Below are 132,534 nucleotides of genomic sequence, written 5' to 3' on the forward strand. Positions count from 1 at the left end.
AATGCTCTGGGTTCAGTCTGAGAAGACCTGAGTCTTTTTAGGGTATTTCTATTCATATTAGCAGCCTCTTCAAGGCAGGATAGGAGTGTTTGATCAACAGTAACAAATGCTGCAGAAGGATCCTGCTGCATGTACCTCTTGGTGACAAGAATCCCAGTGTGTCAGGGAAACAGAGTGGCCCCTTCAGCAGGGTTTTCAAGGTAGGGACACCACCTAATGGCTCATGATTTATAGTTATGCTTATATGTTGGGTGTAACTTTCACACTTCACATTTCTCCCTAAAAAGAAACAAGTAGTTCCAGGTTGGCTTGTAATAAGTAGCACGCTTAGGGGACCTGAACTTAAGTTTAAATAGCTAAGCTTCAATATGCTCTATTTAAAAACTAGAATTATTTCAGGGAACTTCTATGGCCTGTAGTATGCAGGAAATCAGACTAGATAATCTCAGTAGCTTCTTAGAAGCTATGAACAGTGCCTCATCCAGCCTTAAAAAGAAAAGGAGTACTTGTGGCACCTTGGAGACTAACACATTTATCTGAGCGTAAGCTTTCGTGAGCTACAGCTCACTTCATCGGATGCATTCAGTGGAAAATACAGTGGGGAGATTTATATACACAGAGAACATGAAACAATGGGTGTTCCCATACACACTGTAATGAGAGTGATCAGGTAAGGTGAGCTATTACCAGCAGGAGAGCGGGGTGGGGATGGGGTGGGGGGGGGGAACCTTTTGTAGTGATAATCAAGGTGGGCCATTTCCAGCAGTTGACAAGAACGTCTGAGGAACAGTGGGGGGAGGGGGAAAATAGTTTTACTTTGTGTAATGACACATCCGCTCCCAGTCTTTATTCAAGCCTCAGTTAATTGTATCCAGTTTGCAAATTAATTCCAATTCAGCAGTCTCTCCTTGGAGTCTGTTTTTGAAGTTTTTTTGTTGAAGAATGCCACTTTTAGGTCTGTAATCGAGTGACCAAAGAGATTGAAGTGTTCTCCGACTGGTTTTTGAATGTTATAATTCTTGACGTCTGATTTGTGTCCATTTATTCTTTTACGTAGAGACTGTCCAGTTTGGCCAATGTACATGGCAGAGGGGCATTGCTGGCATATGATGGCACCAAGGCCCTTACATGCTGGCTGGAATAAAAGCTTTCCTTTCACTGCTCTGAAACCTGTTGTCCAGTCACCATTTTGATTTGTGCCAAGTAACAGCTTGCCAAAGGTTTGCTTTTGAGAAACACTTAGGAAAGCCAGTCTCTCACTGACTCAAATTGCATTTGTCTTTCCTATGAAAAAAAGTAATTATCCAAACTTCACCTTTCACGTAGGACCTATTTGACAGTGCCAGGCAATGGGGAAAAAATAAAGATACCGTACTTAAACCAATAAAGGCACCAGTAAGAACTTGGGTACGGAGATGGTAAAAAACAGAGTCTTGAGGCCAGGAAGCATGTTTCAAGCATGATTTATTAAACAATTAAAAACTTGCTTTTTCCTTTATCCAGGAATGAACATACAATCCCCAGATTTTGGGCATCTCCCAGGGAGCTTCACCTATCAAGGCAGACACACCACTGTGAGACCTTTGGAGAGTCGGGGTTTTGAGTCTTGAGCCATCTGATCATACCCACATAATCAAAAGCAGTCTCTACCTCAACTACTTTCAGGTTTCTTTAATGCCTTTAATGCCAGCTGACGCACCACATACGCTGTAATAATAAAGCACACACACAAGGACGTTTAGCAATGCCTAACAGCAGGAAAAAGGGTGGACTAGAGTCTGTTTCCTGCATGACAAAGGCCCCTTCTGAAAAGGTCCTTAAACATAAGCAGGGGAGCAAAGGGTTGTGTTTCAAATTAAATAAAGACTTTTCTTCAAGGATGAGCCTCCATAAAGAGAAGCAAGTTTACTGCCAGAGGAAAAAGTAAATGTGAAGTGATTGCATATTCATTCAGCAAGTTAACTGGACACTGAAGGACTACACATGCTGCTAGGCCACAGAGAATTATGCCCACAAAGTAACCCCAGCAGAGCCACTGCTAAAATGGATGGTGCCAGGTACAGATATTCTGCCACACAGACTGGAAGGTAAATTTGGGATGATTTCTCTGAGACAGTTTTTGGTTTGTGTGACCAGTCATAGCTCCATTAGAGATAGAACAGTTTATACCAGCCAAATATCTGCCCCTCTATCTCCAACAGACTTTATCCCTACTCTGGGTTCTAAATTATTCCTGACATGACATCTGCCTAGCACTCAAAGTAATTCTGAAGAGCACACTGTCTTTGGTTTTTTGAATGGATCAAATTGCAGAATTTTTTTTAGGTATATTCCGCACAGGGAATCTTTGAGTCCCTTGTCCGTTTCCACTTCAGCCCCATACTTCACCTTGACTAGTCCCAGGGCTTAAATTCTCAGAGATTATTTTCTGGAGCTCCCATACCCCCACCAATCAGGGTTCTGGGCTTCAGCTGTGATGAAAAGCTGTGAAATACTTCTGGTAATTATGAGTCATATGACTGGATATACACACTACAATACAGACACTAGTGTAAAGTACATGCCATAGTGCAAATGTATATACATAGTATATACTTATGAAGTCACAGTAATTGATATATAGACAGCAGTGCACCATTACAAACGGAGAACCTGAGACTGATTTCAATGGAACTCTAACTAGTGTTCAGTTTCTTTCCAGGAATCTCCTATTTCCAGCATTGCATCTTTCTTTCTCTCATAGATAAAGATGTCTGGTTGGCCCCAGATGACTGATAAGCCATGTTCAGACTGTCTTTAGGATTAAGCTTCTACAGCAGTAGACTACTGTGTTTGATAAAACAGATTTGACAAGCATGGAACACTTAGCAAGTTACAAGCAGTGTGGAATAGTGTATAATTCATGGCACAGTCTCACATTCAGCTGGTGAAATAATTAGAGTATGGACGGTTGGTTGCAGTAGTTTCAGATCACTGAGCGCAACTGATCCTTGATTGCCCTTAAATTCCATTAACAGATTCTTGTGGTCAAACCTCTAGTTTTCTTCATAGTATGTCCATTGGAGTACTCCACAAATACTTCAGGTTGGACAAACGTAGCATAATCTTGTGTTTGAATGGTCTACCATTCTGCATTGTTCTTGGTTTTTGCAATCTAACCCATGGAATGGCAGTGTTTGGTCTTCAATGGCCTATCTGAGGACTGCCCTAAGTTTCCTCTTCTTGTATTAATAATCATGGTAACAATTCATACTCTTGAGGAAGATTGAGATTTTGCCTTTGTAGCTGCAAAGAGAGCTCAGACACTTAAGGGCAGATCCACAGCTGGTGTGTCATAGCTCTGTGGTGAGATGAAATTTGCACCAGCTGAAAAATCTATTCCTAATTCACAACTCCTAAATTGCAATCAAAGCATCAGTAGTCAATTCTAAGTCAATTTACAAAATGTGACAGATTGCAACTGCATGCGGTATCTTCTGGCACCATACTGTATTACATTTATGAATGTTCTATGTATCATTGTGGGCTAGGAATTGTATTCAGCTCCATGGGGGCAGGGCTACCACCGCTCCTCCAGGAACTAAAATGGGGAGGGGGGTTATTACTGCAGACCCTGAGATAGTAAACAGTTCCAGAGAAGTATCACCCCTGGGATGGTTTGCATACACTGGTTCGAAGAGGTACCAGAGGTCCAAAACAAAACAAAGTTGGAAAAGACTGAGGGCCTTTTGTTTTTGATTAAAAACAGCCATGACCTTTATAATCCTTGAATAAATGTTCTCAGCTTATGAAGGCTGGCTGGTCACTGTCATAGTCCTTGGAGAGAAACTAAGGAGTAGGGGGCTGGACGTCTGTCAGGCCTGCTTGTGATAATCACAGTAAAGAAGAGGGGGATGCAGCCTAAAACTCAGAGTCAGAAGGGAGTGGGACTGGGTGTCTGCACAGAGGAAGAACAGCTAGAGCCTGAGACTCGAGAGAGTGTTCCTTGAGGAAAATCGTGGAGGGGGATTAAGGGTGCAGTTACCCCAAATTTATGACAGAGAATCCTCTCCCCAGTCACAGTTATACTACCATAGTTAAAGGATCAGATGCTATCATGAAGTGTTGCTAGCCAACAGCATAGTTCTAGCACAGCACTTTCACAGCCCATAGGCTAGCAGCAGCTAGCTGAGTTGCACATGTTTTGACAAGTGGTGAAGGTCAAGTTTCAGTGCCATCCCTTGTATTTTGTATAGATTTTTGATCCACTATACATGCTGTGAAGTTTGTCAACAAAAATTTGGAAGTGGGTTACTCGCATTATCTTTCACAGTTTTATCAATCACTAATTCTAACCAGGGATTCAGGCACTGCACTATGGTAGGGTATTTTCTCATCAAAATCACAGCCACATCTGTATTTTTTTAAATTAAGAAAGACCCTTATAAACAACAGGACATCGAGTTCTTAGTTAGTAAATCACCCAGTATTTCCTAGCATGGTATTGATGCAGACAACTGTTTTCATAGCGCTATTAGAGCCTCCTGATATGAGGTCTGAAATGAAGTCTGGCTACTGCAGTTCCATACAGATCAAACACAGAACTTTTATTGTAGATACTTTCTAGTGAATGCCAAACAGATTCTTTCAGACTGATACCCTTCACTTTCACCCTCAGATATTATAGCTTGTATAGCAGAAAAGTGTTGGTACATTTATATAGTCTAACTGAACCATCCTTCCCCTCCCCACTATTCAGCTGCTGCAAAAAAACACATCCAAACAGAAAATCTGAAAGCCTGACAAGTTTAGTCTGGAATTTAAAGGTATTTAGGCACCTAAAGATGTAGGCAGGCACCTAATGGGATTTTCAAGCACATCTAAGCACCTCTAAAAATCTGGCTCCTTGTGTACAGTTTTAGATAGCCTAAGACTGGTTATGTCATGAAGGGGAAACTAGAACCAAGATTTGACTGCTTGGATTTTTTGGCCTGCTTCAACATCTGCGGTGGCAGCCCTGTGACTGCCCTTTTAATGATTGCTGCTGCTGCTGCAGCAAAGGGAAGTTTTCAACTTTTGTAGCCGACCAGGATCTCTATTCATTACATCCCACATTTTGTGTAGCTGTACAATTATACTCAGGTACCTTTTCACTCACTTTGAGCTAGACATTCTTTATATTTTTATAAGCACATATCTAAGCTTACGTTCATCCTTGCCTTTGCTGGCTAGGATAGGAGCCCCAGCCAAGGGAGAACAATAGCCCCACCACCACCCTCAGTCTCCAGGCCAAGTCTACCATTTTCCTGTAGAACCACCATTTTACATAGTTCAGCATGAACTGCTCATTAAAACTATTCTAGTCCACTTTCCCTCCAACTAATTTTCCTACTACATTTAATTTTGTTTTCAATTTGAATTTCCTCCCGGATCATCCTTCTCTTTTTGCTTCAGAAGTACACTCCTTTTTCTGATTCTACATCTCTTAATACCTCAACTAAGTGCCTTTGCTCCACTGGTTCAGGTCAATACAATTTGATTGCCTAATGTGAACAACGCCCACTGAGATTTCAGACAAGTTAACCTATTTTAACCTGACCCATTCCATTCTAATACATATTAAAACCACTTTTGATTTGTATTGCTACTATCTTGGGTTATAAAAGTTAGAATTTTAGAAGTCCAATATAATATTTTGTTGGTTTTAAGATTAGACTAATCACTTCCATTTTCTTCTATAGTCTCATTTGCTTGCTTTACATTACATTAGCAAGATGCTGCAATGCTTCCTTTCCAAACACAGCACAGAAGCAGAATGCCTTCAAAAATAAGGTTTAAGAATTTTCTGGAAACATTTATTTTTATGCTGTTTTACAGCTATCTGGCAATTTGCATGGAACTTTACAGGGCTGGCCTTACCATGAGGTGAACTGAGGCGGCGGCCTCAGGTGCCAGACTGTGGGAGGGGGTGGGGACACCCCTAGGATCCAGAGTGTAGAAAATTGTGTCTGCTGCTGGTGCATATGTTTTCTCTCTGCTCTAGATGCACAGAGATGGTGGAGTGCTGTGCTGGAGGAAGGAGGGCACAAGAGACATAACAGGCAGGCAGAAGAAAAGGTAAGAGGAAATAACAGAAAGCAGCAGGAGCTGCAGGGAGAGAGGAGGAGCCTCTTATGTACCTCTCTAGCACCCCCAGAAGCCTGGACTGATTAGCACCAGCTTCTCAGGGAGCTTCCTGTTTCCTGCTGCTTCCCCGAACCCACTTGAGGGGAACAGGCAGTCAACTGAAGTAGTAGGAGCCAGTTACGCCCTTAAGACGCTGATATCTTCCCTCACTCAGGCCCTGCTACCAGCCTGCTTATTTGTCCCCTTCAGCTGAGTGTTGAGAGCCACTATAGCTGGCACAGAACAGCTGTCATGAGTGTGTAACCCTTCTGCCCGCCAGAGTTGGCAGCAACAAGGGCCGGGTTCAATATCTAGGGGATTCATTCCAATAACACAATGCAAACCGGCTCGAGCCCCCACCCAGTGACCTGGGACAAATATATACCACCCCCGCTGGGCGCCTACAAGAGGCAATACTTCCCCTCTCGCAAGCGCAGAGTCTGAGTGTAGCAAAAAAGCCTTTTAATAACAGAGAGAAACAATATGGCATTATGTTGGGGAAACACCACCAACAGGATTCGTAACACAACCCACGAGCAAAAAACCCACCCCAAGCAAATTGGAGCATGCCCTTTCCCTTTGGTTCTTGAGTCCAGCAACCCCAAATCACCCAAAGTCCCAAAAGTCCAATGACCCAAAAGTCTCTGTCCCTGGTCAGGGCAGCCCCAGAGTTCGAAAGTTTATCTGCAGAGCTTTACCTCCCAACTTGGGTGGAGATTGGGGGGAGGGGGAAAAGAGAGGTAAGGGGCACCTTACATGATCTGAAGCTGACCGCCCCACAGCTCCATAGGCCTTCGCTCCGCTCCGCCAGCCACCCCACGAACTGCTTCGCTCAGCTCCGCTCCGCTCCACGCCCCACAAGTGGCTCCCGCCATCCCACAAACTGCTCCACCAGCCGGTCCATGAACTGCTCCACTCCACGTCCCACAAGCAGCTCCCGCCATCCTATGAACTGCTCCACCAGCCTGTCCACAAGGCACTCCAGCCCTCCCACAAACTGCTCCACAATATATCTTCAGGCTCCCCCACTACTTAACACAACGCTCAGTGATTTCAGCTCTTAGTCAGTTCAGCTCTTTGATGAATTCAGCTTGTAGTAGGGGAGCCTCAGTGCTGGTGCACCATTAGCCCAAAGTGAGCTCAGCAGCCTGTAACTAAACTCCTAATAGAATCAAAATTAGCTCTGATATTCCACAGTGGAGAGAGGAGGAAGTGCAATTAGCATATAAGGCCCTCACCCAGGGGCCCATGCCACCAAGTATTAATACTTGTCCCCAGCCTCTCTCAATTCACAGAGTTTTGGAACCCATGACCCTTGCCTAGCGAGTGCTACTTAGTTGATGGTGAGTCCCTCCATCATAACAAAAGGCCAAGTACAGTTCCAAGCACAGTTCCCGTAATCAGGGTAATAACAATTTATTCTTCCTGCCCCAATAACAGAGACACTGGGGATCCCACAGCAGCCAAAGTGACCATTTGGGCAGCTATGGCCTCATTCTAGGTGGGGTGGGTGTGCCTATGCAAATGAGATCAGCCCCTGAAGTTCTTTTCCACAACTTGCCACACCTCACCACCAGATGTCAGGGTGGAGCTCATCCTGACACTGCTTACAAGTGAAAGAAGAAAAAGCCCCTCTGGGGCAGCATTCAGAAAAAGAAAGCAAGCAAAAGAAGCTTTTCTATCGAAGCAGGAAGGAGCTCTCCTGAGATACATAGACACAAATGTTCACGGTGAGCCTTCTGGCCCCAGTGAGGATGTGAGTGGTGAGGAGATGCCTGATCTTCCAGTTAGTCAGAGTGCAGGTCACCTGGCAGCTACTGAAGCATCCATATCTCCATCTCAAATGGATGTAACCATGCACATTTCTGAAGAAAAGTGTAGATCAGAGAAGAGTGTGGTGGAGGCACAAGAAACAGCTGTTGCCTAGTTTAGTTCCTTAAGTCTAGATGATCCAGGACTATGGACCCGCTTGAGCAGTAGCCTGAGGCACTTCCTTGTATTGCACGAGCCATAGCAAGTGAAAAACTTCATGTTCCCCAAAGACAATGAAAATAGAAGTTTCCATCCAACACATTACTGGCATGAAATCCCCAATGGTGACAAAGTGGAGAGGCCAGGGCTTGTGTACTCAAAAACCCAGAATGCTGTATACTGTTTCTGTTGCATACTCTTCCAGTCTAATGTTCCAGCCACATTGGGTTCTACAGAAACAAAGGGCTGGAAAAATCTGGCTAGAAATCTGGCATGCCATGAGAAGGCAGCAAATCACCAGAGAGCATTCCATAGGTGGAAAGAGCTTGAGATGAGACTAAGGTTAAAGGGCACCATAGATGATCAGCATCAAGAGAAGATTGCATCAGAGTCTCTTTACTAGCAAAATGTTCTGAAAAGGCTCATTGCCATTGTGAGAATGCTTGCGACCCAAAACCTAGCACTGTGTGGCACTTCTGATCAGCTGTATGTGCCAAACAATGGAAACTTCCTTAAAATTGTTGAGCTGATGGCTGAGTTTGATGCTGTACTCCAGGAGCGTCTAAGAAGAGTCACCACCCAAGAAATGTATGCACACCACTACCTTGGAAAAACAATTCAAAATGGGATCATACAGTTACTGGCAACAAAAGTCAAACAGAAGATTGTGGCAGATCTGAAGTCAGCAAGATTACTCTGTTATTCTGGACTGCATACCTGACATCAGCCACATGGAACAAATGACTTTAAATGGTGCATTTTGTAACAGAACCTAGTGAAAATGTCCCTGCAATGGTGACTGTCAGAGAGCATTTTCTAGAATTTATTGACATTGATGATATTACAGGAGCTGGTATGACAAATGTGCTTCTTAAAAAGCTGGAAGATACGGGAATTGCAATAGCTGACATGAGAGGTCAGGGCTATAATAATGGTGCCAACATGAGAGAGGAGTGCAGACACTGATCTGAGAGTTAAACCCTCAAGCTTTTTTTGTCCCATGCAGTTCTTGTTCATTGAAGTTGGTGGTCAGTGATGCAGCATCAGCTTCTAGTGAGGCTGATGAATTTTGTAATGTATTTTTCTCTGCATATTGATGGCAAATTTTGAAGCAACATCTGGGAACATCCTCTCTGACACAAACCACTGAGTGCCACATGATGGGAAAGTTGAGTGGAGGCGATAAAGCCTATCAAACACCAAATTGGGAAGATAGCATTATCCTCCATAATGGCAACTATAACTTCAAATTTCTGTGTGGCTTAGTGTTGTGGCATGACATACTGTTTGAAATAAATGTTGTAAGCAAGAGACTCCAAGGTGCTGACCTTGATATATCTGGAGCAATGGAACAACTGGACAAAGCAAAGTCATACCTACAGTCTTACCGATCAGATGAGGGATTTCAAAACGTTCTGAAGAGTGCACAGAAGTTGGCAGAGGAACTTCACACTGAAGCTATTTTCTCACCCATTCAAGAATACAAGAGTCACCAAAGAAGATGACATTTTGATTACGAGGCACGGGATAATCCCATAAGAGACCCCAAACAACAATTCAAAGTTGAATTCTTTAACCAGGTGCTAGATTGTGCAATACAGTCAGTTGAAGAACATTTCATGCAGCTCAAGGAACACAGCAGTATATTCGGGATGTTGTATGATATTCCAAAACTCCTCACTATACCTGAAGAAGACCTACACCAGCAATGCAGGGAACTAGAGACAGTGTTGACATATGATGACATGTGCGATATTGATGCGAGTGATTTAGGTGATGAACTGAAAGCCCTTTCAAGATACATTTCAGCAGGATCAACTCCAAAGGCTGTTCTGGAATATATGTGCACAAATAAGATGACCACCCTCTTTCCAAATGCTTTTGTTGCTCTGAGCATACTTCTAACATTTCCTGTAACAGTTGCCAGTGGAGAATGCAGCTTCTCCAAGCTGAAGTTAACAAAAACACATCTACGCTCCACAATGACACAGGAGAGGCTGGTCGGCCTTGCAACCATCACAGTAGAACATGAGCTGGCTCAGACTATGGACCTTCAGCAGGAAGCAGTTCAAATCTTTGCAACCAAGAAGGCACAGAAAGCACCACTTTGATTATTCAAACAGATAAAAATGCCAGTGTTTACTATGCAGACAAGAAAAGTTACTTTCAAACACCTGAACAGCAAATGTAAGTGTTACTTAAAATTTTTGAACAAGGCATTTTAAGTTGTTAGTTCTCCTTTCTTGGGGTAGGTAGCAGAGCAGTACCATGAGAGGAGTAGAACAGGAAGAAGGTAGAATTGAGATCTTTCAAAGTTTTGGCCCAAGTGAGGGGGCATGGGGGCGTCATTTGAGCTCCCCGCCTCAATTGCCAAAATGTTGTGGGCCAGCCCTGAGCTTGTACTTCAGTTAGAGCCAGCTGAACAGTAATGAGGCAGCAGGTCCTCAAGTAAGTCCCAAAAGTTTAGAGAGCTATTTTAAGGGTTAAGAAGAGGGCTACAACCTGATTCTGTTTCATCATAGTTACATTTATTTGATAAGATTAGAATATCAGAAGCCTGCAAGAGTATTAGTGGGTCCATTAAGTACCAGGGCATAGGGGCTGATTCTATGGGTGCTCTGGGGCTCAAGCACTCACAGAAAAAAAAAATAGTGGGTGTGCAGCACTCATCAGCCACAGCTATTCAGAGGTGCCACAGATCAGCTGTTTGGCAGCTGAGGGAGGCACTTGTGGGAGGGTGGAGAGCTGGGGGCCTTAAAGGGGGGGAGGTTGGAACGAGGGTGGGAAGAAGCAGAGTGAGAGTGGGGCCTCAGGGCAGGACAGGACAGGGGTGGAGGACACCCCGGGAGGAAACAAAAGCCAGTGTGTATGTACCAGGGAGTAAAGAGAGCAATCAGGGAAAATAAGGACATTGCAAAGAAGCAAAAACGGATTTTCTTTCCTTCACCTCAGAGGAAGCCAGAAATAACTACAACAGACCTAATCTTTTCAGGTAAGAAGATGAGACATTGTTAGAGACTGCGGTGTCAGAAGTGGTGTTGGAACAAATTCACACATTAAACATCAATAAGTCACAGGACGGGATATGTTCATCCTAGAGCTCTGACAGAACTTAAATGAAATGACTGAACTAACAACAACAAAAAATAAAAAAGGCAGTCTCTGAAGTCAGCTAATACACTAGGGGCTTTTAGGGTAGCAAGTGTTGGTCAGCCTAGGCCCTACTGTACAAGACTGAATATAGCCTGGAATTACACACCCACTATTTCAAAGGAGAGACAGCAGAAATATTTAGAAATATGATGAAAGCAATTAGAGGTAACAAAGAGACTTCCATATGGGGAAAGAAAGGGAGAGAGAGAAGAGGTTGGGACTACAGTTTAGGGAAGAAATAAGGGAGGAGAGACATGACATAAATTATACATAAAAAGAGTAGATCCAACCCTCCTCTTTATTCTCTTAGGATAGAAGAACAGAGGGGCATTCAATGACATTGAAAGGAAACATATGTAAAACTAAGTGCACTGTGATATTAAATACTCAATTAGTACTCAGAACTAATTGTCACAAGATCACTGAAGCAAAAAGCTTAGCAGGATTTTTTTTTTTAAAAAAAGACACAAATGAATAGAAAACATCTAGTTATATTTGTTAGGATAAATATTTAAGTGAGAGGAAAGCCCTTATGCTTCAGAGTACAAGCTAATACAAGTCAATGGGGTCAGGAGCAAATTTAGCAGCAGGTAATGCCACAATTGTCTATTTCAGGGGTTCTTTCTGAAGCTACTGGGAACCAGGGTATAAGACTAAGTGATTCAGTGGCCAGATCCAGCACAACAATTCCTGATTTCCAGATCTAGGGACACGAGTACCAGTGTATGTAGGTAACAAGCTTTAACTCATGGTGTGATCTGTGAGGGAATGACAGTGACCCATGAGCCTATGGGGAAAGAGTAGCCATTGGGAGTCTGGTTCAGGTGGTGTGATTGTAGCCCCCACTATGCATGTGAAGGTGAGACCCCAGCTGGTGCTGCTCCCTCTAACTGACCCCCCACTCCTCATTTGGTGGTGGGAGCTACCTTTCCCATCCATTCCCACTGCTGCCAAGTTTTGTTCAGCTCCATGTGCAAGCTTTCTCCCTCCTGTAGCCAGCCACAACAGGGAGGCAACAATAAAAAAGGGAGGGTGGAGGGTTACCATGCTCTCCCCCTGAGATCTGACATAGCCCCTCCCATCACATCAGTTATTACCCTCTGTCGTCTGTCATGCACACCCCATTCCCTTTTGGGATGGGGCTCGAGTTGTTACAGGCCCACAATCAAGTCTGTGCAACCCGGGTAGGTCTTGGAGTGACATGGCCTTACAGCCAAAGTCAATCTACTCACCCTCTCTGTCAGGGCAGGGTGATCCAACAGTCAGAGTCCCTATCACAATCCTCCCAATCAGGGCTGTGCAGCCTGCTGGCCAGAGCCAGGAGAGCTGGTGAAGCAGGCCACCACCCCAGGGTGGGCAGCTGCCAGGATAGGGGGACCCAGGCCCTCCCTCTCCACCAGGTCCCAACCTAGGGCCTTGGTGGTGGCAGGGTTGCCCATCAACAGCTCAGCCAGGATCCAGCCAAAACACACCAAGCTAGTGTCCGGTTCTCCAACTGACTCCCCGGGTTACTTTCTACCTGCTTCTCTGTAGCTTGTGGACTCATGGTTCCCCTAGACCCTTCTCCCTCTGTGGCATCCAGAACCTGTGGATCATGGGTCACTGCTGTCTGGCAGTCCTTCAGCAGGTGCCTGCAACACACCAGCTTCCTCTCCAGCAGTCAGCCCAGACTCCCTCTTGTGCCACTCCCTCTTATACTGGTGCTTCACTTTGAGTATGCCCCGTAGGCGTGTGGGCATGGCTTCCTCAGCCCACAATGAGGACCTAAGCCCTGCAGTCCCAGTGCGGGGTATGCACGCCCTGTCACACACTCCCTGAGCGGCCAGCAGCAGCTTCCCACTCCTGCTGTAATAGGTCACGATTTCTGTCCAGCCCCAACTTCTGCAATCATGGAACTCAACCCAGGAGTTTCTAGTCCTCATGGTCATAGAGAAAAGTTTGAGGGGGAAGCATGCAGACCCCAAGATTCTAGAGTGAGCCCTGCCTCCTGCCAGAATCCCCAGCCACCCCCAAGCAGTAGGTAACCTCCCATACCCCGCCCCCCACACACACGTTTATTAGTCTTGTGCTGGGGTTAGGGGGTGTAAAGTTACAAACTTCTACCATCATAATTAGCTACTGGTAGCAGTTACTGATTGATGTTATTGACATGAACTGTGACTGTATAGACCATTGTTGCAACCACTATTATATATTTGCAGCAAATATTGTACAAAGGTTGTTGTGTCAGGTGTTATGATTTGCTGGTTATGAGTATGCTATCTTTATGTGCATATCATTTTGTAGTTGAAGTTATGAATATTGGTTATGTACTTGTATCTCAATGTGTTTTGACTCCGAGTAGCCGCACTGAAGCATTTGGTCAGCTTCTTGAGAAAGGACTATTCTCAGTAAGTGCCCAATCAAGAAACACTTAACTGACAATGAACTTTGGGAGACACCAATCCACATCTGAGCTTTCCTGGGAATGCTCAAACTAACATGTAAACAATGGTGTCGGCCTGCAAACTGAGTCATGCATGGACATGTGACTTGCCTATGTGACTCCAAACTCCATCTTGCTGCTGTGATTTTCCACAGTAAGAACAAAGGGGTGTCCTTCTACAGGGCAGAGACTATAAAAGGCCCTGGAAACCCTACCATTTTGTCTTCAATCCTGCTTCTGACCTCTGGAGGAACCTTGCTGCAAACTGAAGCTCTGAACGACCCATCAGAGCTGTGAATGAACTCCAGAGACTTGATTGGAACCTGTAGTTTATTCCATCACTGCTACAAGCCTGAACCAAGAACTTTGCCATTACTGTATGGAATTGATTCCATTTAACCAATTCTAACTCTCATCTATATTTCTTTCTTTTTATGAATAAACCTTTAGATTTTAGATTCTAAAGGATTGGCAACAGTGTGATTTGTGGGTAAGATCTTATATTGACCTGGGTCCGGGGCTTGGTCCTTTTGGATTGGGAGAACCTTTTCTTTTACTTGGGTATTGGTTTTAGTAACCAGTCATCCCCATAATGAATGGCACTGGTAGTGATACTGGGAAACTGGGGTGTCTAAGAGAATTGCTTGTGTGACTTATGGTCACCCAGTGGGGTGAGACTGAAGTCATCTCTGTTTGGCTGGGTTGGTGTGCCTTAGAGGTGGAGAACCACCAGCCTGGGGCTGTGGCTGCCTTATGCTAAGCAATTTGTCCTCAATTGACACTCTCAGTTGTGTCCTGCCAAAGGCAGCATTGTTACAATGGCATAGTTGGCAGGATTCACAGAACCAGGTCAGTTAAACTTTGGATCAGAACCTCCCACTATCAACGTTTGAATTTTGGTATTGAGAGTTTTGTTGGTTAAAGATCCGTGACCATGAGCCAGAAAGCATCAGCAGAAGCAATGAAACTGCAAGCCCTGAGAGGCAGCCTGCAATCTGAACATAATCAAAAACTGGAAGAAATGCAAATGAGAGAGAAGCAAGCCTTGGCCCAGCTGGAAAAAGAAGCTGCTGAAAGAGAGAAAGAAACCAAAGAAAGAATGGCTGAATTGGAAAGAGAAGCTGCTGAAAGACTGAAGGAGGCTGATGGGGGGCGAGGGGGGGGGGGAGGAGGAAAGGGCTCGTAGAAGGCAAATGGAACGACTGGGTGCAGAGGAGAGGCTTGCCAGACTTAAGCTCCAAGTCAAAAAAGCAATGGAAGAACTGCAGAAACTGTATCATCTTGAAACTCCAGTTTGTAACTATGTTGGTATGTTGTATTACTCTGAGCAGTTTTCTGTGTTTAACCCATTATGCTATGACCAGGGGAAGGGGACTCTAACCTGGTGGGAAATAGCTGTTTGTCTGTGCAAGAAAGCAGTTTGTCGGTGAATGAAGTGTCCGAATGTCTGTCTAATGTCTCAGAAGTGAATCTGGAATTAGATCAAGCACAGAAAGAACTCATTGGTCAGGAAAATCTTTCTCAGGAGCAGATTAAAATGGATGGTCAGGTTAAAGCCCTAGCTGAGGAAGAAAAGAGTAGATTTTTGATGGGAGAGGAGGACAAGGAAATTTTGGAGGGGCCTAGGCAGCCTTGTGAGCTGATGGCTTTGTCTGTCTAGTCAGCAGTTTGGGAAGGCAAGGATAGTGGAAGATGAGTACCCTATACCTTACTTGTTACCTGTGTGGAGAATTGTGACAGTGAAGGAAATGTGCCTGTGTCTGTTAGGGGTAATGACTTGCCCATGGCGGGAGCTACCCCAGTCTTTAAGAAGTTATCTGTGAACAGCCCTGTGTGCTGGGACAAGGAAAATGAGATCCCAAACTGTATCTATAAAAAGGGAAGGTTTCTCCAGCTCTTCTTTGTCTGTGGAGCAGATAAAAGGTGCCTTTCAGACTGTGGGGGCTGAGGGTAGTGCAGTTGTCTCAGAGTTGGTTCTGGATTCAACTAAAGCCCTGGAAGAGAATGAGCCTAACTTTATGTATGCTAGGAAGAATGTCACTGTAACTAGGTTGCATCAGTTAGTGTCCTAGCAAAATCCCAGAGACCAGACAATTCTGGAGATTGTATTTTGCCTATTGCTAATATGTGGCTGGAAAAGGGTGTAGCAACTCTGTCTAATCAGGGTGATATCCTAGCCAGGGAACAAGGAGAGCATAAAGGTGATTTGATTATGTTACCTACTGTAAACAAAGGGCACTGATCCTTGCGTCACTGTAAACTTCATTACTGGAATCTGTATTGCATAATGGGGCTTTGTGACCTTGCATATACATGATGTAGAGGGAGACTGATATTGAGGGAACTTGTCAGACTTATTCATGTGTGCTGGAGCATCAGTTTGGAAACTTGTAACAAGGAGGAAATAATTCCTACCTATTGAGCCTAGTTGCAGGTTGCCAGTGACTGTGAGGAAAGTTGCAGAGGGAAAGAAAGTACCTCTAACCTTTGGTCTAGTGAGTCTATGAGCTTGCCTGAAAGGAGATTGTGTAAAAATCGTCCTGATGGGACAGAAATGATTCAGAATGTAAGTGAGACCCAGAAAGAGTCTACTTTTGCTCAGAAAAGTGTTCCTTTAGAGAGAGCCCTAGGTGAAGAGGGTAAGGGCAGAATTTCTGTGAGGGGTGAATTGTTGCTTCGAGAAGCTCCTAGGCTAGGGAAAGAAATCCTCATGGTAATCTGTGCAAGCAATTTGCTGCAACTAAAGGGTATGGAAGTGATTTAATCAAGGAAGTTTCAGTTCCTAACAGCCAGAAATTTTCTGTTGTGAATGGATCCACTGACTTTCCTTTAGAAAGATCCAGTGTGGATAGCTTTGAAAATGTCTTGGATGAAGTAAAAGCTGTTAAGAAAGTTGAACAGCCATATAACCAAATAGCTGTGTGTGACCAGTTTGTTTGGAAGACAAGGTTGTTGAGAAAGAAATGTCTCCATGCTAATTCTTTGAGTGAGCAGTCTATGCTTCAGGGTCCGAGAACAGATTTGGCTACTGGTGTTGCAGAGCAGAACAGCTGTGCAGTTAATCACTTGAGAATGCATGGGAGGGCAAGTATACTCTCAGCTCTAGACACATTGAATATGACTTGTAGTCTCTCAGTGGACTTAATATTTGATTCTATGTGGAAGCTGAGGTTAGTAATGGAAGAACCACAGAACTTTAAGTCTAACTTGTTGGTAAAAATGAATGGTATCTCTTTAAGACAGAGTCCAGCCTTGGAATTGGTAGCAATTAAGGGTCTAAAAACTAGTAAACAGGCTCCTGTCTGTGTTAATGCAAACTACATGGCTAATAGGGAGAAGAAAGACTTAGTCTCTAAAGTGCCACAAGTACTCCTTTTCTTTTTGCGGATACAGACTACCACGGCTGCTACTCTGAAACTTGCTAATAGCTGTTTTAGCAAAGAGAGCACACCCAATCAGCCAGTGGATTCTGTTAAGCAAGAGAAATCAGGGTTTAGTCCTACAGGACAAGGAGAAAAAAAGAGAACTTAATTTTGCAAAGGGAACCCTAAAATGCCAAAACACCAATGATATTGAGCCAAAGGTGTGGCATGACAAAAATTATTGTAAATGGACACTTGCAATTGGTTTGCTGTTATTGCTCATGGTAATTTTTGTAACTAATGCATTGCTAATACCAAGAATTGTAAAAATATACAATGTGCCTAATCTTTTGGAAAATCCCTTGAACATGTTGAGTGATACAGAAGAACACACTTTATGTTAAAAGGCCTTGTAATGCTCATGTTGCACAGTTAGTGCCTGTAAACAGTCTTGGAACTTTTCACAGGAGAAAAGACATTTCCAGACCTAATGTGCTGTATGAAAAGGGAAACTGAGGCACACTACCATATTGCTTTCATCGCTAAATGCCAAGATTCCTATACTATAGACAACATTAATATCTACTAGTCTTGATATTAATTGCATTCCAAACATCTGCCAGAGCCTGTATGGATAAAGTAGCTATGTTCTTTAGCTCTTGGCAAGATCACATGAGACATACAGGAACCATGCTGCAAGAGCAGTTCCAATCCACTATTGTTCTAACCAAGTTTTACCTTGAGTTTGTAAAGAGATTCAGTCATGTTATTGAACATGACTTTGATAAACCATTTCTGTTCTACACTGGTACGGCTTCTAACCCAATACTAATGTAGAAAGACAGAACCAAGGATGGGGAGCTCTTGGGATGCAGTCAATGATGTTTGTCTCATCCCTTGCTGCATCAATTTTGCGTTGGGGGTGTGACGTTATTGACATGAACTGACCATATAGATCATTGTTGCAACCACTGTTATATACTTTCAGCAAATATTTTACAAAGGTTTTTGTGTGAGGTGTCTATGAAAAGGTTATGATTTGCTGGTTATGATTATGCTATCTTTGTATGTATCATAACTGAAGTTATGAATATTATGTACTTTTATCTCAACGTGTTTTGATTCTAAGTAGCCGCAGTGAAGCATTTGTCAGCTTCTTGAGAAAGGACTATTCTCAGTAAGTGCCCAATCAAGAAACACTTAACTGACAATGAACTTTGGGAGACGCCAATCTACATCTGAGCTTTCTTGGGAATGTTCAAACTAACATGTAAACAATGGCATCGGCCTGCAAACTGAGTCATGCATGGACATGTGACTTGCCCATGTGACTCCAAACTCCATCTTGCTGCTGTGATTTTCCACAGTAAGAACAAAGGGGTGTCCTTCTACAGGGCAGAGACAATAAAAGGCCCTGGAAACCCTGTCATTTTGTCTTCAATCCTGCTTCTGACCTCTGGAGGAACCTGGCTGCAAACTGAAGCTCTGAACAAAGGACTGAATGACCCATCCCAACAGTGGATGTAAACTTTTAGATTCTAAAGGATTGGCAACAACGTGATTTGTGGGTAAGATCTGACTTATATATTGAACTGGGTCTGGGGTTTGGTCCTTTTGGATTGGGAGAACTTTTTTTTTACTGGGGTATTGGTTTTCATAACCAGTCATCCCCATGACGAATGGCACTGGTGAGGATACTGGGAAACTGGAGTGTCTAAGGGAATTGCTTGTGTGACTTATGGTCACCCAGTGGAGTGAGACCGAAGTCATCTCTGTTTGGCTGGATTGGTGTGCCTTAGAGGTGGAGAACCACCAGCCTGGGGCTGTGACTGCCCTGCTCTAAGCAATTTGTTGTCAGCTGACACTCTCAGTTGTGTCCTGCCAAAGGCAGCATCATTACAGTGACATGTAGGTGTTTTTGCTGCCCTGTCACAATTTGCTGCTTCTGCCTCTCCCATCCTCTGGTTCAGGGGTAGCAAATTTGTCACAGATGGGGGTATGCTTGTCACAATGTACTCCCTCTCCCATCTCCTGATCCAGGTGGCAGCAAGTTATGATGGTTGAGTAGTGTGCCCCATCACAGTTTCCTGCCATTGTAAAATCTCTATTTTAAATCTGGACACAAATAACAAAATATGTCTTTGTAACTTGGAAAAGCGTTCTTATGACATTCTGGGGTGCAATCCAGACCAATGAGGTGCTGTGTCACCCCTGCCCTGCAACCTGAAATGCCCCACAATGCCTTGCTGCTGTAGCTCCCAACCTGGTCTCCTCGCAAACAGCATGCAGCTTACACCCTGAGTGTCTGTGTATCATAACAGACTGCTGGGGTCAGAGTTGCTGTGAACAAACACCAGCCACATTCTGGCTTCCAGCAGCCTCTTTGCCCTGGTCTACACTAGGACTTTAGGTCGAATTTAGCAGCATTAAATCGATGTAAACCTGCACCCGTCCACACGATGAAGCCCTTTATTTTGACTTAAAGGGCTCTTAAAATCGATTTCCTTACTCCACCCCTGACAAGTGGATTAGCGCTTAAATCGGCCTTGCCGGGTCGAATTTGGGGTACTGTGGACACAATTCAACGGTATTGGCCTCCGGGAGCTATCCCAGAGTGCTCCATTTTGACCGCTCTGGACAGCACTCTCAACTCAGATGCACTGGCCAGGTAGACAGGAAAAGAACCGCGAACTTTTGAATCTCATTTCCTGTTTGGCCAGCGTGGCAAGCTGCAGGTGACCATGCAGAGCTCATCAGCAGAGGTGACCATGATGGAGTCTCAGAATCGCAAAAGAGCTCCAGCATGGACCGAACGGGAGGTACGGGATCTGATCGCTGTATGGGAAGAGGAATCCGTGCTATCAGAACTCCGTTCCAGTTTTCGAAATGCCAAAACCTTTGTCAAAATCTCCCAGGGCATGAAGGACAGAGGCCATAACAGGGACCCGAAGCAGTGCCGCGTGAAACTGAAGGAGCTGAGGCAAGCCTACCAGAAAACCAGAGGCGAACGGCCGCTCCGGGTCAGAGCCCCAAACATGCCACTTCTATGATGAGCTGCATGCCATTTTAGGGGGTTCAGCCACCACTACCCCAGCCGTGTTGTTTGACTCCTTCAATGGAGATGGAGGCAATACGGAAGCAGGTTTTGGGGACGAAGAAGAAGATGATGATGACGAGGTTGTAGATAGCTCACAGCAAGCAAGCGGAGAAACCGGTTTTCCCGACAGCCAGGAACTGTTTCTCACCCTGGACCTGGAGCCAGTACCCCCTGAACCCGCCCAAGGCTGCCTCCTGGACCCAGCAGGCGGAGAAGGGACCTCCGGTGAGTGTACCTTTTAAAATACTATACATGGTTTAAAAGCAAGCATGTGAAAGGATTACTTTGCCCTGGCATTCGCAGCTCTCCTGGATATACTCCCAAAGCCTTTGCAAAAGGTTTCTGGGGAGGGCAGACTTATTGCGTCCTTCATGGTAGGACACTTTACCACTCCAGGCCAGTAACACGTACTCGGGAATCCTTGTACAACAAAGCATTGCAGTGTATGTTTGCTGGTGTTCAAGCAACATCCGTTTGTGTGTTATCCTCAGGAGAGTGAGATATAATCCATGGTCACCTGGTTGAAATAGGGTGCTTTTCTTCAGGGGACACTCAGAGGAGCCCATTCCTGCTGGGCTGTTTGCCTGCGGCTGAACAGAAATGTTCCCCGCTGTTAGCCACAGGGAGGGGGGAGGGTTGAGGGGGTAGCCACGCGGTTGGGGGAGGCAAAATGCGACCTTGTAACGAAAGCACATGTGCTATGTATGTAATGTTAACAGCAAGGTTTACCCTGAAAGAGTGTAGCCAGTGTTTTATAAAATGTGTCTTTTTAAATACCGCTTTTCTTTTCTCCACCAGCTGCATGTGTTTCAATGATCACAGGATCTTCTCCTTCCCAGAGGCTAGTGAAGATTAGAAAGAAAAAAAAAACACACTCGAGATAAAATGTTCTCCGAGCTCATGCTGTCCTCCCACACTGACAGAGCACAGACGAATGCGTGGAGGCAAATAATGTCAGACTGCAGGAAAGCACAAAATGACCAGGAGGAGAGGTGGCGGGCTGAAGAGAGTAAGTGGCGGGCTGAAGAGAGGGCTGAAGCTCGAATGTGGCGGCAGCGTGATGAGAGGAGGCAGGATTCAATGCTGAGGCTGCTGGAGGACCAAACCAGTATGCTCCAGTATATGGTTGAGCTGCAGCAAAGGCAGCTGGAGCACAGACTGCCACTACAGCCCCTGTGTAACCAACCGCCCTCCTCCCCAAGTTCCATAGCCTCCACACCCAGACGCCCAAGAACGCGGTGGGGGGGCCTCCGGCCAACCAGCCACTCCACCACAGAGGATTGCCCAAAAAAAAAGAAGGCTGTCATTCAATAAATTTTAAAGTTGTAAACTTTTAAAGTGCTGTGTGGCATTTTCCTTCCCTCCTCCACCACCGCTCCTGGGCTACCTTGGTAGTCATCCCCCTATTTGTGTGATGAATGAATAAAGAATGCATGAATGTGAAGCAACAATGACTTTATTGCCTCTGCAAGCGGTGATCAAAGGGAGGAGGGGAGGGTGGTTAGCTTACAGGGAAGTAGAGTGAACCAAGGGGCGGGGGGTTTCATCAAGGAGAAACAAACAGAACTTTCACACCGTAGCCTGGCCAGTCATGAAACTGGTTTTCAAAGCCTCTCTGATGCGTACCGCACCCTCCTGTGCTCTTCTAACCGCCCTGGTGTCTGGCTGCGCGTAACCAGCAGCCAGGCGATTTGCCTCAACCTCCCACCCCGCCATAAACGTCTCCCCCTTACTCTCACAGATATTGTGGAGCACACAGCAAGCAGTAATAACAGTGGGAATATTGGTTTTGCTGAGGTCTAAGCGAGTCAGTAAACTGCACCAGCGCGCCTTTAAATGTCCAAATGGACATTCTACCACCATTCTGCACTTGCTCAGCCTGTAGTTGAACAGCTCCTGACTGCTGTCCAGGCTGCCTGTGTACGGCTTCATGAGCCATGGCATTAAGGGGTAGGCTGGGTACCCAAGGATACATATAGGCATTTCAACATCCCCAACAGTTATTTTCTGGTCTGGGAATAAAGTCCCTTCTTGAAGCTTTTGAAACAGACCAGAGTTCCTGAAGATGCGAGCGTCATGTACCTTTCCCGGCCATCCCACGTTGATGTTGGTGAAACGTCCCTTGTGATCCACCAGAGCTTGCAGCACTATTGAAAAGTACCCCTTGCGGTTTATGTACTCGCCAGCTTGGTGCTCCGGTGCCAAGACAGGGATATGGGTTCCGTCTATAGCCCCACCACAGTTAGGGAATCCCATTGCAGCAAAGCCATCCACTATGACCTGCACATTTCCCAGGGTCACTACCCTTGATATCAGCAGATCTTTGATTGCGTGGGCTACTTGCCTCACAGCAGCCCCCACAGTAGATTTGCCCACTCCAAATTGATTCCCAACTGACCGGTAGCTGTCTGGCGTTGCAAGCTTCCACAGGGCTATCGCCACTCGCTTCTCAACTGTGAGGGCTGCTCTCATCTTGGTATTCATGCACTTCAGGGCAGGGGAAAGCAAGTCACAAAGTTCCATGAAAGTGCCCTTACGCATGCGAAAGTTTCGCAGCCACTAGGAATCGTCCCAGACCTGCAACACTATGCGGTCCCACCAGTCTGTACTTGTTTCCTGAGCCCAGAATCGGCGTTCCACAGCATGAACCTGCCCCATTAGCACCATGATGCATGCATTGGCAGGGCCCATGCTTTCAGAGAAATCTGTGTCCATGTCCTGATCACTCACGTGACCGTGCTGACGTCGCCTCCTCGCCCGGTAGCACTTTGCCAGGTTCTGGTGCTGCATATACTGCTGGATAATGCGTGTGGTGTTTAATGTGCTCCTAATTGCCAAAGTGAGCTGAGCGGACTCCATGCTTGCCTTGGTATGGCGTCCGCACAGAAAAAAGGCGCGGAATGATTGTCTGCCATTGCTCTGACGGAGGGAGGGGCGACTGACGACACGGCTTACAGGGTTGGCTTCAGGGGGCTAAAATCCACAAAGGGGGTGGCTTTACATCAAGGAGTAGTTCAGGCAGGACTTCACGGAGGGTTCCAATAAGAAATGGTGCACCTAAGTTATTGTTCTTATTGGAACAAGGAGGTTAGCCTGGCCTCTGATTGATACATGGCTAGATTTACCTTGCTGCACCTTCTCTGTGAGTGACTGCAGTGTGACCTAGAGGAATGAGTCCCCTAGACAGGGGAGAAGGCAAATGAGTACAAAACAAATCTGGTCTATTTCTTGTTTTGATCCACTCCATCTATCTTTTACATCTTTGGCTGGCAGCAGACGGTGCAGAAGGACTGCATGCCATCCACATCTCATGGTTGCTCGGCAGAAGACGGTGCAATAGGACTGCTAGCAATCCATATTGCCTGCCTGCTCACCATAAGACGGTTCAATAGGACTGACTGCCGGACTAAAGAGAATGACCTGGTCAAGTCACTAAAAATTTAGTCCCTGCGCCCATGTCTGCCCAGGCGCTCCTGATCGACCTCACACAGGCGACGAGGAACACCTCGGACATGACGAGGACGGCTACCAGTCGTACTGTACCGTCTGCTGCCAGAAGGCAATGGGTTGCTGCTACTGTGTAGCAATGCCGTACCACGTCTGCCAGCACCCAGGAGACATACGGTGACGGTTACCTGAGCGGGCTCCATGCTTGCGGTGGTATGGCGTCCGCACAGGTAACTCAGGAAAAAAGGCGCGAAACGATTGTCTGCCCTTGCTTTCACGGACGGAGGGAGGGAAGGGGGGACTGACGATATGTACCCAGAACCACCCGCGACAATGTTTCAGCCCCATCAGGCATTGGGATCTCAACCCAGAATTCCAATGGGCAGCGGAGACTGCGGGAACTGTGGGATAGCTACCCACTGTGCAACGCTCCGGAAGTCGACTCTAGCCTCGGTACTGTGGAAGCACTCCGCCGAGTTAATGCACTTAATGCACTTCTGTGGGGACACACACACTCGAATATATAAAACCGATTTCTAAAAAACCGACTTCTATAAATTCGACCTTATTCCGTAGTGTAGACATACCCTTAAACACCAGCCACACTTCCAGTCCCAGATTTTCCCCCCAAAAAAACACGTGTGTTCTTCACTATCCAGCCATTTTAGGTCTGTGGCCTCTGTAAATTTGCTACTTTATATGGAGTTACCCCACAGTCCAGTTTAACCACAACACTAGGTTAGTTTTGATTTTAAACTACAAAGAGAGATTTTAAGTGAATACAACCCTAAGGCATTAAAGTCAGAAATGGTTACAAGAGAAACAAAGATAAAACGCTTCCTACTGCTAAAACTTAAACTACACTTAGCTCAAGGTGAAGTCCCTTACCACATTTCCAGTAACCCTGCTGACTAAATGCTCAGGCCACAATCTGCTCCAAAAGTCCAATGGTTGTTTCTTTTGTCGTCTTAGGTAAAAGAGAGAGAGATGCATAGGGAGAGAAAACTTGGGTTGTTTTTGCCCCTCACTTTTATAGTTGTCACCTTTTGAAATGTATTTTCCTGAGGGATACCCCTAAATAAAATTCATTCCCACTGTGAAGATGGAGACAAGAATTCTCAGGATGAAAGAGGTTCCAAGCTGGGTTTGTCTACGTTACAAGTTATGTCAGAATCCCTTATGTTGCTTAGGGGTGTTGTCAAGGTTCCTTCCCCACTTTGAACTTTAGGGTACAGATGTGGGGACCTGCATGAAAGACCCCCTAAGCTTATTCTTACCAGCTTAAATTAAAACTTCCCCAAGGTACAAACTTTGCCTTATCCTTGAACCCTATGCTGCCACCACCAAGCGTGTTAAACAAAGAACAGGGAAAGAGCCCACTTGGAGACGTCTTCCCCCAAAATATCTCCCCAAGCCCTACACCCCCTTTCCTGGGGAAGGCTTGATAAAAATCCTCACCAGATTGTACAGGTGAATACAGACCCAAACCCTTGAATCTTAAGAACAATGAAAAAAATCAGGTTCTTAAAAGAAGAATTTTAATTAAAGAAAAGGTAAAAGAATCACCTCTGTAAAATCAGGATGGTAAATGCCTTACAGGTAATCAGATTCAGAACATAGAGAATCCCTCTAGGCAAAACCTTAAGTTACAAAAAGCAGAATATACATTCCATTCAGCACAGCTATTTTACCAGCCATTAAACAAAAGAAATTTAACGCATTTCTAGCTAGATTGCTTACTAACTTTTTACAGGAGTTCTGGAGAGCATTCCTGATCTGTTCCTGGCAAAAGCATCACACAGACAGACCCTTTGTCCCCTGCCCACCCCTTCCAGCTTTGAAAGTATCTTGTCTCCTCATTAGTCATTTTGGTCAGGTGCCAGTGAAGTTATCTTAGCTTCTTAACCATTTACAGGTGAAAGGGTTTTGCCTCTGGCCAGGAGGGATTTTATAGCACTGTATACAGAAAGGTGGTTACCCTTCCCTTTATTTTTATGACAGGTGCAAATAAGCCACCCCCCTGACCAACATAATTTACGCTGACCTAAGCACTGGTGTGAACAGCACTCTGGTGGAGGAGGTTTTATTATACCGATGGGAGAGCTCTCTCATTGGCATAGTGCAGGGGTGGCCAAACTGCAGCTCATGAGCCACATGTGGCTCTTTTACAGTTAAAGTGTGGCTTGTGGAGCCCACCACACACACACACACTCCAATTCTCTGTCTACCAAACTTGGGTGGGAGCTCATGGCTTCTGCCCTGCGACAGGGTGATGAGGCTACAGGCTTCTGCCAGAGACAATTGGTGCCTGCTGGCGGGGGGACAATTTAAAGGTTCAGCCCCCAAAACTGCTTGGGTCAAGCCCCACCTCTTACCCTCAGTGGCCTCTCCCTGCAGCTCCCTGTTTTAGCTCTACAAGGAGAGGCAGCAGCAAAAGCAACAGCTCATCCTGCAGCTCTCAGCTGTATGCTGCTGCCTCTCCCCACAGCCGCAGCTCCCAGCTTGCCAGGCCTGGCAGCACCATGTGACCGAGCAGGGCCAGCAAACCCTGGCAAAAGTCTGGGGTGGGGGCACCTGACCCCATGTACTTCCCCCCATGTGTCACCTCTGGGAGGAGGTCTACGGGCTGCCAGGGCACAGGGATGAAGCCCCAAGTCCCAGCAGGTGTGCCCCTGCTCTCAAACTTTTGAAGATTGTCATATGTGGCTCAGACAGTCAGTAAATTTGGCCATCCCTGGCATAGAGCATCTTCACCAAATGCGCTACTGCGGTGCAGCTGCATGAGTGCAGCTGGGCCTCCATAGCACTTCCAGTGTAGATTAGCCCACTGTTTGCTAAAATGCAGCTCAATCTGTTCCTACCCACCTTCCTTGCCAAAGAATGGCCACTGGACAGGTGATTGCCCATTAACTTTGACATCGGGCTAGAGACACCAGCTTGTCCTTTGTCTTTGAAAAACTGGTTTACCCAGACTTCTCTGATAAATACATTTCAGATCTAATTTTGGCTTATGTTCATAACTTTACATATAATGTTGCTACACACATTTCACCATGATAATATTGACCAGCAAGTTATTAGTTTTCAAATGACACATCACAAGGCATATTTTGTACAAATATTATTACAATGGTGTGTTGGGTGTGAATATAAGGGTACATTCTGCCACAATTTACTGAATTAAGCCACAGGGGTATTGTATGTTAAACTCTGAATGAAGGTATTATTATTTCTTTATTAGTTTCTTTTCATTGCAGATTAAGCCATATATGTTTGTTTACTGTAGAAACTGTAATGTACACACAAACACTGAAACTAGTGTAAAGCATTGTAAACAGTATTTGAAATACTTAGGAATACATTTTAAACACAAGCTATTAGGCAGGACATCTACCTTTCTTTCCTATCCAGACTTCACCTCTCTTGTCACTGTTACACATATTGATCAAGTTTTCAAAACAAAATTTTCACCTCTTTACTGTGGCACAAACATATGAACATGTTTACCTCTGATCTTATTCCAGACACATTTTCTGAGGCCTCTTCCTCACTGCTAAAACCGAAGTGCTTTGTCCTCCCTGTGCTTTTAGTTCAGAATAGCTCCTGAACCTTAATTATCCCAAGTTAAACAAAGCAAAACAAAAACTCACCTTTTGTAGCAGTGAGGAAAAGGTCTAAGAACTAGATTTACAAAGGGAGTTAGGCACTCCACCACTCAGTATCTCAATGCCTAGCTTTTAGGCACCAAGAAAGTCACAGGAACACCACTATTACAACTCAGGATTTGTGAGGAACACTCACAAATCCTGAGTTAGGTGCCTCAGCTCCCTGTACAATGAATGGAGAGAGAGAGGCACCTCCGAGTGGGATCCACAAAAGCCAGCACCATAGGCGGAGAGCTACCTAAGCCAGCCAATGGGATATATTGACCAGAGGGGCAGGTGAAATCTCTAAGGTTATAAGATCCATCCCTCACAGAATTCGGTACCTAAGTCATCACTGCAGGTAAGCTCCCTTTTGGAGTCAGGTGTCTAAGCTGTTTCTTGAGAAAATGAAACAGGCATCTGCCTAACTCCACACAAAACAACCAAAGGAGCAGGAACCACATTGGTTAAACTACTCACCTGGGATGTGGGAGACCCTTTTTCAATTTTTTTATCCCCTCTACCTCAGGGAAAATTGAACCCACAACTCCTATATCCCAAGCAAGTGCTCTAACTACTGGACTAGACGTTAAAGTGGAAGAGGACACCACAGCCTCCTTCTCCAGCCAGATTTTGAATGGAACCCAATCCAGTAGACAGTCTCTGAACCTGCTATGAGATAGGGCCCTATACACAAGATAAACATCGCTCCCCCACATCTTCCCTGTTTTGCAAGTTGCTCTGGAGTTTAGGTGGGATATTGGCATCCAGATGCTTAGAGTAAGGTAACAGAGCACATGCTCAGAGGCAGAAATTTACATAACAGCCATACTGGATCAGACTAATGGTCTATCTAGCCCAGGATCCTGTCTTCCGACAGTGGCCAATGCCAGGTGCTTCAGAGGGAATGAACAGAACAGGCAATCATCGAGCAATCCATCTCCTGTCATCCATTCCTACCTTCTGGCAATCAGAGGCTAAGGACATAGCATCCCTGACCATCTTGGCTAATAGCCATTGATGGACCTATCCTCCATGAACTTACCTAGTTCTTTTTTGCATTTTGAGTTTTGGCCTTTACAACATCCCCTGGCAATGAGCTCCACAGGTTGACTATGCAGCGTGTGAAGAAGTACTTCCTTTTGTTTTAAACTTGCTATCTGTTACTTAGATGCCATTAGCAAATCATAAATTGACCAATAGCAAATCAGAAACAAGGGTCGAACAAAGTTCAGGAGGATGACTCAAAACACCTGTAGGGAGGGGGAAGGAGGAGGAGTAGCTATGATGTAAGGATAAAGCTGATTGGCTGAACGAGTTGCCACGCTCGCAGGGAGCAGGCAATTTGAAAGGTCAACCAATTAGGAAAGGTCAGAGAACTGAATAAAAGGAGACAGCTGGCAAGCTAGAAGGTGTGTGGTAAGAGATGAGAGTGATTGAGAAGATGATGACTGCAGAGGAAGGGAGGGGAAAGTGATAGAGCATAAGGACCTAAAGATGAGTCAGGGGACTGAGAAAAGGAATGTAAGTCTGAGGTTTGCTTATTTTAAAACCACTTATGTGTATACCTGTCAATAAAGCTGGATACCTGCTACTGAGTGAGAACTGCCCTACCCCATCCTGTAAGCAGCTGGCTACTGCTTGCAGAATGGTTTTAATTGTTTCACATTTGTTTAATGCTATATTATGCTGTTATATGTATTGGGTACTTGTATGCTACATTGTAACATGTCTAAGGTTATTGTATTATAGGCATTATGCATATGTATGAAGCATTCAAGTGTGTACCAATTTTGCAACAGTGTATTTGTTTTAACACTTAAATGCATGACTTTTTAAAGTAACTGCCTACAATACATTGTAACTTTCTCTTTATGCTATATCTAGTAAAGCAAGAAAAGGAAATCACTTAACTTTCTTTTAATAAATAAGACTTTGTTTGTTTGAAGCATTGCTGTTTGTGTACCTATTCTTGATCAGAGGGCTGTATCTGTGCCCTTTCAAGGGTTAGCTATGCTGGGAAGTCCTCTGCAGGTCAGAGACAAATTTCCTGGCAATTCCCTTAGGACAGGTCACTACCTTTCTCACCATTTGAGCAGAATAAATTCTCAAATCTATTTGGAATTATAGGCAGACCAATATTGAAGTACCTTGGGGCCCAAACTTTAGGGCCCCAACATGTCCACTGAGGATAGGCTAAGAAAGAATGGGCTTAATTTGCAGCAAGGGAGAATTAGGTTAGATATTATGAAAGACTTTCAAATTGTAAGAGTAGTTGAGTTCTGGAATAGGCTTCTAAGGGAGGCTGTAGAATCACCCTCAATTAAGGTGGTTATGTTTTTGGTTTCCTCGCCCCCCAAGAACAGGTTGGACAAAAACCTGTCAGGGATGGTCTAGGTTTACTGTAGTCTTGTCTCAGTGTAGTGGGCTGGACTTTCAAGGTTCCTCTTCCAGCCATACTTTTCTGATTCTATAAAGTGGCCTGAATATGTAGAGTGTGTGTATATATGCATAGCTTCTACAGATTTTTGTTAAGAATATCAGCATTCTCATTTTCAAAACATTTCTCAGTGTTGTCAGCAAAGCCATCCACTAGCAGACATGTACATGGGCTTGCATCAATAAGCCACTGCTGTCAAAGGGCTTTTCCAACCTCTCAAACACTGAGCTTCTCAGCTATAAGCTGAGAAAATCAGGAGTGACCTGCTGTGACACATCATCTGGGGTACACTACAGACATAGTGAGTAGCTATGCCACCCCTGCCCTCTAATGTGGGGTGCCCTTTACCCTGCTTGGCTGCTGTAGCCTCCAGTCAGGACTGTTCACAAAACAAGCACCAACATGTAAGTCACTCTCAGCTTGGTTTGTGTGTATCTGCAGCCTACCAGTCACCCCTAGTCTCTTACCATCCTGAATTACACTACAGGGTGACTCCAGCACACTCCCAGTTCCAGATTTCCCCCCAGAAATATATCCTTCCCTAGCCCTCTCCTGAACAATACAAGCTTATTTTAAAAAAAAAATCACTTAACAAATGATTACACATCCATCTTGTTACCCTAAATGGAGCTTCCCACATACTTCATTCAAAACAAATTTATTAATACAGTGTGTTTAATCTAACTACACAAAGACACTGAGTACAAGTAATGAGGCATAAAAGTCAGATGCTTACAAGAAAAATAACTTGCCTAATTTAAACTAAATTCAAAGCAGTTTTTCTCACCACATGCTCAACAGTCTTACTGGCCAAACTTCTTGGGTCAGGACCTCTTCTTCTATTTAATGACTGCTTCCTTTGTTCCTTCTGGTGCCATGAATCAATGGATAGAAAGAGCAAGGAGGAGGGTGTATGCTGGGGTATCTACCCCTTCTTTTTCTAGTCCAGTCCTCCCTTGGAGAACCATTTCAAACTGGGAGCATGGTGGCTACATGAACAGAAACTACATGCTGTTTCTTTGCTAAGTAGATTTTTTTCACCCTTGTCCCCTTTCCTGCCAAAGAATAGTCACTTAGCAAGTAATTGCCTGTTGACCTTGTTTATACCAGGCTGAGGTGTCAGCTTGCCCTTGGTCTCTGAGAAATTGGTTTGTCCACTTTCCAGACATGGAACATATTTTAGTAACACCACCCAATGGAATCTTATAACCTTACATACAGTGTTGCCACACATTTTACCAGGACAGTAATGACCAGCACATTAGGCATTTTGAAATGATACCTCACAAGCATACCTTGTACAAAGATTATTACAATAGTGTGAATATAGGGGTACAGTCTCACACTTCTCAAGTGGCTTGCCTACACTAAAAACATCCTCTACAGCTTCAGAAACAATACAGAGCACATCTAGTAACTGCCACCATAGGCACCAACTCAGTGGGTGCTCTGGGGCTGGAGCACCAATGGGGAAAAAATGGTGGGTGCTGAGCATGGTGGGTGCTGGCCCCCTATCAGCACCTCCTGCCTGCCAGCAGGTCCTGCTGATCAGCACCTTCCATGCCTTCTGCCCGTCATGATCAGTTGTTTTGTAGTGTTCAGGAGACTCTGGGGGGAAAGGGGGAGGAGTGAGGACATTGTGTGCTCAGGGGAAGGGATGGAAAGAGGTGGGGCATGGGCAGAGGCAGGGCTGGGGTAGAGCCAGGGGTCAGGCACCCCCCAGCACATTGGTAAGTCAATGCCTGTGACTGCCACACCCTATTTATGGATCTTTCTGGACCAGGTGATCAGTCCTACACTCTGCAGATGCACAGAGACACAACATCACAATGTTTTAGGCTGCAACAAAAATAATTTCAGCTTACCTATCAGACTGTCTTCACAACTTTGTGGCTATCACAATAATGGATTAATTAATATTACCATCATAATGGAAGAAAGGTATAAACACAACAAATGGCCACTTTACTTCTGAATGAAAGCATCCACACAGGGGGTTAAGATGCTGTTGTAACCCACACACCTCCTAGGTGTGGGGTTCCCCTATATATATATATATATATATATGAGAGATGGCTTTTTGCTCATGCAGTAGCGGCTCATGCACTAAGCTCCAGAGCTCCCAGGTTCGATCCCGCCCAACAACCACTTAACTTCACACCTTTACTGTCATACAATCTAGATCAGGGATCTCAAACTCAAATCACCATGAGGGCAATATGAGGACTAGTACATCGGCCCGAGGGCTGCATCACTGAAACCTTTTCATACAATGATACAAAAGTTTTGTCAAAAATGAAGAGTAATATAGTATGCCATTAAAAGTCAATGTATTCACTTTTTAAAAACTGTAATGCAAAGAGGGATTTTAATAAAATATAAACACCTGCAATTATTCCTTATGTGGTCAGTAATAGTGATGATGATCTATACTAACAGTCTATCAACATAGCTAATGGCAGGAACTTTTTGAAGTAACTATTCATACAAAATACATTGCCACTTTTAACAAACATTCTTCCCAACTACTCACAGCAAAGAATCATACATGCTGAACTTCATACCTCAGACTGCTTGTCTAATCCATGAGGCGCTGCCCTGCCCAGTCTCTTCCCGCCCCCTCCCTGCCCCTATTCCAACCCCTTCCCCAAATCCTCATCCCAGCCCCGCCTCTTCTCTGCCTCTCCCCAGAGCGCACCGCATCCCTGCTCCTCCCTCCTGGAAAGTCCTAAGCACAGCCAAACAGCTGTTTGGCAGCAGGAAGCACTAGGAAGTAGGCAGAGGAGCGGGGACGCGGCACAGTCAGGGGAAAGGGGTTGGAGGGGGGCAGGGGGTGAGGTTAGCTTGGCTGCTGGTGGAGTCGGCGCCTATGGCGGGCCGCAGGAAATAACTCCATGGGCCGCATGCGCCCCGCGGGCCATGTATTTGAGACCCCTGATAATCTCTCAATAAGGGAAGAGAATAGGGGGAGGATATCTTAACTCATTTAGTATAAAATGCTTTTAACTGATTTTCCATGACACCTGTACAAATGGGGGTCTGCAGATATTAAGGCTATGTCTACACTAGCACTTACTGCAGATTAATTTATGTTGCTCAGGGGTATGAAAAAGCCATCCCCCTGAGAGACACAAGTTACAACAACCTAAGTGCTGGTGTAAACAGTACTATGTTGGCGGGAGAGCTTGTCCTGCTGACATAGCTACCGCCACTCACGGGGCTGGAGTAGTTAAGCCAATGGGAGAGCTTTCTCCTGTCGGCTTAGAGCAGTTACATTACAGAGCTTATAGCAGTGCAGCTGCATTGCTGCAGTTCCCCCACTGTAAACTGTCTAGTGTAACCGTAGCCTCAGACACAAATCTCTCTAAAGGCAAAGGAGCAGCGTTAGCCACACAATCAGCATCAGAGATGTCAAGCAATGAATAATAATAGTTCATTTAACATCTCAGTCATCAGTATAGTATGTGTCCTCAGTTCTAAGAAAACGTGAATTTTTACCATGGGGTAACAAACATGCAGTAGCTATCCCACTGTAAAACATGGTAGAGACAAGACACTTTAGTTTCACCAAAAGGCAAACTAGGTGAGGTCTGCACCAGATCTCCCGTGCCCACCCATCCAACCAACGCAAAGGAGGAACAGGATAATTCATTTTTTAAAAAAATCCTTGATTTTGGCAGCACAGCGCAGTAAACTTGTCAAAATGAACATCACTAAAATATATCATATCAACATATGAAGCATACATAAAAGGCTATGAAATTAAAATACGCATACACAATTCAGTAGAAATGTTAACATTTATGTATGTAACCAATGAAGCAATAAAAGAGTGAGGTGTGCACTTCAGTGTTTGAAGGATGGCAAATTACTTACAGAAATAAGGGTTTTTAATAAGTTTTATTTTACAAAGGGAGCAGAGAAAAAAAATCACATCTTACTGGAAGTCCAACACAGCTCTGAATGTTACTGGAATGTACAACTGTTTTAGGAATATGGATTCTTTGGGAGAGGTAACAGAAAAAGTATGAAGCTAGTGCGCCCTAAAGGCTCAGAAACAAAAAGGCAAATTAAAAGAACCTAAAATGTATTTATTTATTTTAATTTTGTGATTTTTGGGTGCATAACTCATGATTTTTTAATACTTGTGGTTGTATACTTATATTTAGAAAAAATTACAACAGAAATTTACATTTGAGAAGGATTTCACAGAAGATAGTATAGTGCCTTCTAGGCCAGATTTTTAAAGGTATTTAGGTGACTAGTGGGACTTCCAAAAGCATGGAGATACTTTCAACCTTTAAAAATCTGACCTGCAGAGACTGTTTGCAAATCAAATTCTACACATAAGTGGTAATGTGACAAAGGAGGGTGCTGGATAACAAGGCAAAATAATGGTTGACAAAAGCAATCCTGACTGGTGGATTAAAGGAAATTTAAATTTGATGTCAACCCCGGAAATCAGTCAGCTTTGATGTGATATGATCCCAAAGAATAAACTGGTGTATAAAAAAAATAGAATTAAAAACTAATGTCATGATACAAACAGGAAGTGCTACATTAGAAACACTGAGCTGTGACTGCTGAACCTACTAGCAACTATGAATATTTAAAAATGATTATTACTCCTAAAATATCATCTAAACGGTACAATGAAATTCATCTGCCATGGATTAACGAAGGTGAAGGATGAAGTGCTAAGAGTAATAAAAATAACATTTTAAAAAGTAAAGAATTTAACAGGTGGGAAACTTGACTTCCAGGTGATCACAAGAAAAAGGGCAGGCCAGTTCAGGGAGTGAGAACTGCAGCTCAGGCACATTTTGTGAAGTGCGATGAGGCTGTGTACAGAAACTGACAAGGGGTGCGTTTAAACACTGACCAGTCTCGTTTTCGGTGGGAGGGTAGTAGGATATGCCACTGAATCACGTCTCCCTGAGCCGCTCAGTAGAGGACATCAGAGAGGGCAGAGCTGCCTGCTCCAGGCATGGGGATGCCTGTGCTTTGGAGAAGAGGGCCCTGGGAGGCGGGAGCTAAGACATACTGTCCTGCGATGGGGGGGCGGGGGTGGAGGGGAAGCCCCTCTGCCCCGCCTGGACCCCGTTCTCAACCCCAGCTCCGAACCCTCCCGCCCCCCATCCCGGATGGTGCCCCTCAGCCCTTCCCCTGCCTCCAGGGGCCTGGCCAGCCGGGGCCACCACTTCGGGTCCCTGCCCAGATCCTGCCCCTGCCCCCGGAGACCTGCCTCTCCAGGTTCCCGCGAGCGCCAATACCCAGCTCAGGGCAGCGGCTTCAGCGGCTGTTACTGAGCATGCTCACTTCACATGCACATGCTCAGAACCGGCCGTCCCTCTTCTCTCTCTCTCTCTCTCTCTCTCTCTCCGGTGCTTGCGGTCAGGAAATCTGGGCGACCAGCGTCGCGACAGGCAGGGGCGGGGCAAGGATTGGAAGCGCCGCTCGCTCCGCCGGCTGGTCGAGGCGGCGCTGCTGGGCGCAGCAATGGGGCCGCGCCAGGGGAGGCCGGAGCCGGAGAGCTCGGCTCGGATGTTCCCGCCGTGGGAGCAGGGGCAACGGCCGCTCCTCCCCGCGGTCCCGTTAAAGGGCTAGTAGCAGCGCCCCTTTCACGGTGCGAATCAGCCCCTCCCCGCAGCCGTGGCGCCGCTCCCGCTCGCTGCACCTCCCTGCTCGTTGTCTCTCGCTTCCTCCCTCCGTTCCCTTTCATTTCCGGGGTCAGAGTTGCCGCGGCTGCTACTCGGTAACCAGCCTTTGCCTGGAGCCCGGGCAGCGGAGCCGGCAGCGGCCCGCGCTCTCTGAAGGCCCTCCTCCCGCCATGGCCAGTAACCCGCAGCCCCAGCCCCCTCCGCCGCCGCCCCCTCCGCCGCCCCCACAGCAGCAGCCGCCGCTGCCTGGGGCCTCTGGAGGGGGCGGCGCGGTGGAGCCCGAACTGGTGTCCGTGATCGTTAATCACCTGAAGAGCCAGGGGCTGTTCGACCAGTTCCGCCGCGACTGCTTGGCCGACGTGGACACCAAGGTAGGGGGCGGAGGACGGGCAGGTCCGAGGAGGGAGTGAGGGACGCAGACCTGCCCCGGCTGTGCGGGAACATCCCCCTCCGCTGGCTGGGCTGGTGCCGCCGGGGCTGGGGGCTGGCTCTCTCGCCGAGACGAGCAGCAGGGTCCTCCCTGGTGAGCGGCGAGTGTTGCCGGAGGCGAGGCAGAGCTGCCCAGGGCACGGCGCCGGCGGGTGCTTGCAGCGTTGCGGAGACTCCTGCCTGGCTAGAGGGTCCGGGGAATATCGCTCCCCATGGGCAGGGGGCACATCGCAGCAACACATCAGCGCTTTGTCTCTCGCACTAGACCCTTGACATCCTCGTTAGCGACAGATCCGTGGCTTTTCCTTGTTCTACTTGCCTAAAGAATGAGCTCTCCAGTGTGCTCCCCTTGAAATCAGTGTCAGTGACTGACTTCGACAAGATCGTGTCATTTATTTAGAGAGGCCAGCCAGTGGTCAGTGGTTTTAGAAGAACATGCTGTTTATGTAGATTATAAACATGCTTCCAATATGGGTCATAAAACTGTTTTAGGTAAATAGGTTTTGGTAAATGGTCTTTGCCCATCAGAGGATGGCAGGTTGTGTCCTGGTATTTGTGTTGACTCAGCGGTTAAGATCTAGGGTTTTTTAAGTTTCTCAGCTCTTGTCATTAGGAAAATGAGTTTCAAGCAGCATTTTTAATATCTGACCTCACTTTTTTTTGCCCGTTTAGCCTGCCTATCAAAACCTAAGACAACGTGTTGACAACTTTGTTTCCAACCACCTAGCAACTCATACCTGGAGTCCTCATCTCAACAAGAATCAGTTGAGAAATAATATTAGGCAGCAGGTTCTCAAGTAAGTCACAAGTTGAGTTAATATTCTGCTGTTTTAAAAGATATTCATCCCCTAAATGAATGGAAACCTAAATAGACAAAGAAGTTCCACAACTTCTGCGAAGAGAGAATATGTGAAAAACTTTTTCACTAGGAGGGTGGTGGAACACTGGAATGCATTACCTAGGGAAGTGGTGGAATCTCCTTCCTTAGAAGTTTTTAAGGTCAGGCTTGACAAAGCCCTGGCTGGGATGATTTAATTGGGGATCGGCCCTGCTTTGAGCAGGGGGTTGGACTAGATGACCTCCTGAGGTCCCTTCCAGCCGTGATATTCTATGATTCTATGTGATATGTTGTAATATCCTCAAATGTAGGGATTCTAGCACTACTGCTACCTCATAAGTGGGTGATTCAGCAAATTACTAGTTGTCATTAGGTTTTGTGGGTTAAATCCTGGGTTATTAATAGGATTGTGAATATGATAATCCACGTATGTTGAGGCACAAGTCAGTTACTCAAAGTCATGTTCACAAAACAAGAATCCTTGAACAGCCATGATTTCTGTAGACAGCTAAAAAGTTTTGTAAGACTGCTGGTAAACAATCATATCAAAATAACTTAGAATAAGCATTTACAGTGAGCACAATTTGTGTCATAAACGCATTTACCTCATTCTCCTCGGCCTGGTGTTGCCAGATACACTAATATGAGAAGCAGCCTAATGTTGCTCCAAATTAACGTGTGTAGATTAGGGATGTCTTCCTGTCATCTTTAGTGACAGATGAGAACCTTGAGAACAAAAGTACTGGCTGTGTGAATAGTGAGCCTTTGCCACCTGTTGCACAAGTTAGTTGTAGGAATCAGCACTTGAGGATAGGGCAAAGACAAGTGTTTTGTAGTTAAGACTTGATAACACCGTAAATGGAAACAGGGTCTCAAGTCAAGTGTAGCCATGAACAACCTATGCAGTTTCTAGAGTATGATGAACAAAAGGTAGGCCATTAGGAAGCTAACTGGTTCAACACTTAACCTTTCCATTATATACAGGTAAGTTAATTATCTGAACTCCACTGTTTAGTAGCTGTCACCTAATGCCATACTGAGAAATCCTGGCATTGGGATTATAAAGACAATTGATATAATGCTGCTGACACATTCCAGACTGCCCCTTCTGCATGGAATACCCTCCTCAGGCTGATTCATAAAGATAAATACCCTCTTATCTAAGTCCCTCCCCAAAACCCACTATTACTGCAGTGCCTACAAGAAGTTAGCTAGTAATGGCATGGTAAAAGGGCTGCTGGTATAGTTTTTATTACTATCTTTCATATGCTGCAAAATTTTTTTTTGGAAAGGAATTGTTTATTCCTATGTGTGTTGATAGAACGTTTTGAGTACTACCTAGACACAAGTCCGCTATGGGTGTTCCTGAAGCAAGTGAAAAAAATTACTTTCTGAGAACTTAGTGCTTTATTGGAAGTTGTGTGTGTGGAAGGAACATCCTTTAGATAAACCAGATCTGTTTAAGGTAGCTTGTGGAAATAAATTTCCATATATTTAAGTATTACAATTATTTTGTTTCAGGTCTGGAATGTTGGAGTCTGGAATTGACAGAATTATTTCTCAGGTTGTGGATCCAAAGATCAACCACACATTCAGACCTCAGGTGGAAAAAGCTGTTCATGAGTTTTTAGCCACATTAAATCACAAAGAGGAAGCAAGCCCCAGTACAGCCCCTAGTGAGGAAAAAGCAGATGCTTCCATCACACTACAAGGTATTTTGCTGTTACTCTATGTTGTCTGTTTTCTACCTGGTTTTCTCCTCTTGCAAGTGGTATTATTGATCATCCCTAGTTCTGCTGTTAACACTAAATATTTGAAGTGTCAGCAAGATGAGCTCTGTGAGAGACAACAGCCCAGGATAATGATTTGTTGTTGCTGTGAGGGGTGGGAAGAAGAGGCGAACACTTATCACAATTTCGCCTCTACTTGAAGTTACCAGGAAATCAGTCTGTCCTAGAAGTTACAGTCTCAAAGTTAAATACTGACTTTCACACCAGGATCAAGTAGGATCTAGGCTATAAAAGATGAGTAGCCAATTATGTACAAGAGATGTAACTGTCTTAATGCAGTTCTTTTGTTTGGAAAGGTTTTATGCATTTAGGCTGTCCTTAACATACATCTGCAGAAGGGACAGAATTAAGGTATTGTAATAGTCTAATTATTCAGTTTTCCCCTTAACAGACTTCTGAGATTCAAGTTTCATTTGAAAAGTCCTTCCCCTTCAAAAATAATAACCAGTCAATGTAGAAATACATATTTCCTTTTAACAAATGTTATAGAAATCTTGGTTAGCTAAAATGTTTTCTTTCTTTTCTCATTCTTTAAGGTGTTTCTACTACTGCTCCTAGTGCTAATGTAGCTAGTGATGCCATGTCCATTTTGGAAACAATAACTTCTCTTAACCAGGAAGCAAGTGCTGCCAGGGCTTCAACAGAAAATACAAATTCCAAGAACAATGACAGAACTTCAAAAAGACTCTCATCTCAACAGAGTGTTGATGGTAGCACAGAAAGAGAGCGAAACTCAGAAGACTTCCCAGACCAAGAGAAACCCATCTGTGATCCTTCAGAAGGGAGTGAAGCAGTTGCAAAGTGTGAAGATTTAAATGAACTCCCCTGTCCAAGTGAAGAAATCAAAAATTCAACAAAAGATGTTAACAATTTAATTCATCCAAGCAAAGAAATTCTACAGGAAAGTGATGACCAGAAAAGTAAATTGACAGATAAAGGTGACAGGAAACCAGAGAGCACTGAGAAAGGGGAAAGAAAAAAAGAGAAAAAAGAAAAGAATGACAAGAAGTTTGACCATTCAAAGAAGAATGATGATGCCCTAAAGCCAAAAGAAGAGAAGCAAGTGAAAGAGAGAGAGTCAGAATCAGTAAAACAGTTGGCTACTGAAAAAAGCAGCAGTAAACACAAGATAACAGAAGGTGTAAAAGAAGGTATAGAAAAGGCAACTTAAAAAGTATTGTGGGATGGAGGGACATTTTGGGTTTTTGTGGAGGTTTTCAAAAGTGGATTTAGAAAGTGAAAAGATGTTGGGCCAACAATATTGGTAACTGTAGTCCTGTTTAACGAGCCATGTAACAGTATAAAGTCAACAGTAATGCTAACTTTCCCCCTCAAAGGCCAGAACCCTCCTCTGAAAAGGTGGACTTGTAATAGAAGCCTAAATCTTGCTTGCCATACACACACAACGTGAATAGCTCCATTGTAGTCAGTGGGGTTATACTTGTGGTTAAAGCAAACTTTTGTCTATAATTCAAACTGTGTTCAGAGATCACGTATCACCTCTGTGTATCAGAGTTTTTAAAATAACAATAGACTTTTCTTAGGAAATGATCTAAACACATTGGTTTGATAAGTTGCATGATATAACTTCTTTGTTTCTTTTTTTTTAAAGAACTTATTTTGGAGGATTCAGATGTGGATGTGCTCAGTGATATTACTGTTAGCTCTGTCCATACTAGTGACCTCTCTTCCTTTGAAGAAGAAAGTGAAGAGGAAGCTGTGGTTTCCGATAGCACTGAAGAAGGAGAGATCACGTCAGATGGTAAAAATAATATAAAAAGAATACATTTTTTAGTAATATCCTGGCTGGTGTATTTCCTGCCATTTGAATACATAGTACCTTACAAAGTGATCTATTTTGAAGTATATTTTATCATATATGTGTAGTGTGATAATAGAGAGAGAATATTTCTTTTGGGGGTGGAATTCATAGCATTTCTGCTGTTAGTAAATAATAATAAAAATAGATAATTTGGCATTTTAAAATAAAAAGTATTTATGTAGTCCAGTACTTTAAAATTATTTTATTTGTGTGTATTATTTCAGGATGTAGTGGTGACACTTCATAAAAATGCCATCTGCTTTTTGAGCTGTTTTTAATTTTTTTCCTTTTATGTGAAGTTAATGTAAATGTACATCTGCACTGTATTCTTTTTTCAGCAGCATGGGGAGTGCATACATGGGTTGCTCCCCTTAGTATGGATGTAAATAGCAGTGTAGATGGTGAGGCACAGCTTAGGCTAATTGAGTAGAGCAGTGGTTCCCAAACTTGTTCCACCGCTTGTGCGGGAAAAGCTCCTGGCAGGCCAGGCCGGTTTGTTTACCTGCCGCGTCCGCAGGTTTGGCCAATCGCAGCTCCCACTGGCCGCGGTTCGCTGCTCCAGGCCAATGGGAGCTGCTGGAAGTGGCGCGGGCCAAGCAGCAGCCAGTACGTCTCTCGGCCCATGCCGCTTCCAGCAGCTCCCATTGGCCTGGAGCAGCAAACCGCGGCCACTGGGAGCTGCGATTGGCCGAACCTGCGGACGCGGCAGGTAAACAAACCGGCCTGGCCTGCCAGGGGCTTTTCCTGCACAAGCGGCGGAACAAGTTTGGGAACCTCTGGAGTAGAGACATGCCTGAAGGGTGTGGGTATGTACCCGAGTACATATCTTAGAAGACTGTCTACGTGCTCAAGCCCAGGTCTCCCTTATCTACACTGTTTGTTTTTAGCAGTGTAGTGTCCTGCTATCTCCCTGCTGCCAGAGCCTTTCCCTGCTCTAGGAAAAGATTCTGGCATGGGGAGGCAGCAAGGAATGACTCTGCCAGCACCCCACTGCTGGAGCTTTTCCTTGCTGCAGTGAGAGGCTCTGGAGCTGTTGAAGCCTTTCCCTGATGCCCCCCCCGGTAGAACCTTTCAGTGGCATGTAACTACACACCACAGTGTGGACTCAGCCTGCTTTTCACTGCAGCGTGTAGCTGCACATGCATTATGTGGCGCTGTGTATTGTAGACATAGCCTTAGACTGATATTCTGACTTGAACCCAGGTGTAGTGTAAGCAGAGCATTTGGGGATCAGGGAGTTGTTACAGCCCTAGGATTGCAGGAATTCCCAAAGGCTGTGTGATTTTGGTGGAAAAGATAGGGGTAGGTCCAGATTTAGGATTAGTGGATGTGGGGGGGGTCTTCATTTGTTGTCTTTTCCTTTCTGTCCTCTCCTAGTCCTGGGCATCTCTCAAATTCTTTGATACGTTGAGGCTTTATGGAATATGGAGGCTTCTGTAGTCAACAGAATTTCCTCCTGGGTAGGATCGACTGCTTTGGAACCAGGAACCATTTCAGTAGTCTTCTGTAAGCCTGTCATCACTGTAAAATTTCATTGTGCCCAGAAATGAGTGGGAAGAATTGAGTTAACTAACATGACGTTGACTGCACAGTTACTGACAATGTAAACAATGACAAATTGTGTTCGGTATTGACAGTTATGGCTACATTTTGTAGTGTATTTCAGGGATGCAGCTCTGTCGCATTGGTAAGGCCCAAACATACAGTATGTATGTTTACTGAATAAACCTGACAAAACAAAATGATAGATTTGCTTGTGTTATTTCAACCAGAATAATACCTCAGCATTTACTGATCCATAGATGAATTTAGGTCGCTTGTATAGTTCCTATACAGAAAAAAATCTGTGATTTCTAAATCCGCAAATATTGTGCTGATTTTTTTGGTATGTGAACAATGTTTGATTTTTTACAGACGAGGCTTTACCAATGCAGTGTATCTGCATCCCGAAAATACATGTGGGGATTGTCTTCGTTACAAAATTTAGCCATAGCTGATGTAATGCTGTACACAATTTGTCATGGCTAAAATGATGATATATAAAATGTCCTTAACTATGTTATGACTCATAGTATCAAAATGGAATGAATTTTTAAATCTAATTTCTTCTCGCAGTTTGTTTATATTTTGCGTTTTCATCTGGACAATGAGAATGGATTGATCACTTCTCATACTTTAGTAACATTTGGCTGTAAACGTTGAATTGGAATCTCTTTGAAACCATTTTTTTTTTAAAGGAAACATTTCTGTTGGTCTTAGATTTTATGGAAGTTCGTTTTTACAACACTTAAATTTTACCGTAACAATGTCACTTTAATTTATGTCCACTTTTTTACTGATTAGACGAAGAAGAGAAGAACAATCAGAGTAAAACAAAGCCTCAGACTAATGAGATTTGTGATGGAAAAGCCAAACCTGTGCGTCACGCATACGTTCACAAGCCTTTTCTGTACTCCAAGTACTACAGTGATTCCGATGATGAACGGACTGTAGAGCAACACCGTCAGTCTATTGTAAGTTTTAATACATTCACTATTAACATTCTAACTCCATCTGAGTGTTTTCTCAATACAAAAATTATTCCCTTTATTTAGTTGTTTTTTTCCTGGAAGCCGCTGATACTTCATAGACTGTCTCCAGCACCATGTGATCTGTCAACATTTCATGGCAGTGATCCATTGACAGTCATTTGAGAACTACTGGCTTACCGAACTATCCAGGTCCTACTGTTTTACAACCATCTCTGGCTGATAATGTCAGATGAAGCACTGAGTGTGGATGGTGTCTTCCCAACATCTCAGCAAAGGATGGGTTCTTTCTTGGTTAACAGTAATTTGGAGAAGAATGAAGTGAAAGAGACTGCACAGATGTGGGAGTCTGGGGCTAGCAAGCTGCGTGTACTCTGCCAGTTGAGGGAAGGGGAAAGAGAAGAAATCCCTTATCTACCTACCACCACCTATCAAGGTGGATTGCACATTTCTTTACTATAACAAGAACTGGTACCTGTTTGGCCCCAACCATCTTCCTCACTCCTCTTCCATGTAATGCGGTTAGTACAGCCATTCAGCTGCAGTAATTCCTGCTGTCTCTGACCAGCATGAGGGGGAAGAGATGTTCAGGTGTACATGTTGGCGTGGTTGGAGGGCTGGGATCTCCTTTTTATGTTTTGGACATGTACTTGAAACAAGTCTCATAGTCTTTGTGCCTGTTTCTTCACCTGTAGAATGGGGTAACACCTTTCCATCTCAACCAGCAAATCTACTGAGTTTCTCATCCACTCCCATCCCCTAACCTTTCCAGGATTGATTAGCTTGCTGGAGTTTCATTTTATGCAGCTTGCCTGGGTTTATGCACCACAATACCGCTGGGTTAAACTGAGCTCTAGGTGTGGCCATGTAATTCTTATGTACAACAGAGTTGAGGGATGAAAGAAAACAAGTGTAAAGCTCTTTGAAAGTGGAGGTAGCCTTGTCTAGTGGACTGAAATTGGGGTTGGGAAACCAGGAACATCCTAATTCTAATGCTGGCTCTGACATGGGCTCATAACATCCGTGCCTGCCCATTCTCCATCTGTAGAATGGGGATAAAACCTTATAGGCTCGGGAAGGGGTTAATATCCTCTCATAGAAGGATTTTGAGGTTTACTTTTAATTAAAGTTTGTACAGCACTTTGTAAACTATAAACAGCCTATTTGAGTACTTATTGATTGATTATTTTTGCTCTCATACTGAAACGCTGAATTCTGCAGAAGTGTAGAAATTTACTTGTATAACATTTTTTGATTTTTTTTAACATAACTTTCATCATTTTTCATTTGATTTAAAGATACAAATAAATCACCTTTTTCATTGTTTTTCTGTCTTCAGGCCAGAGAAAAAGAAGAGAGACTCTTAAGGAGGCAGATTAATAGAGAGAGACTTGAAGAGAAGCGTAAACAGAAAGCTGCAGAGAAAACAAAGTCTCTGAAAAGTGGGAGTCAGGGTGCTGAAGGTGATGTTAAAATTACAAGTTATACTTGGGTGTTTTAACCAAATAAGGTGAAATTCTAGTTCCATTGAAGTCATTGGGAGTTTTGCAGTTGACTTCAATATGGCCAGAATTTCACTTAGTATAACTAAATACTGTAGTAACTAAAATATTGTGAAAAATTCCATATGTAACTTTTTCATGTCCACAGTGACATTCCTGAAATCTAACAAAAAACAGGATTAGTAATTCCCAAACTGTTTACAATGTCCCTTACAAAAATAATAAAAAGACATGCTTCTCAAACACTGTAACTGTTTGTTGTATATTTTAGGTAAAAGTGGCCTGAACTTGGAAGAGTCTTCGACAAAAGATTTTGAACTGAAAGTTACCGGTACCAGCATTAAGGATGTTCTTAAAGAACAAAAGTTTTTAGAAAAAAAGGTAGCCCTGAGCAGGAAAAGAAAAAGAGATTCCAGGTATTCCTTATATTTGTTTTTAAAGAAATTCCATTAATACATAGGTTTCAGAGTAACAGCCGTGTTAGTCTGTATTCGCAAAAAGAAAAGGAGTACTTGTGGCACCTTAGAGACTAACCAATTTATTTGGTTATGCGCAAATAAATTGGTTAGTCTCTAAGGTGCCACAAGTACTCCTTTTCTTTTTTCATTAATACATACTCACTTTTGCTTATAAAAAAAAACAAACTTCTCTTCACTTTTGCAGTCACCACATACCCATTATAACAATTTCCCCTTAAAGCATGCAAAAATATTTGTGGGAAGCAAGCTTTATTTGAGAGAAAATAATGATTGATTTTTTTTTAAAGATCTTTATTTTAATTTAACATGGGTTTTCCCATTTAGCTACTATACTCCTAGTTTACTGTATTGATAGCACCCTGGCAGCCAGCTCCTGCTGTGTTACAATATAATTAAAGTGTGTATTCTGAATGCATCTGATCACCTTTCTCTTATGTGCACTTAAGTGTGCATTTTTGTGATCCTTCTAATGTCAGACTTCCAGTCCCCAGCTCACCACCTCTCTCTCTTGGTTTCTCTCTCCAGTCCTAGGTGCCTCTGAGCACCGGGGGTGTGGGTAGAGTGAAGTATGCTGAAGTGAATTAATGGCCTTCCACTGTCAATTCAATTGATAATGCAACCAAACTAATTCATTGCCTGATTGTGAAAGGTTAAAGAAATATACATAAACTTTCAATTTAAAACTTTCAATGAAAATAAAAGTGTGGGTGTAATTGAGGTTGAGAAATTCACCACTTGATAATCATGAAGTGGAGATTGAAGCCTGAGATTTGTACTTTAATTCTTTCCCCTTGGTCTTTTGCCTTACTAATTGTTTTAATATAACTTATTTGTCTATTAATATAGTCATAGAAATGTAGGACTGGAAGAGACCTTAAGAGGTCATCTAGTCCAGTGGTTCTCAACCAGGGGGCCACGAGCAGGTTTCAGGATAGCCACCAAGCAGGGCCAGTATTCAATTTTCTGGGGCCCAGGGCAGAAAGCTGAAGCCCAATCCCATGGGGCTGCAACCTGGGGCCCTGAGCCCCACCACCCAGGGCTGAAGCCTGAGCAACTTAGCTTCGTGGGTACCGGGAAGTTGCCTTGATTGCTACCCTCTAATGCTGGCCCTGGCTTTTATATGCCGAAAAACGGTGGCAGAGGTGGGCCATGGAGTTTTTATGGTATGTTGGAGGGGGCCTCAGAGAGAAAAAGGTTGAGAACCCCTGATCTAGTTTAGCCCCCTCTGCCAAGACAGGACCAAGGATTCTTAGACCATCCCTTATGAGTGTTTGTCTAAAACCTCTAATGATGAGGATTCCACAACCTCCCATAGAAGCCCGTTCTAAAGCATAACTACCCTTATAGTTATAAAGTTTTTCCTGATATCTAACCTAAATCTCCCTTGCTGCAGATTAAGCCCACTACTTCTTGTCCTATTTTCAGTGGACGTGAAGACCAGTTGATCACAGTTCTCTTTATAACAGCTCTTAACACATTTGAAGACTATTAGCAGTTCCCTCCTCAGCTGTCTTTTCTCAAGCCTAAACATTCCCAGTTATTTTAACTCTTCCTCATGGGTAAAGTTTTCTAAATCTTTTATTGTTTTTGTTGCTCTCCTATGAACTCTCTAATCTGTCCACATCTTTCTTTAAGTTTAGCACCCAAAACTGAACACAGTATTCCAGTGGAGGCCTCACCAGTACCAAGCAGAGTGGGACAACTACCTCCTGTGTCTTACATATAACCCTCCTGTTTTAATACACCCCAGAATTATATTAGCCATTTTCGCAACTGCATTGCATTGTTGGTTTACATTCAATTTGTGCTCCACTGTAACCCCCAGATCCTTTGCAACAGAACCACACCTAGCAAGTTTATTCCCCATTTTGTAGTTGTGCATTGGAATTATTTCCTCCTTAAGTGTCTTTATTGAATTTCACCTTGTTGGTTTCAGACTAATTCTCCAACTTGTCAGGGTTGTTGTGAATTCTAATCCTGTCCTGTAAAGTGCTAGCAATCCCTTTCAGCTTGATTTCATCCACAGATTTTATAAGATTCCCTCCGCTCCACTATCCAGATAATTAAAATTTTAATAGTACTAAATCCAAGACAGACCCTTTCGGGATCCCACTAGATGTGTCCTCCCAGTTTGACAGAAAACCACTGAAAACATTCTTGAGTACACTTGAGTCTTTCAACCAGTTGTGCACCTGCAGTATAATTTCATCTAGACCACATTTTCCTAGTTTGCTTATGAAAATGCGACTGTGTCAGAAGCCTTGCTAAAACCAAGATATATCATGTCCACAGCTCCCCCCCAGCTCTCCCCTATCCACTAGGCCAGTAACCCTGTCACAGAACAAATTAGGTCAGTTTGGCATGGTTATTTCTTGACCAATCTACGTTGGCTATTACTTATTACCCTATCCTCTAGGTGTTTACAAATTGATTGTTTTATAATTTGTTCCAGTATCTTTCCAGGTATTGAAGTTAGGCTGGCAAATATATAGTTCCCCGAGTCCTCTTTTGTCCTCATTTTTTAAGATAGGTACTTCTGTTTTCCCTTCTCCTATTCCCGGGGACTTCACCCATCCTCCATGAATTCTAAAAGGTAGTTGCTAAGGATTCTGAGATTGCTTCAGCTAGTTCCTTAAGGTGTATTTCATCAGCCCCTGCTGACTGAAATACTGACTCACAACCTCCGGGATAGCTCAGTGGTTTGAGCATTGGCCTGCTAAACCCACGGTTGTGAGTTCAATCCTTGAGGGGGCCATTTAGGGATCTGGGGCAAAAATTGGGGATTGGGCCTGCTTTGAGCAGGGGGTTGTACTAGATGACCTCCTGAGGTCCTTTCCAATCCTGCTATTCTATGATTCTATGACTTGAATGCATTTAACTTATCTAAATATTCTTTAACATGTTCTTTCCCTATTTTGGCTTGCATTCCTCCCCCCCAATACATGGTGCAGTGCAAACTGGAATGTGTTATGCATCCTTGCAAAGAGTATCAGCACAGTGTCCAGACTTGGCTTGATTTTTAAGTCTTGAGACATATATAAGAAGCCAAGTTTGTGGAAGATCAATTCAGTATTTTAAAAATTCTTTTCTGTAGAAAGCAGTAGAGTAAGGATACAGAGAGGACATTTGTTTTCGCCTGTGCTGTGGTTCTCTTTGCTCATCTGAGTTACAGGGGACACCTAGTCATACTTAACAGTACTAATACTTGTGTAGTACTTTACATTTCAAAGCACTGCACAGACATTAATTAATCTTCACAGCACATCTGTGAAGTAGGTAAGTATTGTCCACATTTTGCATATGGAGAAATAGAAGCTTACTGTGTTAAATGACTTGCCCAAGGTTATGCAGCAAGTTCTCGTTAGATGCTTTGGTGTGCAAATGTCTGTTTTCTCTTAGTTCAAAACTGATAGACTAAATTGTTACGACATTTTTCTAATGCTTTGATTGACTATTTTAGGTATGTTGAAGATAGCTGGCAAAAGAAATATGAGCATCCTGAAGAAGATTCCAAAGAAACACAAAAGACAAATGAGGTTTGTGTCATAGATCAACTAGTAAACTTTATTTTAAATTTCATATCAAAACATTTGTTTTACTATACAGAAATTATCAAATGTCTCTATTCTGTTCATTTTTAATTGGAAAAATGATTCTGTATATACTAAACTTCCCTACTACTAGATTAATCTTTATGAATTATTTTTCCCTCTAATTCTTTCTCTTGGTTTAATTTTCTAGCCTTGTTATTTTAGTAATGCTGCTTCTTGGCTTTTTAGAACAGCTAGTGTAGAAAACCTTTGTAGTGTTACAATAAGTAGGAGTTAGGTAGGTTATATTATCTCTGTATTTGTCATTGATGGAATACTGTGTCCAGCTCTTGCATTCATACTTCAAGAAAGACATTGAAAAATTGGAGAGGGTTCAAAGAAGAGCTATGAGAATTATAAAAGATTTGGTAAGCGTGCCTTATAGGAGAAACTCAAGAAGTTTAATTTGTTTAGCTTATCAAAGAGAGGGTTAAGGGGTGATTTTTTTCATCAGTTTATGGGTGGGGAACAGAAATTTGATAACAGGGCTCTTCTTCTAGCAGACACAAATACAGTAAAAGCTGTGTTCTCTTTACCAGCTGGAAAGCTCTCTAAACCAGCATTTCTGATCTTCAATAGGGTTGCCGGGTGTCCGGTTTTCGATCGGAATACCTGGTCAAAAAGGGACCCTGGCAGTTTCTATCAGCACCGCGGACCGGGCTATTAAAAGTCCGGTTGGTGCAGGGCCGGCAGGCTCCCTATATGGCTCTGAATGGCTGCCCGAAAGTGGCGACATGTCCCTGCTGCTCCCAGGTGGAGGAACAGCCATGGGGGCTCCGTGCGCTGCCCCCATCCCAAGTGCTGGCTCTGCAGCTCTCACTGGCCACGAATTGCGGCCAATGGTTGCTGCGGGGGCTGCGCTCAGAGTCACCTGGCCGCGCCTCCGCCTAGGAGCAGCAGAGACATGCTACTACTTCTAGGGAGCCACCCGAGGTGAGCGCTGCCTGGATCCAGCGTCCCAAAACCCGTCCCACACCGCAACCCCCTGCCCCGCGCCCCCTCCTTCACCTAAACTCCCTCCCAGAGCCCACACCCCCTCCCACCACCCAGCCCTGAGCCCCCCCCATGCCCAAATTTCCTCCCTTTTAGTTAACTAGAATTTTTGACTTCCCAGCACCCCCATTCCCCCAACATGTTGGATAACAGCGCTTTTACTGTAACAAGATTTACAGTAAATTGAAGCTTGACAAAATCAGACTGGAAATAAGGTACAGTTTTTTTAATAGTGAGAGTGATTAACTGTTGGAACAATTTACCAAAGGTTGTGAGATTTTTCATCACTAGAAATTTTTAAATCAAGATTGGATTTATTTTAAAGATAAGCTCTAGTTCAAACTGGAATTAATTCAGGGATGCCTGCTAATTCTGATTATTATTTCATATTTTTACCTATTGGGAGGGGGAAATTAATTTGGGGTTCTTACAAGGAATACTGTGTAACTAATTATTTCAAAGATCTAAATTAAGGTGATAAATGATTCCTCAGTGTAGTAAATGTACTGATGATTTTTTTGTTTGTTTGTTTTAGACCTGTGAAAAAATCCCTTCAAAGGAGCTGAAGCATAATCATGGAAAAAGCGAAGTGACTAAGCCTGTTAGAAGAGTTTCAGACTCAGTACATTCAACTGAGGAAAGCAAAAATGATCCTAAAGTGGAAAGAGAACATAAAAGAAAAACATCTACCTCTCTTCAGATAGAAGGAACGCAGCAGGACACAGAAACAAAGGATCCCAAAAAGCAGCTGGACAGAGCTGAGATTAATACTGATGAACTGCAGAAGCAGAAATATGCCTTTAAAAATGAAAAACATCTTAAAAAAGATGATACAGAAATTCAAAATTTGAGAAGTGTTCCCAAGAAAGAGCTGAAATCATTTAAAGATAAAAATGAAAAAGAAAGAACTCTTTCAGAAGATAAATTGTTAGTAAAACATAAATATAAAGGAGACAGTCTACATAAAATAAGTGATGATATTGACCTTCATTCTTTTGAGAGAAGCTTGAAAGGTGAGGATAGTGTTCAAAAACATAATCAACAAACAAAGGTTCCATCAGATGATAAATTTGAAAAAAAAAGTAAACACAGAAGTGAAAGGAAAATATCAACGACTAGCAAAGATGGAAAAAATGTTTCTGAATACACGTTAAAAAATGAAGAAATGTTGCGTAAAGAAAATAACAAAAGAGACAGACACATTTCAACAGAAAAGTCAAGAGCGGAATACAAGTCCAAAAGGTCATCAAGTGATTCTAGGCCACAGAAGGATTCTCAGGGTAATTCTAAGCAACTTGTTTCTTCATCACAGAGAAGGAGTGAAAGCTATTCAGAAGATAAAAATGAAATAGAATCAACTAATTCAGATAGTAATTTAAGGCAAGAAGATAGTATTCACAGAGATAGACGAAGATCGAAGAGTTTCTTAGAAGACAAGTTTTTGTTAAAGTCTAAATCTAAGAGTCACAGTAAACAATCCAAACCAATTGAAACAGAATTACAAGAAAGTTTTACAAAACACGAGACTGTTCAGAAACCAGACAGAGAGAAGAACATGGAAGAGAATGACACAGATAAACAATGCAAATCCAAGAACGAAGATAAAGTTTTTGAAGAAAGCATTGTTGATTTTGAGCTAGAAAGTGGGATGCATTCAATTTATAGTTCACAAAAAGACTTTAGCCACAGAGTTAAGTTACAAGCAGGAGAAAAGATATCTGTAAAAGAGAAAAATAAGAGTGATAAAGATTTAAGTTATTCCAAACTAGAAAGAAAGCTGTCCGTAGAAGGTCACAAAAGCAGAAACTTAAAGCATAGCAATAAGGAAATGAAGAAGAAGGAAGAGAGTAACAAATTGGAGGACAAAGATATTAAAGAAATGGACGGTAGCAATGAAAAGGTGCAAGGGATTATGATTATGGATAAAAAGTCAAGTAAGAAATTGTCTTGTGAAAATAAAAAAGGAAGTTTGTCAGCCCATGAAATGACAATGGAAGAGGAAAAATTAGCAACTGATATATTTGTAACCAGTCATATTCCGTCCACTCAAAGACCAATCAGGACTAGTGATGACTCATTACATTCTGAACAAGGAGAAGAGCCAATGGAAGTTGATTCAGAACAGACATATGCAAAGGTACATGAAGCATCTAAAGTTGAAGAAAAAAGCAGTAGTAATTCACTACTAGACATGGACTCTGAAAATACTGCAAAAGAAAATACGAACCTACAGAGTTCAAAAAATGAATTAAGAAACAGGTTGGCAGATTTCGAAGCATGTGTATCAGAGTTTCCAGCTGACAGAAATTCTGAACAAACCATTGAACATGAAAAAAATCCTGTTAAAGGAGTAGATGCACTAGATACTGTGTCCAAACAAGCTTCTGAGGAGCAAGGACCCATTAAACAGGGGGCATATCAAATGAACATTGTGTATGAAACAAGTGGTAGAATTTTACTTAATGCTCCTATTAAGGAGCAGACTTCAGAAGATGCCAGAAAACCAAAAAATTTAAACAATAATGTCAATCCTATTGAAGAAAGTGTTTCTTTAGCAATTAATTCATCCAGACAAGATGCTTCCCATAAAAAGTCCATGGATATATGTATCTCAGGCTTCACAGACTCTTTGCCTAATGTAGCTAAAGAGGAATCTCATACTTTAGATAAGATTTGTTTAAATAAAGACTCCTTTATTTTAGACAAAAATGAAACACAAACTGCATACATGAAACAACAGGATAGCCCTGTGCTAGGTTGTGTTATGAAAGAAGGTGAGGTCACCATGATAGACACTGAAAAAAAAGATGGTGAGACTCCTCTAATTGGTGAAGAAGCAGTAGGAGAGAACATGGGTGATGTAAGTATACAAGAAGGTTATGATCAAGTGACTATGTTAGATAGTGTGCAAGGAAGAAATGCATATAATGTAACTGGTGGAATAGAAGGCTTGATGACTGACCAAGCTGCAGATCATGGAGGTATAAGCATGAACAAATCTGTCTTAATGAACCTGGGGAAAAAAGAAAGTGATGAAAACTTAAATATAGGCCCTGCTGCAAAGGAAGAAAAGGGTACCATGGTGGACGTGGTCAAAAAGAGTGATGGACACGATATGGGTGACGCTGTAGAATCTTCTTTGTTGCTAGTGCCAATGAATGTTATAAGAGTTCCAGAAGAAATAATTAAAGACTCTTTTATAGTTAGTGGAGCAGAAGAAGGTGATGGCATAATAACTGACACTGAAGATAAAAATGAAAACAATGTAGTGGGCACCAGTGCAGGAAGTGTTGATCACATATACAACCGGCTAGAAACAACTGAGGCCACTGCAATAGGAACCAGCACAGAGAAAATGATTGAGAGCACTGTAATGTCCACCAGTAGAGGAGACGGGAAAGGTGAGGGTGCTGTAATACATTCTGAAAAGGAAAGTGATGCCACAACTACTTGCTCAGAAAAAGAAAGTGAGGTTACTTTAATCTGCACAAGCATAGAAGCAGATGAAGGTTTCACGACAGGTATATGGGCGAAAAGTAATGAAGGTGTCAGTTTCAGCACAGAAGCAGATGGTGAGTGTACTGTTGCAGCAGCTGAAGAAGGTGGCGGTGTTGTCACTGGAGGATTTGCAGAAACGGAAAGTTTTCTGACTAGTACAAAGGAAGGAGAAAGTGGTGAGTGCAGCATGATTTATACAGAAGAAAATGGTAGAGATTCAGTCAATGCAGGCAGAATGGAAATTGAGGATAATGTGAACGGTGCTGGGACAGAAGAAAAAGATGACGCTGTAACTAGTGCAGGCTCAGAAGAGAAGTGCAAGACTTCAACTTGTAGACGTACAGGCAAATTTGAAGGTTCTATTACCTGTATAGGTGAAACTGAAAGTGACGGTGCTGTAACCAGTGCAGGCACAGAAGCAGGTGAAGGATCCATGAGCAGCAATAATTCAGATGAATGCCAGAGCAATGTAACTGGTGCTGGCCAGTTAAAAGACAGTGAGGGTGCTGTGACTTGTACAGGTGCAGAAGAAAGAGGTCTTGGCTTCATAATTGGCTCAGTGACTGGTGTAGATGCACAAGAAGACAGTGCTGTAACTGGTGCAGGTGTCAAAATGGTCATGAACAACAATACCATGACAGGAACAAGTGCTGACAAAGGTGAAGATCCTGTAAATGGTGAAAGTACAGTGACCAGCACAGGCATAATAGCAGAAGATGATGCTGAGACTGCAGCAGTCTGCACAGGACTGGAAGATAGCAATGAAGGTTTTGCAGTTGGCTTAGATATAGAAAAATGTGAAAGTGCAATGGACAGTACAGGAGCAAAAGAAGAAGCTACTATCGCTATGATCAGCATAGGGCCGTGTGACGATGAAGGCTTTGTGACTAGCACAGGTGCAAAAGAAGAGGATGAAGAAGGTGAGGGTATTGTGACCAGTACAGGAAGAGGAAATGAAGAAATAGAGCATTCTTCAACTTGTGCAGGAATAGAAGGTGAAAGTGAACTCATTTGTATAGGGTCAGAAGAAGGTGAAAGTTCCATTATCTGCATCGTTGCAGAACAGGTAGAAGCTGAGTCAGGTATGGCTGCCACAAATATAAATAAAGATGGGGTTGACAGCAATACTGGTGCAAAGAAAGAAGCTAATAGTGGCATAATCTGCGAAAGTGCAAAGGGGATAGTTGAGAGCAGCGTGACAAGTGCAAGTGTAGCAGATGAAGACGCTTTGACCCCAAAAACAGAAAAAGATGAGGATGCCATGATGTCTATAGATGTTGAAGAGTATGAGGGTCTGATGACTAGTGCAGTGACAGAGAAAGATAAGGGTCAGTCTGCTGCCGCAGCTGAAGAAAAGAATGACAACAGTGCCAATGGAAATCATGGCAGAGAATGTGAGGGTCCCATAACCAGTGCAGTCACAAAGAAAGATGAAAGTCCTGCTGCTTCTACTGATGAAGAAAAAGCTAAAGGTGACGTGATCTCTACCAGTACCGTAGAAGAAGGTGATGCTTCTATGCCATGTTCAGCCACAGAAATTGAAGAAGGTTCCCTCACTGTTGCAAGAACAGATGAAAATGAAAGCACTGTGACCTTAATAGAGAAGGAAGAATTTGAGGCTCCCATGCCTAGTACAGCCACAGAATTCAAAGAGAATACATACACTGCCAGCAGTAAACTAGCAAAAGATGAGTGTACAATGATTTCCACCAGTATTGTGGAAGAATTTGAAGCTCCCATGCCCAGTGCAGCTATGGAATATAACAGTCAGGTCACTGCTGCAAGAACAGAAGAAGTGAATGAGAGTACTGTGTTTTGTATAGATATGGAGATATATGAGGTTGCCATGCCCAGTGCATCCAGTGCTAGAGATGATGATGAAAATCATCCAACTGCAAGCAGCAAAGAAGAAAAAGATGAGTGTGCTATGATTTCCACAAGTATAATGGAAGAACAAGTGATCCTCATGTCCAGTGAAGCCACAGAGGATAGGATTCAGCATGTTGCTGCAGGCACAGAAACAAAAAGTGACACTGCCATGATCTCCACAAGTAGGGAATATTTTGAGGCTCCTATGCCCAGTGCAGCCACACAAGATGAGGATCAACTCAGTGCTTCAGGAACAGAAGGAAGACTGGAGGCTGCCATGATCACCAGAAGTGGGACAGAAGAATGTGCGATAGTCCTGATCAGTGCAGCCACACAAGCTGAAAGTCAACTCATTGCAGCAGAAACAGAAGAAAAAGATGAGGGTTCCATGATCTCCCCAAATGCAGCAGAAGAATGTAAGGTTGTTGAGACCAGTGCAGCGAGAGATGAGCAGCGTGAGCTAACTGCTCTAAACACAGAAGGAAAAAGTGGTGGTTCTATGATTTTTGTTAGAAAGGTGGTAGAATGTGAGGCTCCAATGCTGAGAGTTGCCAGCAGCAATGAAGATCAACACATTGCTTCAAGTATAGAAGATAAAGAGGAAGGTGCTGTGATCACTCTCAGTACTATGGAAGAATGTGACAGTCTTTTCACCTTCTCAGTCATAGAGGAAAGTCAGCTCGTTGCAGCAAACACAGAAGTAAAAGATGAAAATGATGTCATCTTTAATAGTACCAAAGAAGTTGAATGCATCCTGTCATCTACAGACCCAGAAAAAAGTGATAGTTCTTTGCCTGTGGGTGGTAGAGAAGGAGATGAATGCATATTTAGGGGAGAAGAGGAGATTCATGAGGATGCTGTGATGGGAGAATCAGCAGTAGGTAAGATCACAGTAGACACTGAAGTTGCAGAAACAGCTGAGACTACAGTGAACCTCATAAGTGTAGAGGAAGCCCTCTGTATGGAGATTAATACAGAGTCTACAGTCATTGTTGGCCCTTCTACAGAGATGGATGCAAGTGATGAAAGAGCTGAAGAGTATATTCCATATGTGGAAGTTACATCAGAACCTTGTATTCCTTCAGAAAAAGCAAAAAGGAATGATGATTTTAAAAACATAGACTATAATGTTAACAGTAGCTTATTAGAAAATGACTTTTCTGAAGCAAGGACTTCACCTCCTAGGGCACAAACGCTTCCACTAGTTTCTAAATATGAAAGCAAATTGACTGTAAATACCAAGCAGGGTGAAATAACTGTAGAAGCAAAACTGGGAGAAAAGAGTGACTTCCCCGTGTCTCATATGGATAAACAATTTGAGAATGATGGCAAAAGGAACACCATGGAAGTAGATGATAACCTTGGAATCGAAGTTTCTTTTCAACAAAATAGAAGCATCAATTCAGGTAAGGTTTTCTCTTCCCTTCCCCACCCCCTCTGATTTATAAACTGTATGCACCTAACATACTTTTGCAGTTCCTGAATCTACATACGTAGGGGAAATTCTGTTGAAACGCCCTATAATGGTCTGTCTGCCTGTCACATTAAGTAATGTCTCTTTCCTGTCTGCTGACTTACACAGTCACAGAGGCTCACAATACAACCGCTCAAATATTACCTTTCAATATGGGATTACAGATGTTATGAATGAGATTAATGCATGCAGCAACTGACAAGCATTCAATAAAGTCTCAACACATTCTTATAATTCATACTTCTAACAATGGTAACACACATCTGATTCCAGCTATGTATTTGTCAGTGGTCAGTTGAGACATTGCGACCTTGACATGAGCTGTCACCTGGTCTACCAGCATCACAATTACTTCATTTGCAGACTCAGAAGAAATTGGGCTGTAAAAGAAAGAAAGAAAGCGCTCAGATATACTGTATCTTCATTAATAGTAAAGGATACAGAAAATACTGGTCAAGTAATTTTTTTATAAATGCTTTCTTCTTCTCTGTCAGGTTTTCTCACTAATGAAGATAGAAGAAATACATTAAACATTGTAAGACAAATTTAGTTTCCAGAAAATATGCCAAATTGACAAACCTGAAGACTGAAGTTCACTATGTATAGAATAGGGACAAGCATGGGCCATGACAATGCAAACTTCCACTCACTGCCCTGCAAATCTTCCTCAACCCTGTCTCCTCTGGGGAATACTGGGTAGTTCAATCTTCCTATTCAATTTTTGTTCTTCTCTGAAACAGCCTACATTGATGCCATTTGTACTCATTTTATTTGGTGGACTGTAACCAGTGAGTCATTTCACATAGATCATCAAGCAGCCTTCAGATGGTAATGACTTTTGGTTAATAAGATTTTCAAAAAAAGAGTTCCTGAAGACTTCAGAATCCATATTTAAATATCTAATTAATTGACCTGATTTTCAGAGGTGTGAAGACCCTGTGGCTCCTACTTAAAGAGTGTGTCGGAGGGGAGAATCTTCAGGATATTACAAAAAGACAATCATTGCATAAATTGGAGCTATTGAATGGTAGACCTCTCTGAAAATCTGGTCATTTATTTGGGTGCCTAATAATGGACTCAGACTCTTAACTTTAGGCTTTTTTTTTTTTAAATAAAACCTTGATTTACATCCCTTAGTGCAACTCCTGAGCTATCTAGTGACTCATACAGTTTTAGTGTTCTATTTAGATTTTTACATAATGAAGTCTGTTGATATTACTAACAGTATATTTAAAATAAAATGTTCAATATTTTCCATAATTTTCAAAATCAAGCAGAGAGAAACCTGGGATCCAATGTTCTCCACCCCCAACTCAACCATCAAAATGTAAAAAAGTGGATGGGAGAGTGAATTGTATTTTGTGGGGGACAGATTATTTTCAAAATGATTAATTCATTTCATCACTGGGGTAGCTACATCAAATACATCAAGTTTATATGATGTTCCTGGGGAACAGCAGTCCTACTGCAGTTCTGTACAAATTAATAAAATAATTGTTAATCTACTTATATTTCATCAGGCAAGAGAGAAACTTTACCAATCTTAACTGAAGATCTGGAACTGAAAACGAACTTGAAAACTGAAGAGGTATTTCTGGTATTTTGTAGCGATAACGTTCTCTCCTGTGTAGTTGTCCACAATCTTAAATTGAAATTTTCTTTTTTATATTTATTACTATTTACATAGAATGTGTGCGCAACTAAAACTGAATTTGAATCTTGCAAGCTTTTAAAGGGACATTCTCCAGATATTTAGCTGCAGCTTTTCAAATGACTCTTATTTAAATTGCACACATGCACCTTCCAGATTATTCAGCAGTAGAATTTGTTGCCTGTCCCAATGGTGTACTTCCCCCTTTTAAATGGCTACATAATGTCTCAATCTGTGCTTGGTTGTTTTTTTTTAAGGATTGGAGTCCTATTGTGAATATGCTTATTATGATAAATAGTTCTTCTGAAAATACGTATGCATACATACATTTTATGATCCTTAATATCCATTAGTTAAGTATTTTGAAATGAACAGATGCTACTGATGTTCATTTTCTCTTCTCCACGTTTTTGTGCTGAGCTGCAAAATCACTTGTTTTAAGAGAAATCCAGGGAAGACTGGAAAAATTGACTGTCTAAGGAAGATATTTTTTACTGCCACAACAGCTACATTCTCTGGTGATAGCTACTTTAGTGGTGTATCTTCATCTATAAGTTTTTCTAATCTAGATTTATACTAAAGTACCTTCAGAGAACTTCACGTACAGGGAGAATAATTCCTAGAAACTGTATCTGGAGTTCAAGTGATTTCTCTTTAGATCTCTTCATTACAATAATCCATTATTTCTGTGGCAGATTTAACAGTTAAGTAGAATTTATGGTGCTGTGCTTTTGGGTGATATAATACTGCTAATCCCCACTACTAAACTAATATGCTGTATCAATATTTGATTGAAAAGCTGTTTAAAATCTTGTAATTCAAAGATCTCTTGACTGCTTTGCTAAGGCTATACGGTGATACCTGTTACTATGGATACGAGAGTTTTTTTCCCCATAGACCTGAAGTATTTTGTTTCCGTTGTATTCTGGTTTTAGCCACAAAAGTCTAGAAGTCCAACAAGGCAAGAACTGCATGAGGAGCCCCATATTGAAGAACGTCTAAAAGGTAGATTTATTTTGTTGTGGCTTAGTACGCCTGTTTGGTCAGTAGTGCAACCACTCTTGAAATATTTTGTCCAGTTCTCAGGTCCACAATTCAAGAACGATATTGACAAATAGGAGCGGCTTGAGCGAAGAATCACGAGAATGAGTAAAGGATTGGAAAACATGCCTTAGTGATATACTCTCTGTTTAGCTTAACAAAAAGAAGATTAAGGGGGTGACTTGGTTACAGTCTGTTGATACCTAGATTGGGAACAAAAATTTGATAATGAGCCCTTCAGTCTAGCAGACAAAAGTATTTGTGGGAATGGTTGGAGCTGAAGCTAGATAAATTCAGACTGGAAATAAGGTGTAAATTTGTAACGTTTAAGATAATTAGCCTTTGGAACAATTTACTAGGGATTGTGGTAGAGTCTCCATCTCTGGCAATTTTTAGAAAAAACACTCAATCTTAATTGAAAAGATCTGTGCTCTACTTCAAATAGGAATTCATTCAGGGAAGTCCTATGGCCTGTGTTCTGCAGCTGGACAAACTAGATTATAAGAGTGGTCATTCCTGTCCTTAGTTATGCGTCTCTACGTTTTTATGATGACTGGTTTACATTTTCATATTTGTGAGTTTAAGTACTATCTATTAATTCCTACACAGATGAAACGTTTTAATTGAGACTATGCATAGAGGGCTTGAACCAAAGGCCACTGAAACCCATTTGAAGTCTTTCCATTGATTTTTTTTTTTTTTTTTTTTTTTTTTTGCATGAGTCGGAGAAACTAGTCATCCTAAAACTGCCTTATGTCAATCATCTTGACCCATTGCTTTAGAAATAATGCCCAAGGAAAAGCAGTTTAAGTTAATAAATAAATTTTAAAAAATCAGTAATATCACAGGGGGTTAAAGACCCCAAGCTCTGCCCTGTGTTGAAGTCAGGTGATCAAGGATCACGTGACACTGCAGCACCTCCTATAAGCTTCACTTCTGTTCACTTACTGGAAGAGACATGTGAGGAGCAGGAAGGCTCTGGTAATAGAGCAAGGATTGTGGCAAGCTAGGGAAGCTTGCCAGAATTTAGGCATCGGCCCTAGAAGGAAGACACTGGAGGAACCTGCACAGCTTGGTTTGGGAAGAATTGCAGTCTCTTGAAGTGTGGCTGCAAAGAATCCTGCTGACCAGGTGAGGAACGATTTGAACCTGGAAGGGCCAAGAAAACTTGCTTTTATTATGTAACTAGAATGGTTCAATAAAGCAGACTCCAAGAGGAGAAGTTAATGGAAATTCCTGGGTGTGAATTAACTGAAGAGTGAAGGGGGGAAACTGAGCCTTGGGTGACTGTATTGCCATATCGTTTGGTGGCCAGCTCTGAGCCACACTTTTCAGTGGAATAGAATAAATACGTTGGGTTGGGGGTTGGAAACATGCTGTTGTAACATGACAAAAGTGGCTTATCCTATTCATTTGTACTGAATGGAAATAGCCTTTCTAAAAGGTTAAATCGGAGCATCAAAGTACATCAGTAATACGCTAGAAATTTGCTTCATAAATATTCAGACTTCTATTAATGTTTCTATTAATTGCTTGAGACAACCATCTCAGAGGTGGTTTTTCTCTCTCTCATTTCCATCCCCTTATTTCCCATGTTGGCCTCTACGGAAGATTCTAATTGCATGCAGATTACAAACTGTTAATGTTCTCAAAATGTTGTCAGTATTCAGGTAAAATACAGCGACCTTCCGAAAGGGATGTAGGACTAAACTTAGAATGTCCTTGTTTTTAGTGTTTTAACAAGTCCTTTGCAGAGATCTACTAGTAATTGCATTTCTATGTTGGCTGAGTCACAGTGTCTTGTTAGTACTGGCTTCAGAGGAAGATTTCATGTGTCTTCCCTGCTAGCCAGAAGATACCAAGTTCATATCCATTTGCCATAGTTTGAAGAGAATTCATAAGTTGAATGATGAGAAAACTGTATTTTCTCAAGTTAAAGGCTAAGTTGTTTTTAGGACTATGTGACTTGTTAGAAATCTCTTCCACTGCAAATGTTTCTGCACTCACTTAATTCCTTCTCCAAGCATTATTTTCAAACATTTATTGCAGTTGTTTTGTTATGCCTATAAGGCTGAAAAAGAACAGTACTGCCTAGAATGTTTTTATTTTTTTCCTGTCTTTTTGTTGGGGTTTGTGCTCCAGGTAGTTTTGTAAGGACATTTGCCACATGACTTAGAAACGGAGATCATCTTCAATTATTGCAACAACTAGATAACAAGACTAAGTTGAATTACAAAAGATAACAGGGATAACACTGTGCATGGCACTGTCCAAGGAAATTAAAGACACAGTCCCTTCCCCTAATAGTTTAGAGTTGAAGGCCTAGAGTCAGTAAAGTGTTATGGCTAGGTATACAGTTACCCCCTCCCATGTTGATTTTGAAGCCAGCTGGACCCGTAGGTAGGATTAGAACTCAGGTGAGTTGGGAGAGGTTAGACTAGATAACCTTTGCGGTCCTTTCTAACCCTATGATTCTATCCTTCTATGTGAGGTAGGGAAGGATAATTTGACAAGGGGGGCAGAGAGGTACGTTTATCTAAAATAGAATATGGGGGTTTAAGTCGATTCTAAATATAGGTAAGTAGATAGATATAGACTTTAATATCTATCTGCTTCAATTGTGTTGAGTAACATGGCAGAGCCTTTAAGCCCTCAGCTAACCTACTTCTGTAGTTGCATTTTTTTCTGCTTCTATTTGTGTTCTTCCACCACTTACCAAAAAAAAAAAAAGCCCTTCCTCAAAAACAGAATAATTATGGCTACTTTTATTAACATGAATCAGGCCTAAGGATCCCAATCCTACCAGGATCTCTGCAGGGGCATACCCACTACGCCTATGGTGATCCCCATCAAAGTCAGTGAGACTCCTCATAGGACAGAAGTCTGCCTCCTTGGAACTCATTACAAGGGTTAGAAGGAAATTAGAAATCCAGGTCCCTTCCTTGTATGCAACATACTTTTTTTTTAATTACCAGTACTTATTTTGAAAAATCATCATCAGGCCTCATGTGACATTTGATTTGTCCAGGAAGAGTTTTTTATCTGCTGACCCTAAATTCTTAAAAATTGTTTTTTTGAAAATAAAATATTTTTAAATAAATGATCAAAGGAGAAATGGAACACTTCACAAGTGTGTATGAAAGTCTGATTATGTGGTGCTGGTTAATATAAAAAAATGTGCAATCGTGGTATTGAAGGTTTTGACCAGTGTTCATAGAGACCATCATGTCTACTACTTGGATGGCAAGGTCACAGTGAACACTGGGTGATTGCCACTCATGCAGTGCTTAAATTTTGTGTAGACCTGTAAGGTTCTAAATTACAAGATCTGCAAATTCCTGCTGACATGACATTAGGTATAAATGGAATTGTAGATTTAGTCTTCAGGGGATCAAATTCACACAGACAGCTTTAAAGCTGTAAAAACTTTTGCTTCATAAATGCATATAAGGAAATAGGCATTGCTCAAATATGCATTTACACAAAAGGTTTTTAAACCGTGAATATTGGCTACAGGGTATTATCTTCAGAGGACCAATTTTTCTTTCGGTGTTTTTCGGGTTTTTGTTTGTTTGTTTTTACTGGTCTCAGGCTACCACGCTAATTTGTCCTTTGAGATTGCTGTACTTTTTAACGTGCACTTCAAAACACTTAGTTACTCAGTCATCCAGACGTGCAGTACTTAGTTTAAAATGTGTGGACTGAACTGGCTAAAGTAGTCTTTCATAATGTAAAATGTTTCACAAAAGAATCCCTTTGTTGTGTAAATCATGTTAGATATGACACATATGCAAGATTTTAATGCTTTGTTGTTCTGGGTAGAGTTTTTTTTAAATAATCTCTTTGCTGTGTTTGGTATAGTTCAACATACGTAAAAGGAAGTTGTTTAAAAGACAAATGTGTATTCTGTCACTGTTGAGTATGAACAGCAGACACAGTAGTTTAGTAGTCCAAGATTCCAAGGAATGTAAACATATCATTGCTGTTTGAGTGGCTAGGATCTAACTCTTCAATTGACAATGCTTTTAAAAATTGAAAAATACCATTTTGCAATCTAAGGGTGTAACAGTAAAAAGTTTGACTATGTGGAATACTTTTAAACAGATTAACAGTGTTGCCACCACAGATCATTTAAATTATGCTGGATACTGGCTCTTGTATCCTAAATGTAGGATAGGAAACTTAAATTGCGTGGAATGCTCTTAGTTGTTTTAAACTTTTAATATGAAAATATGAAGTCGGTGCTTCAGGGACCAGATTTTCAAAAGTGCTCAGCACCTACAACAGCTTTCAAAACAGCTTTCAAACAGGTAACAGCTTTCAAAAAGATTTCAGCTCTCATTTACACATCTGTACAAAATGGCCAGATTTTCAAAAATGCTCTAGACCCCAGCCACTCCTATAGTTCCCCGTCAGGAAGCAGAGGGTCAGTGACTTGTACAAGAGCACAGAGTGAGCTTTATCTGATCCAGAATTAGCACACCAGCCTTTCTGGCTTCTAGTCTTGTGCTCTGATTTCTAAACTATGCTTTTCTCTCTTTAGTATATTACAGAAGTGACACACTTGGATCTTGTTACTGGAATCATGTAAGCTTAGGTTCCCCTACTGAGCCTGATGCTGCAGCATGTGTTATGTACTATCCCATGATCCAGCATCCAGCTTCGTGATTTTAAATATATGGCGTGAAATCCTGGTCCCATTGAAGTAAATAGCATTGCACCCATTGATTTCAAAAGGGCCAGGATTTCATTCATTAATATCTAAATTATATGTAGCCATAAAACACTAATGATTTTAAACTACCTTACCTTTTAGAAATCAAAATTATATTTTTCATTTAAAAAAAAAAAAAAAACCATTGCATTAGATAGTACATGAACTTCACATATTCAGGAACCTTTTTGGATACATCATGAGGCGGAACGAAGCTTCTGCTGGACTTTTGATTTCCATAAAATCAGTATTCTGTTTTATTTTAACAGATTTGCCCCTGAAGAATGCTGCTTTGAAGAAAGACCCTATAGATGTAAGATCTTGTTACGTTTACTTTGTTTTACGTTTTGGATTTACATTGAGCAGTCTCTGAAGGGAAATAAGAGAGACGGGGTGGGTGAGAAAATACCTTTTATTGGACCAGTTTCAACAGAAGTCCAACCTCATGCATCTTGTCTTTCTAATATCCTGGGACAACAAAATTGCATACTGCAATCTAAAGGGAAATGTTATTTCTAGTATATACAAGGTCTGTGTATAATTAGGTTATGCAGCTATGCAAATTGATGCATAATTGCTATTTTTCAATTTGCCACATAATTGTGCTTAGAGTACCTCAGCTCTTCCTTTGTTACCTTCACCATCCAGAGCTTGGTTCTTATCTCTGAACCTGTGCTCTCAACCTGATAGGTGTTGAGAGCATTGCAGATGCAAGCACACTGAGCTTTTCAGGAAAGAGGTTTTGTTACATTACTTTGCAACAGTCTGTGACCATTTCAGGACAGTGTTGACAGATTGAAATGAGAAGCTTCATTAAATCTCCTCAGCAGGAGGAACAGAGAGGAAAAATGGGGATGATAATTGAAACTTTCAGAAGGCCGGGCTTTCTGAAAATACTATGTGTTGTGATCATACAAGGATTTGTAGGTTGATAAATATAATAGGGTGTAGTTGAAAACATTGCAGATGTAAAATGTCGTCATAGGGTATTAAAGGCATGTACTTTATAACACAAAGCTGCTAATCCAGATGACAACGTAATTTATTAAGGTATAAAAATTAATAATCTATAATGTACTTAAAAATGTTAGAATCACTAAGCATTTACCTGTCTGAGCTATTACTAGAGAATGGTTCTTTCTGTAAGAATTATTTCCCAGTCCTGTATTATTATGGTGATTTACTGCATTTCTGGTCATCCGAAAACTGCTATTTATAAATTTAGCATCTGCACATGTAGCTGTGTGCTCTCCCATTAATGCCGATTAGTATGTAGTCCATCCTATTACATCCTTTTCAAAACCTATAAAAATATGTTTTAATTGAAGCTTGAAGGAAAGCTTTCATTAAAAATATGGTAAGTAGAAATTCTGGAAATACTAATAGTTATTATAGAGCTAGACTGGTCTTCCATCGTGTTGGTGTTCTATGTTAGTATAGGTATTAGAGCTCTGAGAACAAACTTGTTTGTGTTCACTCAGTTCTTTCCTTCTATGGCATATTCTATTTTGAGAGTAGCAATTGGGGAAAACTTTCTCTTCTTTCAGCCTTCATAACTTCAATGAATAAAATAAGTGTATTAACTTTGCAATTGTGATTTACGCTTAGGTGGAAAACTCTGACACACAAAGAGTTGAAGAGTGTAGCTACAAAGAAAGGAAATCTAAATCTCCAGTAACCACAGATAAAGAAACAGGTAAGTAAGTATATTCTTACGTATACTGTACACCAGAGCTGGTTAGAAAAACACTGACAGAACCATTTTCAGTTGGAAAGTGTAGTTCCGTGAAAATTGAAAAGTGTCAATTTTACCAAAATTTCCTTTCAAAGTAAAAATGAGCGGGAGGGAGTGTTTCAGCCTTTCTGGGACAAACATTTTTCCTTTCGAAATGACTTTTTGCTTAACATTTTTTTTTATTTTGTATTCTATTATAATTTCAGTCAAAGTTGAAATAAAAGTTTCAATTGACCAAAAACAATTTTTTCCTGGAATTTTCTTTCATGGAGGATTTCAGTGTTTTCAGGTTTTGTTCTTAATTAGAACAAAAACAAATTTTGAAAATCTTGCTCAAAATGGAATTTCCATTCTCCACACAGCTCTATTGTATACACATGCAGCTAAACAAAAAGGGAAGTTCCATGCTAAATTTGTTTGTGAAATATATTTCTCTTGCTGATTGTTTCACCATGGAATTACTTAAACCATGACTTTATTTTTAATTTTTGACTTTGGGATATACCAGCAAAGGGTAATTGTATGATGCTGTTTGGGTCCAATAGTTCAGACTAATATACACTGTTTATTTCTTTATAACTTTCAGCGCTCAGATGCCTGAGAGTGGCTCAAAAATCACTGCCCTACCCTCATTTTTCTCTTCAGAGATATTACTGAATTATCTGATCTGATAGGTATTTCAGTTGTTTTTACTACTGGACATTTTGAATCCAAAAAAGTTAGGCCTAAATTTTCAGGAAGTTTAATCATGCAGTTACCATAGTTGTATACTGAAGTTGGGTAATTCTTTGCAGTCACAGAACTTTTATGCATGCAAATCCCCCAAAATAAAGCAGGAACAGCACAACAGCAGTGTACTGCTGTAACAGAAGAAGATTTTACAAATCTCTTTTCATTCCCATATATTGCATTGAACCGTTTTCTTATAATTGGCCCACAGGTGATTAGAATTCCCTGCACACCCAGATATCTCAATGTTAATCACCTCCCTGCCCCCTTTTTTGTTTAGCTCCCTCCCACGATGCCATAGGTGGTACTAGTGACCATTAAACTTTGGTCAGAGAAATCAAACTCGACTTCACATCCCTTCAAAGCCCTATTGAAGGCAAAGCTGTTATTGAGTTATCCAGTGTAACTTCTACAGTACAATGGCAGTCTGTAATGAAAAAAATCTCTCACACAAGAGTATTTTACAACTGTTAATTTGTGGTCAAACTAAGGTCAAACATACTTTTTTGGCATAAGAATTATTCTTTACATACTCTTGCTTTTTTACAAAATATAAGGGAAGAACATTATAGGTGAAATACTGAACACCAGAAAAAAAAACCTTACCTTTCCTCTAGATTTTCCTTACTGCTAGAATAGGGAGACAAAAATAAGTCTGAATGTACCCTTTATTTTCCTTCTTGTGTGTGAATGTTAGTGATCATAAAAGGCACCTCTCTCATATCCCCACAGAGTGAAGTCCTCTGTATATTCACAGAACAGGTATAGTAAACGCAGCTACAGTGCCTTAGAACCCTGATTTGGAGGGATTATCATTAGCAGGATAGTTCAGTCTCAGTGCCCAATCACTAGACCGGCCCCCTGGGACTGCCAACAGATGTACTGCGTCCACTGGGAATTGGACTGAGGGAAATCAATCACAGTGTAACTTCAGAATGAAGATTTAAATATTTAATTCTGTTCTACTCAGTCCAGCTCCAGGCAAGATGCAACATACAGTGCATAAACGCTCTTCATCACTACACTTTTCTCTGAGCATTTTATATCCAATATATGCAGTGTATACTAATAACTTGATCATTTATATATTTATACCTTTGTGTTTCAGAACAGGAAACTTCAAATACCATAGACATGACAGCAGCAGCAAAAATCCAGATTGAAATAAAAGATCAAGAGGTAAGCATGCTTATTATAGTCACCTTTTACAGACTGAAGCAAAACATACATAACCATTTTACTTCAGGACCTTGGGTTTCCTGACCCAGCATTCTAAATGAAACATGAAGTTGGTACATATACAGATACTTTTGAACTACCAGTGCCTGGGAACAGGATTGCCTCGTCTGTTCTCTCATGTGGTAAATCTGACATACTCCCACTTTTTAATTACAGATAGAAATACCTGATCAGGAAAAAGTAAGCAGCATGCCAGGAATGGAAAAAAACCAATCGCCTACTCGAGAGGGTGAATCAGGTAGCTAAAACACTGTAGACACACTCATATTTATCTTCATAAATCTTGAGGGCTTTTTATACTTGTGTGTTCAAATTTGTGTCTATAACCTGTGGCTCATGGGCCAGTCTGGTAACTTAATGATAGTGCTCTGCACAGCCATGCATAAGGCTCAGGTTTGATTTCCAGTCCTAGTCTCTACCTTCAAAGGTTGATTTGGTTCCAAGAAATTTGTGGGAGTACCTGGCACTGATCATTGATGAACTGTCTCATTAGAGAGTAGCACAGGCAGGTTAGAGACACCTGATCCCTGCAGGAGCAGAGACCTCCGGCCAGGACTTTGTTTTGTCCAGCCAGGACTGCAGCCTTCCCTTCACATTGCCTCTGCAGGAATTGGGTGTCACTGGCCCTGAGGCAGCGCAGGGAGCCCTCTGCAGCTCCGTTATCATGGTCCCCCACACTCCCATGACAGCAGGGCTACAGGGGGCTCCCTGTGCTGCTGCAGAAGCCATTCATCAGCATGTAGCATCCCCTGGAGCTGGGGGCTCATCCTTCTCAACAGCTGTTTGGATAATAGAGTTTCAGATAAACAGGAGACTAATGTGTATTTTTATTCATTTATTTATTTATTGAGACTGCCTTCTTGTTCTCCAATATCTCCATTTTTCATTTAAACAAAAAAGTCAATATAGCCCTTATGGTTGAGAAAATAACCTTGAAAACATGCACGTGACCCATGCAGTACTGTCTGCTTGAGTTTGCAGAGAGTCAAAAACAATTACTCTGACAAGTGGGCATCGCTCCTGTTCATCTCCATGGACTGTTAACTCAGATGTTAAATGTCAACATTGTTACGTATTTCACTGTTGTTAAAAGCAGTTAAGAAAGCAGAGGGATGTATTAGGAAGACCTGCATAATCTGTTGAGTGGCATTTCTTTTTGGTGTTATGAGTGGATGGCGCATAGGAGAGTACCACTGCCTTTTTGTCCCCAATCTGATCAGTGGAGCTGAAAGGCCAGAGTGGAGGAACAGAGCCAGAGTGCATCCTCATCAAAGGGCAGCCACTCCCATAGAGTCCAGCAAGGAATCCCCATTTCCATCAAGGGAGAGCCGAGTCCAGCAGTACCCATAGATGTAGGTGCATCGTACTGAGAGGGAACCATCTCCTGCAAGCCTGAGGATCCCAGCAGAATAAACACGATCATATTTTGAACATCATAAAATCTACTGCGAGTGGTGTCTCATTTTGGCATCTGAAGTAGGTGGAGCTTAGCTTGTTGGTAAAGCTTGAGAGAATATCACTATTTTTTTTTCCCAGTTCAAGCCCTGATGGACAGGGCATCGGGGCTTGATCTAGGAGGTGAAGTTGGGGGGAGACAAAGAGGGAATAGGCGCTCCACTCTAATAATATCCCCCCAAATGTTTCACCTGTTCAGTCAGAGCATCTACTGTCAGAATCTATATGGGAATATCCATCTGAGAACTGTGATCTGCCCTGGGTAATATTGATTAAGCCCTGCCTCAATTACCACTGAAGAGTTTTACAAAAAGAAGATATTGCACCTCTTAACCATAATTATTTTATATACGCTACATATTAATGACATTAGAAGAGTAACAATATGTGAATGATATTGGACTAACGGAAATTTTCACTTCCTCTCTTGATGACACTAAACTGGGAGGCGAGGTAGATAGGATACAGAGGGACCTAGACAAATTAGAGGATCGGGCCAAAAGAAATCTGATGAGGTTCAACAAAGACAAGTGTAGAGTCCTGCACTTAGGACAGAAGAATCCCATGCACTGCTACAGACTAGGAACCGAATGGCTAGACAGCAGTTCTGCAGAAAAAGACCTAGAGGTTACAGTGGACGAGAAGCTGGATATGAATCGACAGTGTGCCCCTGTTGCCAAGAAGGTCAATGGCATTTTGGGATGTATAAGTAGGGGCATTGCCAGCAGATTGGGGGACATGATCGTTCCCCTCTATTCGATATTGGTGAGGCCTCATCTGGAGTACTGTGTGCAGTTATGGGCCCCACACTACAAGAAGGATGTGGAAAAATTGGAAAGTGCCCAGCGGAGGGCAACAAAAATGATTAGGGGTCTGGAACACATGACTTATGAGGAGAGGCTGAGGGAACTGGGATTGTTTAGTCTGCAGAAGAGAAGAATGAGGGGGGATTTGATAGCTGCTTTCAACTACCTGAAAGGGTTCCAAAGAGGATCGATCTAGACTGTTCTCAGTGGTAGCAGATGACAGAACAAGAAGTAATGGTCTCAAGTTGCAGTGGGGGAGGTTTAGGTTGGATATTAGGAAAAAACTTTTTCACTAGGAGGGTGGTGAAGCACTGGAATGCATTACCTAGGGAGGTGGTGGAATCTCCTTCCTTTTGAGGTTTTTAAGGTCAGGCTTGAGAAAGCCCTGGCTGGGATGACTTAGTTGGGGATTGGTCCTGCTTTGAGCAGGGGGTTGGGCTAGATGACCTCCTGAGGTCCCTTCCAGCCCTGATATTCTGTGATTCTGTGATGACTGCTTTTCTTCTATTGCTCCAGAGAATAAATGAATTTGTCAACATGATTAATTATAAATATATTTGAATGCAAACATATGGCATGTAAAATAGTTTTGCTGTTTAATCTGGTTGGAGTGCAGTTGAGGTCCATGTTTAATTTAGTGTGCCACATCTATGAAATTGAGGTTGTTTCTTATGCTTTTTAAAAAAAACTATGAAGTTAATATGGAACTGAAAGTCTCTTTTCATTGTTTCATGTATTTGCTCCTTCAAAGAGAAGGGCTTGATTTTTTTTATTCCTTCCCCCCCCCCCCCCCGATTTACATTTTTGTAAATCAGGGACAACTTGGCTGACATCAGTGGAATTACACTGATGCAAAACGGGTGTAAATAAGAAGAGGATCAGGCTCTCATAAGCATAGACAGGAGCATTTCAGTTAAACATTTAAACTGTTTTGCAGATGATTATCCGATTACTCAAGATTTGAGAAAAGGAAACAAACCAAGTCAGTGCTCCAAAATAAAAGATAACAAGGTATTTTTATCCATTTTCACTGTTTTAGTCAAAAAGATATTGAGAGAATTTGGTGTCTGATGCTGTAGATATGTTTTTATATTTTTGGGAGGGAGTGGTTTTCATAATTACAGTAATTGTAAATGCTTACAATAATACAGTAATTGTAAATGCTTACAATAATATTTTAACTGTTAAATGTTACCATGAAAAGATTCAAACTGTTCAAGCCTCAATTTTGAACTCTTCCAAATTTTGAGGCTGCTAAGTGTCACACATCAGATGTGACATTCACACATTTGGCAGCTCTTCGCACCTTCCTTCATTTCAATATAATCTGCCTGCAGCAGAATCTTGTACATCTGGCTGGACAGCAGGCATACAACACCAGTTCCCTCTCAACCATTGCAGGCAGCTGCTGCTACCAAAGATTCTGCTTCCCCTCTCTCTGCTCCCCCTGTTGGTGCCCTGCCAGCTTGGGTCTCTGGAATTGGGGGAAGGGGAAGAAGAGGAGGAGGAGGCTGGTGCTATATATTGCAGGCAGGGAAATGAGGGAGAAGGGGCAGAATGGAGGAATACTGAAAGGGAGGAACAAAAAGGTGGGTTAGAATGGGGAGTAGGGACAGAGATTGGGCAGGAGCTGAAAATGAGCAGGGTTTAAAGGCTGAAAGAGGATTGGGACACAATTGTGGGGTGACTGGAGAGGGACAGCTTGGTGAAGCCTATTTCAGGTTCACTGCCCCCTAAAATCTTCTTCCTATACAACACTCCTAGGCTGTGCCAGCCTCTTCTACAGTCCCACCCACAGTCCAGGCTATCTCAGCTTCTCCCCCTGAAGAAAACACCCCTTCTAAACTCTCCTTCCAACATCCCATTTTCCATTGGTTTCCCCAGTCCCCTGCTTTTGAGGTTTAATGGGAATAGGCTCCTGTCTCCCTTGCATGTATGGCTATGAAGGACCCTGAAGGGGAAACCACTAGCTATTTTTCATCATCGAGAAATGTCACACACAGAGCTGAACACCACCTGGTTACTGTGAAATTTGTATAATCAGTAGGGAAAATACCAGGTTATTTTTTCTTTCCCGTGCATCTGATAGAAAAATAGCCATTATCTGAGTGTGTCTGAGTCTATTCTGTGTGACCAGATTGCCCCACTACTTGGTACCAGCATTCAACTGATGCTCTGTCTTTGGTAAGAAAAAAAAAGAGATAGCGTGTACAGCAGAGGTCCCATAGTAGTACGTCTTCTATTGACCTTTCATTAATTTGCAAATATTAAGACAAAATTGGAGGGATAAAATGCTCTATAGAGGAATGAGCCCATGAGATTTTGTTTGTTCTCTCCCCCATTGACTTTAGTACTAAAGTTTTAATAGGGAATTAAATAGCCATGAAGAATAAAAATAGTATTTTACATTCATATTTTTTAAGAGTAGCTGGCAGTGACCTTATAGTTGTAATAAAATACCTCTTTTTATTATTATTTTTTCAAAATAATTAAGGATGTGACCTCTGGAGATACAGCTGAGGTATCCAAAGAAATCATTAGGAAACACATACCTCTTTCAAGTGCTGTGGAAGAAAAAGGTAATGTAAATATAAATTCAGGGTAATTTACTGAAACTGTACACAGTTAATTTTTTTAATTAGAATATGTCTCTGAGAATGAGAATCTTTATTTCATAATTAAATATTTGCTTATCTTCTCCATTAATAGAGTTGTCTATAAAAATGTTAAGTGTAGCAGCCATTGAAAAACACATGGTTGGCTTCTGAAACTCCCAAAGAGTTGATTTGGGGCCCCTGGAACGCCTGTCCAGAGAAGGTGCACAGGAATGTAAGCCAGCCACTGCTTCTGCTCCATTGCATGACCTGGAGTCAGAAAATGGGCAGTTTGCCAGAGAGATGGGAGGGTCAGGGCACTTCACTAGTGAGGCTCTGTGTAAATCTGGCCATAAATTAAAGCTGCCTTTCCTTGACAGAACCAGAACCTGCTCTCCCAGAGAGGAACTCCCCTTTCCAATACAGCTGCCTGTAGCAGTAAAGTGTATAAATTGCATTGACTGTGGGTGACTTAGCCCTATTAATTAATTTATACACTGTACTAAAAAAAAATGATATAGTGTCCTATGAATTAATGTAGGCTTTGACTTCCTCATCTACCTTCCTTTCATAGTGTATAGACACTAACATGGGATTGATCTGTTTAATGGCTTCAATTCTCAATACCAACAAACCTGCTGACAAATCTGAGTTTGTTTTGCAATTAACCACCTATTCAGCTCACCTCCCTACTTTCTGGTTGGTGGGTGTGGGGAAAAATTAATAGTAGTATCAATAAATGAGTTGACTTTGGGGTTCTTGTTATAATAATATGGGTCACCCTCTCAAACATTGTAATTCCATTACTTTAAAATCCAAAATCCTGTACAGTAACTCCCACTTGTCTAATGAAGCAGCCTAAACAACATAATACAGCAAAAATTGTAAGACAAATGCTATCTGATGTATTAATAATATTTTTACTGACGTTTAATTTATAGTACCCCCAGGCATATAAAGTAGTTTTGAGACAGTACAGAGACTGTGGCCAATACTTCTTGTTTCTAAAGCAAAGATATGCAGTGAAGTTGTGTCTTTGACTTTGTATTTTGTGCAGATGAGTTAACCAGCAAGCAGGATACTTGTGAAAAAGCAAAGCAGAGTCTGGAGTCTAATTTAAGTTCTGTAGAGGCAAGTAGTCTTATCCATCTTAATTCATTGCCATTTGAAAGTTTAGCATTAAGACAAAATTACGTTTTGTCTTTTACTTTCTGACTGCAGCAATAAAAATAATATTGACTTCACCACAGCCATAAAAGAAAACAATGATTTGATCACCTGGAGCATCGTAGAGTGACTGACTAAATAGCCACACCATAATGTCCAGTCCAGAATATAAGTAATAAGTAGTTCTGTCATCACCTAGAGTAAAAAATGCAGGAGAGAAGTCATATGACTTGTAAGGTTTTTTGGGGTTTTTTTTAAGAGAGTAATCTAAAGAGAGACATGGTGTTGCTGGTGCTGTATGTGTAACAAATGGCATTTAGCATGCAACCTTGAGCACTTCATTTGCATTCCTCCAAATTAATCCATCTCTACCAAGATTACTCCCAAAAGCCAAAACAGCCACGGGTGGGTTTTTTTTTGTTTTTTGTTTTTTTTAAACGTAACCTGGCAGAACATTTTTCTTTACTTCCCAGACCCCAGCCTCACAAAGGCTGGATTTCTCCCTCCAAACTACAGTGGCCTGAAATATACACAAAAGTAAATTCTGGACCAGTGACAGGTTTGAGATCTGATATCTCATGACTCTTCAGAACTATAAATCACAGTAATTGTTGCTATTTACTGTTAAAAGCCAAGAACTGTCCCTTTCCAATGGTATAAAGACTCTATTTCTAGCCAGGTATCAGGGCACAATATCTTGACATATTGATATATGGAAAAGCTATTGTAGGCAATTTTCAGAAGTTTAAATATATTTGTATTTTTCCCCTTCAGAGAAATGTATAGTTGAATTTGTTAGTTAAGGCAGCAGTCTGGCTTTACAAACCAAGGGGGTGTGAAAAATAGTACTTGTCTGCAAAGTATGTGGCTGAGAAATGTAAGTTAATTTACTGTGTGTGAAAGGTGCATTGATTGACTGTCCTGGAGACTGCAATCACTACCTAGACACAGCACAGATAGTGACAGTGCAAATTTACCCTACAACACTCCTATTGTATCAAAACCCAAAATTGGAAGAAGCATCTCTATACCTGTGTCTACGCTATGAGTTAGAGGTGTGATTCCGAACTCGTGTGCACACATTTGTGCTAGCCTGAGAAGAGCGAACGTGAGTATAAAAATAGTGTGGCCACAGTAGTAGCAAGACAGCTATTTATATTTGCACTAGCTCTTATCAGACTAGTGCAAGTATGCATACACAAGCTGAGTAGCACACCTCTAGCTCGTAGTATAGATGTAGCCTAAGAGTACATCGACATTGCAGCTGGAGATGTGAATTGCAGCTTGTGTAGACACATCTGTGCTGTCTGAACTCTAGCTAACTTGCTAAAAGGAAAAGTGAGGAAACTGCAGCGCGGGCATAAGTGTGGGCTGCATGAGCAAATACGGACCCAGAAATGTCAAGTGGGCTTGTGAAGCTTGCACTGCAGCATCCTCTTTCTTTTCCTTTTAGTGAGGTAGCTAGGCTATAGCTAGCACGGGTACATCTGCACAGGCTCCATTCAAACCCTCAGCTGCAAGGTAGACATACCCTAGAGCTGAGAGGGAAGTAGGTTTCCTTGCTCATTCACAGCTTGATCCAAAGTCCACTGAAATCAGAGGAAAGACCATCTTCGGCTTCAATGAGCTTTGGATCTGGTCCTCAGTCTTTGGTCTCTCTCCTGGAACTAGCAGTGAGGTGCCAGTGGTGGTGGTGGTTTTTGGGATCTGGCCATCTGTCCAGTAAAAATTAGACTGACCTGCACTAACTTATTTCACAGAGGCTACAATACAGCAATCAGATGATGATTTTTGTTACTTACAACCTGGGCTAGATTCAAGCCAATGACCTAGAGGTAAAAGATTGCATTCTTTACCAAAGCTTTGAAATATGTAGACCCCAACTAGTGCTGAAGTGTAAGTTACATTGGCAGTGATTCTTACTCAAGACATATGTCTTTAAATAATAGGAAAAAAAAATCTTATTTTGATAATCTGAATGGCTCAGCTGTTTGCAGACTTTTTTGGCTATTATGATTTGAAGGCCGTTCTGTATGTCATTGGAAAGATACTTTGTACTAGAAGAGGTCTCAGATTTCTCTTGAAACCATGATAGTATGGTAATTCTTAATATTGAATGAATACCTACACTAATTTAAAACCTGATGTTATAGTAACTAAAGCCTGCTCTCCCCCCCCCCTTTTTTTTTTCTTTAGGAAAATCAACCTGTAATAGTTAAGCGGAAAAGAGGAAGGCCTCGTAAATACCCTGTTGAAGCAGTACAGAGTAGTAAGTACTATGCGATATCTTCATGGAAAATATGAAAACGTTAATGATTTTTCTGAATCTACTTTTTTTTTTCTCCGTCAGGGGTGGATTCAGAAGCTGACACGAACACTGGGAATGTGAGTGTCTGAATATTTTATTTGGATTCACACATTTTGGTCATTTTAAAACTAATTTTTTTTATGTAACTTACCATGTCAAAAACAAATCAATAAATATATAAACTAGAAATTATTGGTTGAGGGTATGGTCCTGAAAATATAATCCAATATAGTAGTTGATTTCTGTGAGCAAAAAGGTATTCTAACCAATTGACCTCAATAGTAGTGTCCAGCAGTTTAGCAGTGCTTTTTTTGAATCCAGCATTGTAGATGTAAATTCTTTCAAAAATTGTAGCAGCAATGAAAATATCAAACTTTTTATAGATAATTTTACACACCGACTCAAATACTGATTACAGACATTTGTATGCTGTTATTACCTATGGTGGGGTTATTTTGGCCTAAGTATAAGGAAAGGGGGAAAAGACTTAGACAGTTTTGCCCCCTTTCCCACCCTATTAGTTCCAGCAGTGAGCTCAATGTATATAAGTATTAGGTGCCTAATATGTAGGAGAGATGATCTAGTAAAAAAACTGGTTGTATGATCCCTGTATTTTGTCGGGAGTTTCAATATGGGGGATTTCAGTTTGTATTAAGGCTAATAGGCCTAGTCAGAAGACAGATATATGTAAATAGTAAATTAATAGCTCCCTAGGTAACCCTCTAACTTCTAAGAGTCTTTGCTGTCGATTTTATGAATATTCTAACCCGTACAACAGCTGCTAAAGAAGATACCTGTTCTGTTGAAAGCATTTTTGCTCAGTACAGTCCAGTCAAATTATAGTGTGGTGTGATGTTGAATCAGAACTTTTTACCCCAAGTGTAGCTGATTGGAAATTTTCTGACTCGGAATTTCCCAAAGGTAAATGCGAAGTCACCAAATCTGAAATGGTCCACAGGAGTCAGGCAGCCTGAGGAGCCAGTTGGCCCGGGAGCCATGTGAAACCCAAATCACAATCTTCCTGGCTTCTTAGCAGTCCGACAAGCAGGCTGCTGAAGAGGCTGAGAACCCCAGCCCCTGAGCTTTGAGGCTGCCTGCTCAGCCAAGGTTTCTGGGCTCCCAAATGCCCTTCAGCCTGCCTGGTGGAATTGTATCAAAGCAATTTTTCAATAAAGCCATTTTTGGATTTGTTTTGCTGAGCATCTTTCATTGTTTTGTTTTCGTTCCGAATAAGAATGAAAACAAATTTGGAAATCCTCCATGAAACAGAATTACTGTTCTTCATCTAGCTCTAATCCCACTCAACATTTGTTATTAGCTGACAATTTCTAACAGCCCCTTATAAGGGAATGTCCTGCATCTTTGTGTAGTGACTCACATTGGCAGATTTATCAGTCAACATAGATTGGGTCCAGAAGGAGCTGGGTCTACCCTCCACCAGAAAGTGTGTCCCTATAACGTGAAGCCTTAGTGGTTGGAGATAAGAAAGGGGAGATTGCTTCTGATCCATTAATGCTACTGGGGATAAATACACACTTCAAAGGGAACTTTAGACTCCTTATTGCAGACTCTTAAATCCAGTGGTGAAAGCAACTGTTTTTGTATTCTTATCATAGCAGATTGTAGTTATGCAGTTTTTCCTCTATCCAGAGTGAACACTAATTTGTGGCTGTAGTGATTTTGTGAGTTTCTTTAGTAGTGTAGATTTACATAAAATTACTGTACTACACCTTCCTTTCCTACATATCATTATATATTAAATTGCCTTGACTGTGCAAAGTTAGTTTTCAGAAATGTGTGTAATCTCGGTTGTTTTCAGTAAGCAGTAGCATTCCAAGGTGTGAAATGCATGTTTCAATAATTGACGTAATTTGATTTGTTCATGAACTAAGCTCACAAAAAATTGTTCCAAACTCTGTCCAGTCATGCATAGAATAAATGCAGACCAGTGTCACTACAAGAAATTAGATATGAAATATGCTGCATGTCGGTCAGACTTTTCTGTTGTTTCCGGTTTTGGAAACATGTTTTTATATCAATGGAAGTAAATCTTAGTGCTTGCTAATCCATTGCTAGGTTTATCTAGTTCTATTTTAAGAAATGTTTGGGGCTTTTTTAATTTTAGGTTCAGCTGTCTCCAACTCTTGCTACTAAAGGAAAGTTTTCTCAAACAGGTAAGCAAATAAATCATCCATCTATCTTAACAGATCAGCAGGAAAGAGAAGGGGGGGACCTATAAAAGCTTACCTTCCAAAAAGTTCTAAAGTGTCCTTCCTGAGCTTTGCCTCTGCATTCAACCGTCTCTCCTCTCTGTAGAAACTAAGTAAATGAATTGGTAGAAACATGATGTCCATCCCTAATACGAGTTTTAGATAGAACAGAAAGATAGCAACTAGGTTATTCTCTTTTGATCCTGGTAGGACTTATTTCAACAGTGCTGCTCCTGGCGTTAAGTAAGAAATAATACACGACAGAAGATGTTATGCTATATGCACATACACTGTGTTGGGGGGCACAGGGCAGAACTTCACAGAAGCAGTGGCTACTATAGTAAAACTGACTCTCAACTGCTAGTTTCCATTTTTGCTTCCATCTCTTTCCATGAATCAGATACCAAAATTGCAAATATTAAGTTAAGGAGGTTAAAATACAAATAGAAAAATATGTACTTACCCTATCTTTGCTCAACTAACTTCACTTTCTATGGAAATGGGATCAAAAGATGGGTACAGATAGACCAAGGGAGGTATACAAAGCAACATTGGGATGGTATTGGTCAGCATGATAGGCTGTTGTCTCAGCACACCAGGAGCCTGACCACTATCTAGTTTTTTGTAGGCTTCAGAGCCAAGGAGAGTTTTTATGAAGTGATTTTTGTTTTACTTCCCATGGCCCAAGTAGTATTTTCAAACATGTATAACTATTAAATAAAAACGGGTTGTTTTTTTTTTTCCAAACCTAACCAAGGCATTACACTTCAGTGAGGCTAGTTCCATGCTATGTTTGAAACATCAAAGTCTGGCTTAAAAATAGCTATCTCATGGGGGTTCATTGTGGGGAGAAACTTAGTGTTCAGAATAGGAAATAGGGTTTGGGGGCTTTTCTGTACAACAAAAGAGAGAGAAACACAGTTGATTCAAATTTCCCTTAACCCTCCCAAAAATAATCTTCTTTGGGCAAAACTTTAAGCATGGAAAATGTCTCAAGAATTTTTCAGAAAGTTATGAGCACATGATACTGGATTTATAACTGAAACTGTTTTGCACCAATTACTATAGTGGTTGTTACTGGATCAAGATTTTTTTGGGGATTATTACACAGGTTCAGGGTAGAACTTGTTTATATACTTTTATTGAAGCTTTATAGCAAAGCTATAGTATCCATACTATATGGACTAGATGACCTCTCGAGGTCCCTTCCAGTCCTATGATTCTACCATTCTATATTTTAAAGAGAGGTTATATGTCTTGTGGGTACTTTTTAACACATCTGTGTTTTTGTAAGAGATTTTACGAAATGTTAATGTATTCATAGTTTAACACAGCAAAATGAATGAACTCTGTTTACATTTTATTATTAATTTGTTCATTAGAAGTTTTATTTTGCATGAAATACTTTTCTTAATGGAAGGACTAATCTCATACATTTTTGTTACCTGCATAATTATATTTAATATAGGTATGTATGTGAATGTTAATAGTTTTCATTCACAATTCGAGCTTTTTCATTAATTTTATTAACTTAACTCCAACACACTTAAATGTGTGTTTATAGTTTTATTATATGTTTCTGCTCATACGATCTAATAATTTGGATAGTTAATGTCCTTTCTACATATGCTATGACAAATAAGCAGATGGACTAATAGGATGATCAAGCTTTGTCCAACCAAATTGGCAGAGTCGAGGCTTGGGAGTGGGATTTTCTCATGCCTTGCAGACAGCAAAGAGAGCTAGTAGTTCTGTAGAGGGGGGGAAGAAAGACAAGAATTTGCTTTTGTTATGAGCCTCCTTCTTTCTGTTATGAGGGATTTCTATCTGCACCATTATTCAGATGATGCCAACTGGCAAAATTATCAGCCAGGAATGGAGTAGACTTTGTTCCAACACAGAGCTGGGCAGGCCAAAGTTAGAGTTTGTAAGCACCCACTACAGTGACAGCAGATATATAGTTTCCCTTTCAGGCCTGGGAGCTGCTTCTTAGGACAGTTTGCATGATGGAGATTGTATATGCATTTTTGAAACATGCACCAGAGTCCTTCAGAAGTATTAAATGAAGGATCCAGTCTACCTTTACATGAATAGTCCCTTTTGATTAATGCAAGAGTTGCAGTCAGACCCTAAAACTCTGTCCTTTTCTGTGGCTGCCATCCTCCTCTGTTAGATTGCAATTGAAATATTTAAATAACTTTGCTTTTTCGTTAAAGTGGAATGGCATTTACTACTGATTTTAAATCAATAAATGCAGTAAATACAGTGTCATGTGACCTAAAAATTTTAATTTTAAAGACCTGAATATTTTTAATGAATAGACCATCTCTTTTCAAAAACAAAAAAACCTGTCTTTTGTTTGCAGTTGGTTGACATCCCTGCTGGAAAGAGCGCTTTTAAATGTGTTTCTGACTACTTTGGTGATGTTTATACAAAGCCAACAAACTGAGTTTAGTAACTTTTTTTTTTAAAAAGATTGATTAGTAAAGGGATTTGAAGTTCAGTTTTACATTTAGGTAGAGTTCTTACAGTGTTTCTTCTTTTTAGCTAAAGACACGTCTAATAAGAAAGAAACAGCAAATGTAAGTTCAAGCATTTTTACTGAAAGCCTCTAAGCAGTATACTGAAAAATGGCCCGCTTTCTCACATTTCATTAGTCCTGTTTGCTTTCATTTCATTACCTCAGGAGGGTGAGGCAGGGAAAGCAGAGATGATTGTGCGTCGAAGAGGAAGAAAGCCCAGATGTTCTGTGATTCCATCAGAGGAAACTGGTAAGACATGAAATTGTGCTGCTCTTAACAGACTGAAGAGTTTACTGTGCTTAGGTGTACATAAAATTGTAACAAGATCAGCTTTATTATGTTTTCCTTTCATTGGGGAAAAAATCATTGGGTTACAGCTAGTGTAAATATTATGTAAATTGATGTAATCTCCTGTCAGAATTGGTACATCCCAGATGCTTCTATAAACCCCAATGAATTTTGTATGAATTCTGGCTGTGAACTGCGAAAGTAAACTATTGAGAATGTGTGTTTTGAGAGATTAAGTCAAACAAGTGTGAATTAAGTGTTGAAGGATGAAGGAAACGGAAAATTACTTTTATTCTACTACAAGTCCCATTTTAAATGCCTTTTCTAAACTAAGTGTCTTTTGAAGGGCCTTTCATGAAATTATAACACATGTAAAATTTTTCATGGACAGAAATACTGGAGCCGGAAAGAAAACGTCGGAAGTTGGCATCTGCTGCTGAAGAGGAAACAAAAGAACAGGAGGAAGATGATGATGATGATGAAGATGATGATGATGATGAAGATGATGAAACGCATTCTGGAGCCACAACTAGATCAGCCACGAGATTAGAGGCTCAAAAGTAATATTCAGCTAGCTAGTATTTTTAAAAGACATTGCCTCCAGTGTTCTATGACACACAGTTAACTAACCTCTCTTTTTAAAATAAGAGTCTGATATTGAAAAATCTGTCAGCCCTACAAAACAGGACAGTAACATTAGTGTTAAAAATCCCAGCTCCTCAACAGGTTGACCTACAAATGGCAACTCCAAGGTTGCCTCTATTCTACACAACCTATGTCACCATTGCTATGCCAGCATCGCCCCCAGCATAGACACAGCCTACACTGACCGTTTTTTCTGTTGCTGTAGTAACATCGCCTCCCCAAACACCATTAGTTATGTTAACAGAAGCACTCTTCCATCCACATAGTTGCATGTACACTGGCAATTCACACCCTGACCAATGTAGCTATGCCAATATAATTTTTCCATGTAGACCAAGCACAAAGCAATGGCTTTCTTTGCAATTGAACTCTTAGTATTTTGTGCCATCCTCCACTCACTCTGGAAATTGACATGCTTTTCACTTCTCACAGGAATGAAACTGGCAGGGAGAATGATGGGAGTGGTAAAGCATGTTTACCAGTAACTGGAACAAAGATGATGTTGGGTTGCATGTATTAAGAGCTGAGATTTTAATACTTTAAAGTTTATCTGTTTAGCTACAACACTTAAAGTTGTGTGTGCATGGTGTGGGGACTTATCCCTTTATAAATATTGTACCTCATGTCATCATAACGTAAGCTCTGGTATCATCTCTAGCTGTTGTAGATGTACTGAAGTTGACATTAGTTTAGTCCTCTCAGATTTTCATGGTATCTAGTGACCTTTTGCTTAATGAAGTCGGAGACTCTGAATCACAGTGTCTGGCTTTTTTCTATCATGTGCTGTCATATTACTCAATGGTAGTCAAGTTAAGAAAATGCAATAGAGGAGAGAATATTAGTTCCTATCAGATATAACTACTATCTAAAAATTACATGTTCAACCACCATAAGATGTAAAGCCCTTCCCCTTCTGGAGGAGAGCAGCTAGATATGTGCTGACAAATGATTCACATGCATAATGGCTGCATCCCATCTGTTTGTTACATCTTGGATTTCTGATAAGGAATTGGTTCTAGCAATGAGTGAGTTGTTGCCTTTTGGACTGGCACCCATGCAGTATGTGTCCCTGAGATGTTTAGTGGTCATAGAAGGATCTGTTCTTGCCAACATTAGGGTGCTGCAGTTAATAAGTTCATAGATCTAAAATCCCCTTTTATCCTTGTGTAATAATGTAGTATATAGGTATACTGGTAAACATGGCTCATCTAAAAGCTTTAATTCACCCTGAAAAAAGTGAATCATGAAGTGAAAAAAGGACATCATGGAGGTGACAAGAAGAATTTATCTGAATCAGCAAATTTCTGCAAGGACCATGCTGTGGATGTTGAACTTGATGGCTACTATAGTGGTCATAATACCACACACCCCAGTGTATTCTTAAACTAGCTGCTTCCAAGATACTGTGTGTTGTGGCAGTGCAAAGAAAATTTTCAGTATGGAAAGGCCTGCCAAACTATTCCAATCCAAATTGTAGTAACCCTGTTCTTGGGATAAGGAGCCCAAATAAAGGGAATGGTACTTGGTCTCTCCAGAAGTCCAACTTTATATAAAGTCCTGCAGATGCGGTCATGTCCAAAATTGGAGTATTCCAAAAGGTAGTTCTAATTCAAGCAGACAATTACAGTCTATTATTACATCAGCAAAGTTGGATGGACAGTCTCTCTTCTCAAGAATCAAGAAGACCTGAAGATTCCTAAAAGACTCTTATTTGTATCAGGCATGTAAGAACTAATTCCAGGCCCTTCTTCATAGCCCTCCTGATAGGGATTTCTCCCAAGTTTGGAGCCAAGAGAATCTGGGTGATCTAGCAGGCAAACAAGAGGCCTCTAACTCCGTTCCATGCCATTTTTCTTTTGTACTTTCTTTTGTACTTCGAGAACATGAGAAGAAAAGGAGACAGCACCACAATTGTCAACTGCCATTTCTCTTCTAAGAATTATAGGAAAAAATGAGGACACAGCACCAATCTGCAGTGCTAAAGCAAGAAGTTTTCATTCTAGTGACCCCTTGAGATTAGAGAGAAATCTTATTTCTTGATGCCAAAAGTTAAATGGTACCAAGAGTACTGCCCGAGAGACCAACCTCAATCTCTGTCAGTGCTGATCGATGATCTGGTGCATTCTAGGGGCTGTTCTCAGTGCAGTGAAACAAAAGTTCATTTCTAGTCTTCCTTATGTTGATGCTGAGCATAGGATTCCCATGGAACCACAGAATCAGATGTCAGGATCTTCTGAGTTAGTCAAGCCCTATCTTGGTTCCATTTTCAGTGACAACGTACTTTGACACCACCATCTTCACTGAGATTCTAGTAATCACTATCTTGGCTTCATTTCTGAGGACATCTAATTTTTACCTTTATGGGACTCAGCTGGTGCTCAGACCACACCTTTAACAGCGGTATTCTCTGGCCCTCAAGATCTTGTATGCAGAACAAAAGAACAGTCATACAATTGTTTGTCTGTGAATCCCCCAAGAGGAGTTATCTATACTGCCAACATCAACACACCCAAGACCAGATACTTGCTTGTAACTAAGATTCTTCAAGTGCTTGCTTGTGTCCATTCCACATTAGGTATGTGCACACTGTGTCCACCATTGCCAGAGATTTTCCCTCAGTGGTATCCGTTGGGCCAGCTCTAGTGCCCTCTGCTCATGCGCTGGTATAAGGGGCACCGCCGGCCACTCATCTTCTTCTCAGTTTTCCTTCTTACCGCCCATGACATTGCTGGAACTCTCTCTCTTGCTTCAGCAAGGCTTCTTCCCTGTGGATTTTGGTCTCTGATTCCTAGTTGCTGTTTTAAACATAGCCTTAGAGTATATAGAAATTATAGTTTAGAGGTAGTGTAAATAGCATAGCTAGGGACTAACTATCATCGAGGGGCTCTGTTTGTCCTATTGGTTGGGTATGTCCCAGTCCCCAGGCTTCAAACCTTGTGCCTCCTGCAGCAAACCTATGCCCATGAGAGACCCACACTCAAGTTCTTTGAAGTGCTTGGGAGAAACTCACATGAGGGAAAAGTGCCAGATTTGTCAGGACTTTAGACCCCGCACTAAAAAGGACAGAGAAATAAGACTCAAGGTTATCCTAATGGAAGCTACTCTCAGACCAGCCTCAGAGCAAAGCTGCTCCGATTCTGCACAGAGTACTTCAGCTTCTGTGCGAAGCACCCCTCTGGCACTGTGCTCTTCCCCACACCGTTCACCATCTCCCAGTGCAAAGGAAGAAGCACAAACAGCAGCACACTGACAGCGCGTGCTCGCCAGTGCAGAAAAAGGACAAGCATGGGGAAGGCAGCACAGTGCGACCCACACCATGGTCACCAAAGGAGAACTCTTCGTCTGAGTTGGAAGGGGAACCCCATGTACAGCCTAAGGGCTTGTCTACACTACACTGCCGGCGGGCAGTGATTGATCCAGCAGGGATTGATTTATCGCGTCTAATATAGACGCAGTAAATCGACCGCTGAGCACTCTCCCAGACTCTGGTACTCCATCAGAACGAGCAGCACAAGCAGAGTCTACAGGAGAGCGTCAGCTGCTGACTTACCGCAGTGAAGGCACCACAATAAGTAGATCTAAATATATTGACTTCAGCTACTCTGTTCACGTAGCTGAAGTTGCGTATCTTAGATTGACCCCCACGGGGTAGTGTAGACAAGCCCTAAGAGTCACCCCCTCATACCCTGTGCATAATTTAATATTAAAGATAAGCACAAAAAGAATAAAGGACAAATCTCAATTCTGGATTTCTTAAGATGTATTCTTCTTTACTCCCAAACTTGCAGATGTCATTTTGCATTGACAGTATTGATCCACTTCTGGTAAATGCCATATAGTTTAATTTCCTGTACTTATTACATATGCATGCTGAATCTGATTTGATTATTTTGCTGTATTCATTCATCATTGTTATAGAAAGTTTTCTGTTAACATTTCAGAAAGCAGCCAAGCAAACCAACCACCCGTGCTGCTTCTAAAGGAAACAGCCCAAGTCCAGTTTCTCCTAAAAAACAGCAAAATTCAGCAGCAAAAAAGAGGTCGCCTAGTGAAGCAAAAGTTAGCAGGTCTCCTCCATTGGCACAGTAAGTATGAAAATGGAAGCATCTTTTACTGTTTGTTTTGGATGTCATTAAATGGATCCTTTTTTCTGCATCTATAATTTACTACAGCACTGAACTGCAAAGCAAAAAGAAAAGTGGTTTTTGTCTTTCTCTGATATCCCAAAATTGTTTCAAAGGACTCTTCCCCATTTTTTTTTCCTGTGTATTCTTTTACATTTGAAATATCAGGTCTTTACTACCCATTCTGTGCTGGAGGATCTTGGAAAGTACTTAGGAGAGCCTGAGCAACAATGTCACACAAGGCTATAATCTGAGCTGCAATTCTTTCTGGAATGGAGAAGATGCTGGGGCCAGGAGAACTGCAATTTAGGTTTCAGCAGCATGTGACGTAATCAGATTCTCCAAAGATATTCCCTCTTTCTGTCGGACGAACTTAGGAAGGGAGCCTTTGAGAGTCCTAATATTTCAAGTTTTAAAAAAACTAGCACTGGAAGGGGAGGGAAGGAAGGCATTTTTTCCCATTTTTAAGTTTGAGGCTATCTCTGTGTATGATACGGGAGCAATAAAGGGCACAAATTATTATTTACCTCTACAGTATTCCTCCATCCAGTGTATGGCATTGGGAGCACGCACGCTGCTTAAATAACTTGCAGCAATAGTGGCAAGCACGTATTGGATACTGACAGTTAGAGGCTGCATTTCAGTTTATATTAAGTACTTTGTGATGGCCAGTAGTTCAGGCTGTGGTCATGTGTGGTTAGGGTTAGGGCATGATTGGCCTACGCATGCATGCACAAAGGGGAGTGGGTAAGGTGCCTTCCCATTATGCCCTTTCCTGCACAAGAGACACGAGTCAGTTACTGTTCTTTTACTGTCTTGAGTGAAGGAACTTGAACCCTGCTTTTGTCCTTCTGGGGCACAAGCCACGCCCCCCCCCCCCCCCCAAACAATGGGGAAGAGGTGGTGGAACCATGTCCCTTTCTGTCTTCTCTGCACCAGCCAATAGAACTGGCTGGCTATTGAGGGTGAGTATATGTAGCATCCTTCTAAGGTCTGGTGGAGTGGGGTATAGTCCCCCTACATGCCATGCAACTGAGGGAGGTGGTGTACACTGGGGAATTGAGACAGTATCTCCTGGCATTTCCCCTTGGGATGGAGGAATGTGACTCTAAGTAAGTGTGCCTAAAACCCCTTTGAAAATATAAACTATTATAAAAATTCTAAGCATAATTAATAATTGTTACAACTTCTAGGTTAAAGATGCAGGCTAGCAAGCGTAAAAGGGAAGCCAGCCCACCAGCGGTACGCAGAAAAGGCCAGCCTAAAGTGGACGAAATGCCATTAAAGAAAACAAAGCGATAATTGTTACCATCTGATAATATTCATGGAAAAGTTGAAAGAAAAGAGAGTGGTCTCTGCTTCTGTGTTTTTGTTTTGTTGTGTAAAAGCAAAGGGATTTGCATGTGCTCATTTCTGAGCTCTAAGTTAATAGATGCAGAACTTAAGTTACATTTTAAACAATTTTATAAACTATTGTTTATACAGAATATTATACAGATTAAAAAAATAAGTTTACTTTGTATCTGAAAGGAAAACAAAGTAATTACAGATTTTAACACTGACTCAGAAAGTTGGGATTTCCCAATGTGACATGCTAATGCAGATGCTTCCACTCCACCAGGCACCAAGGGCCTACTAATATTCTTTGTATATAAACTTGTAAAAATAGGTTGTATTTTACTCTGTGTATGAATCTAATCAATGATGAACACTTTATTTATTGTATGGAGGGGACTGGTCTGTAAACTTTAGTATATACCTTAGGTTTTATTAATGATATTTTAAATTCTATGCAGCCATCAGTAGGAGTCTTTTTTTTCAGGGCTGTCTAAAACCCGAAGTTCTCTGAAATATGCTCAGACAATTGGTAAAGTATTCTCTCGCATGTATTAAAGTAGATTAGCATAGTAAAGGGAACTCTCTCTCCCTTTTCTGTTCACATTCATAACTATGTATAAAATAGGGAGTGTCATCTTTCCAGATTAACTTTCCATCTCTGAAGTTTTGTACAAACCTCAAAGTAGTCAATAGTACTAGCTTAGGTTTACTCAGACCATTTCAGCCAAAGCTACTCTGAAGTACAACGAACTGCTATGTTTTATTTCACAACTTAACTGTTCTTTCAGTGTTTGTCTTTCAATGAAGAGGGACCCATAGAAGTGATATTTAACTTCGAATAACTATGGAGCTTCAGCATTTTCTGTTACATTTTATACACAGGTATTAAAAAAGTAGAACTTGATGATATTGCCAGAATCTTTTTTTAATGTATGTTAATACTCCCGTAAGAGCAAATGTTCAAGTTAAGTTTTACAGTTAAGCTTTTCTTAAGATCAAATTTGTCTCTTGCAATGATATGATGAGTTGCCAAATAATCTGAGATTATTTTAAAATGTTTTGTTCATATTCTTGTTTTATAATTAAAATTAGCATTCTGTTTTGTTTTTTTACTCGTTATTGTAAGGCGCATATATGTCAGATATTCTACTTGATTTCTTACTGAGATTTTATATATAAATTATAAAATGTTTCCCAAAACCTGAGTTGCAATATTTGTTATATCTTTAAATTCCTTAATTGTGTCACTGTATTTGTTTGTATTGTATTTACAATTGACTTGGATGGACTTACTCACATGAGTAATGGTTTGCATAATCAGTCCCTTTTTATAAAGCCTCTGTATCACGCCATCTAGGTATCATATATTTACTACAAAAATAATTTGGACAGCTCATTAAGTGAATCCATGTCCTGAAATTAAAGAACTCCTCCAGGGAACTGATTACATTATTCAGACTTACCAAATATCCTTAAACTTTTTAAGGTCTGTCTTAGGCCCCAGTTCAGCAAAGCATTGAAGCACATGCTTAAGTTGTACTGAAGCCAATGAGACTTAAACACCTACTGAAAGTTAAGCACATGCTTAAGTGCTTTGCTGACTAGAGATTGACTGACTGCAGAATGAGGGCCATAGTGCCTTAAAGACTGATGCAGTGATGCTCTGGCACAGCAACAGAGGAAGCAAGTTCCAAAGGCAAGACTGCCCTCTGCCAGTTCTGGCAAGACAAATTCCTAGTGGGGCTGAAGGGAATTTGCTGTGGAAGATCGTAATACAAATAAAAAGTTTCTAAATTCATACTTAGAATCCCTAATTGCCCTCAGTTTAGAACATTCAGGCCTTGTCTTCATTAGCAATTTTAACAATCCCTACATTCTAAAAGGTTGTCAATAAAAGATCACTTGAAGCTGCCATTTCAACAATCCCATGTGCGCTGGTGGAGCAGCAGCTGGTGAAACCTACTGTCTCTGCATAGCAGGAGCCAACACAGGAGGAAGCAGCACAGATAATGTAGGTGATGCACAAAGCATCTAGAACGAAGTTCGTTGCTGGCACTGCAGTGTTTGAAAAAGCAGTAGCTCCTCAGTTGCTGCTTTTCATGCCAGCAGCTTCTCCGGTAAGAACATATTTTCTTAGTGTTTGGGTTATTTTAAATAGCCTGTGACATCCACTCCCATATGAAGATGTACACTTAATCACATGTGGTGTGTGTTCAGAATTTTGTTTGACCAGTCTGAATGCCCCCATGCTCTCCTGACTTCCCTCAGAATTTCCCATAAATGTAATAAGAAGCTAGCCCAGAAGGCAAATGCCTCAAGCCTCTAAGCTGGTCATGACTGTATCAACAAGTGCCCACTTTGGTGTGGGTGTCCACATAAAGACTTGTACTTTTCAGACCATTAATACTTCAATAAGCTTTACACTCTTGCTACATTGATCTCCATCACTGAAGTCTGCATTAAGAAAAGACAACTTTACTCCCAAGCCATCTCATCTGTCCTTTGTTTCTGGAAGCAAACTGCTGGGCTCTCTACTTTCTCCAGACCACTTCATTAGTCAGTCTTGAGTCCAGGACATATTGTATGGCCTGTTGTCTTCCTTCCAACACATGGCTTCGGCTGCATTGACTTCAGTGGAGTAATACCCATTTATACCATCGGGAGTGAATTTGGCTAGTAGCTTTTAATTCTCTTCCTATCAGAGAGTATGTCTCCACTTTGGGTTTTTTCAATGCACATGTCTTTAAGTGAACATAAGAATGAACAGACTGGGTCAGACCAATGGTCCATCTATCCTATCTTTTGGCAGCAGCTGGTGCCAGATGCTTCAGTGGGAGTGAACGGAGGAGGGCTATTTATTGATCCATCCCGTCATCCAATCCTAGCTTCTAGCAGTCAGAGGTTTAAGTATGGGGTTGCATCCCTGACATCTTGGCTAATAGCCATTGATGGAGCTCTCCTCCATGAACTTTGTCTAATTCTTTTTTGAACCAAGTTATACCCTTGGCCTTCACAACATCCCCTGGCAATGATTTCCATGGGTTGACTGTGTGTTGAGTAAAGAAGTACTTCCATATGTTTGTTTTAAACCTACTGCCTAGTAATTTCATTAGGTGACTCCCCCCCACCACCACCACCATCTAGTTCTTGTATTACATGAAAGGGTAAACAACACTTCCTTATTCACTTTCTTCACACCACTGATGATTTTATAAACTATCTTCTCTCTTAAATCCTCTTTTCCAAGCTGAACGTTCCCAGTCTTTTTAATCTCTCCTCATATGGAAGCTCTTCACACCCCTAATCATTTTTGTTGTCCTCTGCACCTTTTCCAATTCTGATATCTCTTTTGAAATGGGACAAACAGAACTGCGTAGTAGTCAAGGTGTGGGCATGCCATGGATTTATACAGTACATTATGATATTTCGTCATCTTATCTATCCCTTTGCTAATGGTTCCTAACACTTAACTTTTTTGACTGCTGCTACACATTAAGCAGATGTTTTCAGAAAACTATCCAGGAGGACTCCAAGATCTTTCTGGAGCGGTAACAGCTAATTTAGACCATTTTCTGTGTATAATTGGGATAATGTTTTCCAATGTGCATTACTTTGCATTAATCAAGATTGAATTTTATCTGATATTTTGTTGCTCAGTTGCCCAGTTTTGAGCCATCCCTTTGTAACTTTTTGCAGTCTGCTTTGGCCTTAACTATCGTGAGCATTTTATATTATCTGCAAACTTTTTCATAAATGATCTGGAAAAAGTGGTAAATGTTGAACAGTACAGGTGCCAGTACAGATCCTTGGGGAACCTCGCTATTTACCTCTCTCCATTGTGAAAGCTGACTATTCCTATCCTTTGTTTCCTGTCTTTTAACCAGTTACTGATCCATGAGAGAACCTTCCCTCTTATCCCCTGTCTCCTTACTTTGCTTAAGAGCCTTTGGTGAGGGACCTTGTCAAAGGCTTTCTGAAAATCTAAGTGCACCATTATCCCTTGACTCACCCTTGTGCACAATTGTTGGCTTTCCTGAAGCATTCTAATTAGGGCTGTCAAGTGATTAAAAAAATTAATTGCACTGTTAATAGTAGAATATTTAAATGGTATTTTTTGATTTCTACATTTTCAAATACATTGATTTCAATTACAACACAGAAAACAAAGTCTACAGTGCTCACTTTGTTTAATTACAAATATTTGCACTGTAAAAAAAAAAAATAGTATTTTCAATTCACCTAATAGAAGTACTGTAGTGCAATCTCTTTAGCATGAAAGTTGAACTTACAAATGTCAAATTTATGTACAAAAAAATAACTGCATTCAAAACCAAAACAATGTAAGACTTTAGAGCAGGGGTGGGCAAACTACAGCCCGCAAGCTGGGGATTGCCCCCTGTGGTGCCACAGGCCCCACGCTGCTCTCGGAAGCAGCCGGCACCATGTCCCTGGGGCCCAGGGGGCAGAGGGCTCCATGCGTTGCCCTTGCCTCCAGGCACCACGTGCCCCTCCTAGCTCCTATTGCCCGGGAACAGGGAACCGCAGCCAATGGGAGTTTCAGGGGAGGTACCTAGAGGTGTGGCAAGGGAAGTGCACAGAGCCCTGTCTCCCCCCACCCCAGGGGCCATGCACCCCAACTCCCTGCCCTAAGCCCCCTGCCACACCTCACACCCCTCCTGCACCCCAACCCCCTGCCACACCTTGCATCCCTCCTGCACCCCAACTCCCTGCCCTGAGCACCTTCCTGCAGTCTGCACCCCAACCCCCTTCCCTAAGCCCCCTCATGCACCCCTCCTCTGCCCCAATCCCTTGCCCTGATCCTGTTCCTGCACACCACACCCCACCCCCCTGCCCTGGCCCTGCATACAATTTCCCCACCCAGATGTGGCCCTCAGCCCAAAAAGTTTGCCCACCCCTGCTTTAGAGCCTACAAGTCCACTCAGTCCTACTTCAGCCAATCGCTCAGACAAACAAGCCTGGTTATATTTGCAGGAGAAAATGCTGCCCGTTTCTTGTTTACAATGTCACCTGAAAGTGAGAACGGGCATTTGCATGGCACTGTTGTAACCAGCATCACAAGATATTTACATACCAGATGAGCTAGATTCATACGTCTTCATGCTTCAACCACCATTCCAGAGGACATGCATCCATGCTGATGACTGGTTCTGCTCAATAACAATCCAAAGCAGAGTGGACCGATGCATGTTCATTTTCATCATCTAAGTCAGATACCACCAGCCGAAGGTTGATTTTCTTTTTGGTGGTTTGGGTTCTGTAGTTTCCGCATCAGAGTTTTGCTCTTTTCAGATTTTGGAAGGCACTTCAGATTCTTAAACCTTGGGGTGAGTGCTGTAGCTATTTTTAGAAATCTCACATTGGTACCTTCTTTACATTTTGTCCAATCTGCAGTGAGTGTTCGTAAATCAGATGTGCTGGGTCATCATCCAAGACTGGTATAACATGAAAGATATGGCAGAATGTGGGTAAAATGGAGCAGGGGACATACAATTCTCCCCCAAGGAGTTTAGTCACAAATTTAATTATTACTTTTTTCATGATCATCATCAGCATGGAAGCATGTCTCTGGAACGGTAGCTGAAACATGAAGGGGTATATGAATGTTTACCATATCTGGCACAAATACCTTGCAACGCCGGCTAGAAAAGTGCCATGCAAACGCCTGTTCTCACTTTCAGGTGACATTGTAAACAAGAATCAGGTGGCAGCATCTCCCATAAATGTAAACAAACTTGTTTGTCTTAGCAATTGGCTGAACAAGAAGTAGGACTGTGTGGACTTGTAAGCTCTGAAGTTTTACATTGTTTTGTTTTTGAGTGTAGTTATGTAACAAAAAAAAATCTACATTTGTAAGGTACACTTTCACGATAAAGAGATTGCACTACAGTACTTGTATGAGGTGAATTGAAAAATACTATTTGTTGTATTTATCATTTTTACAATGCAAATATTTGTAATAAAGAAAGCAAGCACTGTACACTTTGTATTCTGTGTTGTAATAGAAATCAATATATTTGAAAATGTAGAAAAACATCCAAAAATATTTAATATATTTCAGTCGGTATTCTATTGTTTAACAGTGTGATTAATTGTGATTAATTTTTTTTTTAGTTAATTGCATGAGTTAACTATGATTAATCAACAACCCTAATTCTAATAGACTGGTGAGGCAAGATTTCCCATTACAAAAGCCTTGTTGATTCCTCCCCATCATATCATGTTAATCCATGTCTGATAATTCTATTCTGTTACTTCAACATAGACATAGTTTGACTGCTGTATTGGGGGCACATGTTGAAACCTGTTTCACTGGCTCTCCCCCCACCTGGAGTGGTACCTGGGCTGCTGGTGCCTGGGGGTGTGGGGGGAGAGGGAGGATGGGCAGGCTTAACGGGGGAGCCCCTGCTGCTCCTGCAGTGACCTGAGCGTGGGAGTTGTGGCACTCTAGTGCCTCCTGGTGCTGCTATGGCAGCCTTCCTGCTGGAGCTCGCCACTATCCCCTGCCCCTATTGAGCTCCCAGCTGTTCCCTGCCCCTATCCCCTTCTCTTCCCCTGCCATATCCCATCCCCCACCCCACCTACTTCCACCATTTCCTGCCCCTCTTTCCCTGCCCCCCCCCACCATGGGCATTCACCATTGTACAGGAAACAGGATGGTGGCCATGCAGGGCGCCAGTAGAAGGTGACAACAGGCACTAGGACCTGGTGGGAGGTGCCATCCAGCTGCAGTGGCCACCATCAGCAGGAGAAGCAGCTCTGTCCTGACAGGGACAGGGACCGAATGAGACGGAAATGTGCTGGGGGGGAGGTGCAGGGTGGAAAGGACAGAGCCCTCCACCCCTCCAACAGGCAGAGCAGAGCAGCTCAGCACTGGCAGAAGTCAGTGGGTAGGGGTGGACGTTGACCTGTGACCCCAAGTGCAGCCTGCCATACCTTTCCTCTGTTTGGGGGCAGGGGGGACAATGCCCCACTGCACCCATGAGCTTCAACCAATTGCCTGGTACTGAAATTAGATCCTGTAATTGCCAGGATCACCTTTGGAATTTTTTTTAAAAATTGGTGTCACATTAGCTCTCCACCAGTCATCTCATGGAGAGGCTGATTTAAGCAATAGATTACATACCACACACAGTAGTTCTACAATTTCATATTTGAGTTCCTTCAGAACTCTTGGGTGAATACCGTCTGGTCCTGGTGACTTCTTATGGTTTAATTTAGAGTTTTTGGAACAAAGTGCCTCTATTGACATCTCAATCTGGGACGGTTCCTCAGATTTGTCCCCTAAAAAGAACGGCTCAGGTTTGGGAATCTCCCTCAATCCTCTGCAGTGAATACTAATGCAAAGAATTCATTTAGCTTCTCTGCAACGGCCTTTTCTTACTTGAGTGCTCCTGTAACACCTTGATCATTCAGTGGCCTCCCTGACTGTTTGGCAGGCTTCCTGCTTCTGATGGACTTAAAAAAATTGCTGTTTAGTTTGTGTTTCTTCTGCGAATTGCTCTTCACATTCTTTTTTGGCCAGAGCCTAATTATACTTTTACACTTGACTTACCAGAATTTATGTTCCTTTATATTTTCCTCAGTAGGACTTAGCTTCCAGTTTTTAAAAGATGTCTTTTTTTGTCTTTAACTGCATCTTTTACTCTGTTAGGCCATGGTGGCATTTTCTCTTTGGTGGTCTTGTTGCTTTTTTAAATTATTATTTGGGGTATGCATGGTGTTTTTAAAACATTTCCATGCAGTTTGCAGCATTTCATTCTTGTGACTGTTCCTTTTCATTTCCATTTTAACTACCCTCTTCATTTTTGTGTAGTTCTGCTTTTGGAAGTTAAATGCTACCACGATGGGTTTACGTGGTATTTTCCCCCCTACACGGGTGTTAAGTTTAATTACATTGTGATTGCTATTATCGAACAGCTCTGCTATATTCACCTCTTGGACCAAATCCTGAGCTCCACTTCAGACTTAATCAAGAATTGCCTCTCCCCTTGTGGGTTCCAGGACTAGCTGTTCCAAGAAGCAGTCATTAATGGTGTCTAGAAATTTTATTTCTGCATCCCATCCTGAGGTGACATGTAATCACAGTAAGTGCTTATGCAGCTTCCATACTTCTGCTCTGTGCATCCATTCTAAGCTCTCCACAAATTTCTTTAGCATTGTTTTAGGGGTGGACTTATTTTAATTGATTCTACACAGGCTACGGAGGCATTTCAGACAACTGCTGTAATGACAGCCCCTCAGGCCTGTTTACAGTTCTTCAGCTATTCTGTCAGCTTGTACTTTAAATTCACAGGAAACATCCCTATCAGCTAGCCTGAGTTTCTGCAGCTTCTTGAAGTCCTAGTGCTTGCTTCCTCTGAGGAGTCCTAGGGTGTCCTTGTACCATCTGTTTACTTGACACTCCATCCACTCCTATAACATTCTGATTTTTTTCCCATTTCTAGCCACACACAGACTCACCCTTGAAACAACTTAATTAAAGGAGGAGATGGATTTCCCATCACTTTAAGTCTTTAAATCAAAATTAGGGGTAACATTTTCAAAAGCTTTTAAGTGATTTTGGAGCCTAAGTCCCTTTTTCAAAAGTGATTTAGACACTTAGGAGCCAATGAGTCTTGGCTTTAGAAGAATTTACCTTAGATGGCTTTCTAAAAGATAAGCTCTAGCTCAGTTCACATTGGCAACCCTTGATTAGGGGGTCAAATATTTTGTGATCCCCTTACAGTTACCCTTCAAGGTCAAGAATTTTCTGTCAGCATCTCAAAACACCTACACATTATATAGACTTTTATCCTTGTTACTACAAATGTAAGAGTAAGGATGGGGGCAGGGGTTCAGGGAGCAAGATTTCCTTTGCTTTACATTGTAATACACATTTTAAACAGCTCATAACCTACCAGTTGAGTAACATTGCTCTAGCTCCATCAGAGGTTATGGGCTTGATGCAGGAATTACTGGGTGAAATAAACTCTGATCTCCTGCATAGCTCCTATGTTATGCAGGAGATCAGACATCATCATCATAATGGTCCTTACCGGCCTGAACAGAATTTTAGATTTTTAAACATATAGCAAACCCCAGTCCCTGCCCAAGGAACTTACAATCTACAAGACAAGCTTAATAGGCAGATATGACAAACAAATGCCCGAGTGGGGATTGGGAGAGACAGGATAACAAAAACGATATAGATAGATAGATAGGATGTACATATTCTTAGCCAGTCAGGGGCAGGGATTGTAACTCACCCCCAGGCTTGCTATCATCAGATTGCATGCATATGCACTTTCTGTGATTACACATGCAGTTGTCATCCTCCAAATTTGGCTCTTCCCGGTGAGCTGAAATACATAAATAAAATCTGTTAGAGAGCCCAAATCTCCAACATATGTAACCCTTCTGCCAGGTACAGTCGACAGCAGTATCTAGGGGTTCCTCTTAGCAGTACAAAGCAGCACCAGCTCCAGCCAACACCACCCTGAGTACTTCCCCACTCACAAACACCAAGTCTGTGTATTACCAAAGGGAAAGGAACCAGCATGAATTTGAGAAAACACCACCAGCACGATTCAAAGTCATGGAACCATCAGCAAACACCCAATCCACAGAAAACTGGGCCATGTCCTTTACCTCAGTTTTCCACTTTGCAGTGTGAAAGTCCAATGAACAAATAGCCCTTTCACACACCACTTCCCTTTCCCGCACCCCACTCGTGGCTGGTTGGCCTTGGTCAGCGCAGACCCAGAGTTTAGAGGTGTGTTTTGATGGGTTCACACCCCACCCCAAAAAGGGGCAGGGAGCAACAAGCAACGAGGCTCCAGTGCTGCCACTATCTCTGCTGCCCCTGGCCTCTTGCTGGTGCTATTATCTCGGTCGCCACTGGCTGCCCAGTGCCACCTTTGCTGCTTCTGCAATACTGTGTTCTGAGGTTCCACCATTTAGTCCAGCTATCAGTGATTTCACTGGGTAGTGGAACTTCTCTGATGCCCCCTTTTCACTGTAACACTGTCCCCACACCACGTCTAAACCTTAGCTCACAGACCTGCTCATCAGTGAATTTAGCTCGAGTAATCACTGAAAGAAAACAAGGGGGCTCAGTTAAGTCTCATCAGTTCTATCTTTAAACACGGGAAAGGGAAGGGTTAAATAGTAGTTCTTCAGACACACTGCACAGCTTCTGAAAGAAACATCTCCGCCCACCTTACTTTCACCAGGATTTGGCTTCCCTATCCCCAGCTCAGCAAGTGCAGTTCAGTTTAGGGTGACCACCTCAATCAGGGCATGGCAAATACAATTCTGCTGCCGTTTACTCGTACAATAAGGATAACAAATTTCATTACCCCTGCCCTCAGTACTAAAGAGAATTATAACCGAAACCCAGCCAAAACTGGGCATTTTGGAAAGGCAGTTCCATCCGCTGGACACCTGGGCAGAGCGGGTGTGCCCCTGCAAATACTGTCTGCTCCTCTTTCCCCCAGTTCATCACTAGAAGTCAGGGGAGAGCACATTCAGAGCTGCTTACACATACATAACAAGTCAATACATTTTTCAATAGGGCACTGTATGGCTTTTTACCCACCTTGAGTCAGGTTCAGAGCTGTGTGCTCCCCTTGTAAAAGCTGATGACATCACTAGAGTCCTGAGGGGCTGGGGCTTCTAATATAGTAAGGAACAGCATTTATACCTGACTCCAGCTAAACCAAGTCCAAATTGCGGTTCTTACCTGGTACAGCCCAGCCGTAGGAATGGGGGCCAAACTGAATTAGAACCACATTTTAAGACGTTTTAACACTTGATTTTAACACAGTTTGGCCACTTCCACACTGGCTGGCCACACCATGGGAGGAACTGGTTTAGCTGGAACCATAGTAAATTCAATTTCTAAAAACACTGCACAGGCCAGCTTATCACAGCGAGGGCTCATCATCAATCAGTGCGTGGAGCTGCAGCCCTCCTCTTGCTTCAGGTGTTAGGGATCTAATCAAGCATAGCAGGGGAATGGCAAATGTATTGCTTTTACTGTCGGTTGAGTAACGTAACTCTTTAATGATGGTTCAGTGCTGAAAGACCAGCATCTATTTTTCTAGATTTTTATTGTGACAGTCACATACATTATGCAACAATTTCTCTTTAAATGTCAAAGTTTATTGAAGTGAATGAAGAAGAAGAAATACAGGAAAGGGAAAATGGGTAACAATCACAGTCATAATAATCTGTCACCATTTCTAGTGACAGGTTTCAGAGTAACAGCCGTGTTAGTCTGTATTCGTAAAAAGAAAAGGAGTACTTGTGGCACCTTAGAGACTAACCAGTTTATTTGAGCATGAGCAGTTTCCACGATATGCTATGCATCCGATGAAGTGAGCTGTAGCTCACGAAAGCTCATGCTCAAATAAACTGGTTAGTCTCTAAGGTGCCACAAGTACTCCTTTTCATTTCTAGTGAGTAAACTTAAAGATGTCAAAATTAAATACTTGTTTCTTGTTCAAAGCCCAAAGCAAGCAGAGATCTGGAATGTGGTTTTCTTTTGAGACAATGATAGTCTCACTCTATTCTTTTAATATAAACAAAAGCTGAGAATTGCTTTATAATGGGTTTAACTCTATTCTGCAAGGATTCCTCAGACTAAGGAAACAGGTAATGTAAGGCCATCTTTAAAAAAAAAGAAATCCATTGAACTAGTGATAAAAATTCTTTCAACTGAATTTGAACTTAGCACTCTCTTCTGCCCCAAGTCTTGTATACGTATGAAACACACTTTACTAAGGCTGAATCAAAGTAAAGCGAGGATCTTGCATTCCTGGATACTGTGGAGAAGAGCCAGAGTTGCAATGGAGAGGCAAGGACCTACAGAGAAAGCAGAAGAGAGGGGCCTCTGAGGGTGGTCCAGCAGTGGTGGCTCACCACAACCATTAGGGCCTAGATAAGGGCTTTGGAAACACCATCACTTCATGCTTTTTAATCTGGTAGGCCCGGTTGCCTCCCTGTTTGGCCTGCCTCATGCACTTTTTCCTGCTTCTTGTGCTTCAATTTATTGTGGTCTTCTAGGGTTGTTTAAGATCCCATTCCATAATATTTAACATAGTAGCACACTACAGAAAAATTCATATACAAGGGGAAACAGAGGAAAGCCAGGGCCAGTCCTCATCCCCCAAATCCTCAGTTCCTGTGCCTGCTAGACCCACTGATCGCCAGCATTGGCCCCCCAGACAGATTTGTAGAAATAAGTTATATTGGCAATGGGTGCCCTGACAGCCAGGATATAGACCCACCGGTCAATGGGATCTGTGGTTAATCTACCACTGTTTGGACGTGTTCTGAAATGTAAAGGGACTCATAGGCACTGACTCCATGGGTGCTCCGGGGCTGGAGCACCCACGGGGAAAAATTTGTGGGTGCTCTGCATCCACCAGCAGCCAAGCTCGGGAACATGACATGCTCAGGGGAGGAGGCAGGGAAGAGGCGGGGCTGGGGCGGGGATTTGTTGAAGAGTCGGAATAGGGGCAGGGAAGGGGCGGAGTTGGGGCGGGGACTTTAGGAAAGGGCTTGGAATGGGGGCGGGGCCTCATGGAAGGGGTGGAGTGAGGACGGGGCTTGGGGCAGAAGGGGGTTGAGCACCCAGGGGAAAAAGAGGGGAAGTCGGCACCTATGAAGGGACTCCAGAGAATTTCTCTGTAGTCCTGGAGACCAGTTTGAAGCTGATCTTGGCAGCCCTGCTCAAGACAGCTGGAATCCCTGACATGGTAGGAAGTGAAGGCATCAAGGACTGGTTGAACTGGAGATGTGAATCTTCCCGGGCACTAAGTGAAGTGGATTGAAATAGTCAAGTAAATATGTTACATTCCAATCCAGAGCAATTAAACTGGAAGTTACAGGCTGGGTGGTTTAAGCAGTGTTCTTTAATGCTTGCTCTTATGCTGAAGTGAAGGAACACGATTATTTGAAAAGAGACTGATGTTACTTACCTTACAGGAAGAGTTTATGAAGGTTCCTTTGTCCAAACTGATCCAACTGTATGTGTGTGTTTTTCTCATGTGCACAAGCCTGGATCTTTTAACCACAAATGTCCAGTGGGACTTCATCTGTGCCCTGCACCTCCTTTTATCCCCTAAAGCAAGAGTATAAAGCACAGAGCCACCCTAATCACCACTCAGTTCCTTCACTAGTGCAGAAAATCCAGGAAAGGACTCCATATAGGTGAGGAAGGAAGGCTGGTCTGGGAGCCAGGTGGACAAAGGCATTTTGCAGACCTCCAGTTACTATGAGGTAAGTAGCCTCTCTTTCTCCTTTGAGAACTTGTTTGCCTATACTCTGCATTAACTCCTCATTGGTAACAGATCACTGGACATTTCATGTTCACATTGGTAGCAAACAAGTCTGTCGAAGGAACTCCCCATTTTAGGAATACTTGCATAAGAATGTAACACAAGAATGGTCATACTGGGATGGGCCAATGGTCCAGCTAGCCCAGTATCCTGTCTTAGACAGCAGCCAGTGCCAGATGCTTCATAGAAAATGAACAGAACAGGGCAATTTCAAGTGATCCATCCCCAGTTGTCCAGTCTCAGCTTCTGGCAATTGGAGGTTTAGGGAGACCCAGAGCTTGGGGGTTGCATTTATGATCATCTTGACTAATAGCCATTGACGAACCTATCCTCCATGAACTTATCTAATTTTTTTTAACAGAGTTATCTTTTGGACTTCACAACATCCCCTGGCAATAAGTTCCACAGGTTGACTGTGCATTGTGTGAAAAAGTACTTCCTTATGTTTGGTTTAAACCTACTACCTAGTAATTTCATCAGGTGACCCCTGGTTCTTGTGATGTGTAAAAGATTAAATAGCACTTCCCTGTTCACTTTCTCCACACCAGTCATGATTTTATAGACCTCTACCATGTCCCCACTCTTAGTTGTCTCTTTTCTAAGATGACCAGTCCCAGTCTTTTTAATCTCTCCTTGTAAGGAAGCTGTTCCATACCCTTCATCATTTTTGTTGCCCTTCTCTGCACGTTTTCAATTCTAATATATCTTTTTTGAGATGAGGTGACCAGAACTGCACACCGTATTCAAGGCATGGGTATACCATGGATTTATACAGTAGCATTATATTTTCTGTCTTATTATCTCTTTTCTAATGGTTCCTACCATTCTGTAAGCTTTTTTGACTGCCATTGTACTGCCATTGAGTGGATGTTTTCAGAGCATTATCCATGACGACTCCAAGATCTCTTGCTCTAGCTAATTTAAATCCTATCTTTTTGTATGTACAGTTAGGATTATGTTTTCCAAGGTGCATTAGTTTGTACTTATCTAAGCTGAATTTCATTAGCCATTGTGTTGTTTAGTCACCCCATTTTGTGAGACTTGTTTGTAACTCTTCAGTGTCAGTTTTGGAATTAACTATCTTGAGTAATTTTGTATCATCTGTAAATATTGCCACCTCATTGTTCAGGTCATTTATGAGTATGTTGAACAGAACAGGTCCCAGTACAGAAGACTGGGGAATCCCACTATTTATCTCTGTCCACTGGGAAAACTGACCATTTATTCTGGCCCTTTGTTTCCTACCTTTTCACCAGTTGATGTAAAGACCACATTATTGAACCCAGGCCCACTGGCAGCATCCTTAGATGCTGTGCCACAGTTGTACACTGCTGCCCCAACCAACAGCCCTAGTGCTAAAGGCCTACAGATCCACAGCAGTGACACTCCAGCCCCTGACTGGGTGGACAGGCAGCACGGCATTGAGTACCTGGACTATAAAAAGGCCCCAACTGGAAGAGGAAACTGTATGAGCAACAAACCATTGCCTGCTGCCTAGACCACCTTGCCCTATCATTTTGCAACATTGACACCATGCTGCCTCCCTTGACCCTGCCTTGTTACCCTGCTGCCATGTCTGACCTTGCCTCCCCAACCCACTGACCCAGCCCTTTGGATTGGATCTTCCAGTTGCTGACCCCTGCAAGAACACTGACTTTTGCCCTGGACTGCCTCCGAGATAGACTGATCTGTCAGCAACCCAACCACCCAGGCACATTTGACTACTTGCTTTAGACTGTCTTCTAGCCCATCGGGCATTACAGTTACTGATCCATGAGAGAAGCTTCCCACTTATCCTATGACTGCCTACTTTACTTAAGAGCCTTTGGTGAGAGACCTTATCAATGGCTTTCTGAAAGTCCAAGTACACTATATCTATTGGATCATCCTTGTCTACATGCTTGTGGACACCCTCTGAGAATTCCAATAGATTGGTGAAGTATGACTTCCCTTTACAAAAGCTATGTTGACTCTTTCCCCAACATATCATGTTCAGCTACTTGTCTGATAATTTTATTCTTTACTACAGTTTCAGCCAACTTGCCTGGTACTGAAGTTAATCTTACTAGCCTGCAAATGTTATCTCTGAAACCATTTTTAAAAGTTGACGTCACATTAGCTATCCTCCAGTCATCTGGTACAGAGGCTGATTTAAGCAAGGGGTTATATACCGCAGTTAGTAACATAAGAACAGCCATACTGGGTCAGACTAAAGGTCCATCTAGCCCACTATCCTGTTTTCCAACAGTGGCCAATGCCAGGTGCCCCAGAGGGAATGAACAGAACAGGTTATCATCAAGTCATTCATCCCCTGTCACCCAATCTCAGCATCTAGTAGTCCTGCAATTTCACATTTGAGTTCTTTCAGAACTCTTGGGTGAATACCATCTGGTCCTGGTGACTTATTATAGTTTAATTTATCATTTTTTTTCCAAAGCCCACCTTCCCCCCACCCCCACCACACACACACACACACACACACAGATACCTTGATCTGGGACAATTCCTCAGATTTGTCACCTAAAAGGAATGGCTCAGGTGTGGGAATCTCCCTCAAATTCTCTGCAGTAAAGATCAGTGTTGTGATAAATGAAGAGGGTTGCTCCCTTTTATGGATACCCAGCCAGCCGGTTAGCTACAAAATCCCTGTTAATAGCTATTTGCTAATTGCTTTACCTGTAAAGGGTTAAACAAGCCCTAGGTAAAACAAAGGGAGTGGGCACCTGACCAAAAGAGCTAATGGGAGGTCTAGAACTTTTTTGAATTGGGGAAAATACTTTCCCTTTCTCTGTTTGTTGTTGTTGTTCTCCAGACAGAGGGGACAGAGCAGGACAGGGCTGGAGCTATGCTTTAAAAGCTTTAAAACCAGGTATGAAAAAGCATCAAATCGTACCTCAAACCTACTTATCTGAAACCCCAGATATGTAAGTAAATCAGGGAATATCTAGGAAGACGTGATTAGGGTTATTTCTTATTGGCTTGTGGACTCCTCTGTGCTAACCCCAGATGGGGTTTTTTTTTTTTTTGCTTGTAACCTTTAAGCTGAACCTCAAGAGAGCTATCTTGATGCTTAATTTTTGTAATTGTTTTTAAGATCTAGCAAAAAGCCTAAGTTCCAGATGTATTTTCTTTCTTTTTGTTTTTAGTAAAATTTACCTTTTTAAAGAACAGGATTGGGTTTTTTGTGTCCTAAGAGGTTTGTGCAGATGTTGTTTAATTAGCTGGTGGCAACAGCTGATTTCCTTTGTTTTTCTCTCTCAGCTCTTCCCTGAAGGGGGCAGGGAAAGGACTTGAGGGTACCCCACAGGAAGGGATTCCCAAGTGCACCTTTCTGGATTCTCTAAAAAAAGGGGGTTTATTTGCACGTGGGTGGTGGCAGCATCTATCCATCCAAGGTCAGAGAAAAACTGTAACCTTGGGAGTTTAATACCAGTCTGGAGTGGCCAGTATTAATTTTTAGAACCCTTGCGGGCCTCCACCTTCTGCACTCAAAGTGCCAGCGTGGGGATTCAGCCTTGACAAATGTAAATAATTCATTTAGCTTCTCCGCAATGGCCTTGTCTTCCTTGAGTGCTCCTGTAGCACCTTAATCATTCAATGGCCCCACTGACTGTTTGGCAGGCTGCCTGCTTCTGCTGAACTTAAAAAAAAAATTGCTGTTTAGTTTTTGTGTCCTTAGCTAGCTGCTCTTTCATTATTTTATTTTATTTTTTTGCCTGCCTGATTATACTTTTACAATTGACTTGCCAAAGTTTATACTTTTCATTTTCCTAGCTAGGATTAAACTTCCAGTTTTTTGAAGGATGCCTCTTTGCCTCTAACTGCCTCTTTTACTCTATTCTTTAACCAGGGTGGCATTTTTGGTCCTCTAACTGTTTTTTTTCTTGTAGTTTGGGTATACATTTAGTCTAAGCCTTTATTATAGTGTTTTTAAATGATATCCATGCAGTTTGCAGGCATTTCACTCTTGGGACCATTCCTTTTCATTTCCATTTAACTACCCTCCTCATTTTTGTGTAGTTCCCCGTTTTGAAGTTAATGCTACTGTGGTGGGTTTCTTTGGCATTTTTCACTCTACGGGGATGTTAAATTTAATTACATTATTGTTGCTATTACTGTATCTAGATTTCTAATAATTAAATCCCCCATTACTATTACCTAGTTCTTCCTAGAAACTGGGATTCATGCCCCAGGAGCAAGTATTCTCAGTGTGAGAGGATACAATGACATCACCTGGAAGGAGGGTCCCAACTACAGGATTGTTTCCCTTTGCTCCAGCTTGATCTTCTCCTTCCCCGAGACTTTCATCCTCCTCAACAGCACAAAGGCTGTCAGACTGGAGGTGGGACCGCTCTATTGGGTCCCTGAAAGTCTCCGTGTACCTCTCTATCTCCCTTAGGTCCGCCAGTTCAGCGACTTTGGTCTCAAGACCCCATACGGTCTCTCTCTGAAGGCCATGAGTTTTTCACTACGAATGCACACATACAATTACCTGCTTGGTGGGCAGGTGACATAAGTGCTGTATTCAGCACAATAAACTGGATAACCCCTTGTCAAGGTTCCTTCCCCACTCTGAACGCTAGGGTACAGATGTGGAGACCTGCATAAAAACCTCCTAAGCTTACTTTTACCAGTTTAGGTTAAAACTTCCCCAAGGCACAAACTATTTTACCTTTTCCCCTTGGACTTTAGCTGCCACCACCAAACGTCTAACCGGGTTTATTTTATTAGGAAAGAGCCTGTTTTTCCCCCCAAAATCCTCACCAAAACCTTGCACCCCCCTTCCTGGGGAAGGTTTGATAAAAATCCTCACCAATTTGCATAGGTGACCACAGACCCAAACCCTTGGATCTTAAGAACAATGAAAAAAGCATTCAGTTTCTTAAAAGAAGAATTTTAACAGAAGAAAAAGTAAAAACGAATCACCTCTAAAATCAGGATGGTAAATACCTTACAGGGTAGAAGATTCAATACACAGAGAATCCCTCTAGGCAAAACCTTAAGTTACAAAAAGACACAAAACCAGGAATATCCATTCCATTCAGCACAGCTTATTTTCTCAGCCATGTTAAGAAAACAGAATCTAACGCATATCTAGCTAGATTACTTACTAAGTTCTAAGACTCCGTTCCTGTTCTGTCCCCGGCAAAAGCATCACACAGACAGACACAGACCCTTTGTTTCTCCCCCCGTCCAGCTTTGAAAGTATCTTGTCTCCTCATTGGTCATTTTGGTCAGGTGCCAGCGAGGTTATCCTAGCTTCTTAACCCTTTACAGGTGAAAGGGTTTTTCCTCTGGCCAGGAGGGATTTTAAAGGTGTTTACCCTTCCCTTTATATTTATGACACCCCTACTCTGCGGCTGGACTACTGCCTGCATTATTTTTACTCTTGAAGGGTTTTGTGTGTGTCTGTTTGCTTGTTTTGGGGGGAGGGGTGTTATTGGCCTAAGTTTTTAGAGTATGTTTGTTATATGTATCTGCCTCTCATACTCCCCTTTTAAACTGCCTTGCAAAACTCCCCTGTTTGCTGCTCCTGTTTGCTACCTCCTCTGGTCACGTAGGAGCTGGCTTTTTAAAAATCTATTTTCCCTGAGTTAATCTTGCTTGTCAAGAGATCCTTAAGGTTTTAGATATCAAAGGATAGCAGGCTAGAGCCTCATTAGTAAGATCTCAGAGTATGTCTACACAGCAAAGAAAAACCTGGAGGTGAAGAACGTAACGTAACACACTGTAACCAGATCCTGGATCTTTTGGATAATTTCTTGCAATCAGTATGCACTTACAAGGGGTAGCCACTGGTGGATCTTGGACTCTTTTGTTGTTATTGTCTACGTATTTATTACTGAATATGAATATTAAAGATGATGCAAAACTGAATCTGAGGTGATTATAAGACTGACCAGAGTACTTAGCATCTTTCATACAAAAGTCTGAAATCCCCTTACAAACATTAATTAAACTTCATAACACCTTGTGAGGTAGGCAAGTCCAGTATTAATTTACTTGTTTTACTTACGGGTAAAATAAGGTAAAGACCAGTTAAGTTATTATGCCATGGGAAATACTCCCGTCGGCTTTAATTACATAACTAACTGTCATAGGAGAAAGATGTATTCTCCTTCAGAATATAGAAGACAAATATAAAAGAAAGATCAAGGTGAGGCATTAATTGATTGTAGCAATAGAAACAAAGAGGAAAGAAGACTGACTTCAGTGGGAGTTTTGCCTAATTAAAGACTGTAGCATCATCAGACTAACAAGAACATTTTTGATAGCATAAGAGCCTTGCATAGGACAAATGAAATTTCCTTTAATGCAGTGGGGATACATTAAAATTTGAATGCCTTAATAAATGATATGGAGGAGGTGTTGCCCAGTGGGTACAGTAGATACTGGAAGCCATTCCATTCTTGACTGTCACATACTTGATGTATGACTTTGGACAAGTCTTTTAATCTGTCAGTGCCTCAGTTGCTCTACTGTTAAAATGGGAATAATTATACTAACCCTCCTTTAAAGCATCTTGAGACCTACAGATGGAAAGTTAAGTCCAGAAGCAAAGTCTTGTAATATATTATTTCATAAAAGGGCTATAAAGCTTAATTACTATTTACAAGGTGCTCCCAGATCTTTGGATAAGCATGCTATGTTGTTATTATTAACAATTATAGCCAAACTTCTGAAAGATTTACAGAGTGTAACAGAGAAATATATCAGAAGATACATCAATTCATTCCAGTACTAGGGGCAATACGTGAGGGGAAAAGGCTGACTAGATGAGAGTTTTGCCTGAACATGTAATGCAGAATTGGGCCCTTAGTGAGTCAATATCTCATTGAGTTTCAGTAACACTGTATAAGTGGTGGAAGTAAATGTGCATCTCTATTTTTTCCTGGGAGTTATTCAGATAATTTTAACAAAGTATTTTCTTTGTCTCCTTTTCATGGGCAGGGGGAGGGGTGCGTTAAGGGAGATTAACTGTGAAGCCATTTGCAAAGTGCTGACATTGTGGGTTTTTTCAGTATTTTGCATGCCAGGATTCTACTTTTTACTCCAAAGATGAGGTTACAACATGAGTTTTAGTTTGTTTCCAGGAGCAGCGGCTATGAGCATTTAAATGGGGCCAGATAGAGTCACCCTGCAACTACCAGCAAGATTCAGACATTACTTTCAGTTTGGTTGTAAACTTCTATAGGAATGTTTGCATTTGTGTCTTCCAGTCTTAAAGGAACATCTCATTTTCCTTATATGGGGAAAAGGCTAAGAGAAGCAGATTACAGTCCTACTATTAAAACCTACTAATGCTAATTTGGTAAGTATATTCTCAGCGGTTGATAAGTTTAAAATTTCTAATTTTTAATATTAAATTTGTGTTTCAAGTTTAATATTAAAAAGGAAAATACTTGTTTTGTTTAAATGTAATTCTAAAAATCATTAGAATCTTTCTATTAATATTAAGGAGCCTTTCCTGCAATCACTGAAGTAAATAAAACATACCACTGACAACAATGGCAGGAGCATAGGGTTCTTGCTTTTTTAAAAGCAATTTGAGCATGTTGGTACTGCAACCATTAATCATGCAAGAAGACCCACTAATACACAAGTAAGAAATCTTTGTTGTAACTTATTTAAATAATATACATACTACAATCACCATGCATTTCAATGTGAGATTCGTCTGGAAACATGATTTTCTTATAAAATGTAATCCTATCCTATTCAGAAGAGGCTGACCTGATGGTTTCTTGTGAAATTAGTTTTCTGTCCAGAACCCTTTATGTTTCATATACTGCAGAACCTTAAAGGAACACAGTCATAATAAAAATAATGTACTACTAGGTCAGTGGCTCTCAACCTTTCCAGGCTCCTGTACCCCTTTCATGACTCTGATTTGTCTTGTGTACCCCCAAGTTTCACCTCACTTAAGAACAACTTGCTTACAAAATCAGACACAAAAATACAAAAGTGTCATAGCACACTATTACTGAAAAATTGTTTACGTTCTCATTTTTACTATTAATTATAACAATAAATCAATTGGAATATAAATATTGTACTTACATTTCAGTGTATAGTATATAGAGCAGTATAAACAAGTCATTGTCGTATGAAATTTTAGTTTCTACGGACTTTGCTAGTGCTTTTTACGTAGCCTATTGTAAAATTAGACAAATGTCTAGGTGAGTTGATGTACCTCCTGGAAGGCCTCTATGTACCCCTAAGGATTTGTGTATCCCTTGATGAGAATCACTGTACTAGATCATCCCCTCCACTCAGGTTTCAGAGTAACAGCCGTGTTAGTCTGTATTCGCAAAAAGAAAAGGAGTACTTGTGGCACCTTAGAGACTAACCCTCCGCTCAGAGTCAGAAGTGGCCTTTCTTCCTCAAGCCCCATGGAAGACCTTCCATGAGGCTCGGTAGGGATCCATACGTATACAATCAGAAGGCGGTAAACTGGGAGTAGGGTTTGGGAGACAGCTGCTCTTCAGGGAAAATCTCACCTCAAATTAACGATCCCTGGGCAGAATTACTTAGGGACTGTCCCCCTCCATGCTTTGGAACCACCACGGATGAAGGGAGAGTACTTGGCAGCACATCTCAGTTGCAACTGTGCTTCCACACGGACTGGGAAAGGAAGCCAGTGTAGAAGCACAAGCATTCACTGAGGATGTTCCTGGCCTCTGGAATTCCTGAGACCTGCATGGGTCTTGGGAAACCCACTGGGTTTGGGGGAAACAAATCCCCAACTGGTTCCCCCGGTGGCCAAACCGTACCTCCCCAAAGGAGCAATGCCAGGGAAACTCTACAAGTTTTCCTGTCCCTATTCAGTTTATTCCCACGTAAAGGATGATGTAGGTCCATTGTAAAACATTATCTGTGAGACTCATAGCACCTTACTGTTTTTAAACAGAATAATGTTAAACATCTAATTTGCTTTTCCTCCATTTATGCAATCTATTTGTGTATGTATTTATTTCCTTTGCATTTCACTTACCTTGGACAGCGAAAACAAGCAGGTCATTTCCGTTTGGGTTTCCAATGCCTCAGGGGATTATTTGTTTAAAAAGAAAAAAAAAAGAGATTCATTTACATTTTAAAGCCATTTACACAACTGTATTAATAGGAAGGACCCCAGGCTAAAAGAAGTAGGCCCTGTGCAAGCATGTAGTAAAAGACATTTAAGGCAGCAGCTGAAAATGGGCTAGGGGCCTGGACATGAACCTATACACAGGTTTCTGATTAGTGGGTAAAGACTTTTAGCTACTCAGTGGATTCCAGACTGCTTCCCATGCTATGTAATAATTATGAGTAGTAGTATTTTCCCCATTCCACTATGGGTGCTTTCATGTGACCCTCTCTAACGCAGGGCTAGTTAGTGCTCCTCAAATGCAGGCATGTTGGATAAATCCGGCTCACTTTACGCAAGTATCCCCATCAAAGTTAAGGAATGCTTAAGTGATGAAGGTGAGAAACAATTGACCAGATAGTTTTATGCCTTACTTATGTCACGTTTCAGGAAGTATGCACTTTGATCATTCATACCATTTTGTCTCCCCGAGATGCCACAACATTGAGAGGAGCTTGTAGGCCATCATTCTGAGTCTGAGCCTACTTTCTCTTCTGTCCTAGAGGAAAGACTCCCAGCTTAAGAAAGGAGCAATTCATCTGAAATAAGGACACTTCTAACTACTCAGTAGGCAGTTTAAAGGAAAAATACCTGGTTTCTCCCAGGCCTCTGATATAACTCAAGTTTGGGTCCCAGCAGATTACACTAGTTCATTCTGGGCCCTATCCTGTTACCTTTACTCACACTGGTCATCCTTACTCTCTCACACCAGTTTCTACTGAATTCATCATCTAAATTTTCCAAAACTGGTTTTTAAAACTTACATTAAAAATATATCAGCACTGCACCAACTAATAGGCACGTCCTTCAGAGCATAGAATGCTAGACTGCAGCCGTGTTCCTGAACTACTTTTCTGTTTAACTAATAATTAGGATCCAGATTGTTTTCAGACGAGTTACTTAAGGGAGCAGCAACACAGCCAGGAGAGAGTGAGGTACTGATACAGAACTGCCTCTAGGTGGCGCACACCGTCTATTTGTAGTTGTAAACCTGTCTACAATTGTGTTTTTACGGTTCCTAATATTTAAGATCTACTATCCGAAAGCTATTTTCCTCATATTTCTTGACGTGATCTGAGAAGACAGAGAACAAAAACTGTACGGAAAAATAGACGATCGTTTCGCTGAAATTAATATGTAAAAGTTTCTGATACAGGAGATAAAGAGATGGAGCCGTAAAAATTAAGCCCAAATAGAAGAATACAAAATAATTTCGTGTGAAGAACTAACAGGCAGATCTAAAGCATCACACTTTTAAAATAGATATATAATATACACAGAGATTTGCTATCTGCAAGTCAGCTGTATAAAATGGCAACTCAAACAAATACTTGTTTTCTGTTTTTAACGGGAAATCAAGTCCTATAAAACACTTACTGATGGATTGAGGGAGATGTGGAAATTGTCACTTCCGGGACATTCGTATGTTACACTCTGACCTATCAATTAAACAACATTGTAAATCTTTCTTTATTGCGTACCTTTCTTCTACAGAGGAGATTTATATATATTCCTCTTTCTCTCTCAGATATGATCAGAGAGTAATTATTCGTAAGAGTCCTGGTCTTTTGGTGAATAATTCGATCGTGCGGTTGTAAATGGTGAGTTCAGGTTACTACTGAACGCAATTTATCTCTGCAAAACAATAAGACAATCTGCAAAGGAAAGCAGCAAATACGATTAGATCTACAAGTCTGTTTCTGTGCAGGATGGATGGCTCTAGGGGGGAAAAAACCATGTTATTTCTCGGTATCCAGAGGCATTTCACTGGACCATTAAAAAAACCTGACTTTTTAAAAAATGATTTTAGCAAACTATTAAGTCAGCCCTGCATCTGATTAGAAGGCTCGGGGCTGTTGATAATTAGAAGAGATTATTTGTAACGAATCATGACAAGTTTGTGGAGGGGAAAAATGGCCTTTTGCAAGTCAGAATACAAGCGATTTCTGGCACAGCCTTTCCAATCAGCTGCAGTGAATTTGTATTGCAGACAAGCGATCCTCTCTCTTCCTTCCCTCGCCAGCCGGATTAACTCTGCGTCTCCCTAACTTTGCTCTGGTGGGATGTCTGGTGCGGGGCAGGGGTACGCAGGACTGCCTGGGAGACCCCCAAGTACAGACTCTCGCCCTGGGAATGCTCGGCTCTGAGTTCGGGCAGCGCGGAAGCCGGCAGCCTGGCGTTTGGGCCCCGGTGGCACTTGCGCTTACAGGTCACAAATTAGCCTCTGGATGGCAGAGCAAACAAACCGAGCGCTCCGCGGCGCTGGGCGTCCTGCTGCCCGCTGGCGGGCCAAGCGACGGGCGGCGGCGGAGCTGCGCCGGCTGCTCAGCCCAGCGAGGAGCCCGGACCACCCAGTCGGTCCCGCCGCCGCCACGCCTGGAGCAACCGGCCTGGCCCGGCCTCAGGCTCCCCGTACACTCCGTCTTCCTTCCCCCTGTTCCCCGGCGCTCGCTGCCCGACCTCCTCGCCCAGGGACTGTCCTCGGGGCCGGGAGAGGGCACCGCCAGCGCAGGCGGGGCTCCGTGGGGGCAGCCTGGCGAAGAAGAATCGCAGCCCTTGCGAGCTAACCCCCCGGGGGGGAGGTCCAGCCGAGTAGACTCGAACGAAGGCGCGTAAATCGGAGCGGCGGCTCTAGCGACGCCCGGAGCCTGGCCTGGGAGCTCCACCGTGCCGCCTCGCTCCGAAAGCGCCGGCCCTGCTCCCCGCACGCGCCAGGAAACGCAGGGCCCCAGCACGCCGCTCTGCGCCCCGAAAGCGCACTCCCCCTCCCCGTCCAGGTCACCTACGCCAAGTGCCTGCATCTGTGACTCAGGGTGTGCCTCAAAACTCCCGGCGTGCGTGTGTCTCTCTCTCTCACACCCACGCGCATTTCTGCTTCCACGAATCCACCCCACACTCCCAGCCGCTGTTAATCGGTCCTGTTACCCCTAAAGCTGCTCCTGGCACGGCTAGTATAAACACACCGCACAGCACCCAGAAGCTGCTTGCATGTTTACGGATAGTCACCTAAAGGTGTCGAGGGCTGCATATTTCACACACACACACTCCCTCATATACTTCCTATATGTCTGTTACACTCCGCATTTCCCCCACCCCCAGTTTCCTTCGCATATCTCTTGAGCATACCCATGCACCTAGACACTACGTGCCAGAACTGATAACTAGCCAGGAGTTCATGGGAAACACAAGAAGAAGAAGAAGGAGCCCAAATAATATTTAAACTGGCTTTATTTGTTCCCAAGCTTTAATCATACCCACATTCGTCATATCAAAGACGCTTTGGGGTTTCTTTCCTGCGCAGGGCACACCAGGTATTTTTTGCCGGAAATACTGAAGTTTTAGGAAATATTTTGATGGAGAATCGTTCATAATCAATCGGTTTCTTGGTCGAGTGTAAAATGACGCCGCTGCAGACAACAAAATAAAAAATGCGGAAGGTTTAGATGGGTTTATAAAAGAGGCGAGTCAAATCGTGTGTATTTATTTCACGTTAAAAACCGCCAGTTTGGTAACGAAAAATCTTGATATGATCTTTCTCATTGTATTGGCCCTCATCACCAAGCCCAAAACTCAGAGCTGTAGCACTGAGATTATAGTTTTCATTTACTTTATTAATACTCCAGTCGGGATTTTTCGATATTTTATTAGAGCAACAATATTTTTAATGGCGAAAATAAAACATGATACTAGAGACACATTTGTTGTATATGTTTAAATGAGTAACATTTAGAAAATAAGTGTTGGTTTCATAGTTTCCAAAATGTTCCTGTTATTTAGAGTTATTTTATTTCCGTCAAATAGCAATTTAGAAGTAAGAACAGCTTTTAATCGCAGTAACAAAAAAAAAAGACTTTAAAAGTCCCATTAGATTAAGATAATCATTAATATAAAACCATCAAATTGTAAATAACTAAAATGTAAAAAAAACAACACCCCGCCTTGGAAAATTGTTGAAGAAATTTTGAGTGATCCCTATAAAGCAAGCAGCCCAAAGTCTGAAAGTTTTTCTCCACAATATAAAGCTAAATAGCATACGCAGCTTTAATTCAAGGGCAGTTTTACAGTCCCTAACAGACTATGAAATAAATAATGTTAAAGACTCTTCCTAGAGAGCCGCATTTCAAAGGTTTCCTAATTTGGAACACTGTTTACGTTTCCATTGACTGTTTCAACTTTTAATTAAACCATATTTTAAAAGGGGGTCACTACATCGATTTCCTAATTTAACCAACACCTAGGAGGAGGGGAAAGCCCCCCGAAACTCTGAGAACTACTGATTCGGATTAAGTACATGGTTTTTCACAAGGAACCGGAGCATTTGTTTGGGGTGGGTGAAACCATAACATAGAAAGTCAGAGGACCGCGTACATTATAAATGGAAAACCGTGGCAATCCTTTGAACCATCACGGGTTTAGAATGAAAAGTTGAAGGGCTAATATAGTTCTGTAAACCCCTTGGGTTAGGGTACAGAAGGTCTATTCGTAGCGGGTAGATCGCGCCAGGCTTGAAGGGCGCCGGTGATACGGACAAGCAGCCCCCACCCCAGAGAGGAAGGGGTTAACTAGCCCACGTCCGACTCCCTTCAACTCGCCCAGTTCTGTCTGAAGATCAACAGCTTCCAGCTGTGGCGCGCCAATCAACTCCCACCCTGCGCGGAGCGCTGCCCAATGGGAAGGCTCGGGGTCGGGGCTGTCACTCATAGGTGAGGAATGACACCGGGGCTGGGAGAAAAAGGAGCAGGAAAGAGCAAAGGAACAGATAGAGGCAGGAAAAAGTCCAGCGCCGCGCGGGACCCCGCTGCTGCCGCCGGGGAGAAGGCGCGAGGGAGGCTCGGGGCAGCCCCCAGGCCAGGCAGCCAGCCAGGCTCTTATGGGAGGGCTGCATGGGAACGGCGTATTAAAGCGTCCCCAGCCCCGCACCGCCGCTCGCTCTCTCCGGGCCGGGGAGCAGGGGCTGCAGCCGGGGGCGGCGATGAAGTCTCCCAGTTGAAGGAGCGGGATCCGGGCGGAGACTGGATCTGGCGCCGGGGCCAGGGCGGGCGCTGGTGCACCAGGGCGCTTCGGCAGCAGCCCTCCCTTCTGTGTCTCTTTCCCAGCTCCCCCGCGCGGCCCCCCGGGGCAGATGGCTGTCCGCAGCGGTAACGCCTTGACGCCTTTCTCCATCCAGGCCATCCTCAACAAGAAGGAGGAGCGCGCTCAGCACTTGGCGGGGCGGCCGCCGCCGGCCACCCCCACCACGCCGGCTTGCTGCTGGAGGCTGTTCGGCGAGAGGGCGGGCGCGGGCGCGGCGGACGAGGCTTTGCTGCCGGCCCGGGCCTGCCCCCGGGCTGCTCCGGCGGCGGCGAGGACGATGGGAGCCCCGGCGGGCTGGGATTCGGACTCGGCCCTCAGCGACGACCACGAGGGCGAGAGGCGCTCGGAGGAGGAGAGCACCGGGGTGCCGCAGGGGCCGCCCGGCAACAGCGCCCGCTCCAGAGAGGCCCCTGGTCGGGGGCGGCCTGCGCGGGAGGCTCAGCCCAGGGATCAGGAGGAAGAGCCCCCGGGCCTCAGTGACAGCGAGATGTCGGCCAGCGTTTCAGGTACGCTTGTGGGGGGAGAGGCCAGGGGCCGAGGAGGACCCCCCAGTGACAGGCGGGTGGAGCCCTGATGCCCCCCCCCCAGTGCCGGCCGCTGAGCTCCATGTGCCTTAGAGAGCGGGGACTCCCGCTCCCCTGGGATTTGCGATCAGCCCTCTGAGACCCTGGACACCCGTTTTCCTAGGTGCCCCGGACACTGGCGATGCCCAACACCCTGATGCTTGGCCCAGACCTCTCTGCGCCCACCAGTCCCCAGCTCCTGATGGTGGCCGAGCCCTGCCGTGGCAGGGTCTGTGATTGCTGCTGGGCCCCTCCCCAAGGGCGAAGGAGAATCGGTCTCTCCAGAGCTCTCCCAGGGCGGGCGCTGGCTAGTGGTTGTAGCTCGGGCATCTCACAAGGAAGGAGAATCAGAATAGAGATTTGGGGGGGGGGGGGGAGGGCAGAAGGACTCAGAGAAAGCCCGTAATAGAGAGGGACAGACCCTGGGGGTGAATGGGACAGCTACATAGATCAGTCACAATAACCAGCCACCGGCCACCAGCTTTGTAATCTGGAAGTGCTGGTCAGACAAGTTGTTACAAAGATTCACCTGACTGGACGTTGGGAGAAGTTTCCTTTGTGCTAAAGGAAATAGAACCCCACCGCGCCTTGCATTTGGGGTCAAGCTCCTTGCTGGCGGCTGGAGGCCTCCCTGCCCTTTGTGAGAAGTGAACTGTTTTCTAGCTGCCTTTTTACTCCCACAGGCCTTGGGTCAGAGGCGCTCCCCCCCCCCCCCCAGGGATTTATTTATTTTTAAAAGGATGGGCCAGGCAATTGACGACAAAGAATAAGGATGGCAAAGGAGGGAGCCATCCCCTTGCCCCCGGGTGCCAGACAAGTCCCGATGACAGGGGTGGGAGGGGCAGAACAGTGCAATGAAAGGAGAGAAATGCAAAACCACAGGGGAAAGCAAGCCTGCTCTCTCTGATGTGCTCCCAAAAGATAAGCCATCCCACAAATACTCCCTAATTACTGATCACTAGCTGCCCTGCAAGCGCTTGTTCCTTATGAATGAGACGTGTGCACAGCTGAGTGTGTGTGAAACGGCCTAGGAGCCCCTGGAGCTCTGCCCCAGTGAGGGTGGGAGGAGCTGTGCCAGCCTATGACACCCCCCCTCAGCACCGAGCGAGGGCTATCTGAATGGGGCAGTGGCATATCCTAACATGTTCCCCGGCTAGGGGGTGCCGTGGTCCCCTAAGACACCCCTGGGCTGGGGGATGCAGCTTGGCCCTCTTTCTGGCTGCGTCTCCTGCCACCCTCCCTGCGGGGATGAAATGAGACCTATAAAGCAAGCAGTCAAAAGTCTTGAACTGTGCCTGCATAAGGAGGGGTGGAGTGCGGCCTACCCCTGAGCTGTGCCTGGCTGGGTTTGGGGGTGCATTGGTGCCTCAACCCCGAGCCGTGCCTCGCTGGGTTTGTGTGACCTTCCCCGTGAACTTGGCCTGCTGGGGGCCTAGGCCTGCCCTCTGAGCGGTGCCTAGGAGGCCGCACTGCGGGGGTGACGATCTCCCCTCGCCCCACGGTCCCTGGGTTTGGGTCGGTGACCTGCTCTGCCGCAGCCTGCCCTGTCTCTGATCTCGGCTGTTGCTCTCCCCCGCAGATCGCAGCCCGCCGGAGGAGGAGGACGGAGGCAGCAAGTGCGAGAAGCTGCTGGCCGGGGAGGAGGAGCAGGCGGCCCCCAAGCCGCGGAAGAAGCGCTCCCGGGCGGCCTTTTCCCACGCGCAGGTCTTCGAGCTGGAGCGGCGCTTCAACCACCAGCGCTACCTCTCGGGCCCGGAGCGAGCCGACCTGGCCGCTTCGCTCAAGCTCACCGAGACCCAGGTGAAGATCTGGTTCCAGAACCGCCGCTACAAGACCAAGCGGCGCCAGATGGCCGCGGACCTGCTGGCCTCGGCCCCGGCCGCCAAGAAAGTGGCGGTGAAAGTGCTGGTGCGGGACGATCAGAGACAGTATCACCCGGGGGAGATGCTGAGGCCGCCCTCACTGCTGTCCCTGCAGCCTTCCTACTACTACCCCTACTACTGCCTGCCGGGGTGGGCCCTGTCCACCTGCACCGCAGCCGCGGGGACTCCATGAGACTGACCAGCCTCAGCCCTCTCCGATCCAAAGCAACCCCGAGCCCCAGCTGCAGGACTGTATGCACCGGACAGTATTTATTATTATTATTATTTTATTTGATTATTTTTATTATTGTTATTTGGGTAATTTCCCCCTCCCCCTCCTTTCCACGTTGTGACTTTTGCAAACTCCCCCTCCCCCCACCCCCCCAAGCCGAGGACTCTTCTAATTCGGCACGACTCGTTCATGGTATCCATGTTGTCACTCTATTCCGTGTAGACTTGCTTGTTTGTTTTTTGTTTTGCTGATATTGTTGCTCCGGATTGATAGAGACCCGAATCTGGTGTGAGAGAAAGGAAAAAGAAACCTAGATCAGAACAGGAGATCAAGGACTCCCCCCATGGACTGAAAGGAAGATTATTTTTCTGTTTGTTGGTCTTCCAAATCGTTGCAAACCGTGTGTGCCTTGTATGGTGCTGAATGTAAGGAACCTCTTTCAGATCCCCCGTTCTCTTGTTGCCCGTGTTATTCCTGTTCTTCATGGTCCATGGCAAAGGACAGATGTGTCACAAAAGGGTGAGCCCTGTATCAAAAAGCCAGACCTCTTTTCTCCCTCGGATCTTTCCTTGGTGGGGGTTGGGGGAGGGAGAAGTAACGCGTTTTTAGCACTTTCCAGTTGTACTAAAGTTATTATTATTTTTATATTCAATGTGAATATTTCTAGTCAGGCTTTTTAAAAATGGAGTTAATGGGGAAAATTAGTACCATTCAGTGCCTTTTCTTTTTCTGTCTTTAAATTCGTCAGCAAACCTATCCTGTGGGTTTGTGATCTACTTCAGTAATATAACAGTCTCTTTCTTACAAGGTAATTCGTGGCTTTTTCCTCTTTTACTGGCACTGTGCACTCAACTAGATTATTTACTTTAAATGAATTGTGAATGTTTGTAAGCTATCCGCTGTACTTTTTTAATTTATAAACTTTAGTTTAACACATAGTTACGTCCATCGTGTCCTTTCTGCGTTTTACATAGAATTCTAAATACGCAGAGATATTTTTCGTTTAGAAAGTATCTTCTCTCCTCTCCCACACTGGCAGTACTATCTTATTGTTCCACTACACAATGTTTCATTTCCCTAGCGGAAGACAGTTTAGATCAATACATTTTGGGGTGAATCTGCGGACCATTGACGTTAGAGGTATTGACATATATCTGATCCAATATATTCAGAACGGCAATAGGTCTCCTTTCTTTCTGAGAAAGAGGTTTGTATATTTTATACTCTGTCTAGTTAACTTACGTTTAGGATGCAGTGAAGTCAGGATACTCGCTATAATTATAGGCTAAAATATAAATTCCGAAATATTTGATTGGACGAGTACAATTCGATTTTTACACGGTACACCCTTAAAGTGCAGTTTATCCAGAGGGTACGCTTTGCTTTAGAAAGGTCTTGAGGAGTAAGGTTTTTGTGCACTGGATCGATTAACAATCCACAATCCGCTCTGGAGGAATGTGCGTGGGTGGGCAGCTTTCCTTTCTTTTATTTTTGATCATTATTTTGAAGGCTTTTTATTATGATTATTATTTTATTTATTATTGTATTGAGCAAGTCGTCGGCAGCCTATTTAATAATTTCAACCCACAAAGTGGCAAAATCATTATTCCAAGTGTATGTATTTTTCACTCTCTGTGTGCTGTGCTTACCTAATAACCCCATCACGCTGTGCATAGCCGGGGTCGACACTTAAAGTTGCACAACTGGATCGGGTAGGCGGAGAATCGCCTTCCAAACTTCCAGTTCTTAATTAAACTACGAAATCCGTATAAAAATGAAATAGCCGCTTGGGGCAGCCTCCCTCCTTTGAACTGATCCCCTAAAAGTTCCTGAAACAAATCTATAAAAGATTACAAAATGCTGTGGCAGCATGATCCTGCTAGTGTTTTATTTCCTCTGGAATTGTACACCAGGGGAAAATACTGGGGGAGAATTTGAGGCTTCGGGAGTTGTGTGTGTGCCGATGACTGTGTACTTTCCAGCTAAGGCTGAAGTATCACGCGTAAATTACGTCTAATAATTCCGTCCACATTCCTATTCGTGTCCGGGACCGAATTCAAGAGATTTAGGCTTTCTTGTTTCGTGCAGTGAAGTCCTTTTCAGGGTGGAGACGCTTGGACACAGGCACATGATAATGGGCGACGGCTGCCAAGATCTCATCACGTTTCCCTGCCCTCTTTTGTTACACTACTTTCCCTTCCAGGCTGATGACAGGGACTTTCGTATGATTCTCACACAAAAGAATCGCTCGAAAGAACCGAAGTAGCGAAACCGATTTTGTAAGCAGACCTGAACGCAATTTAGTATATTTATGCCTCTGGACGTATGCGTGACTTGAGCCATGTCCCAATGCTTTCTCCTCCCCCCTGAATCCCTAACGCTACTTTGCTAACGAACCCTTTTTTTCTTGGTGGTTATTATACTCCACAAAGGCTCCACAATTAAGCGTCTGATGTTGGGTTTATGTGCTCCCATCTATGGAATATGCCCCACCCACGGAATATACATAGGTCTGCATACTCCGAGATTCATCTTCCTCCTTTAAATTATTCAGGGAAGGCCAACCTCTCGTTTCCCTCTGCATGGCCGTGAACAGCTGGAATTCTCTAGCAGCGATTTCCTCGGTGGGAGGAGAGACCTGGAAATCCACCGCCCACCCCCAGCGGCTCCCCTGCGCTGAGGTATCTTTCGTAACCCCAGGGAGTAGTTTGCCTTGGCAAGTGGAGTTGGGGAGAGTTTTGTTCTTCCTTGTAAATATCAGTTTTCACGCGATCTAGTTTGTACGTTTCCCGTGGTCAATGTACAAATATTACTCCTGCAAGGAAAATGTTCAGAAACTCCAGCAGGGTCTGGCGGGGGGGAGGTGGGGGTTGTTTTATTTCGATTATGTTGCGGGGGAGGGAAATGGAACGCAATTCCTTAGGCCTAAAGTATTTTCTCAGGCGAAGCTCCCATGAAAATGAATGGGACTTTTGGGTTGCAAGTTCGAGGCCCCCCTCTGCCCCTTTAAAGTTCCCGATAACCCATCGTTCCTCTCAACACACGTTTTAACATTTTTTTTCCGATTTTCTCTTCACGGTTGCAGCTTCTGCACGCATGAAGGCGCAGGATCTTCTCTTACTTACGCTAACTCAGACCGTCTCAACTGGTGTAAATTGTCAGAGCGCCATTGACTTCAAAGGAGTGATGATCATTTGCACCAGAGGAGGATCTGGCCCCAGCTCTTGGGTAGCGATTTGAAGGATGCGTTTGGGTTTCTAAGGTGTTTTTTTTTTTTTTTTGTAGTAGATTGGGTTTTGGAGGGAGGGATACCTTAGTGGTTTGAGCATTGGCCTGCTAAACCCAGGGTTGTGAGTTCAATCCTTGAGGGGGCCATTTAGGGATGGGGCAAAAATTGGGGATTGGGCCTGCTTTGAGCAGAGCGTTGGAGTAGATGACCTCCTGAGGTCCCTTCCAACCCGGATATTCTATGATTCTGTGGGTTATGCTGAAGCTTTCTTTTGATTATAATTTAACGTGTTTTTGAGTGATTTTTTTAATCCATATAGTGCTGTAGGAAAACGTAAAATGAAAGGAAAGTGTAGATTTATGCGTCTCTGTAGCCATAACATTACACAGGGCTTTGCTTTTTGGGAGCTGTAACTATGCACATGTATGATAAAGAATCAAACTAGTTGTCTTTGAATTCATAACGCATAGTTTATGGTGCTTTTTACTAGAGGTAAACAATATCGAGGATGATCTATATGAAATTATTCTGACGTTTTGGCTTTTTTTTTTAACATCCAGCTATCGAATATTAAAACACTAAAATTTCCTTCTCTTGTCTTTGATAAAACCTGTTTGAGAAACAGTACATGTGTTTTAAACCAGAAGAAAATGAAACTGATCATTCTTAAAATACCCCCCCCCCCGGTTTTTAAAGTAATGATTTACACTTTACAATGTAGAAATAATTATCTGTTTTTTATTTTCCCTTAAAGGGAAAAATCCGCTGTAAATCCAGCGTAACTTCACTGAAGTAAATAGAATTACTCTGGATTTACAACGGTGTAACAGAGAAGGATATTGACACTAAAAATCAGCCCTTCATCTCAAAACATGCATTTCTTGTGGTCATCAACATTTCAGTGATTAAAACCCGATTAAGTTTATCTGAAAGAGGTGTCCTGGTTGAGATTTTTATATCAAAAGCGGGAAACCTTGCAAATCAGTCCAATAATTAGTGTGAATAAATATCCACCCACTCGTTGGCAGAAAACGGTTTTTAAATATATAAAAAAAAGTCAATTAGTAAAACGAGAAGCTCCAACTAAAGAGAAGAGAATCCAAATTGTTGTATGATCTAATATTGTATTTATCTTTGTGTATCTTTCTATATATATACACATCCACATACATAAAAGGATATGTTTCCCTGTGTCCATAGAGATGCAGAAGCAATCAAAACAGAGATCTTTCTAGCCTAAAATGTCATAAGAAAAAAATACTGACAATTAAATCTCTCTGTTCAAAGGAGACTGTGGTTTCAACCACATTGTGTCCGGTTCTTCCACGTCGTTGTTACTCTGACCTCGACACGGTCCGTTCCCCGCAGCCTCGCCCATCTCAGCGACACTGGGCCTGTGCTTAATGGAGCGTTGAAAACCCAGTGGACAAGAGATCGCACCTGCCCTTGTTCCAAGGGAATCCACGTGAACTGTGATAAGGAATTTTTTGGGAGCAAAGGTGATGAAAAGGTTAATGGCGGTAACGTGGCCTCTGCCGCTCTATTGACGGGCGAACGGCTTAATACAAGGAGGGACTTTCTGTGGGCTGGGAAGTGCTTTTGCGGGCAAGGAACAAACAACGTACTGGGGTCAGGTTTTCATTTCAGCTCAAAGGGGACTAGGGGGAGATACACACGTACGTGTGTGTGTGTTTGCTAGCAAGGGACAATAAAAAGGGGACTTTCATTTCACTTCCCGCTTCCCGCTAAGAAGCCTGCAGCTTGGAAATCACCGTTATATTTCTCATTCAAACGCACTCCCTAAAGTCAGGGTATCTCGCCACTATTGCACCGCAAGTACAAAGGCTAGCTGGAGTAAACATCCGCATTTCGAAGCTCGGTTAACGAAATAAAGCTGCTTCAGAGACTGTACCTGCAGACTACACGTCTGTATTAATCCGCCCCGTCTCATGTTCACTGGAATGGGAAAGTTGCATGATTGAGGACTGTAGGACCGCTGGGTCCCTACGATTCCAGAAACGGATGCCATAAGGGGCTGGCAATTTGCAGCGTCTTCCGAAGGAGACGTCATTTATTTGCAGCCGTTGCATAAAATTGTAGATCAACAATGTAACAAATTGTTGAACAGGCACAAAAGAGGCGTATTTGAGCACAGAAATCCACAGATGCTGGGGGATCTGCGGAATTTAGCGTAGACAAGCTAAAATGTCATGTTAAAAAAAATCACCCTAATTGCAAAGGATGCGGTTGTGAACGATTGTGGAGGTAAGAACCATTTGTGGCTTTAAAGCAACTTACAAGCAACAGGCCATTCTATTATCAGTGATAGTCCTCCGGATACAGGATAGGCTTGGGCGTGGAACCAGCCTGCAGTAACAGCCCGAAGGGGCATGGATTGTTAGACCCTGGAAGACGTAAGGCAATGTATAAATACCAAGTCTTATTATTAACACAATTAACCATTTCACTGCTGATTTGCATATCAGAAATATCCACCAGGTATAGTGATCAAGTTCACGTCGCCTTACTTTTGTTTTTAATGAAATTACATTCATTAAGGGAAACGTCTTATACAAATGTATCTATTGTACTAGCTGGGAGCACGTATAAACATTTTTAAAACATCACTTAAAAAAAGCCCAACGCCCGTTCCAGCTGCGGCTCATCACCCTCAGGCACCCGGAAGCCTGAGTAAACAGGTATGAACTGCGCCTTGTGCTCTGATGCTCACCGAAAAGGGTACGTGGTGGGACCGTTGGGGGGCAGCTAATAACGGAGGCAAAGACTCTCCACCTCATGGAGCGGCCAGCCTGCATAATTCAAACTGGGGACTGTCAGCCACAGGCTCCCAACCGAACTCAATTGTGGAGATGAAGCATGGGAGGAGAATTGGTCTCCAAGATCAACTTGGCCAGGACCGTGATTGGCACTTGGAAGTAAATGGGTAGCCTGTGAAGCACAGGTGTGATATTTTCCACAGCAAGCGCCACCAAGTAGAGGGGTAGCTGCATTCTGCACTCGCCGACGCTTTCACTTGCTTTGCCAGGGCACGATTGGAAGCGCTAAAGTAAGACCAAGAACCATGGGCTCCCCAGAAAGAGGCAGGTTACTCTTGTGAGGCTCAGCAAGGAAAGGGGGCAATCTGCTAGCTAAGCACAGAAGTGAAAACAATCACTTCTGTTTACTGTTGCTGTGACTGAACTTAGGTGTGGGTAAGATCCAAAAGGAAACGGCAAATGCACGATCTGGGTGAGGGAGCAGTAGGGGGTAGGCAGATGCATCCACGCCTACGCACCAGCACCTTGTCCATCCGGTCCGAATTTAACTTCCATCGATTTGCTTTCATCCATGTTTCCATGGCCAGGTGACAGGAGAAAGCAAAGAAACCTCACCGATTTTGGGAAGAGAGAGCGAGAGAGATCTAAACAGCTGGTGGCCGATATTGCAGCTCACAATGCTTCATTACGTCCCCCCAGCACAGCAGCCTCAGGTGCGCATGAAGCTGCCTCTGCCCTGAGGGCACTCTCTGCCAGAGGGCTAGAGCCACGGTGAGGCGGAGTATAGACCCGGTACCATCTAGACCCGGTACCATCATCTGCGAGGAACGAATCCAGCTAGGGGCTGGTAATTCTCTTCAGGCCTATCAGAGTTCACGGGGGGAGTCCTGTAAGGTCTGTGATGCCAGAAAGGGCTAGTGATTTCAGATCTAAACCGATCAGCCTGGGGCACCTAAACTTAGCCCATATCCTGGATGAAATTACTGACCAGGATTCTCTACTACTCCCACGCCTGAAGTCCGATTGAAGGCGGCTCAAGGAACCCTAAGTGTGCAGCCGAAATCAGGGCTGCTTAGCTAGAACCTCCCCTATCCCTTCCCCCACCAAAAGAAGGCTAGATCTCTTCAAGATCTCTACCTATTTCTTCCTTGCAATGATGCCTCACAGGGATAGGACTCTATGTATGTGATCAATGATCTTAACATAGGCAGAGATTAGAAAGCGATATAATTTTTTCAGCCACCGTGGGCTTCCATGAAGATACAAGCCCCTACCTCGTCTGGGTGGCAGACTGGATGTATTTTCCTTGGGAGCCCACCAAAAATGGCTGTGGCTTGCCTTGTCACAGAGGACAGCTGCAGAATGATATAGGACTAGCCCTGGCTCCTTCCCACGCGGTGAGCTCGATTCCACCTCTTACTTTCCCGGCCAGTGAAGTACTTGGCCTGGGAATAGCTGGGGTCTCTCGTACGGCTGTGCAATGTGTTAATCACAACTTCCTCTGCTCGGCCAAGGGAGAGTCTTACGATTATTTAAACCATCTAGCCGCTGGCTACTATCCCTAAAAACCAAGGGCGAAGTGATATTTACAAAGTTGTAGGTTACAGATGACTGGACTCCCACGCGCGGGTTGTGGCAGCGAGGCCAGTTCTCGTTGGGGTTCTTGCATGACTCTCCTTATCTCCTATCCTGAGGTCTGCTATTAAATATACACACACGTGTAGGGCCTGGGGAAAGATCTTCTCCTCTTCGCCAGCAAGAGCTCAGATTTGGGAGGGATCCCCAGCAGATTTCTCCAGTCGTCCCCGTTCCTGCTGCTAAAATAATAAACGGCAAGCTGACGCCGATCAATTAGCTGGTACCTGCCGTTGTAGAGCGCCCTTGTATTTACAACTTGTAAGGGCTGTAAGCGGCTGTCATATACTCCGTGTGGACGCTGTGTCACACGTCCTAGGGCAAGCTCTTGCCTGATGCCCTTCTGGTCAAACAAAGAATACGTTATTAATGAAAATGTATAATCGGGGCAAAGTTTGCAGAGCCAAACCAGGAAATGAAAACACGCCCAGCACTCCAGTCCTGTCGGGGAAACAAGGGGTTTGACGCTGAAATCGCTACACTGGAGCCTTTTCATGGGCGGCTGATTGCAAAACAAAATGGCGACGTATCATTTAGGAATCATATGAATAACTAATGGTAATAATGCCAATAACGGGGGTCTCTTCGGACACGAAATCTGAGCTAGGGACTGGTAAAGAGGCTGAAGAAGCAAACAGAAGTCTGACTTTCAGATCCCTGTGTCCGGCTCGAGTAGCCCTGGGAGCTGGAAAATCCCGATGCAAATTTGACGAACAGCAATGCAGGGTGGTAACTGCAATATAAATAAGACGTGACAAAGACACTAATAATGAGCACTAACTAATGGGGTGGGGAAGCTATATTTTAAGCTGTTTGCTTTTTTCTTTTTTTGGAGGGCACGGATCATTGCTTTTTAAAAATTGATCTGTCGGGGAAATAAGCCGTCAGTGCTGCAAAGGAAATAAGAGTTAGTCTATCTCTAGGCGAACGATATAGTTCGGGAATCTTTACACGTTTGTAGCAGAACCTCAGCCAAACCGTGTCTTTAGTTCCGTTTTCACAACTGATGTTTGTTTCTCTGGTTTTTTGTTTGTCTGAATCGTGAATCGCACACGTTGGGCCGACCCATCAAGCACATTTGCGATCCCCCAAAGAATAAGCACTCCTCCTACACCAACGTACAGTAGCTGTTCCCATTCTAAAGGGAATCCTTTCTCTTGGCTTAGATAATACTAAACGTTTGTACCTTCACTGTACCTTGACTCACATTTTAACTACGGGAGGGAACCGATTTGCGCCGCAAAGGACTCCATCAATAACTAGGGATGAAATGCTTTGACAAGAACTAGTATGATTTGTGGCTTGTTGAGGGAACGACCCAGATTTGAGAACTAAAAGAATAAAAACGAAAAAGTAAATATTTGTCTGTTGGATGGTCACTGCCTGGAAGCTCATATTTTAAATGGAGCAGCTACTTGATTTCCTAATCCTAATGTTGAACTAGGTCCCCTTCATTAGTGGCTGCACAAGATAACTCGCAGAAATAACCGTTGTAAGGGCGCTAGAGACATAAAATAGTGGATGAGCCTTTCGACGGATTCCTGGGGGAATTGATCGTGACTACAGGTTTTTTAGCAAATGCAAATATGGAGCAGTTCAGAAGATCGTCTCATTTCGATTTCGAAATGTTCAGGGAAATATTCAGTATGTTACTTTTCCTTCTGTGCAGATGTAATAAACGTTCTTTTTCGAACTGACTGCCCCTTCTTTTTTATGGGGTTGCAGAGTGTACAGTACTAGAAAACGAAAGAGACAAAGATTCATTTTAGCTATTACAAAATTTCACAGAATCAAGGGTGATTTATAGTCCCAACTTAAACTAAGAATAGCAAAAAATGGAAACAGCTGGAGCTTTATATGGACATTGAAAAAATTCCCAAAAACTCGAGATGAAGAAAACTTGCCCTGATTTTCCTATTATAAACATACTAATATTTGTGTGTGTCATACCCCTCGGAGGATGTATTTACATCATTCACTTAGATTAGCATCTGAACTCTCTCTCAGCCATGCGATTTGTGCATACAACAAACAGCAAGTGTTCTTTTTTTCTGGTTTGTTCTCGCCCTAAAAAAAAAAAACAACAAAAAACAAAAACCGACCGATTTCCATCGTGCAAACTGAAGATCGTGCCATTGATTTGATTTAAATGTGGACGTCTGCTTAAAAATCCATGGCAGAGTACGGATGGCCTATAAATTCAAAAATATGTCTATACCTTTTATGCTTCCAAAACATACTTAAAGATCAGGTTAATTGTAGTGCGATCAAGCGAAGGTATTTCTAAAATTCAAGGAGGAGAGGGAGAGAAAAAAAATACGGCAATCTTACCTAAATAATAACAGGATTAAAATAAATAAATGCATCCCATGGTAAGGGCACATCACTCTACCTTTTTAAAAAATAGATTAGTTCTCTTTCTAAAAGAGGCAATAATGGTTGTCGCTAGTTTAGGCATATTTTCTAATAAACGGGACATCCTGTTGAGTTTCAAACATTTTTCAGTATTCTCGCGCAGAGGTAATGGGGGTGAGGATGGGTGTGAGAGAGAGGCGGGTGTCTGGCTGCAATGCAGAGACAGAATTGCCATTTTAAATGCACTGATATTGCCATTAGTCACAGGAAGGAGAGCGGCCATGAGCTCAGGCGATTCCGGGGGGAGGAATCAAGAGACTGGCTCTGTCAAAGACTCCAGCATCAACAGGTGTTGGAGATGTGTCCCTGAAGGTGACAGCTTCCAGAGTATCCTTCAGCCATTCAGGGCACGAGACTTTGTCTGTCTCCTACCCTTCCTCTCTGTGGAAAACCACTGGAAGGTGAAAGCCAGTGTATAGCCACACTGGCTATACAACGTGAATTGTTTTCCGGATACAGCTCAGTATCCTCCTTCTTTCCCCTTCCAGTACTAGCTGCTCTGCGGTGTACAAGGTCCTCTCGCTCTAGCAGGACCAGCCCAGCCCACTCCACCCCTCCAGGTGAATTATACCCAGCAAGCAGAGGCTGCGGGGTGGGACTTTGTCCTGCACGGGGAGGGCAGGGGACCCATCGCTGCTGGATTTCTGCGGTTGGGATGACAGGGCAGGGGCTGGATAGCGAACAACTAACGGGGCACGTGGGGATCCTAGAGGAGCCAGGCCCCCGGCCGGCTGCCCCTCGGCTGCCGGGTTGGGGCTGGACGAGCTGCGGGGGCTCGGCCGGGCTGATCGCCCCTCCGCAGCTCGCTGGGAAGCAAAGCCGGCCCCCTCCCGGCCCTGGGCCTGCGGAATGCCAGGCCTGTATATTTGCAGTTTGATTTCGCACGTCAAGGATAATTTCTTTATACAACTTAATGGACGCGGCTTGACATCCATAATGAGCGTTAATCATTCAAATTATTTTCGCTAGCGCCCAGACATGTTCCAGTTGTTGTGACAGATCACGTTTCGCCTCTAATGACGGACAATTACCATTTCTAATTCTCCGCCTTTTGACACCTAAATCCACCCGCCATATGTGGCTGAAACACAGCGGGATAATGGGGCCATTTCAGCAGGCCGCTCAGCTGCAAGCGGACCCCTCGGTCCCCCCAGCTCGAGGGGGAGGGATGCCCGTCCAGCCCCCCTTCCCTGCATCTGGGAAATCAGCGTTTACACCCCCAGACTGATCAGCTTCCCAGCAGCTAGGTCTGAGCGCGCTGTTTGCGTGGCACTGAAATGCGCTCAACCAGCTGCTCTGAGCCGGTGCTGTGCCCCATGCATGTGTGTCTGTGTGAGAGGGAGATGAGCGAGCCAGCCCCCCCTGCGCAAACGTGCGAAACACCCAGAAATACCTTTGGAAACGCATCCCCGGCGAGCACATTGTCCCCTGCCATTCTGCGGCTGTTCAGACTTAAGTGGAGTCGACCCAAGATAATTAGCTCTCGGCAGAATTCTCGGCGCTGCTTTGTTTTGCTTGGGTCCCATTCAAGTCGCAGCGATAAGTGAAGACTGATGGTGCCCTGTGTGTAGCAAAGGGCCTCTGGGAGCAGAGCAATCCCCCTTTATTGTACAGCCACCACCACCGAAGATAAAGGCGTCTGGCGAGCAAACCTTGGAGTGATCGCCGGCCCGCGCCTCACCTTACGGCTCCCGGCAGATCCCAGAAGCAACAGACCCCGGGTGGAGGCTCTGCTCTATTTGCTGCCTGATGGACAGGGCTCCATTTACTTCTGCCCTGATGATAATCTTGGCGAAAGCCCAGGCTAGGGAGGCAGCTCGATCCGAAATTCGTTCGGATCCTTATTTGCTGACTGCACCGTTCTGCTCTAGAGAACACGCCATGCCCGAGTATTTACGCAACGTGGAGGAGAGAGAGATGCCAAAACCGGAGTCAAACAGCTTGTCTTTCTGCTGATTAGCAATAAGGATTAGCGGGTGCGGATTGTCGTTTACTGTGTGAAACAGCACAATAGCGAAATGAAGGACAGGGCGCTACATTCTGTCATTCACAATCGATTTTCTGTTGTTTCCCCTATTAAGCAGGCATCCGTGATTTGTTATTTATTATTTCATTATATTTATTTGTATTGCAGTAGGTCTAGCAGCTCCAGCCATGGAACAGGACCCCCATTGGACTAGGCCCTGTACAAACACAAAACAAAAACATGGCCATTGCCTCTGGCAGGTAGCAATCAAAGTACACGGCCAACAAACAAACAAATAAAACCACGCCACCCAGATAGACAGAACACTGGTCCTGTTCCCAGTGAGATCAGTCCCGAAAGTTAACGAGAGCAGAATCAGGTCCCTGCCTTAGGATTTATGGATCAGTCTATACAGATTAGCAAACTGAAAAACACAGCAATATGGTATGTTATAATTACACAGATCTCTCACTCAGTGAAAAGTTATAGCTCCTAGACACCTTCCTACAGATTGTAAAATATAAATAGGACCGGATCCTGCTCCCAGTGAAGTCAATGTGAGTTTTGCCTGAATGAAGAGCGTAGGGTTTTGCCCAAGATTACTATTTGGCTATTTTTAATGTGTTTTCCTGGAGTATCGGATTTCATTGTACAGTTTCTAAACCCACAAATGCCCATGTGGATATACTGCATTTATTATCCAAGATGTTAATGTCAGTAAGTGCGAAGATCTCCAAAATGCCTAGATCTCCACTTTAAAAGCTGCGTAGTAACTAAATCGCACCCAATGCATTTATATTTTTAAAAGAAAAGGAGTACCTGTGGCACCTTAGAGACTAACAAATTTATTTGAGCATAAGCTTTCCTTCACTTCATCGGATGCAGTCTCTAAGGTGCCACAAGTACTCCTTTACTTTTTGCGAATACAGGCTAACAGGGCTGCTACTCTGAAACCTACCATTTTTAAAAGTGTCTCTCAAGTTTAGGGGGCCTAGAAAGCATTAACGTTTAAGGACCTCCGTGGACCCTTTCCACTGACAGGAATCGTTTGAAAGTGTATGTCCCAGTCCTTCCTGTTAAAACCGTTGAGAGGGCAATCAGGTAGGGGTATAACACTGCCACCAGGCCAAATCCTGCAGTCCGGTCTCCGGAAAATTTTTCGATTCAAGTCAGTCCTATATAAAAAATAGCACAAGGCCTACCTGTACAGAAAGAATAAGGACAGGGGCCAAAATAGACATATGCGTGAGTGCGTTTCTATACACACAGATGCATTTCGAAAAGGAGCCTCGCACGGCCACAGCACCGCTGGGAGCGGGGGAGGGAGGGAGTTAATTAAAGGATCTCAGTTATTTGCACTTGCTTCCGGACCCGTAGCTCTTAATGAACGGGACCTTATTGGAGCTATTGGGGGAAAGCCCAGAAAGGGAAGCTTAAGTTGCTGCTACAGCCGTTTTGCCGAGTGTTTACTCGGGGTCGACACTGACATTTGCTCCTTGCGGTCTCTCCTCATTGCACCCTCCTGGCCGGAAACCTGTTAAACAGCCCAAGTATTTTCAGGTTCCTCGGAAAGTAACCGAGGGCGTTAGAGAAAGTGGAGAGAAGAGACAGTGAGGGAAAGAGACTATGTCCATGTGGCTGTAACAGCGGCGATGGATTAGAATCCCCCCTGCTCGGGCAGCAGAGAAACTCAAAGGTATGGAAAAAGAAAAGCGACTTGCTCCGAAGCACCGGCTACCGCCGCCGCCAGAAAGCAGCCCGTGCAATCCAGGAGCCCAGCGTGCCAGGGCCTAGATGCTGACAAACTGGATTTACAGTTTGTTTCTCCAGCTCATTCACTCTGTTTTCACATTCTTTTCCGTCACGTGACGTGAATTCCAACTTTTAGAGGTACCAAGGGTCTAATAGAGCTGCACAAACTAAAAGCCTCTTAAACAGAACAGAGATCACATATATTACAGTTCATTACGCGACATTTTGGTGTAGAGCAGCCGGGGCTAACCAGTGACACCAGCCTGGCTGCTCTGTATACTAGAGTCGCTGCCCTTCCGTTCAGGAGTGAAGCAGAGGGATGTGGCTTTGTCAGGTTCCACTTGAAAATAGGCGCCACGGCTTCTGAATGCGCGCACAGAAAACGCGTGCTGTATTCCACGCTCTGACCCGCTCCAAGCTACAGTGCTTGGTCTTCCTCAAAGCTGCCTCGCCTCACTGGGGTTATCAAAACCAAACCAAACCAAACCCATCCTGGCGTTGAAACTCTTTGGAAGGTAATAAATACACCCGCAAGAAAGTCACGGTCTAAGGTACCGAAGCACCAAAGTGGGGCCTGGACAAAGACAAAGAGAACTGGAAGAATTTCACGTTGTCTTCGCACATGGAGTTCGCTTCAGTCATTCTGCCTTATTATGCTGGATCCAGAAGCGATCGAATCATCCAGTCAAGAGCCCTTGACAGCGGCCGTAGGGCTGTCTTCTGTAGCCAGAAAGGCGCTAACAAAGCAGTAGCTGATTATTGTCCGCTAAGGGCAAATCCACTGTGGAAAATACAGAACGAATATTTGTGGTCATTATATAACCGATTTAATATGAGAAAGAAATTAAAATCTACATGCAAATGTTGAGTTTTGAGTTAGTGCTTTATCTTGCAGTGTCTCTACAATCTAACCTTCAGCTGGCCCAGTTCCACAGCTCATCTGCAAGGAAATCTCCCGTTAACCTCCTATAAGATGGGCAAAAGAATTAATATTTCCCAGGTGATTATTGTAAAATGATTCTGCAAAGATCAGACAAACCAAACTTTATATCAGACTCGTTACTATGGAAGAATTAGGTGCATAACTATGGCAATGAGCATGTCCACTTATATACTTAAGGATTACGGGAATTGCTTGAGTAAAGTTTCTTGATTCCCGCAGAGATATTTTGGTTAGAAGGTTTATTTCTAGTTAAACTTTCACGGCATGCCTGAGGTGTTACTGCAATTGCCCCGAGAACTAAACAAAATACTTTCTTAGCCTTAGAGTTCGATATAAATGCGATGGAAAATCAGCCCCACTACGTGTTAAAAAATTATGGCACTTCAAGGCAATTACTGCTAACTGGCTACCAGGAGCTCTGGCTTCCCGGCTCAGAAAGTCTGTTGATCCCAAACGCCAAAAGATGGCTCAAGGTGATCCTCCAACAGCCGGTATACAGCACGGAAGAGGGTGAGTCAATCCGCCGGGACAGAAAGCCCCAGGGCTAGGACTGTGCCAATAATCATTGATTGGTTTGTTGGCCAGACTGAATAAGGGAGGGAGGGGTGATAGTTTTGGACTGATCACAAACAAAACCAAACCAACCAGTTTTCTCGTGGGAGGGGGGATATTATGGGAGGAATGAAATATCTTTTTCAACCCAGAACAAAACACTGAATGTCCCTTTCAGGCACTTATAAGAACTTTTATTTATGTTATTAAAAGCCAAGGAAATGCGGCAACCCCATGGCTAAAACCGGTGGAGGCTGAAGTGCCTCCCTGTGGTTTGGGCATTCAGGGGGCCTGTAGGAGACCCTGGGTCAAGTGCCCAGGCCATCTCATCTGGAGCAGGGATT

General features: G+C 42.9%; 2 protein-coding genes across 2 annotated transcripts; both read left to right on the forward strand.

The window, feature by feature from the left end:
- The first annotated feature begins 35,498 nt into the window (after nucleotides 1-35,498).
- Nucleotides 35,499-87,867, forward strand: BOD1L1 (biorientation of chromosomes in cell division 1 like 1). The gene is made up of 27 exons (XM_074951669.1): nucleotides 35,499-35,714; nucleotides 36,445-36,569; nucleotides 38,132-38,322; nucleotides 38,937-39,551; nucleotides 40,013-40,162; nucleotides 42,566-42,735; nucleotides 44,090-44,213; nucleotides 44,524-44,668; nucleotides 48,192-48,267; nucleotides 49,850-56,087; nucleotides 57,676-57,743; nucleotides 58,742-58,811; nucleotides 63,831-63,874; nucleotides 65,170-65,257; nucleotides 67,134-67,204; nucleotides 67,421-67,502; nucleotides 70,463-70,536; nucleotides 72,020-72,104; nucleotides 73,177-73,250; nucleotides 75,483-75,555; nucleotides 75,637-75,671; nucleotides 77,720-77,768; nucleotides 80,352-80,386; nucleotides 80,491-80,575; nucleotides 81,006-81,174; nucleotides 85,201-85,344; nucleotides 86,577-87,867. Exons 1-27 carry the CDS (start codon nucleotides 35,514-35,516, stop codon nucleotides 86,683-86,685), a joined length of 9,390 nt encoding a protein of 3,129 aa, XP_074807770.1. The 5' UTR covers nucleotides 35,499-35,513; the 3' UTR covers nucleotides 86,686-87,867.
- Nucleotides 87,868-114,313: 26,446 nt separating this feature from the next.
- NKX3-2 (NK3 homeobox 2) lies at nucleotides 114,314-116,949 on the forward strand. The gene is made up of 2 exons (XM_074950143.1): nucleotides 114,314-114,770; nucleotides 116,407-116,949. Exons 1-2 carry the CDS (start codon nucleotides 114,314-114,316, stop codon nucleotides 116,880-116,882), a joined length of 933 nt encoding a protein of 310 aa, XP_074806244.1. The 3' UTR covers nucleotides 116,883-116,949.
- The last annotated feature ends 15,585 nt before the right edge of the window (nucleotides 116,950-132,534 follow it).

The sequence above is a fragment of the Natator depressus genome, chromosome 4, assembly GCF_965152275.1.
Source record: "Natator depressus isolate rNatDep1 chromosome 4, rNatDep2.hap1, whole genome shotgun sequence".
NCBI classification, from domain to species: Eukaryota; Metazoa; Chordata; order Testudines; family Cheloniidae; genus Natator; species Natator depressus.

Coding starts and splice junctions, on each gene's coding strand:
- BOD1L1 (XM_074951669.1), top strand. CDS start 35,514: ATGGCCAGTAACCCGCAGCCCCAGCCCCCTCCGCCGCCGCCCCCTCCG. Junction 67,205..67,420: donor TTGAAATAAAAGATCAAGAG/GTAAGCATGCTT, acceptor TTTTAATTACAG/ATAGAAATACCTGATCAGGA. Junction 73,251..75,482: donor CTAATTTAAGTTCTGTAGAG/GCAAGTAGTCTT, acceptor TTTTTTCTTTAG/GAAAATCAACCTGTAATAGT.
- NKX3-2 (XM_074950143.1), top strand. CDS start 114,314: ATGGCTGTCCGCAGCGGTAACGCCTTGACGCCTTTCTCCATCCAGGCC. Junction 114,771..116,406: donor GATGTCGGCCAGCGTTTCAG/GTACGCTTGTGG, acceptor TCTCCCCCGCAG/ATCGCAGCCCGCCGGAGGAG.